This window comes from Bos javanicus, chromosome 3 (assembly GCF_032452875.1).
Source record: "Bos javanicus breed banteng chromosome 3, ARS-OSU_banteng_1.0, whole genome shotgun sequence".
Classification (NCBI taxonomy): Eukaryota; Metazoa; Chordata; class Mammalia; order Artiodactyla; family Bovidae; genus Bos; species Bos javanicus.
Genome location: NC_083870.1, coordinates 22,538,795 through 22,657,614, shown reverse-complemented (window position 1 = coordinate 22,657,614; position 118,820 = coordinate 22,538,795). Strand labels below are relative to the sequence as shown.

General features: G+C 40.8%; 1 protein-coding gene and 1 non-coding gene across 7 annotated transcripts; one reads left to right on the top strand and one right to left on the bottom strand.

Moving 5' to 3' along the window:
- The first annotated feature begins 40,300 nt into the window (after positions 1 to 40,300).
- CHD1L (chromodomain helicase DNA binding protein 1 like) lies at positions 40,301 to 105,937 on the top strand. Of its 6 annotated transcripts, none has more exons than XM_061408866.1 (23): positions 40,303 to 40,475; positions 59,596 to 59,708; positions 62,309 to 62,415; positions 62,982 to 63,096; positions 63,689 to 63,720; positions 68,443 to 68,524; positions 71,487 to 71,649; positions 72,964 to 73,119; positions 73,763 to 73,855; positions 76,715 to 76,811; positions 79,441 to 79,514; positions 79,785 to 79,895; positions 83,007 to 83,121; positions 83,743 to 83,896; positions 89,027 to 89,192; positions 93,392 to 93,540; positions 94,275 to 94,438; positions 94,988 to 95,184; positions 96,562 to 96,660; positions 103,545 to 103,615; positions 103,721 to 103,835; positions 104,570 to 104,678; positions 105,563 to 105,937. In XM_061408866.1, exons 1-23 carry the CDS (start codon positions 40,343 to 40,345, stop codon positions 105,639 to 105,641), a joined length of 2,694 nt encoding a protein of 897 aa, XP_061264850.1. In that variant the 5' UTR covers positions 40,303 to 40,342; the 3' UTR covers positions 105,642 to 105,937. The 6 variants fall into 6 exon arrangements, 5 of the variants coding, with proteins under 5 accessions (XP_061264850.1, XP_061264858.1, XP_061264867.1 ...); XM_061408874.1 differs by lacking the exon at positions 40,303 to 40,475 and adding an exon at positions 40,664 to 40,819; XR_009734881.1 differs by lacking the exons at positions 103,721 to 103,835; positions 104,570 to 104,678; positions 105,563 to 105,937 and adding an exon at positions 98,807 to 98,972 and having other exon boundaries at positions 40,301 to 40,475.
- Positions 105,938 to 110,742: 4,805 nt separating this feature from the next.
- Positions 110,743 to 110,849, bottom strand: LOC133245501 (U6 spliceosomal RNA). The gene has a single exon (XR_009735748.1). It is a non-coding gene; the product is annotated as a U6 spliceosomal RNA (small nuclear RNA).
- Between the last annotated feature and the right edge of the window lie 7,971 nt (positions 110,850 to 118,820).

Here is a 118,820-nt window from a genome sequence, read left to right as displayed (position 1 = left end):
TGTGTTTCTTCCAGTCCAGCATTTCTCATGATGTACTCTGCATATAAGTTAAATAAGCAGGGTGACAATATACAGCCTTGACGTACTCCTTTTCCTATTTGGAACCAGTCTGTTGTTCCATGTCCAGTTCTAGTTGTTGCTTCCTGACCTGCATACAAATTTCTCAAGAGGCAGATCAGGTGGTCTGGTATTCCCATCTCTTTCAGAATTTTCCACAGTTGATTGTGATCCACACAGTCAAAGGCTTTGGCATAGTCAATAAAGCAGAAATAGATGTTTTCCTGGAACTCTCTTGCTTTTTCCATGATCCAGTGGATGTTGGCAATTTGATCTCTGGTTCCTCTGCCTTTTCTAAAACCAGCTTGAACATCAGGAAGTTCACGGTTCACATATTGCTGAAGCCTGGCTGAGTCATAGGTAGGAATAATGTTTAACTTTATGGGTAGTAGGTAAGTATAATGTTTAACTTTAGTTGACACTGCCAAAAAGTTTTCAAAAGAGGTTGTGCCATTTACACACTCAATAGCAATGTATAAAAGTTCTAGTAGCTCCATAGCCTCTCCACACTTTGTACTGTTACCCATACTTGTGGGCATGTGGTATTATCTCATAGTGTTTTTAATTGGAATTTCCCTGATGACTGATGATATTGAACATCTTTCCACTTAATTTCTTGACCATTTATATATCTTCTTTGCAAAGTGTTTGTGAAAATCTTTTGCCCATTTTTAAAAAGCTCAGTGGTTTTAGAATTGAGTTGTAAGAATTCTTTGTGCAATCTGGTTACAAATCCTTTGCAGATATATATCCTTTGCAGTATTTCAAATATTTTCTTCCAGTCTGTGACTTAACTTTTCACTTTCTTTTTAAACATAATTATTTATTTTTGGCTGTGCTGAGTCTTCACCTGCACGTGGGCTTTCTCTTGTTTCCACGAGTAGAGGTTACTCTCTAGTTGTGGCGCACAGGCTTCTCATAGTGGTGGCTTCTCTCGTTGTGGACAACACTCTAGGACATGCAGGCTTCAGTAGCTGTGATACCCAGGCTCAGCAGTTGTGGTACATGGGCTTAGTTGCTCTGCAACATATGGGCAGGGATGGAACTGACCAGGTTCCATTCCTGACAGGGATGGAACTCATATCCCATTGTAAACCGTATTATTTTTACATTTTCATATTTCAGTTGTTTGTTACAAGTATAACCGCTAAGTTGCTTCAGTCGTGTCCGACTCTGTGCAACCCCATAGACGGCAGCCCACCAGGCTTCCCTGTCCTTGGGATTCTCCAGGCAAGAACACTGGAATGGGTTGCCATTTCTTTCTACAATGCATGAAAGTGAAAGTGAAGGTGAAGTCGCTCAGTCGTGTCCAACTCTTAGCGACCCCTGCAGCCTACCAGGCTCCTCCATCCATGGGATTTTCCAGGCAAAAGTACTGGAGTGGGGTGCCATTAGAAATACTATTAATATTTATATATTGACTTTGTATCACATGGCCTTGCTAAATTCACTTATTCTAGTAGTCTGTATGTTCCTTGGATATTCTATGTACACGATCATGTCATTTATGAGTACAGTTTTACAATTTCCTTTGCAATTAAATTTTTTTTTCTCCTTATTACGCTGACAGGCACTCCAATACAGTGTTGAATGGAAGTGGTGATAACAGATAACCTTGTCTTGTTAGGGGAAAACTTTCACTATTTCACCATTGTGATGTTATTTGTAAGTTTTAGGTAAATAATTTTATCAAATTGAGAAAGTTTCCTTCTATTTTTAGTCAGCTAATAGTTTTTTATTATGAATGGGTGTTAAATTTTATAAAATGCTTTATCTTTTTTGGTTGTTGTTAAATTTTAACTAATTAATTTATTTTTATTTTGACTGCACTGGGTCTTCATTGCTGTGTGGGCTTTCTCTAGTTTCATCGAGCAGGGGCTAATCTGATTGTGGTGCATGGGCTTCTCATTCTGGTGGCTTCTCTTGTTGCAGAGCACAGGCTCTAGGGTGCAGGGGCTTCAAAAGTTGTGGTATGTGAGCAGTGTGGTTATGGCACATGGACTTAGTTGTTCTGCAGCATATGAAATCTTTCTGGAGCAGGAGTCAAACTCATGTCCCCTTCATTGGCAGGCAGATTCTTAACCACTGGACCACCAGCAAAGTCCTTTTCCATATCTTTTAAGATGATCACATTGTTAAAATTATATTGAATGATTTTTTTAAGTGTTAAGCCAGTTATGTCTTTCTAGAATAAACTCACAAAACCATGATATGCATCATTCTTACATAACACTGTATTTGATTTGTAGTATTTCATTTGGAATTTTTTTCCATCTATATTCTTTCTTTCTTTCTTTTTTAGTTTGGCCATACTGGGTCTTCACTGTGGCGCAAGGGCTTCTCTAGTTTTGGTGCTTGGGCTATAGAGTGCATGCTGGGTCGTATGACTCGGTAGTTGCCGCTCACTGGCTTAGTTGCCTCAAGATAGATGGGATCTTATTCCCCTTGTGTGTGTGCCAAGTCACTTCAGTCATGTCTGACTCTGTGCGACGCTATGAACTGTAGCCCACCAGGCTCCTCTGCCCATGGGATTCTCCAGGCAAGAACACTGGAGTGGGTTGCCAGTGCCTTTCTCCAGGGGATCTTCCTGACTGAGGGATCCAACCCACGTCTCTGATATCTTCTGCATTGTAAGGCGGATTTTTTACTATTGAACCACCAGGAAGTCTCCAGAGATATTAGTCTGTAATTTTTTGTCTTGTAATCTCTTTGGTAGGTCTTTGGTATTAAGGTTTGTTGGCTTCTCTGAAAGATTTTTTCTAGAATTGTTCATCACTTTCCTTAAAGTTTGGTAGCATTTACCAGTGTAACCATTTGGATCTGATATTTTTGTTAACGGAATGTTACAAATTATGGACTTAATTCATTAAAAGATACAGGATTATTCAAAATTTTTGTAAGTTGTATTTTTCTAGAAAGTTTCCCATTTCATCTAAGTTGTCAAATTTATTAACATAAAGTTATTCATGAATCCTCATATAATTTTTTAATGTATGCAGCATCTACAGTGATCTTGCCTCTGTCATTCCATTAATTAATTTACTTTAATTGGAGGCTAATTACTTTACAGTATTGTGATGGTTTTTGTCATACATTGACATGAATCAACCACAGGTGTACATGTGTCCCCCCTTCCTAACCCCCCTCCCACCTCTCTTCCCACCCCATCCTTCTGGGTTGTCCCAAAGCACTGGCTTTGGGTCCCTACTTCATGTATCAAACTTGCACTGGTCATCTATTTTACATATGGCAATATACATGTTTCAGTGCTATTCTCTCAAGTCATCCCACCCTTGCCTTCTCCCACAGAGTCCAAAAGTTTGTTCTTTACATCTGTGTCTCTTTTGCTGTCTTGCATATAGGGTTGTCGTTACCATCTTTCTAAATTCCATATATATGCATTAGTATACTGTACTGATGTTTCTCTTACTGACTTACTTCACCCTATATAATAGGCTCCAATTTCATACATACACCTCATCAGAACTGACTCCAATGAGTTCTTTTTTATAGCTGAGTAATATTTCATTGTGTATATGTACCACAACTTCCTCATCCGTTCTTCTGCTGATGGACATCTAGATTGCTTCCATGTCCTAGCTATTGTAAACAGTGCTGCAATGAACATTGGGGTACATGTGTCTCTTTCAATTCTGGTTTCCTCGGGGTATATGCCCAGCAGTGGGATTGCTGGGTCATATGGCAGTTCTATTTTCAGTTTTTTAAGGAATCTCCACACTGTTCTCCATAGTGGTTGTACTAGTTTGCATTCCCACCAACAGTGTAAGAGGGTTGCCTTTTCTCCACACCCTCTCCAGCATTTATTGTTTGTAAGCTTTTTAATGGCAGCCATCCTGACCGTTGTGAGATGGTACCTCATTGTGGTTTTGATTTGCATTTCTCTGATAATGAGTGATGTTGAGCATCTTTTCATGTGTTTATTAGCCACCTATATGTCTTCTTTGGAGAAATGTCTGTTTAGTTCTTTGGCCCACTCTTTTATTGGGTCGTTCATTTTTCTGGTATTGAGCTGCATGTGCTGCTTGTATATTTTGGAGATTAATTCTTTGTCAATTGTTTCATTTGCCATTATTTTCTCCCATTCTGATAGCTGCCTTTTCACCTTGCTTATAGTTTTCTTCATTGTGCAAAAGCTTTTAAGTTTAATTAGGTTCCAATTGTTTATTTTTGTTTTTATTTCCAGTACTCTGGGAAGTGGGTCATGGCCTTGTCATTTTTGATATTAGGTATATCTGTTTTCCCTCTCACTCTTTTCCTTATTAATTCTGTCAATTTTATTAATCTTTTTAAAGAACCATCTTTTGCCTTCATTGATTTTCTCTATTTTATATCTGCTTTCTGTTTCATTAATTTCTGATTTTCTTTCTATCCTCTTTTTGCTTGTTGAGATCGTTAATTCATCAAGTTTCCATTGAAGAACTACTGCAGCTGCATTTCACAAATTTTGATATGTTGTATTTTCAATACTGTTACTTTCAAAATATTCTGTAATTTATATTGTAATTTCATCTTTGATGGATGAGTTATTTAGAAGTAAGTTACTTAATTTCCAGATGATTTGGGATTTTCTAGATATGTAACCAAGCAGGACCCTATGGGTCGTTCCTCTGACAAACCCCTTCCCTATATCCTCTGTTTTAGCTCCTCTGAAGTATTTAGATAATCATATCTGACACACATTTCCCAAGTTGCTTTACAGATGCTAAAACTCCCACCAAATGGAAGAAATTAACTTGATGACCATAAGCCTGTAACCTGCAGACCTACTGGGGCCTAAGGATTGATAATGTTAACCCCTGTGACACCACCCTGTTACCTCACCATCAGCCAATCAGAGAATTCTGCAGGGGCTGGTCATTTACCCTGGGTTGCCACTCCCTCACCTTGTCTTTAAAAATACATTGCTGAAACCCATCAGGGAGGTCAGGCTTTTTGAGCACTAGTCCTCGGTTCCTTATGTGCGTGCATGCTAATTAGGTTGCTTCAGTCGTGTGCAACTCTGTGAGCCCATGGACTGTAGCCTGCCAGGTTCCTCTGTCCATGGGGATTCTCCAGTCAAGAATACTGGAGTGGGTTGCCATTTCCTCCTCCAGGGTTCCTTATATGGCACCTTACAATACATGCTGCACTTTGCTTCATCACAACTTGGTGTCAGTAGATTGGCTTTCCTGTGTGTAGGCAAGTGGACCCAAATTTTGGTTCCGTAACAGATATCTTATTGTTGTTGATTTCCATTGTAACTTTCCTGTGGTTAAAGAACACATTTCATGTGATTCTAATGCTTTGAAATTGACTACTAGTTTTATGGCTCAGTATATGATATATTTTGTTCATTGTTCCGTATGCACTTGGAAAGATGATGCAATCTACAACTGTTGAGTGTAGTTTCCTACAAGTATCAGTTGCTTGGTATTGTTACTCAAATATTCTATATCCTTACTAATATTTTGTCTGTTTGTTCTATTGATTACTGGGGAGGTATGTTAAAATCTCCAACTCTAATTCTAGGCTTGTCTTTCCCATACAATTCTGTCAATTGTTTGCTTAATAAATTTTGAAGTTATATTATTAGGTGCATACACATTTAGGATTATGTATTTATTCTATGGAATTTATGTTCTAATTATTATGAATTTCTTTTTTTCCCTCTGTTACTTCTTCCTTAACATCTTCTTTGACCATTAATAATATAACTGCATTAGGTTTCATATGGTTGCTCTTTTCACAGAGTATCTTTACCCATGTTTTATTTCCAGTTACTTATATTTAAAGTCTCTTGTACTCAGGATGTTTCTGGGTCCTTTAAAAAAATAGTCTGACAATCTTTTTCTTTTAAAGAGCTATTATTGTTGTTTAGTCACTAAGTCATGTCTGCTTCTTTTGTGACCCCATGGACTGTATTCCACCAGACTTCTCTGTCCATAGGATTTCCTAGGCAAGAATACTGGAGTGGGTTGGCATTTCCTTCTCCAGGGAGTCTCCCCGACCCAGGGATGAAACCCGTGTCTCCTGCACTGGCAGGCAGATTCTTTTACCACTGAGCCACTTAGGACGTCCTAAAGAGTTGCTGCTGCTAAGTCGCTTCAGTCGTGTCCGACTTTGTGCGACCCCACAGATGGCAGCCCACCAGGCTCCCCTGTCCCTGGGATTCTCCAGGCAGGAACACTGGAGTGGGTTGCCATTGCCTTCTCCAATGCATGAAAGTGAAAAGTGAAAGGGAAGTCACTCAGTCGTGTCAACTCTTAGCGACCCCATGGACTGCAGCCTACCAGGCTCCTCCGTCCATGGGATTTTCCAGGCAAGAGTACTGGAGTGGGGTGCCATTGCCTTCTCCGTCCTAAAGAACAATTAGTCCATTTAAATTCGCAATTACTGATATGGTTGGCTTAAAGTATACCATATTTGCCTTTTAATTTTTTCCATCAGTTACTTGTTGTTGTCTCTCCTTTTCAGCTTGCTTTCAGGTTAGTCAAGTATGTTTTAGTTCTCCATTTTCCCTCTTTTATTGTCTTTTTACATATAATATATACTTAGTATTACTCTAATGATTACAACATGCATCCTTTATTACTTTCTATCTTGAAATGGTATTTAATCATTTGGCAGTGCACTAAAGCCTTACAATAGTATAATTATAATTTTTTTTTTATTCCTTTATTTCTCATGTGTTCCCCATCCTGAACCCTCCTCCCTCCTACAATAGTATAATTATAATTTTATTGATCTTTCCTGAATATTGTGTTATCAATGTCATATATGTTATATCAATATGTTATGAACCCCATAATATATTGAAAGTATTGTTTTAAGCAGCAAATAGTCTTTTAAAAAGAGTATAAAGTGAAGATTTTGAAATATTACCATTTATACCATATGAAAATATCAAATTCCTGGGAATAAACCTAACAAAAGACATACAAATCCTCTATGCAGAAAGTGGAAAAAATATTGGACGAAATTACAGAGACCTAAGTTAGTGGCGTGAGATACCATGTTACGAGTCAATATTGCAAGGATGTCAGGTCACCGCAATTCAGTCTTCAGATTCAGTGCAGTTCCAATCAGAATCTCAAGGTGTAGAAATGTGTGTGTGTATCTGTAGCTGATTTTAAAAATTTAGCCTAGGCACCTCAAAAAGAGCAAGGCTCACCAAAGAAGTTATGGTGTGAGTTGAGTGCTCAGTTGCTTAGTCATGTCCAACTCTTGGTGACTGAAGGACTGTAGCCCACATATCTCTGTTCATGGGATTTCCCAGGCAAGAATACTGAAGTGAGTTGCCATTTCCTTCTCCAGGGGATCTTCCTGACCCAGGGATCAAACTCAGATGTCAAATAAGCATATGAAAAGATGTTGTACATCATATGTCATCAGTTCAGTTCAGTTCAGTTCAGTCGCTCAGTCGTGTCCAACTCTTTGCGACCCCATGAATCACAGCACACCAGGCCTCCCTGTCCATCATCATCTCCCAGAGTTCACTCAGACTCACGTCCATCGAGTCAGTGATGCCATCCAGCTATCTCATCTTCTGTTGTCCCCTTCTCCTCCTGCCCCCAATCCCTCCCAGCATCACAGTCTTTTCCAATGAGTCAACTCTTCACATGAGGTGGCCAAAGTACTGGAGTTTCAGCTTTAGCATCATTCCTTCCAAAGAAATCCTAGGGCTAATCTCCTTCACAATGGACTGATTGGATCTCCTTGCAGTCCAAGGGACTCTCAAGAGTCTTCTCCAACACCACAGTTCAAAAGCATCAATTCTTCGGCATTCAGCTTTCTTCACAGTCCAACTCTCACATCCATACATGACCACAGGAAAAACCATAGCCTTGACTAGATGGACCTTTGTTGGCAAAGTAATGTCTCTGCTTTTCAATATGCTATCTAGGTTGGTCATAACTTTCCTTCCAAGGAGTAAGCATCTTTTAATTTCATGGCTGCAGTCACCATCTGTAGTGATTTTGGAGCCCCCCCAAAAAAATGTCTGACACTGCTTCCACTGTTTCCCCATCTATTTCCCATGAAGTGATGGAACCAGATGCCATGATCTTCGTTTTCTGAATGTTGAGCTTTAAGCCAACTTTTTCACTCTCCACTTTCACTTTCATCAAGAGGCTTTTGAGTTCCTCTTCACTTTCTGCCATAAGGGTGGTGTCATCTGCATATCTGAGGTTATTGATATTTCTCCCGGCAATCTTGATTCCAGCTTGTGCTTCTTCCAGCCCCGCGTTTCTCATGATGTACTCTGCATATAAGTTAAATAAGCAGGGTGACAATATACAGCCTTGACGTACTCCTTTTCCTATTTGGAACCAGTCTGTTGTTCCATGTCCAGTTCTAACTGTTGCTTCCTGCCCTGCATATAGGTTTCTCAAGAGGCAGGTCAGGTGGTCTGGTATTCCCATCTCTTTCAGACTTTTCCACAGTTTATTGTGATCCACACAGTCAAAGGCTTTGGCATAGTCAGTAAAGCAGAAATAGATGTTTTTCTGCAACTCTCTTGCTTTTTCCATGATCCAGCGGATGTTGGCAATTTGATCTCTGGTTCCTCTGCCTTTTCTAAAACCATCTTGAACATCTGGAAGTTCATGGTTCACATATTGCTGAAGCCTGGCTTGGAGAATTTTGAGCATTACTTTACTAGCGTGTGAGATGAGTGCAATTGTGTGGTAGTTTGAACATTCTTTGGCATTGCCTTTCTTTGGGATTGGAATGAAAATTGACCTTTTCCAGTCCTGTGGCCACTGCTGAGTTTTCCAAATGTGCTGGCATATTGAGTGCAGCACTTTCACAGCATCATCTTTCAAGATTTGAAACAGCTCAACTGGAATTCCATATGTCATCAAGCAAATGCAAATTAAAATCACGATGAGATAATACTACAAATCTGTAAGAATGGCCAAAAACCAAGAATATTGATGACACCAAATGCTGGCAAGGCTACAGTGCTACAGATAAGTTTTCATTGTTGATGGGAATGTAATATGGTACAACCACACTGCAGGTTACCTACAAACTATGCATATTCTTACCATGTGTCTGGCAATTATGAGTCTCAGTATTTACTTGAAGGAGGTGAAAACTTTCATCCATACATAAACTTGCACTCAGATTTCCATGCTGTGCCCCCAGCATAATTGATGTATGTGTGTGTGCTTAGTTGCTCAGTCATTTTGGACTCTTTGCCACCCAATGGACTGTAGCCCACCAGGCTCCTCTGTCCCTGGGGATTCTCCAGGCAAGAATACTGGAGTGGGTTGCTATGCCCTCCTCCTTGGGATCTTCCCAACCCAGGAATTGTACCCAGGTCTCCTGCATTGTGCGTGGGTTCTTTACTGTCTGAATCACCAAGCAAATGAGGTATAATTGACAAATCCAAAGTTGTATATATTTAAAGTATATACCATGATGATTTTCTGTATTTATACATTGTGAGATGATTACCACAATCAAGTTAATTAACACTTCCATCACCTAACATAGTTACTTTATGTGTGTGCCTGTGTGTGTGTGTGTGTGTGTGGTGAAGAATGCTTTACATTTACTTCCTTAGAAAATTTCAAGTATCCAATACAGAATTATTAATGATTACATATATTATATATATATTATATTACATATATATTAAATATATATATTAATATTACATATATATATATATATATACACACCATGCTGTAGGTTAGATCCTCAGGACGTATTCATCTTATAAATGAACGTTTATGCCCTTTGACCAACATCTTCTCATTTCCTCTATGTTCTAGACCCTGGAAACCACCGTTCTATTCTATTTGTATGAGCTCAACTTTTTTTTTTAGATTCCACATATAATAATTCCACATCACATTGTATGTGATAGCATACAATATTTATCTTTCCCTTCTGGTGTATTTCACCTAGCATAATGCTTTCTAGGTTCATCTGTGTTGTCACAAATGACAGGATTCCCTTTTTATGGTTAAATAATACCCTATTGTTATGTGTATATAACATAGTTTCTCCATTTATATGTTGGTGGACACTTAGGTTGTTTTCATACCCAGCCTATGGTAAATAATGCTATAATGAATATGAGCGTGCATGTCTCTTCCAGATACTGGTTTTACTTGCTTTGTATACATATGTAGAAGTGGAATTTCTGGATCTTATCATAGTTCTATTTTTAATTTCTTGAGGTGCTTCCATACTGTTTTCCATAATAGCAGTATGAATTTACATTCCCACCAACAATGTGCAAGAATTCCCTTTTTCCACAACCTGGCCAACACTTGTTATTTCTTACATATATTTCTTTTGATAATAGCCATTTTAACAGGTATGAGGTGATATCTCATTATGGTTTTGATTTGCATTTCCCTGATGGTTATTGGTAATGAGCACCTTTTTATGTATCTGTGTGGTATTGGAGAAGACTCTTGAGAATCCCTTGGACTGCAAGGAGATCCAACCAGTCCATTGTGAAGGAGATCAGCCCTGGGATTTCTTTGGAAGGAATGATGCTAAAGCTGAAACTCCAGTACTTTGGCCACCTCATGTGAAGAGTTGACTCATTGGGAAAGACTCTGATGCTGGGAGGGATTGGGGGCAGGAAGAGAAGGGGACGACAGAGGATGAGATGGCTGGATGGCATCACTGACTCGATGGACGTGAGTCTGAGTGAACTCTGGGAGTTGATGATGGACAGGGAGGCCTGGCATGCTGCTATTCATGGGGTCACAAAGAGTCGGATGTGACTAAGTGACTGAACTGAACCAAACTGAGCTGACCATTTGTATATTTTCTTTGGAAAAATGTCTACTCAGGCTCTTTGCCTATTTTAAAAATCAGTTTGTTTGTTTCCTTGCTATTGAGTTGCATGAGTTTCTTATATATTTTAGATATCAACCCCTCATCAGATACATGGTTTGCAAATGTTTTCACCCATTCTGTAGATTGTCTTCTCATTTCTTGTTTATTTCTTGCTGCATAGCTTTTTGGTGTGATGTAGTCCCAGTTTATTTTTGCTTCTGTTGCTTGCACTTTTGGATTATCTAAAAAATCATTGCCAAGACCTTCTCCCTATATTTTTTTCTAAGAGTTTTATGATTTCAGGTCTTACATTTGTCTTGAATCCATTTCAGGTTAGTTTTGTGAGTGATATAAGAGAGGAGTCCAATTTCATTCTTTTGCAATGTGGATATCTAGCTTTCCCAGCACCATTTATTGAAGAGAGTATCCATTTCCCATTTTATGTACTGGGCACCCATGTCAAAGATTAGTTAACTGTGTATATGTGAGTTTATTTCTGAGCTTTCTATGCTCTTCCACTGGTCTATGTGTCTGTTTTTATGCCACTACCATTGTGTTTTGATTACTGTAGGTTTTTTAATATAGTTTGAAATCAGGACGTGTAATTCCTCCAGCTTTGTTCTTTTTCCTCAAGGTTGTTTTGGCTATTTGGAGTCTTTTGTGAATACAAGTATTTATAGCAGCTTTATTTGTAGTTGCTGCAACTTGGAAGCAACTTGGATGTCTTTCAGTAGGCAAATGGATAAATTGTAGTGCATCTGGACAGCAGAATATTGTTTAATATTAAGAGGAAATGAAATACCAAGCCATAAAAAAGACATGGAGGAAACTGAAATGCATCTTACTAAGTGAAACTAAAGTGAAAGACTACTGTGATGGTTAACTTTATGTCAACTTGACTGGACTAAATAAGGTATACCCAGATAGCTGGTAAAACATTATTTCTGAGTGTGTCTGTGAGGATGTTTCTAGATGGGATTAGCATTTGAATTGGCAGATTGAGTAAAGAAGATCACCCCTTACCCATGTGGATGGGCATTATCCAATTCATTGAGGTCCTGAATAAAACATAAAGGTGAAGGAAGGGCAAATTTGCTCTCTCCTTGAGCTGGAATAGCCATCTTTTCTTGCCCTCACACATGGGTGCTTCTTGTTCTTGGGCTCTTGGACTGCACTATGACTTAAATCACTGGGGCTTCCCGGGTTCTCAGGCTTTCAAATTTAGAACTACACCACTGGCTTTCCTATGCTCCAACTTGCATATGGCAGACATTGGGATTTCTCAGATTCCATAGTCAGTGAACCAATCCCTCATTATAAGTCTCTTACTATCTCTCTCTCTCTTTATATATATATATATATACACACATACATACATATGTATGTATATTATATACATACGATTAGTTCTGTTTCTCTGGAGAACCCTGGCTAAAACAGCTACATACTATATGATTCTGACTATATAACATTCTGGGAAATGCAAAAGTATGAAGATACTTAAATGACCTGTGGTTGTCAGGGGTTTGAGGGAAAGAGGGATGAATGGGTGAAGCACAGAGGAGTTTTAGGGTAGTGAAAAGACTCTGTGTGATACTATAATGGTGTATCCATGTCATTATATATTTCTTCAAACATATAGAATATACAACACCAAGAGTGAGCCCTAATGTAAACTATGGACTTTGGGTGATAATGATGTGTCAATGTAGATTCTTTGATTGTAACAAATGTACCACTCTGGGGATGGTGATGATGAACTAGGCTATGCTTGTATGGGAGCTGGGAGTATAAGGGAAATCTCTATACCTCTTATCAATTTAGCTATGAAGCTAAAACTTCTCTAAAAAAGTAAAGTCTGAAAAAATGGAATCTTAAAAATATTTTTTCAGTAGTTCTCTGTTTAAAAAAAAGAAGACATGCTGTACTAAACTACAGTTATGTTGTGTTGGTGTAAGAATAGTCAAATAGTTGAATAGGACACCATAGAGAATCCAGAAACTGGTTCATGCACATAAAGACATTTGATTTATGATGAAGTTATCACTAGAAAGCAATCGGAAAAGTAGCTATCAATAAATGGTGCTGTGTGGAAAATACCCACAAAACTTGATTCTTATTTCATATTCTACAAAATATTGATTCCAATTTAGAAATCCTAGAAATATTAGAAATCCTAGATGGTGTAACAAAATAAGAAAAAGAAATGAGAGGTATTTAAACTGGAAGGAGGAAATGTCCCTACTTGCAGAGAATACATTTGTCCATGTAGAGGATTCCAAGGAATCTACACAAAAAGCTGCTGGAATTTACAAGTGATTAGCAAGGTCACAATATTAAAAAGGTCAACATATGAATATATAGAAATGCAGGTTGATTTTTGTTTATAAATGATTGGAATCCCAAAGTCAAAAACAGCACCAATAGCTCCTCATAAATGAAACAGGTATAATTATAATAGAATATGTAGGATCTTGATTTTGAAAATAAAAAAACTTGATGAAATAAATCAGAAGACCTTAATGAATGGTGAGACATTGAGGCATACCATTTTCAGTGATTGAAACATTCAGTATAGTTAAGATGTCCATTCTCCCTAAGTTGATATACTGATTTAATGCAATCCCAACTAAAAGCCCAGCAGGATTCTTTGCAAATCTTTACAAAAGATAATTCTAAAGTTCATGGAAATGTGAAGAAACTAAAGTAGTCAAAACAATTTTGAAAAGCAAGAACACAGTTGGAAGACTCACATTAAGATATATCATGAATCTAAATAGAGAAGACAGTGGTATTGGTAAAAGGATAGACACATAGATGAGTGGAACAGAATAGATTCCAGAATTTGACCTTTTATAGTGGGAATTTCTAATAATGTACTTTCACAGCCTTGAGAAATTTCATAGAAATAACACCTGGAAAAACAGCATATATCAAGAAACTGTATTGATTATTATTATTTTTCATGTTTTTCTTAGAATAATAGCCTTGTTACAGACCCCAAGGCCAGACCCAGAGGGAGTATGACGGGGATCATGAAAGCATGGAGCTTGGTTCATACCTAACGCCAACACTGTGTTGGCGTTAGGTACGAACACTGCCTACGCACTTGCTGATTGTTCCCAAGACTATCCCAGAAGAAAACAGCCTGGGGTAAAAACAAGGAGATCTGGACTATGTCAATGTAGCGTCTTGGGAAAGATGGATCAAAAAAAGTTTTGTAGTCTGCCATTAGGAATAAAAGCTGGACTCAGAGTGGACTCTGAACCTCAGCCCAATAGAGGCTGCTGGTCCGCCACCCAATGCACCAGATTTCGTGTTCTGTTTTCATTCTCATTGCTCACTCCTGGACCTTTAGGGCAACAACCTTTGTAAATTCAGTCTATTGATTTTTAGTGAAGGCATAGGGGCAATTCAATGGAGAAAAGACAGTCTTTTGCACAAATGATCCTGGAAAAATGAGACATCCATATGCAAAAAAAAAAAAAAAAGTGACCCTTGACCTATGTCTCATAACTTATATAGAAAATGAATTCAAAATGGATAGTAGACCAGATATAAGATATAAAACTCTTAGAGAAAATATCGAAGAAAATCTTCATGACCTTGGATAGGGCAAAAATTTGATTTTGTTAAAACTTTTTCTCCTCAAAAGACATTGCTGCTGCTGCTGCTGCTGCTAAGTCACTTCAGTCGTGTCCGACTCTGTGTGACCCCATAAACGGTAGCCCACCAGGCTTCCCCGTCCCTAGGATTCTCCAGGCAATAACACTGGAGTGGGTTGCCATTTCCTTCTCCAATGTGTGAAAGTGAAAAGTGAAAGTGAAGTCGCTCAGACATGTCCGACCCTCAGCGATCCCACGGACCGCAGCCTTCCAGGCTCCTCCATCCATGGGATCTTCCAGGCAAGAGTACTGGAGTGGGGTGCCATTGACATTAAGCGAACGAAAAGCCATGGACTGGGAGAAAATGTACTGATCATCCATTTGACAAAGAACTTTTACATGCAATATATAAAGAACTCTTAAAACTTGAAAAAAATACAATTGAAAAAAAGAGGGCAAAAGATTTGAACAGACACTTCCTGAGAGGGCTTCCCTGATCTCAGTTGGTTAAGTCTGCCTGCAATGCAGGAGACTCTGTTTCGATTCCTGGGTCGGGAAGATTCGCTGGAGAAGGGATAGGCTACCCACTCCAGTATTATTGGACTTCCCTTGTGGCTCAGCTGGTAAAGAATCTGCCCGTAATACAGGAGACCTGGGTTCAATCCTGGGTTGGGAAGATCCGCTGCAAAAGGGAAAGGTTACCCACTCCAGTATTCTGACCCAGAGAATTCCATAGACTGTATAGCCCATGGGGTCACAAAGAGTCGGACATGACTGAGTGACTTTAACTCATTCACTTTCACCAGAGGAGATACACGGATGGCAAAAAACACATAATGAACCTATTAGCCATTACATAAATGAAAATTGAAACCAATGAGAAACTCTTGCACACCTATTATAATGGCTAAAATTTTTTTAAATGACAATATCCAGTGCTGGTGAGGATCTATAGCAACTTGAACTCTTCTACCGAGAATGCAAAATAGAGTAATGGTTCTGGAAAATAGAATCTGGTTGATAGTTTCTAAAAAATTACACAAATACCTGCAATGTTACCCAGCAATCCTACTTCTATTAATAAATATTTATTCTAGAGAAATGAAAACACATATCCGCACAAAAACTTGTACACAGGTTCATAGCAGTACTATTCATAACTGCCAAAAACTGAAGACAACTCAAAATGTCCCTCAATAGATGAAAAGATAAACTGTGGAATTGTCATATGATGGAGTGCTACTCATCAGTAAAAAGAAATAAGCTATTAATACACAAACACCATGGATGAATCTGAAATGCATTATGCTAAGTGAAAGAAGCCAGTCTCTAAAAGTAACTTAATGTATATTTCCCTTTGCATGATATTTTGGAAAAGATAAAACTATAGTAATAACAAACAGATCAATAGTTTCTAGGGATTAAGGTTGGGTTAAGAAACTGATTAAGGAGTGTTAGAATTGTTCTTTATCCTGCTTGTGGTGGTGGTAGTTATAAGAATCTATGTATTATTAAAACTCAAAAAACAGTTAACGAAACAAAAATCTTTATCCATTCATCTGTTGGTGGACATAAGCAGTAATTTAAAAATCTAGAAGAACAAACTGAATAACTATTTGTACTAAAATGAGTTCAATAAAGGGGCAAAATATAAGATAAACATACACAAACAAAAAGAGTGAATTTGCTACATGTAAACTTTAAAACAATTAATAGATAAGTAAGTTGAAATATACTAGAGGTTGGACTCATCTTGGGTCAAACTGAAAGTCTACATAACCTAGAGTTTAATGGGTGGTAGTGCAATAAAATAGGATAGTTGCTATTTATCCAGATATTGTGCCCATATCTTTTATTTGTTATCTATAGTTCTGTTATTCATAGCTGACGCATTCTCACTCTGAAAACAAACTTATTTTACCTTTTAAACCATATACTAAAGATCACACTAACATGTCATAATATTTTTATAAGTGGAATTTTAAAAAATTCATTTTTAATTGAAGGATAATTGCTTTTCAATATTGTGTTGGTTTTTGCCATACAGCAACATGAATCAGCCTTAGGTATACGTATGTCCCCTCTCTCTCAAACCTCCCTCACACATCCTACCCCATCCCATCCCTCTAGGTTGTCACAGATCCCTGGTGTGAGTTCCTTGGGTCATACAGAAAATTCCCATTGGCTGTCTGTTTTACATATGGGAGTGTATATGTTTCCATGCTACTCTCAATTTGTCCCAACTTCTTCCTCTACTGTGTCCACAAGTCTGTTCTCCACATCTGTGTCTCCATTCAAGAAGTGAAGTTGCTCAGTCATGTGAAACTCTTTGCAATCCGATGGACTGTAGCCTACCCGGCTCCTCTGTCCTGTCCTGCAAATAGGTTCATCAGTACCATCTTCTAGGTTCCTTATATATGCATTGATATGTGATATTTGTTTTTCTCTTTCTGACTTACTTCACTCTGTATAACAGGCTCTAGGTTCATCCACCTCATTAGGACTGACTCAAATGTATTCTCTTTATGGCTGAGTAATATTCCATTGTAGATTCGTACCACAGCACAGCTGCTTTATCCATTCATCTGTTGATGGACGGAAGTGGTAATTTTAAAAATCTAGAAGAAGCAACTGAATAACTATTTGTACTAAAAAGAGTTCAATAAAGGGGCAAAATATAAGATCAACATATACAAATTGGTATTTTTCCTATACATCAATTAGGAAAAGTAAGAGAATAAAAGATCCCATTAACAATAGCAAGAAAAACTAAACATCTCCTAAGAATAAACCAAAAAGTAATATGCAAGATCTATTTGAAGAAAATAGTAAACCTGACTAAAAGACATAAAATATGACTTGAATAAATATCATGTTCCCAGAGAGGGAGTCTTAGTATTGTAAAAATTATTGTTTGCTTGTCAGCATTAATTGGTAATGTCAAGGCAACCCAGTCAAAATTTCAGTGGAATTTTTCATGAGCCATGATGAGTTGATTCTCAAATTTATATTGAATACTGGAAAAGAAAATATTTGAAAAAATTAAAAGAAAGACAAAAACTGAAAAAAAATATTTAAAAACAAACTAACATTATAGTGATTGAAGCAGTGTGGTATTAGTTATATAAAAAGATAGCCTCATGTATAAAAAGGAATTTAGTTTCAATAAAAATGCTATTTCTAATCATTGTAAGAAAAAATAAATTATCAATAAATAATGTTTATTATCTATTTGGGGAAAAAGTTAAAGTTAGGTCCTGATTTTGCACTGTATCAAATTCCAGAGATAGACATAAAATACAAAACTATAGAAAAATGGGAGAACATATAGGAAAATATTTGTATAACCTGGGAGAAATGAAAAGCATTCATAAACAAGACACAAAAATCTAAGAACAGTGAAGGAAAAGTCTTACATTTTTCCTTTAAATTCAAAACTTCAGTATATCAGTTCAGTTCAGTTCAGTCGCTCAGTCATGCTAAATAAGGAATTCAGGGACTTCCTAGTGGCCCAGTGGCTAAGACTCTGCATTCCCAATACAGGGGGCCCAGTTTGATCCCTGGTTGGGGAACTAGATTTCACCTGTCAGAACTAAGAGTTCACATGCAGTTTTGAGGGGTGGGAGAGCTCCCTTGTATCAAGGTTTTAACAGTGTCTCAGAATACAGATATGTGTGCAACAGGTGTGCTTATTTTTCAAACACAAGACCCAGCTTTGTGGGGTGAGGGCATGAGATGGCTTTGGGTTCTTGTCAACCACAGCAGAAGGTGGTTCTTAGGACTGTAGCTTCAGGTACCAAGTCCACCCTGTCTAAAGTTACTCAGTGTAGGCTGAGTAATGAGAAACATTTGACATCATGACTTTATTACTGAGATTTCTTGATCCTTCTGTGGAAATGTGACAAAAGTTAAATTCCAGGGTTGGAAAACTTGGAAGACTTTGGGGATTAGCTATGCATAAACATTATACTGCTGGGTGAAGAACAGAAAGAGTGAAATCACATGTGACTAATTTGAGGGCAAGGTATGACAGCCGAAGGACATTTATCTATAACTAAAAAGGAAAATAAACTCAGTCCTGTCAACAAAAGGTCTGTGGGCAAGTTTTAGTGCATGGCTCAAGTTCACGACCTTTAGATTTTGTTCTCAAAGATTTTCTTAATAATATTTCAGTGTTTTTATGCCCTTACCCTTGATTGTAAAGGCTACCAACAATTTTCTGAAGTGACTGGGCAAGAGTCTTGTAAAGTAGACTTACTTTGTTGATATGCTAAAATGTGAAGTGTCTTTAATCTATTTCTCCCCCTGGAATTCTGGATTTTATTTTTTAAATTTTATTTATTTACTTTTCTAACTTTTTATTTTGTATTGGGGTATAGCCAATTAAGAATGTTGTGATAGTTTCAGGTGAACAGGGAAGGGACTCATACTTATACATATATCCACTCTCCCCCAGATTCCCCTCCCATCCAGGCTGCCACAGAATAGTGAGCAGAGTTCTGTGTGCTATACAGTAGGTCCTTGTTGGTTATCCATTTTAAATATAGCAGTGCATACGTATCCATCACAAACTCTCTAACTCTCCCTTCCCTCCATCCTCCTCCCTCCTTCATTCTGTAAATCTGGCAGCCTCTTTCTGTTTTGTAAGTTCATTGGTATCATTTCTTTTTAGATTCCACATAAAAGGGATGTCATAGGATGTTCCTCCTTTTCTGACTTACCTCACTTAGTATGACGCTCTCTAGGTCCATCCATGTTGCTGCAAATGGCATTACTTCCTTCTTTTTAATGGCTGAGTAATATTCTGGATTTTTTTGTTTACTGTGTGTTATTTGTGTCCCTAGTAGCTCAGATGGTAAAGAATCTGCCTACAATGCGGGAGACCTGGGTTCAATCTCTGGGTTGAGAAGATCCCCTGGAGAAGGAATTGGCAACCTGTTCCAGGATTCTTGCCTGGAGAATTTCATGGACAGAGGACCCTGGTGGGCACAGTCTGTAGAATTGCAAAGAGTCAGACATGACTGAGCCACTAACACACACACATTTGATCCCAAAGTTGTATAATTACACTGAAAGGCAAAATACAGTATTTCCTTTCAAGGGAGAAAGGAAACCCAGTCTCTATCATCCTAGTGCAGTGATTTTTATTTATTTTTTAGTTATTCACTGACCTAATCCTAATCTGGACCCAAAGGTCTAAGTCCATGTGCTCAGGAAGAGATCTATCCAGACATTGACCCAGGATCACAACTTTCACTCAAGCTCCATATCTGACTCATTAGATGCTGCTAGCTGGTGTACTACTGTGATCCAACAGAGCAGGAAATACCAGACAGCAGACACAACTTTTTCATAAACTGTATTTGATCAAACATGTTTTGGTAGGGTTGGCATATGTGAAAATCCATCACTGGCATAGTTTGAATATCATTAATCTTTATTGGTTAGCTGTTAACAGAGGTTGTGCCTCCATGGTTTAAACAAAGCATTAATAAGAATACCGTGTTTATAGAACCTGAACTTACATAACTTGAATGAAACAGAAACGGGGGTTATACTTTATTCTGGAAGTCAACACTGACTCACTGGGAAACATTGCACAAGTTGCCCAAACTCTGTGTGCCTTAGTTTGCCCATTGTGAAAGATCCTCTCTATACCTCACAGTTGTAACAATCCCATGGACTGTAGCCCACCAGGCTCATGCCAGGGATTCTCCAGGCATGAATACTTGAGTGAGTTGCCATGCTCTTTTCCAGGGGATGACAATCCTAGGTCCTGGCTTTTAGAACAGGCACCTCATTCAAACATTCAATAATACTTCTTATGTGCTAGACACTCTTCTGGGTACAGTCACATTTTTAACATATCCAAAAGTGATATCATTATCTTCTCTTCCTCAAACTAGCTTTTATTTCATCTATTTTCTGTCTCAGTGGTGGCACTGACATCCATCCAGTTGCCTGAGACAGAAATGCCGGGAAGTCAGTGTCAGTGTTTCTCTTTCCCTCTGTCCTCTATCCAGTCAATGACAGTCCTCTCAAGTGTACCCTCACCAATTAAAAAAAAAATCTTTTACTCCCTTGCTAACCCCACCTCAATGTCTTAGCCCTTGTGGTCTCTCTGCCATGAACATGGCCCTTCCTGATTTCACAGAGCTGGCTTCTCATCATTCAGATCTTAGCCTAAATGTCGTCTTGTTAGTGACATGTTCTTCAACCCTTTCTATACAGAGCTGCTCCTCAGCCCTGCTCTTAATTTCTTTACCTGTTTTCTTAACCATCTGATTAGCACTAATACTACCTGTTAACTCATTTGTAGCCCCCATTTTGTATATCTCCATCACAGAATCTTTCAGGATTTGGAATAGCTCAACTGGAATTCTATCACCTCCACTAGCTTTGTTCATAGGGATGCTTTCTAAGGCCCACTTGACTTCACACTCCAGAATGTCTGGCTCTAGGTCAGTGATCACACCATCGTGATTATCTGGGTCGTGAAGATCTTTTTTGTACAGTTCTTCTGTGTATTCTTGCCATCTCTTCTTAATATCTTCTGCTTCTGTTAGGTCCATACCATTTCTGTCCTTCATCGAGCCCATCTTTGCATGAAATGTTCCTTTGGTATCTCTGATTTTCTTGAAGAGATCCCTAGTCTTTCCCATTCTGTTGCTTTCCTATTTCTTTGCATTGATCGCTGAAGAAGGCTTTCTTATCTCTTCTTGCTATTCTTTGGAACTCTGCATTCAGATGTTTATATCTTTCCTTTTCTCCTTTGCTTTTCGCTTCTCTTCTTTTCCCAGCTATTTGTAAGGCCTCCCCAGACAGCCATTTTGCTTTTTTGCATTTCTTTTCCATGGGGATGGTCTTGATCCCTGTCTCCTGTACAATGTCACGAACCTCATTCCATAGTTCATCAGGCACTCTATCAGATCTAGGCCCTTAAATCTATTTCTCACTTCCACTGTATAATCATAAGGGATTTGATTTAGGTCATACCTGAATGGTCTAGTGGTTTTCCCTACTTTCTTCAATTTCAGTCTCAATTTGGCAATAAGGAGTTCATGGTCTGAGCCACAGTCAGCTCCCGGTCTTTTTGCTGACTGTATAGAGCTTCTCCATCTTTGGCTTCAAAGAATATAATCAATCTGATTTCGGTGTTGACCATCCGGTGATGTCCATGTGTAGAGCCTTCTCTTGTGTTGTTGGAAGAGGGTGTTTGTTATGACCAGTGCATTTTCTTTGCAAAACCCTATTAGTCTTTGCCCTGCTTCATTCCGTATTCCAAGGCCAAATTTGCCTGTTACTCCAGGTGTTTCTTGACTTCCTACTTTTGCATTCCAGTCCCCTATAATGAAAAGGACATCTTTTTTGGGTGTTAGTTCTAAAAGGTCTTGTAGGTCTTCATAGAACTGTTCAGCTTCAGTTTCTTCAGCATTACTGGTTGGGACATAGACTTGGATTACTCTGATATTGAATGGTTTGCCTTGGAAACGAACAGAGATCATTCTGTCATTTTTGAGATTGCATGCAAGTACTGCATTTCGGACTCTTTTGTTGACCATGATGGCTACTCCATTTCTTCTGAGGGATTCCTGCCCACAATAGTAGATATAATGGTCATCTGAGTTAAATGCACCCATTCCAGTCCATTTCAGTTCGCTGATTCCTAGAATGTTGACATTCACTCTTGCCATCTCTTGTTTGACCACTTACAATTCGCCTTGATTCATGGATCTGACATTCCAGGTTCCTATGCAATATTGCTCTTTACAGCATTGGACCTTGCTTCTACCACCAGTCACATCCACAGCTGGGTATTCTTTTTGCTTTGGCTCCATCCCTTCATTCTTTCTGGAGTTATTTCTCCACTGATCTCCAGTAGCATATTGGGCACCTACTGACCTGGGGAGTTTCTCTTTCAGTATCCTATCATTTTGCCTGTTCATACTGTTCATGGGGTTCTCAAGGCAAGAATACTGAAGTGGTTTGCCATTCCCTTCTCCAGTGGACCACATTCCCAAATAGGAAAAGGAGTACGTCAAGGCTGTATATTGTCACCCTGCTTATTTAACTTATGTGCAGAGTACATCATGAGAAATGCTGGGCTGGAAGAAACACAAGCTGGAATCAAGATTGCTGGGAGAAATATCAATAACCTCAGATATGCAGACGACACCACCCTTATGGCAGAAAGTGAAGAGGAACTCAAAAGCCTCTTGATGAAAGTGAAAGTGCAGAGTGAAAAAGTTGGCTTAAAGCTCAACATTCAGAAGATCATGGCATCCGGTCCCATCACTTCATGGGAAATAGATGGGGAAACAGTGGAAACAGTGTCAGACTTTATTTTTCTGGGCTCCACAATCACTGCAGATGGTGACTGCAGCCATGAAATTAAAAGACGCTTACTCCTTGGAAGGAAAGTTATGACCAACCTAGATAGCATATTCAAAAGCAGAGACGTTACTTTGCCAACAAAGGTTCGTCTAGTCAAGGCTATGGTTTTTCCTGTGGTCACGTATGGATGTGAGAGTTGGACTGTGAAGAAGGCTGAGCACTGAAGAATTGATGCTTTTGAACTGTGGTGTTGGAGAAGACCCTTGAGAGTCCCTTGGACTGCAAGGAGATCCAACCAGTCCATTGTGAAGGAGATCAGCCCTGGGATTTCTTTGGAAGGAATGATGCTAAAGCTGAAACTCCAGTACTTTGGCCACCTCATGCGAAGAGTTGACTTATTGGAAAAGACTGTGATGCTGGGAGGGATTGGGGGCAAGAGGAGAAGGGGACGACAGAGGATGAGATGGCTGGATGGCATCACTGACTCGATGGACATGAGTCTGAGTGAACTCTGGGAGTTGGTGATGGACAGGGAGGCCTGTCATGCTGCGATTCATGGGGTCGCAAAGAGTGGGACACGACTAAGCAACTGATCTGATCTGATCACAGAATCTAAGCTCTCTAAGTGCAGGTACATTTTATGCCTTTGCTGTTGTTGCTCAGTCACTCAGTCATGTCCAACTCTTTGTGACCCCATGGACTGCAGCATGCTAGTATTCCCTATCCTTCACAATTTCACAGAGTTTGCTCAAACTCATGTCCATTGAGTCAATGATGCCATCCAACCATCTTGTCCTATCGTCCCCTTCTCCTGCCATCAGTCTTTCCCAGCATCATGGTCGTTTCCAATGAGATGGCTCTTCCCATCTGGGAGCCAAAGTATTGGAGCTTCAGCTTCAGTATAAGTCATTCCAATGAATATTCAGGTTTGATTCGGTTTAGGATCAACTAGTTTGATCTCCTTGCTGTCCAAGGAACTCTCAAGAGTCTTCTCCAACACCACAGCTCAAAAACATCAATTCTTTGGTGCTCAGCCATCTTTACGGTCCAACTTGCACATCTGTACATGACTACTGGAAAAATCATAGGTTGGACTATATGGATCTTTGTTGGCAAAGTAATGTCTCTGCTTTTTAATATGCTGTCTAGGTTTGTCATACCTTTTCTTTCCAAAAAGCAAGCATTTTTCAATTTCATGGCGGCAGTCACCATCTGCAGTGATTTTGGAGCCCAAAATCACTAAGAGGCCGTGAGCTTAGTCTTTTGAATGTTGAGTTTTAAGCCAGCTTTTTCACTCTCCTCTTTCACCTTCATCAAGAAGCTCTTTATTTCCTCTTCACCTTCTGCCATAAAGGTGGTATTATCTGCATATCTGTGGTTATTGATATTTCTCAATAATATTTTCCCAGTAATTAAGATTATTTCCCAGTAATATATTTTTTTTAATTTTAAAAAATATACACGTGTTCCCCATCCTGAACCCTCCTCCCTGCCCACTCCCCGTACCATCCCTCTGGGTCATCCCAGTGCCCAGTAATCTTAATTCCAGCTTGAGCTTCATCCACCCCAGCATTTTGCAAGATGTACTCTGCATATAAGTTAAATAAACAGGGTGACAATATGCACCTTGGCATACTCCTTTCCCAATTTTGAACCATCCTTTGTTCCATGTCCAGTTCTAACTGTTGCTTCTTGACCTGCATACAGGTTTCTCAGGAGGCAGGTCAGGTGTTCTGGTATTTCCATCTCTTGAAGAAATTTTCCATTGTTTGTTGTGATCCACACAGTCGAAGGCTTTAGCATAGTCAATGAAGCAGAAGTAGATGTTTTCCTGGAATTCTCTTACTTTTTCTATGATCCAAAGGATGTTGGCAATTTGATCTCTGGTTCCTCTCCCTCTTCTAAATGTAGCTTGTACATCTGGAATTTCTCAGTTCACATACTGTTGAAGCATAACTTGAAGAATTTTGAGCATTATCTTGCTAGCATGTGAAGTGAGTGCAATTTTGTCATAGTGTTAACATTCTCTGGCACTGACCTTGTTTGGGATTGGAATGTAAACTGACTTTTTCCAGTCCTGTGGCCATTACTGAGTTTTCCAAATTTGCTGGCATATTGAGTGCAGCACTTTCACAGCATCATCTTTAAGGATTTGAAATAGCTTAGCTAGAATTCCATCACCTCCACTAGTTTTGTTCATAGCGATGCTTCCTAAGGCCCACTTGACTTCTGAATCCAGGATGTCTGGCTCTTGGTGAGTGATCACACCATCGTGGTTATTGGGCATCAAGATATTTTTTGTATAATTCTTCTGTATATTCTTGCCACTTCTTAATGTCGTCTGCTTGTATAATGTCCATACAATTTCTGTGATTTATTGTACCCATCTTTGCACAAAATATTCCCTTGGCATCTCTGATTTTCTTGAAGAGATCTCTAGTCTTTCCCATTCTATTATTTTCCTCTATTTCTTTGCATTGTTCACTTGGGAAGGCTTTCCTATCTCTCCTCGCTATTCTTTAGAATTTCCATTCAGGTGGATGTATCTTTCCTTTTCTCCTTTGCCTTTTGCTTCTCTTCTTTTCGCAGCTATTTTTAAGGCCTCCTCAGACAACCATTTTGCCTTTTTGCATTTCTTTTTCTTGGGGATGGTCTTGTTCACCGCCTTCTGCACAATGCCCTCTTTCGGTTATTGCTCCCTGTTTTCTGGTCCCCTTTATAGCAAAACTCTTTGGAAGAGTGTAATGGTATGGTTAATAACTTAATGTTACTGCACCATTCGGTCACCATTTTGATGAAGCATGCACCAGATGGTGACCTGATGTATTGTGTTCATTGCTTGTACCCAAACAACTTATATACTTAAACGTAACTTATACTTAAGCAACTATGTATTTAAACACAATAAAGAATGAGAACATCATGAAAACATCTGCCCAAAAAGGGGGAAAAGGTGTCAAGTAGATAAATTGACATTTGGGGAATACCGTTTTCCTTCTTTGATCTGGCTAATCAAAGCGGGGACCAGGTTATTTTCCACTACCCTCATGCATAAACTCTTTGAACTCCTTTGAGAACAAAGAACATTGTAAGGTATAAAATGGTGGGCCCCCAGACTCATGACAAGGTCCCCTCCACGCATGGATGCATGTAGTGGATGGTGCTCCCACTGGGACTCTGGTGCACTGACCAGCTGCTGAGAGCCAGATGAAGGAGCTTTCCCCGGGACTGGTGAGATTCATTTACTAAGTGCTATTGTAAATTCACTTCTTTCCTTTAACTTTGATCCTTGATTTGTACTAGGCTAGTTCAGTTCAGTTCAGTTGTTCAGTCGTGTCCGACTCTTTGCAACCCCATGAATCGCAGCACACCAGGCCTCCCTGTACCTGATAAATTGGCATTAGCTACCAACCTGTAGACTACATCTTGAATTCTTTAAAAGAACCACTGAAGCAAAACAAACCAAAGAGGCGTGAGACATTTTGTCTCCACTTTTTCTCCTATTCCCTTTTTAAAAGTCCATTTCAATGTACAGAAATCATTCTTGTCAAGGTCATCAATGTCCACTATATTGCCCAGTCCAATGCTTATTTCTCTCTCCTATCTTTACTCCAGCTCTTAGCTACATGTGACACAATCACTTCTTCTTGAAACTTCTCTTCATTTGGCTCAGGGACACCACATTCTTAGTTCCTATACTATGTCACAGACTGTTCTTCTTAGTCTCTTCTGCTGGTTCTGCTTCATCTTTCAACTTCTAAATATTAGTTGTCCAAGGCTTAATCTCTTTTATAGCTTCAGTCATCTCTTAGGGGGACTTACCTAGTATCAAGGATTAAGGTCTATCCTAAAATGAGGACTTCCATATTTATATTATATATTTAGTTCCAATCTCTCCCTTGAATTCCAGACTAATCCAATTATCTAGTCAAACCCTACACTTGAATATCTAATAACCATTTCATGCTACTATGTCCAAAAACGAATTCTTCATGTTCCTCAAATCTCCTCATTAGCAGTCTTCTTTCCTCCATATATGGAAAATCCATTCTACCATTTTCTTTGACCAAATCCCTGAAATCGCCCTTTATTCATCTTCTCTTAGGTACTCAACGTATTTTGTAGGCTCTACCTTTTCAATATATCTAGGATGTCACCACTCCTCATTACTCCACTCCATCACCACCCTGACCCAACAACTATTATCTCTTTCCCAGCCTCCTACAATAGTTTCCTAACTAGTCTCTCTGCATCCACTCTGCCCTCTTCTATAGACTTTTCATACAGCATTCAGAGTAGAACTTAATAGGTGTCATATCACTAAATGACTTAGAGTCTCTCAGCTACCTTTATGAAACAACAGACTGGTTCCAAATAGGAAAAGGAGTTCGTCAAGGCTGTATATTGTCACCCTGCTTATTTAACTTATATAAAGAGTACATCATGAGAAACGCTGGACTGGAAGAAACACAAGCTGGAATCAAGATAGTCGGGAGAAATATCAATAACCTCAGATATGCGGATGATACCACCCTTATGGCAGAAAGTGAAGAGGAACTAAAAAGCCTCTTGATGAAAGTGAAAGTGGAGAGTGGAAAAGTTGGCTTAAAGCTCAACATTCAGAAAACAAAGATCATGGCATCCGCTCCCATCACTTCATGAGAAATAGATGGGGAAACAGTGGAAACAGTGTCAGACTTTATTTTTGGGGGGCTCCAAAATCACTGCAGATGGTGACTGCAGCCATGAAATTAAAAGACGCTTACTCCTTGGAAGGAAAGTTATGTCCAACCTAGATAGCGTATTCAAAAGCAGAGACATTACTTTGCCAACAAAGGTCCATCTAGTCAAGGCTATGGTTTTTCCTGTGGTCACGTATGGATGTGAGAGTTGGACTGTGAAGAAGGCTGAGCGCCAAAGAATTGATGCTTTTGAACTGTGGTGTTGGAGAAGACTCTTGAGAGTCCCTTGGACTGCAAGGAGATCCAACCAGTCCATTGTGAAGGAGATCAGCCCTGGGATTTCTTTGGAAGGAATGATGCTAAAGCTGAAACTCCAGTACTTTGGCCACCTCATGTGAAGAGTTGACTCATTGGAAAAGACTGTGATGCTGGGAGGGATTGGGGGCAGGAGGAGAAGGGGACGACAGAGGATGAGATGGCTGGATGGCATCACTGACTCGATGGACGTGAGTCTGAGTGAACTCTGGGAGTTGGTGATGGACAGGGAGGCCTGTCATGCTGCGATTCATGGGGTCGCAAAGAGTCAGACACGACTGAGCGACTGAACTGAACTGAGCTGTATTTTAGATGCCAGACTCAATATACCAACAGAACACTTAGCTTATAGCTAGTATCCTATCTCTGGTATTATAAGAAAACAAATGTACTTTAAGTTAAAAATAACAAACACCCTTTTGTTTGAGCTGCAGGTGGTTGTTATTGCAACTTTAATGGATAAGTCTATCCACAGAACCTGGAGGGGAAAAAATAAGTCAAACACAGAGACCAGTTTGCAAAAACCACTCAGGAGTAACCACATAGGACAGAAGTTCCTCCAGGGAAGCTGGCAAAGGAGACAAGTCTGTGTTATGGTTTTGAGAAAACACCCAAGTAGGAAATCAATGTAGCCCCATCAAGTGACTCTTGTAAGGAAGGTATAATTCGGGCCGAGGCAGAAAAGAAGGAGAGATGACCTCAACGGATGCAGGTTACCTTTATTCAGGCAAGGAGGGGTGACAGTCGGCCTAACGACCAGGCTGAGCACGAGAGGGATCAGGGAGGCTTCATATTTAAAGGGAGGTTTGTGGAAGCGATAAGGGAAATGTTACGCGGTTTGGGTAAGATGGCATTTGTAATTGAACAGGGGGTGGGAGGTTTTGGGCAGGGGGTGATAAATCCCCTGGATAGGGGGTGATAAGTCCCAGGCAGATGTAGGGGTGGGAGGTTTCTGGGCAGGGGGTGATTAGTCTCAGTAGATGCAACAGGTCCGGAGCATCAGAGTGGGACTTAAAGTTCGGTTTTGTTTTCTCCAAAGTTAGATGATTCAGCAAGGGCCTTTGAGACCGTTATTTTCTTTTCTGGGCCCAAAGACTCCTTCATTCTAGACCCTGAAATCACAAAAAATTGGGGGAAAGGGCGCCATATCTCTCTGGCTACTTCCTGCTGGTTAGGGGCGATGGTTTTGGGTCTGGAACAGAGGATCATCCTAGGGCCCAGGGTCTCCTTTTCCTGAGGTTGGAGGTGCCAGGCTCTCAAGAAGAATGGTCTTGACCTGGTCTCCAGAGATGGCCTGAATCCGTTCTTGGAGAAACCTTTGAAAGAGATTGAAGAGACAGGGTCCAAGTAAGAGGAATAAAATGATAAGTACCAGTGGTCCCAAGAAAGGGAGCAACCAAGGGAGGGCCTGTTGGAACAGGTTTTGGGGAGTGTAAAGGTTTTGTAACTCATTCCGGTGGCATTCGATCTGTCTCTAAGTTCTTTGACTCTGCCCTGGACTATGCCCGTTTCATTAACAAAATAGCAGCAGTCCTCTCCTAGGAAAAGGCAGGCCCCTCCCTTTTCCACGGTGAGAAGGTCTAGGGCTTGCCTATTTTGTAGGACCACAGAAGCTAATGAGCTAATTTGTCTTTGGACTGAAACGAAGGACTCCACTACCTGCTCCATATCCTCATTAAGTTCTTGGGACAGCTTGTAGTAGAAATGGGCCAAGGTTGAGATGCCCCCAATCCCGGTGCCTAGGGCTGCTGCTATGCCGGTCCCAATCAGGAGAGGGGCTATGGCAGCTTGTTTTTCTTCTGTGAAAAAGTTCCCCTTGGGGGTGAAAGGTTGTTGTTGAATCACACGAAGACACCAGGATTCTTGGCCCCCAGAGAAGAAGAATTCAATCCGGGGCCAGAGATCAGGCTTGATCGCTCAGAGCTTTTGTGTAATAAAGTTTTATTAAGGTATAAAGGAGATAGAGAAAGCTTCTGACATAGGCATCAGAAGGGGGTAGAAAGAGTACCCCCTTGCTAGTGTTAGCAATGAAGTTATATACTCTCCAATGAATCCGAAGAATGTCTGGAGGTTGTAAAGACCTCACCAGACCTACTCCCATAATTTACATTTGAAGATAACAGAATTAGCCAGAAGGTTTAATCCAGAGACTGTCCTCAGGCAGGATACATTATTGTTATATAATCCTAAGGAATGTAGAGAAGGAAAAAAAGTTTGTCCTTTCTTCCTCCTTGAGAATTCCAGACCCCTCTCTCCTTGGGGACCCTAGACTCCTTATCAACCTGCCTAGGAAATGACTCTCTCAGGGGTAGACTATTTGTTCTATCTCTTCTTCTTTAAGAAATGTTAGACCCGGGGTCAGGAAGACCAAAATGCAAGGTCCAGAGGGGTCAAGGGGGAGACATGATTATGCATAGGTCCCGCAGAGAATGAAGATTCCTGAGTTGGTGCAATTATTTGTGTTGTTCCAGAGAACCCAAGTGGAACAGAAGGAGGGAGCGGAGTTTGTAAGACCAGTGTAGTTGGGACTAGAGTAGCTGATACAGGTTAGGTTGGAGGAGGCTGAGAGTAGGACATTGTCAGAGACTGGCCCAATGAGTCATGTAGTTTTTTGTTGGGAAGGGGAGGTATAGTTGCCCTATGACAGCCAGGTTGAGGGTAAGGGAATTGCCATGTGTAGTGAGGGAGACTGATATGCATATCCAACACTGGGATGTATGTTGTGTGTACTGAATTGGAAAGAAGAATTGAAGAGAAGAGTTGAGAAGGCGGATAAGGTGTTGGTTGCCAAAGGGAGGTTTTAGGAGAGGCCGTAATTGGGAAAGAAGGTCTAGGCATTTAGAAGGCTCAGGGCTTACCTGTAACTGGGAAATTATGTTCTTTATGACTTGTTTCTTTTCCTGATTTTTAGTACCCCGCCCCAGTCTGAGTACCCTCAGTGGGTAATGGGATAGCAACATATGTTTCTTCCATTTGGCTTATGGCAGGTGCTCACGAAACTCCCTCTCTTTTGTACTTTACCAGTGAATAGGGATTTGGACTCCCCCTGCCCGCCGCCCGCCCCAAGGTTCATGATGCATGGTCTTGGAGCCGTATTATAACATGAGGAATGAACACAGGAATAAATGTCTGAGCAGGGGCAGGGAGTAGCCAGAATGCAGGGGAGTGCAACAAGGATAAGGAACAGGGGAGTCATGGGTCTGTTAGTTAGGCAGTGCCGAGGAAATAGCACCCTAGGAGTAGAACACAGCTACCAATGTAGGTGATACCGACAAAGAGATGAAGGATAGGTGACCAGTCCTGAGGGGAGCCAGTTACTAGGCCTATAGCAAGGACTAAGATTAAGAGTGTAGTTATAGTTAGAGAGATGGGGAGAGCCCAGTCAGGGCGAGGGGCAGAAGGCCCCAAGTTGGTGGTTGCTTGAATATGAGGAGGAACAGTGTTCATAAGGATGAAGAATGACATAGAGAATGAAAATAAAGAAATCAATTTCATCTGGAGTCAGGTTGTAGAAGGTTCCCTGAAGCCATAGTTGAGACACCAGCGTGGTCAGTTCTTCGAAGGAGGTTCCTGTTGTGGCGCTGGTCCAGAGGTCTTATAGTAGTTGGATCAGGAGCAGTTGTAGGTTGAAGAGAGTCCAGGTCATTCAGTGTCCTCTTGGATGGTTGACGGGGGTTGTCACTGGGTGACTTTTAAGGAGGTAGGTCCTGTGAGGGAGACCTGATAGGTGTCAGTTAAGGAGGGCAGCGCAGAATCGGAGATGACCCGTTTTAGGCGAGAGAGGTGTACCCAGGAGGTGACCTTCTCAGGTTTAGCTGTAGTCGGGGTAAGAAGGATGATTTTGAATGGTCCCTGCCACTTTGGGGTTAGGTCAGCCTGGGGATTATCAGCCAGATAGAGCATGTTCCCAGTTTGTAAATGGGGACAAGTCCCCCCGCCAAGGGGAACTTGAGGGTCAGAGGCAGGCTAGTTGTGGTTGACGTATTTCCAGAGGAAATTGCGGAGTTCCACCAGCAGAGGGGAGTGTAGGAAGCTTGGTATGGGAGGAGGTTCGGGGGAGTCCAGGAGGGAGCGCGGGCCTTCTGTACATCACCTCAAAGGGGCTCAGCTCCAGGGGCTTTCTGGGCAAAGTCTGTACTCTGAGGAGAACAATCAGCAAAAGTTTAGTCCAATCCAGATGTACCTCGAGGGATAGTTTGGTAAGAGTTTGTTTGATTGTTCTATTCATCCTTTCTACCTTTCCTGAGGTCTGGGGATGATATGGAATGTGAAATTTCCAGGGTATCTGTAAGAATTGGACAAGTTGTTGGGTGACCTTGGAAGTATATTCCAGGGCATTATCAGACTTTAGGTATAAAGGTAAGCCAAACCTGGAGATAATTTCTGTGAGGAGGATTTGGGCCATGGTGTGGGCTCTTTTGTTTGTAGTGGGAAATGCTTCTACTTATCCTGAAAAAGTGTCCACAAGGACCAGGAGGTATCTGCCCTGGTCTATCTGCCAATCCTGTGCTGGGAAGCTGCCTCGCATTTGATGGGTTGGAAAGGATGTAGGTTTAAGGTTGGAACTGGGATTAGTACAGTGACATGTCTGACAGGAGCGGGTAAGGTTATCTAAATATTGTTGGTCAGCAGTGGATATGGGGAAAGTGGTTACCAAGGAACTGTTGGAGTGTCTTGGATGAGGGATGAAAAAGTGAGTGTAGATAAAAGTAGATTTCTCTGGTGGTGGGAGGGTCAGATGGAGTCAGGGCTAAGATGACAGGCGACTGGAGAGAGGGGTGGGACAGAGCTATCTCCTTTGCCTTCTGGTCTGCAGCATTGTTGTAGGCTGATATGAGACTTCCCTTTTGATGTCCCCTACAGTGGAGGATGGCGGCTTTGTTTGGTAAGAGTGCTGCCTCTAGAAGTTTGTGGATCAGGTCTGAATTAATAATGGGGGATCCCTTTTGGGTTAGGAAACCTCTTTCTCTCCATATTAGGATGTTTGAGTGAAGTATGTTATAAGCATATTTGGAGTCTGTGTGGATGTTAACCCTTAGATTTTTAGCCAGAGTCAAAGCTCTGGAGAAAGCTATCAGTTTGCCTGTTGGGAGGTGGTGTAAGATAACAGAGGTCAAGCTTCAATTGTCTGGGTCCCGTGATTGTGACAAAGGTCCCCCTGGATGATGGCATATCCTGCCTCAAAGGGTGGGGATTCTTGAGAGCTGCCGTCAATGAACCAGTGTGGGTTGTCTGGGCCTAGGATGGGCTGATCTGTTAAATGTTGGAAGGGGTTTTGGCTAAGATCTACTTTAGGCTGTGGCTATTTAGGAGAGGGTCTGTTGTAGGGGACGAGGGTAATAAGCTGGAGGGGTTAAGGGGAGAGCAGGGGGAGAATGAGAGCTGAGGGTCAAGGAGAAAAGCATGTAGAACCTGTACCCTGGAAGGGGGAAGAGAGAGGAAAGTCCGAAGTGATAGTAAGTCTTGGAAGGTGTGTGGAGAACAGACTGTTAAAGGGGCTTCCTAGAGAGTTTATTTGCTTCAGGTATGAGGGCTGCGATAGCAGCCATGGCCTGTATGCAGGGGGGCCACCCCTTGGTCACCATGTCAAGCTGTTTTGACAGATAGGCTATGGGAGCCCAGGTGTCTCTGGCCTGCTGACATAGAAGTCCCAGGGCGTGTCCTTGGTTGGAATGGTCAAAGAGAAAGAATGGTCTGGTGTGATCTGGCAGGTGGAGAGTTGGCACTCGGAGGAGGCTCTGGGTGAGCTGGCGAATAGGATTGGCCAGCGAGGAGGGGTTAAAGAGGGGCTCATCCAGACATCCTTTAGTTGCCTCATAGAGCGGCTTTGCAACGAGGGAGAAGTTAAGGATCCAGATACGGGAAAAGTTTAGGAGGCCGAGGATAGACAGGAATTCCCTTTTCATTTTTGGAAGTGGACAGTTAATCAGGGCCTGGATTCTATCTGGGGGAATAGTTCTCTGTTGGTGGGATATGGAGAGCCCCAGGTAGGTGACATTTGTCCGTACTTCTTAGGCCTTGGATCGGGACACCTGATAACTCCAGGATTCCAGGGCCCCAAGGAGTTTGGCAGTATGTTGGAGGCAGAGTTTTCAGGCTGGGCTACAAAGGAGGAGGTCATCTACATATTGGAGGAGATGACTCAGGACTAGGTTGACGGTTTGTAGGTCCTTTTGTAAAGCCTTTCCAAAAAAGTGGGGGCTGTCTCTGAACCCCTGGGGGACAACTGTCCATGTTAGTTGTTGGGAAACGTGAGTCCCAGGGTCTTGCCAGGTGAAAGTGAAAGGGGTTGGGGGAGGGGGTGGAGGGAGATGCTGAAAAAGGCATCTTTGAGATCTAATACCATGAAGTGGGTTGCAGTCACGGATATGGCAGACAGAAGGGTGTAAGGGTTAGGGACTACTGGGAAGGTCGGCATGACGACCTCATTGATTTTTTCGAAGATCCTGGACCAGTCTCCAAGAGTTTGGTGCCTTCCTTACTGCCAGAATAGGGGTGTTGTGTGGTGAATGGGTAGGAATTAAGATAGAGTCTTGAAGAAGACAGTCTATGATAGGCTTAAGTCCCTTGTGAGCCTCCGGGGTGAGAGAGTACTGTTGTTGGGTGATTATAGTCTAGGGGTCTTTTAAGGTAATGTGGACTGGGGGATGATGTTTGGCTATGGATGGGTGATCAGTGTCCCAGACTTCGAAGTCTAAGGTGGGGGTAGATCCAAGGGAAGGTCAGGGGTGAGGGATAGGGACAGTCCAGGTGCCATCTGCATGCAGAATATAGAGACTATATTGAGGGGGGATATGGTAATAAAGACCCCCAGTTTGGATAACAAATCTCTCCCTAAGAGTGCTATCGGGCACTGAGGCATTATGAGGAATGAGTGTATGAGGGTTGATTTTCCAAATTGACAGAGTAATGGAGAGCTGATTTTTGGCCTTAGGGGAACTCCAGAGATCCCCTTGATTGTGAGTTCTGAGTCTTGAGTTGGGCCAAAGTAGGAAGTTAAGAGACAGAAAGCGGCTCCAGTGTCTACTATAAAGGAGGTCTTTTTCCCGGCCACTATCCTGTCCACCCTAAGTTCTGAGCTCATGTCTGCGATGTGGGCCGGGCGGCTGGAACCTGGGCCCCGTCATTGGAACAACTCTTGTAGGGCTGGACTGGGGTTCTGGGGAGAAGTGGAGATCTCCCCCGGTGTGCCAGGGTGTCCCTGTAGACACTCCACTCTCCAGGTCTGGGAGGTGGGGAACTCCCCAGGGGTGCCAGGGCGTCCCTGGAGACAGTCCATCTTCCAGTGTCCCCTCTGGCCACAGGTCGGGCATGCTTTTGTAGGGGGCCGTGGGTTTGGGCAAGTTTTGCCCAGTGTCCTGACTGGTTGCATCGGAAGCAGGGTCTGGCGGGGGAGGGTCTTAAGCCCTGGTCTGGGACTAGGGCGGAGGCTGATCTCTTCCCTTAGTTGCTGCTGCCAAAAAGGCATATTTCACTTTTCTCTCACAGTCTTTTTCTCTCTTAGCCTCCTTCTCTCTATTATTGAACACCTTGAAGGCCACTTCTAGAAGGTCTCTTTGGGGGGTCTCAGGGCCCTTCTCTAGTTGTTGAAGCTTGCATCTAATGTCAGGGGCGGACTGGCTGATGAAGACAAAGGTAGAGTAACCCAGCAGGGGTGGTGATATCTAGGTTGGTATGCTTCTGTACTGCCTCTGTGAGGAGTGCCAAGAACAAGGCTGGATTTTTGTCTGCCCCTTGGGTGATTTCCCTGACTTTATCATAATTGACATGGATATGAGTATTTTTCTGCATTCCTTCTAGAAGGCAGGTAATCATGCGATTGAGTCTCTTGATACTTGGGTCACCGGGCTGGTACATCCAGTGGGGACCTAATTGAGGCACCGCCTTATCAACAACTGGGCTATCCCAGTCTTGGTTATGCAAGTGATGGGCATGGGCTTTCGCCGCTTGCCAAATATGGTCTTTTTCATCTGGGGTGAGAGATGGCATGTAGGATATAATATAAGTCACTCCATGTGAGCTTATAGGCCTGGGAGAGTCTCAGGAATTCTTTTCTGTATCTGGTAGGATTTTCAGAAAATGATCCTAACTTTTCTCCTATCTGGCTCATGTCTGAGAATGAAAATGGCACATGGACTCAGGTGGGGCCCTCTGGTCCTGCCACCTCTCTCAGGGGAAATATGTGTTGAGTATGTGACCGTGTGGTGGAGGCGGCGGGGGAAGGGGAGAGGGGGGAGGGAGAGTTGGGGAGATGGGGTAGCGGTCGAGGAGGAGTCAGGAGAGGTTTCAGAGTCAGTAGGTGAGTTGCATGAGTGGGGAGGAGAGGGTTGGCAGGGTGGTGGGTAGGGAGTCGAACTCTGGGGATGCGGAAGGTCGAGATGGGTGGTTAGTTGAAGAAGAGCCCTTTTGCTTGGGAGGCAAGGTGCACAGAAGGACCTCATGGTGGAGCAGGCTTTGCATAGGGGGGGCCTGCTCCGAAGGGCCCAAAACGCTTGGGCATAGGGGACCTCCGACACCACTTGCCATTCTGTTTAAGGAAGTCGGTGAGATTTTGAAGAATATTAAAGTCAAATGCGCCGAATTCAGGCCAGCGGTCTTGATTGTCTAATTGGTATTGAGGCCAGATCTGTATACATAGTTGTTTTAAGCGGTTACCTTTGAGTTCAGTGAGTAAGAGCGATTTGAAATTTTCGAGAACACAGGTTAGAGGAGAATCTTTTGGGACACATTGGCCAGACCCCATAATTGAAAGGCAAGCAGAGGCTCCTATTGGGAGCTCGAGTCGTCACCCGTAGTCGCAATAGGAGTTATGAGAAGAGAGCTCTGTGTCGAGGTGGAGCGTCCCCCACCGTCACCTACAGAGTGGCCTTAGGCTGGGGGTCCCCAGGACCCGGAGAGGACTGGGTTCTAGAGCGCCTCTAGAACACCGTCCGGATCTTACCTTAATCTAGGGGCTGGCTTGAGTGGAGTGTTGCATGTAGAGCGGTCGAATGGCAAAGAGTTCCCTGTTCCAGAGGTCGTCAGAGAGAGAGAGAGAAAGGGGACAGTGCCGGAGGCCTGGGGGTATGCAAAGCACCAATAAAACCTTAGGACAAGGCTTGCACCGCTCACGAAGGCGCTAGGTATCCTCGAGGGGAACTTATGAGCCCTGGCAGAAAGTGAGCTCAGTGGGTGTTCCTGTTTCCAGACTCCAGGAAAAGGGAAAACGATGAGAGGCAGTGAAGAAGGAATTCATAGGGCCTGGACTCCATCTTAGGCCTGTTCATGTTGATCATGCTCGGCCACCTTTCCAATGGACTCTGAACTCTGTTTAGTTTAGCCTTTGAAAACAACAACAGAAGGATAAGACTCCCTCCAGACAGGGGAACCTTGAAGATCGTATCTAGGTTACTCATCGCCTAAGAGAAAACATACACTAGTCACCCCTTCCTCCAGACAGGCCATAAATTTTTCTGTATCTATCGGAGTGTAACCTCGGGTTTATTGATTATTGGCTAATTGTTTGACTGTTTGAGCACATGAGCACATAGCACGTGAATGATGGGGTTATTGGGATTGTATTTTCCTTGGTTTATGTAAGTCTCAAGGAATTTGGAGTGGTGGGTTCAGACACGAACACATGGGGTATAAAAGATTTTCACAAATGCTGGTCGGGGTTCTTGGCTAAGAGGAGACTCTGCCTTGGGCCCGCCGGTGCAATAAACTGCACTCCACTATCTGCATTGTCCTTCTGAGTGAGTTTGTTTCCCGGAAAGCGTGGCTACAACAGGAGGGAGAGTGAGAGAGAATGGGAGAGACGAGTGCCTCGCCCTCTCTGGGTTTCGGCACTAAGAATGTAAGGTATAGTTCGGGCAAAGCAGAAAAGGAGAGATGACCTCAGTGGAGCCAGGTTACCTTTATTCAGGCAAGGAGGGGTGACAGTCGGCCAAACGACCAGGCTGAGCACGAGATGGATCAGGGAGGCTTCATATTTAAAGGGAGGTTTGTGGAAGCAATAAGGGAAACAGTCAGGCGGAACGTTTTGGGTAATCTTTGGTTGAGATGGCATTTGTAATTGAACAGGGGGTGGGAGGTTTTGGGCAGGGGGTGATAAGTCCCAGGTAGATGCAACAGGCTGGGAGCATCAGGATGGGACTTAAAGTTTGGTTTTGTTTTCTCCAAAGTTAGATGATTCAGCAAGGGCCTTTGAGACCATTGTTTTCTTTTCTAGGCCCAAAGACTCCTTCAACTCTGTTTCTCTTTCAACTTAACATTTATCTCTACCTGATTTTATTTGCTTACCTCTTATCTCCTCCTTTTAAAACATAACCCCCAGTCATGTCCGACTCTTTGTGATCCCGTGGACTGTAGCCCACCAGGCTCTTCCATCCATGGAATTCTCCAGGCAAGAATACTGGAGTGGGATGCCATTTCCTTCTCTAGGGGATCTTCCTGACCCAGGGATTGAACCCAGGTCTCCCTCATTGCAGGCAGAGGCTTTAACCTCTGAGCCACCAGGGAAGCCCATTCACTTTCACTTTCACTATCTCCTCCTTTTAAAACATAACCCTAATTTAAAATACAAACAATATAATTTACTTAAATGTTCTATAGATGAAATTAGTGGCCTTTGTCTCCAGGGCCAAAAGAGTTCTTGAACAAAGATGTTCAGTCAGACATCTTTGAGACAGAATGACTCAACATTAACTTTGCAATGCTTTGAGTATTTTTATGAATAAATCAACTGGAAGGCATGTCTTTTGTAGAAATTTTCACCCTTTATTTATAGGGCGTGGAGATATGGGGAGTGCAACTTTAATCTGTGTTTACTGAAGGTGGAAGCCAAGATTAACCTAAACAGGAATTTAGTATTTTCATATTACCCAGAGAATAGTATATGGGTCCAGCTCTGCTGCTGCTGCTAAGTCACTTCAGTCGTGTCTGACTCTGTGCGACCCCACAGACGGAAGCCCACCAGGCTCCCCCATCCCTGGGATTCTCCAGGCAAGAACAATGGAGTGGATTGCCATTGCCTTCTCCTATGGGTCCTGCTCAGCTTTGTTCAATTACCATTCCAAGTCAGTTTCCTCAGCTGTCATGTAGGGACAATTATGGTACCTATTTATAGGGTTATTGGGTGGGTTACAGGAGAAAATCACAGAAAGCTCTTAGGGGAGTAACTAACTGCATCAATAAATGCAGCAATTTGTACACTACTAATCATCAGTTCATGGGAAATAGATGGGGAAACAGTGGAAACAGTGTCAGACTTTATTTTTTTGGACTCCAAAATCACTGCAGATGGTGACTGCAGCCATGAAGTTAAAAGACGCTTACTCCTTGGAAGGAAAGTTATGACCAACCTAGACAGCATATTCAAAAGCAGAGACATTACTTTGCCAACAAAGGTTCGTCTAGTCAAGGCTATAGTTTTTGGATGTAAGAATTAGACTGTGAAGAAGGCTGAGCACCAAAGAATTGATGCTTTTGAACTGTGGTGTTGGAGAAGACCCTTGAGAGTCCCTTGGACTGCAAGGAGATCCAACCAGTCCATTGCAAAGGAGATCAGTCCTGGATGTTCTTTGGAGGGAATGATGCTAAAGCTGAAACTCCAGTACTTTGGCCACCTCGTGGAAGAGTTGGCTCATTAGAAAAGACTCTGATGCTGGGAGGGATTGGGGGCAGGAGGAGAAGGGGACGACAGAAGATGAGATAGCTGGATGGCATCACCGACTCGATGGACGTGAGTCTGAGTGAACTCCGGGGGTTGGTGATGGACAGGGAGGCCTGGTGTGCTGTGATTCATGGGGTCGCAAAGAGTCGGACACGACTGAGCTACTGAACTGAACTGAAGTGAATCATAAATTACTACACCTTGCTGCTGCTGCTGCTAAGTCGCGTCAGTCGTGTCCAACTCTGTGCGACCCCACAGACGGCAGCCCACCAGGCTCCTCCGTCCCTGGGATTCTCCAGGCAAGAATACTGGAGTGGGTTGCCATTTCCTTAACCAGTGTATTCAACCAAAGCTGATGCTAAGTCATGGTGACTCGCTAACACATAGCTTCAATTTGCTCTCTGTAATTCACTTGAGAAATCCATTGTGGCCATGACATTCTTCGTATGTTTAATTTACTACCATTCAGAGGTTCTGGCCTACAGACTACAGGGAGCAAGTAAGGATTTCAGGGCCCAAACCAATTTATTAATACTGTAAACTGAACTCTACAATGTTGCTGAAAATCGCTGGGGGGCAGAGCTATAACCCCAGAAGCCAACAGAGCACATTTAATGTTGATTAAATAACAAGTGAATGACGAGCGTTTCAGGTGATCAGTCGCCTAGAGCGGACATAAGCTCAGCCCAGAGACACACGTGTGAGCGGCCCCACATGCACCCAGCTGCAAGCATTCAACAGCGGGTAGGGGACCTTAGAGCACCCTCGGCTCTCAAAACTCAGAGCAGGAGCGCCCTCTGGCGGCGGCGGCGTCCGGGGGTTCTGGCCGAGAACGTCGGGAAGGACGCTCGAGGGGCGGGGCGGCGGCGCGGGGCGGTGCTTCGCCCGACTGGATGGAGCGTGTGGGAGCTGCGACCCCGGAGGGCGACATGCCCGGCTTTCTTATGGCTCTTCAGAGCAAGAGCCGAGCCGAGGCGCCGCGGGCGCGGGTGCAGGAGCAGGACTTGCGGCAGTGGGGCCTCACAGGTCAGTGGCTTCAGGCGAACTTCCGCCCACGCCGGCCGACTCGTTGGGACTCTCCTCGCCCGGGCCTCTGTACCCGTTGCCAGGAACGGTCCGGCGGCGCCGCGGGTGGACCTTCCCTTCGGTTTCAAACCTACAGACACCAGGGCCTTCCTTTCCCGCCCCTGCGGCGGGGCTGGGCGGAGAGGAACTCCGCCTTGTGCCGGGTGGCCATTGCCCCGCCTGCGCAGCGCGCGCGGCAGGCGGACGCGGGAGAAATGGGATTCCCAGAGGGGAAGCCCGCTGCTCCAGCTACCCGGCGCGCCGGCCCTGGGGAAGGGGAACTTGTTGAGGCCCCTGTCGCTGAGGTAAGACGTTCCTCTCTCTCAAGAGGCGGAGACTGTCCTGGCGCCCCAAGGGTGTGGGTTTCAAGTTTGTGTTCTGGTGGGTTTGGAGGCCTAGCTTGGGGCGTTTAATTGGTTGCTTCTGTAAAACGATCAGAACTCGTCTCCGAGCTTCAGTTTTCTTCTTCGTTTAGCCGGCTCGCACAGTTCTTTGATAGTTCTCCACTGGTTAATTCTCCTCCAACGTTATAATTTGAAATATGAAGCTAAGCAAAGTTCATCAGCGCTTTTCTGCGTGCAACTATTTCATTTGTATTAGCCCTTCCCTAGAATCTTAGAAGCGCAAAGCTTGCATCCCCTTGAGGTCTTCAGGCAGGGAGGCTGATCGTGTTTCTGGATGGAGACCACAGGGTGGAGAGTTGTTGTTTGTTGTTGTTTAGTCGTTAAGTCGTGTCTTATTCTTTTGCGACCCCTGGACTGTAGCCCGCCAGGCTCCTCTGTCGGTGGGATTTCCCAGGCAAGAATACTAGAGTGGGTTGCCATTTTCTCTAGGGGACCTTCCCAACCCAGATATCGAACCCATATCTCTTGCGTCTCCTGCTTTGCCACCCGGGAAGCTCGTAAGGAATGTTATCCATGTTAAATGTGAATTTATGGTCTGATGCTTATGTGTTTGGTGTAAAGTTTATCTGTTTATAAAGCCAGAGTTTATACGTGCTTGTGTGTTTGCCTGTTTCCTTGCATGTGTTTTTGGGTATGATACGATGTGTGAGAGAAGGCTAGATCAAATGTGCACATTGATACTGGACTGTTGATAATTCACCTGGAGAAATATACACATGGACCAGTGCTGTTATAGTAAAATTGACAAGATAGGTACGAGATTGCAGGTTTGCCTGGAAGAATTAGAGTGAGTGAATGAAGAGGTAAATAGACAAATACGGAAGTTTGGTGCTGGGCATGGATAAGTGCGTAGTGTGGAGAAAGGAAAAAGTAGAAAAGTATACTCAGGGGAATAACCATTTAATATTGTAACTTGAAATTCCTATTTCTATTTGAATAAATTAATGTTCTGAGAAACTATTCTTTGGTTAAAAACGCTTACTGAATTTTCATTTTTTCATTTTTATTTTTTGTATTTTTAAAAATTATTTGTGTTTTTTTTCCTTCTGATTTTTTCATTTTTAACAGAGTAGTACATGTTTTCTGTAAAACATTTAGGGTAATATTCTATGCATAAAGGAGAACAGTAATATACATAATTTATGACATACTATTATGTTTCCTGCTAGTTCTTGGCCTTTGCATGCATGCATATGTTTGTATATATAATTTCTTTTTCTCTCTCTTTTCCATGGTGGGGCCAGGACTGAGGGAGAAGTGCAAAAATGGGCTTTCATTTTTATGAAACCATAAATTTTTTCCTTATTGTCATTTGTTCTTCAATATATTTAGTGCGTATATGTGTGCTAAGTCACTTCAGTCATATCCAACTCTTTGTGACTCTGGATTGTAGCCTGCCAGGCTCCTGGAGTGGGTTGCATATTTAGTAGGTACAGGCTGATTTTTTCATTTTTTATTTTTATTTTGGAGATTAATCTCATCATTTATTTCGTTTGCTATTTTCTTCCATTTTGAGGGTTGTCGTTTCATCTCATTTATGGTTTTCTTTGCTGTACAAAAGCTTTTAAGTTTAATTAGGCCCCATTTGTTTATTTTTGTTCTTATTTTCATTACTGTAGAAGGTAGGTCTAAAAAGATCTTGTGGTGATTTATGTAAGTGTTCTTCCTGTGTTTTCCCCTAAGAGTTTTCCAGTATCTGGTCTTTAATCCATTTTAAGTTTATTTTTGTGTATGTGTTAGGAAGTGTTCTAATTCATTCTTTTACACGTGGCTGTCCAGTTTTCCCAGCATCACTTATTGAAGAGACTGTCTTTTCTCCATTGTATTTACATGCTTCCTTTGTCATAGATTAGGTGACCATAGGAATGTGGGTTTATCTCTGGGCTTTCTATCCTGTTGCATTGATCTAATATTTCTGTTCTTGTGTCAGTACCATACTGTCTTGATTACTGTTGCTTTGTAGTATAATCTGAAGCCAGAGAGTCTGATTCCTCCTGCTCCATTTTGTTTTCTCAAGATTGCTTTGGCTATTTGGGGTCTTTTGTGTTTCCATACAAACTGTAAAATTTTTTTCTTTTAATTCTGTGGAAAATGCCATTGGTAATTTGATAGGGATTGCATTGAATCTGTAGGTTGCTTTGGGTAGTATTGATTCTTCCAAGAACATGGTATATCTCTCACCTGTTAGTGTTATCTTTGATTTCTTTCATCAGTTTCTTAATAGTTTTCTGAGTACAGGTCTTTTACCTCCTTAGGTCGGTTTATTCCTAGATATTTTATTTGTTTTGTTGCAGTGGTAAATGTTGTTGTTGTTTTTTTTTTAAATCTTTCCTATCTTTTATTGTTAGTGTGTAGGAGTAATAGAAATTTCTGTGCATTAATTTTGTATACTGCAGCTTTACCAGATTCATTGGCTCTAGTGGTTTTCTGCTGGCGTCTTTAGGATTTTCTGTGTATAGTTTCATGTCATCTGCAGACAGTGACACTTTTGCTTCTTTTTCTCCAGTGTGGATTCCTTTTCTTTTTCTTATCAGATTGCAATGGCTAGACTTCCAAAATTATGTTGAATAATTGTGGTGAGAGTGGACATCCTTGTCTTATTCCTGATCTTAGAGGAAATGCTTTTAGTTTTTCACCATTGAGAATGATGTTTGTGGTGGGTTTTTCATATATGACCTTTATGTTGAGATAGATTCCCTCTATGCCTACTTTCTGGAGGATTTTTATCATAAATAGGTGTTGAATTTTGTCAAAAGCTTTTTCTGCATCTATTGAGGTGACCATATGGTTTTTTTTTTTTTTTTTTTTCTTTTCTGGTTGTTTTTTTCTTTAATTATGTCAAAGACAAATGTTCTGGGACAGATGTTACGAGAAATGGAGGGTGTGGTACTTTAAAATACAGATATAAAAACATCACCAGTAATAAAACATATCAACGTCATGTATCTTTCTGATATAATGAACTAAGAAGGGCACAACATCACTTCTGTGGTATTTTCTTCCCTCAAATGTGTAACACCTCAGTCTAACAGAAAACATCAGATAAACCCAAATTGAGGAACACTGTATAAAATAACTGACCAATATTCTTCAAATGTGTCATGGTCACGAAAGAAAGACTGAAGAAATATTTCTAAGGCAATGGAGATCTTACACTGGATCCTGGATCAGACACAGAACATTATTAGGAAAAGTAGTGAAGTCTGAATAAGGTTAATAGATTAATAGTATTTTATGAATGTTAATTTCTTGGTTTTGATAGCTGTATTATGGTTACATAAGATTAACGTTAGAGGAACCTGGGTGAAGGGTATATGAGAACTCAACAATTTTCTACAGAAAACTTACAACTTTAAAATTTTTTCAAAGTAGAATATTTGATATATATATATGTGTGTATATATATATAGTCAAGAAAAAATGTTCTACAGTTCACACAGGCATTGCTAGACAATGTTGTGACTGCATAAACTCTAGAATGCTACATACAGTGTTGGTGCAGAAGAAGGAAGCAAACACAATGCCACCCATCCTACCCTCTCTAAATTCAGAGACAGGGACGCTTTGTTTCATTAGGGAAGAAGCTCACTGCCTACCTCGCTCTGAATCAGAACGATCTGAAGAAATAGTTGATCCAATGCTGTCCATTCGTATTCGTTCCATCTCTTGAGGACCCTGCAGCTGTTCCAGTCGCTGCTTTAAAAATCTCTGTTCTCGTTCCAAATTCTCTAGCTGGTGCTGGCTCTTCCTTTCAGCTTCTTCAAGTTTCTTGATGTGTGCTTTGGCTGACCATATGGTTTTTATTCTTTAATTTGTTAACATGGTATATTGATTTGCATTTGTTGAAGAATCCCTGCATCCCCAGGATGAAGCCCACTTGATCATGATGTATGATCCTTTTAATATGTTGTTGTATTCTGTTTGTTAGTATTTTGTTGAGGATTTTTGTGTCTGTGTTCATCAGTGATATGGTCTGCAATTTTCTTTTTTTGTGATATCTTTGTCTGGTTTGGGTATTAGGGTGATGGTGGCCTTGTAAATTGAGCTTGGAAGTGTTCCTTCCTCTGCAGTTTTTTGGAAGAGTTTGAGAATGAGTGTTAGCTTGTCTCTAAATGTTTGATAGAATTCGCCTGTGAAGCCATTCTGGTCCTGGACTTTTGTTTGTTGTAAGATTTTTAATTATAGTTTCAATTTCATTACTGGTGATTGGTCTGTTTATATTTTCTATTGGTTTAGTCTTGGTTCAGTCTTGGAAGATGGTACCTTTCTAAGAATTGGTCCATTTTTTCCATGCTGTCCATTTTATTGGCAAATAGTTGTTTTAAGTAGTCTCTTTTGATCCTTGGTATTTCTGTGGTGTCAGTTGTAATTTCTCCATTTTTCATTTCTAATTTTATTGATTTGAATCTTGTCCCTTTTATCCTTGATGAGTCTGGCTAAGGGTTTATCAATAACCAGCTGCAGTTTCATTGATTTTTGCTATTGTTTTATTTCTACTGGGTTGGTCAAAAAGTTAATTCAAGTTTTTCCATAGTATCTTATGGACAGACTCAAAGGAATTCTTTGGCCAACTCAGTATTTCATTTATTTCTGCTCTGATTTTTATGATTGCTTTAGGTATAAGGTTAGGTTGTTTGAGTTTTTTCTTGTTTGTTGAGGTAGGACTGAATTGCTATACACTTCGTTCTTAGAACTTCTTTTGCTTCATAGGTAGATTTTGGGTCATTGTATTTTCATTTGTTTCTATGTATTTTTAAATTTGCTCTTTGATTTCTTCAGTGATGTCTTGGTTATTTTGTGTCATATTGTTTAGCCTCCTTGTGTTTGTGGGTTTTTTTTTGTTTTTTACATCCCCCCCCCCCTCCCCCGTTATTGACTTCTGGTCTCATAATGTTGTGGTCAGAAAAGATACTTGATACGATTTCAGTTTTTTAAAATTTACTGAGGCTTAATTTGTGACCCATGATGTTATCTATCCTGGAGAATGTTCCATGTGCACTTGAGAAGAAAGTGTAATATGCTGCTTTCGGGTAGAATGTCCTATAACTAGCAATTAAACCTGCCTGGTCTATATTGGCATTTAAAGCCGTGTTTCCTTATTTTCTGTCTAGGTGATGATTCCATTTGTGTAAGTTGGGTGTTAAAGTCCCCCACTATTATTGTGTTCCTGTCAGTTTTCCTTTTTATGGCTGTTAGCATTTTCATTATTTATTGAGGTGCATACATATTTATGTGTTATATCTTCTTGGATTTATCCCTTGATCATTATGTAGTGACCTTCTTTGTCTCTTTTAAGTCTTTTTATTTTTAAGTCTGTTTTATCTAAGTATTGCTATTCCCGCTTTCTTTTGATTTCCATTTGCATGGCGTGTCTTTTTCCATCCCCTCACTTTCAGCCTGTATGTGTCTTTAGGTCTGAAGTAAGTCTCTAGTGTGCTGTGTGCTTAGTTGATCAGTCATGTCCAGCTCTTTGCGATCACGTGGACTGTAGCCTGCCAGGCTCCTCTGTCCATGGAATTCTCAAGGCAGGAGTACTGGAATGGGTTGCCATTTCCTTCCCAAGGGGATCTTCCCAACCCAGGGATCGAACCCAGGTCTCCAGCATTGCAGGCAGATTCTTTACCATCTGAGCCACCAGGGATGAACCATACATTCAGATCTTGTTTTTGTATCCATTCAGCCAATCTGTTTCTTTTGGTTGGAGCATTTAATCCATTTACATTTAAGATAATTATCAATATACATGTTCCTATTACCATTTTCTTTATTATTCTGGGTGTGTTTTTGTAGGTCTTTTTGTTCTTTTGTGTTTCCTGCCTGGAGTTTAGCATTTGTTGTAAAGCTGTTTTGGTAGTGCTGAATTCTCTTAGCTTTTGCTTGTCTGTAAAGCTTTTGATTTCTCCTTTGAATCTGAATGAGATCTTTGCTAGGTAGAGTAAAGTAGGTTTTTCCCTTTCATTATTTTCAATATATCCTGCCAGTCTCTTCTGGCCTGCAGAATTTCTTCTGAAAAATCAGCTGATAACTTTGTGGAGATTCCCTTGTATGTTATTTTGTTTTGCATTTCCCTTGCATTAGTATTTTTTTTTTTAATTTAGTATTTGTTTGATTAATATGTGTCTTGCCATGTTTCTCCTTGGGTTTATCCTGTACGGGACTCTGCTTCTTAAACTTGGATGGCTATTTCTTTTCCCATGTTAGGGGATTTTTCGGCTATAATCTCTTCAAATATTTTCTCAGACCCTTTTTCTTTCTCTTTTTTCTTCTGGGATCACTGTTATTCAAACGTTGGTGAGTTTAAAGTCTCTGAGCCTCTCATTTCTTTCCATTCTTTTTCTTTATTCTGCTCCTTTGCAGTTATTTCCACTATTCTACCTTTTAGCTCACTTATTCATTCTTCTGTCTCAGTTATCCTGCTATTGATTCCTTCTAGTGTATTTTTAATTTCATTTTTATTTATTTTAATTGGAGGATAATTACAATATTGTGATGGTTTCTGCGATATTCAATATGAGTTGGCCATAGGTACACTACACACATGTCCCCCCAATCCTGAACCCCCTCCCACCCCCCTCCCCACTCCACCCCTCGAGGCTGTTCCAGATCACTGGCTTTGGGTGCCCTGCTTCATGCATCAGACTTGCACTGGTCATCTATTTTACATATGGTAATGTATATATTTCAGTGCCATTCTGTCAAATCATCCTTCACTCTCCTTTTCCCACTGAGTCCAAAAGTCTATTCTTTACGTCTGTATTTGCTGCCCTGTATGTAGCATTGATTGTCGGTGTCATCTTTCTAAATTTCGTGTGTGTGTGTGTATATGTGTGTGTATATATATATATATATGCATTAGTATACAGTATCTGTCTTTCTCTTTCTGGCTTATTTCACTCTATAATAGGCTCTATTGCTATTGCTAAGTCACTTTAGTCGTGTCCGACTCTTCGTGACCCTATAGACGGCAGCCCACCAGGCTTCCCCGTCCTTGGGATTCTCCAGGCAAGAACACTGGAGTGGGTTGCCATTTCCTTCTCCAATGCATGAAAGTGAAAAGTGAAAATGAAGTTGCTCAGTCATGTCCGACCCTAAGCGACCCCATGGACTGCAGCCTTCCAGGCTCCTCCATCCATGGGATTTTCCAGGCAAGAGTACTAGAGTGGGGTGCCATTGCCTTCTCTGATAATAGGCTCTAGGTTCATCCATCTCATTAGAACTGACTCAAATGCATTCTTTTTATAGCTGAGTAATATTCCATTGTGTATGTGTACCACAACTTCCTTGTCCATTCATCTGCTGATAGATACCTAGATTGCTTCCATGTCCTGGCTATTGTAAATAGTGCTGCAATGAACATTGGGGTACATGTGTCTCTTTCAATTCTGGTTTCCTCAGGGTATACGCCCAGCATTGGGATTGCTGGGTTGTATGGCTGTTTTATTCCGAGTTTTTTAAGGAATCTCCACACTGTTTTGTATAGTGGCTGTACTAGTTTGCATTCCCACCAACAGTGGAAGAGGGTTCCCTTTTCATCACACCCTCTCCAGCATTTAGTGTTTGTACACTTTTTGATGATGGCCATTCTGACCAGCTTGAGATGACACCTCATTGTGGTTTTGATTTGCATTTCTCTAATAATGAGTGACGTTGAGCATCTTTTCATATGTTTATTAGCCATCTATATGACTTCTTTGGAGAAATGTCTGTTTAGGTCTTTTGTCCACCTTTTGACTGAGTTGTTCATTTTTCAGGTATTGAGCTTCGTGAGCTGCTTGTGTATTTTGGAGATTGTCACTTGTTTAGTTTGCTATTATTTTCTCCCATTCTGAAGGCTGTCTTTTCACCTTGTTTATAGTTTCCTTCGTTGTGCAAAAGCTTTCAAGTTTAATTAGTCTCATTTGTTTATTTTTGTTTTTATTTCCATTACTCTGGGAGGTGGATCATGAGGATCTTCCTGTGATTTATGATGGAGAGTGTTCTGCCTGTGTTTTCCTCCAAGAGTTTTATAGTTTCTGGTCTTACATTTAGGTCTTTAATCCATTTTGCATTTTATTTTTGTGTATAGTGTTAAAAAGTGTTCTAGTTTCATTCTTTTACATGTAGTTGATCAGTTTTCCCAGGACCATTTGTTGAAGAGGCTATCTTTTCTCCATTATGTATTTTTGCCTCCTTTGTCAAAGGTAAACTCTGCATAGGTGAGTGGATTTAGCTCTGGACTTCCTAGTTTGTTCCATTGATCTATATTTCTGTCTTTGTGCTAGTACTGTACTGTTTTGATAGCTGTAGCTTTGTAGTGTAGTCGTAAGTCAGGAAGGTTGATTCCTCCAGTTCTGTTCTTTCTCAAGATTGCTCTAGCTGTTCAGGGTCTTTTGTGTTTCCATACAAATTATGAAGTTGTTTGTTCTAGTTCTGTGAAATATACCATTGGTAGTTTTGATAGGGATTGCATTGAATCTATAGCTTGCTTTGAATAGTAAATTCATTTTCATTATATTGATTCTTCTAATCCAAGAACATAGCATATTTCTCTGTTTGACTTCTTTCTTCAGTGTTTTAGTTTTCTGTATATGAGTCTTGTCTCTTTGGGTAAATTTATTCTTAAGTATTTTATTCATTTCAGTGCAATGGTGAATGGGTTTGTTTTCTTAATTTCTCTTTATGATTTTTCAATGTTAGAGTATAGGAGTGCAATGGATTTCTGTGTATTAACTTTATATCCTGTGACTTTACTATATTTATTGATTAGTTTTAGTAATTTTCCAGTGGCATCTTTAGGTTTTCTATGTAGAGGATCATGTCATCTGCAGTGAGAGTCAATTCTTTTCCAATGTGGATTCCTTTTATTTTCCTTCTCTGATAGCTGTGGCTAGGACTTACAAAACTATGTTGAATAGTAGTAGTGAGAGTAGGCACCCTTGTCTTGTTCCTGCTTTTAGAGAAAATGCTTTCAATTTTTTGCCATTGAGGATAATGTTTGTTGTGTGTTTATTATATATGACTTTTATTATGTTAGGGTATGTTCCTTCCATGCCTACTTTCTGGAGAATTTTTATCATAAATGGGTATTGAATTTTGTCAAAGGCTTTCTCTGCATCTACTGAAATAATCATATGGTTTTTATCTTTAAGTTTGTTGAGATGGTGTATCACATTGATTAGTTTGCAAATATTGAAGAATCCTTGCACTGGAATAAAGCCCACTTGGTCATGCTATATGATCTTTTTAATATGTTGTTGGATTCTGTTTGCTAGAATTTTTTTGAGGATTTTTGCATCTATGTTCATCAGTGATATTGGCCTGTAGTTTTCTTTTTTTGTGGCTTCTTTGTCTGATTTTGGTATCAGGGTGATGGTGGCCTCATAGAATGAGTTTGGGAGTTTTCCTTCCTCTGCAATTTTCTGGAAGTTTGAGTAGAATAGGTGTTGGCTCTTCTCTAAATTTTTGGTAGAATTTACCTGTGAAGCCATCTAGTCCTGGGCTTTTGTTTGTTGGAAGATTTTTTTATTACAGTTTCGATTTTCATGCTTGTGATTGGTCTGTTCACATTTTCTGTCTTCCTGTTTCAGTTTTGGAAGGTTATACTTTTCTAAGAATTTGTCCATTTCTTCCAAGTTGTCCATTTTATTGGCATATAGTTGCTGATAGTAGTTGCTTATGATCTTTCGTGGAGAAGGCAATGGCACCCCACTCCAGCACTCGATCTTTTGTATATCTGTGTTGTCTGTCTTAATTTCTCCATTTTCATTTCTAATTTCATTGATTTGAGTCTTTTTTTCCTTGACAAGTCTGGCTAACAGTTGTGTATTTTGTTTATCTTCTCAAAGAACCAGCTTTTAGTTTTATTGATCTTTGCTATAGTCTCCTTCATTTCCTTTTCATTATTTCTATTCTGATTTTTATAATTTATTTCCTTCTACTAACTTTGGGTTTTTTGTTGTTGTTCTTCTTTTTCTAGTTGTTTTAGGATTAAGGTTAGATTGTTTGTTTGATGTTTCTCTTGTTTCTTGAGGTTGGCTTGTATTGCTATGAAGTCCCTCTAAGCATGGCTTTTACTAAATCCCATAGATTTTGCATTGTTGTATTTTCATTATCATTTGCTTCGATGCATATTTCTATTTCCATTTTGATTTCTTCAGTGATCTGTTGGTTGTTCAGAAGCATTTCGTTTAGCCTTCATATGTTTGTGTTTTTTATACTTTTATATTTTTCTGTAGTTGATATCTTAGTTGTAATCAGAAAAGATGCTTGAAATGATCTCAATTTTTAAAAAATTTACCAAGGCTTAATTTGTGGCCCAGGATGTGATATACCCTGGAGAATGTTCCACTTGCACTTGAGAAAAAGATGAAATCCATTGTTTTTGGGTGAAATGCCCTGTAGATACCAATTAGGACCAACTGGTCCAATGTATCATTTAAAGCTTGAGTTTCCATGTTAATTTTCTGTCTGGATGATCTGTCCATCAGTGTGAGTGGGGTATTAAAGTCCCCCACTATTATTGTGTTATTGTTGAGTTCTCCTTTAATAGTTGTTAGCATTTGCCTTATGTATTGAGGTGTTCCTATGCTGGGTGCATATATATGTTTACAATTTTTATGTTCTTTTCTTGGATTAATCCCTTGATCATTATGTACTTCTTTGTCAAAGTGTCCTTTGTCTCTTATAACTGTCTTTATTTTAAAGTCTATTTTATCTGATATGAGTATTGCTACTTCTGCTTTCTTTTGGTCTCCATTTACATGAAATATTTTTCCTAGCCCCTGACTTTGAGTCTGTATGTGTCCCTAGGTTTGAGATGGATCTTTTGTAGGCAGCATATAAAGGGGTCTTGCTTTTGTATCCATTTGGCCAGTCTCTGTCTTTTGGTTGGAGCATTTAACCCATTTATGTTTAAGGTAATTATTGATAAGTATTATCCTGTTACCATTGTGTTTGGGGTTTGTTTCTATAAACCTTTTTTCTGTGTTTCCTGTCTAAATAAGATCCTTTAGCATTTGTTGAAGAGCTGGTTTGGTGGTGCTGAATTCTCTTAGCTTTTGCTTGTCTGAAAGCTTTTGATTTCCCCTTGAATCTGAATGATATCCTTGCTGGGTAGAGTAATCCTGGTTATAGGTTTTTCCCTTTCATCACTTTAAGTATATCCTGCCATTCCCTTCTGTCCTGCAGAGTTTTTGTTGAAAGATTGACTGTTCTCCTTTCAAGTTGTTTGGTGCTTTTATTATTTTTTCTTTGTATTTAATTTTTGTTAGTTTGATTAATAAGTATCTTGGCATGTTCTCCTTGGGTTTATACTGTATGAGATTCTCTGGGTTTCTTGGACTTCGGTGGCTATTTCCATCCCCATTTTAGGGAAGTTTTCAACTATTACTTCCTCAAATATTTTCTCATGCCCTTTCCTTTTGTCTTCTTCTCCTGGGATGCTTATAATTCAAATGTTGGGGTGCTTAACATTGTCCCAGAGGTCTCTGTGACTGTCCTCATTTCTTTCTATTCTTTTATCTTTTTTCCACTCTGCTTCATTTATTTCCACCATTTTGTCTTCCAGTTCACTTACCCTTTCTTCTGCCTCAGGTACTCTACTGTTGGTTCACTCCAGAGTGTTTTTAATCTCAGTTATTGCATTGCTCATTGCTGATTGACTATTCTTTATTTCTCCTAGATCCTTGCTAAACATTTCTTTCATTTCTTCTTCATTCATTTCTTCTCAAGCCATGTGTCTAGTGTGTTTATCTGTATCTCCATTTTGCTTTCAAGATTTTGGATCATCTTTACTATCATTATTCTGAATTCTTTTTCAGATAGACTCTATCTCCTCTTTGGTTTGGTTTGGTGGGTTTTTACATGTTCCTTCACCTGCTGGGTATTTCTCTGGCTTTTCATTCTGTTTGCTGTGTTTGCGGTCTCCTTTCTTCTGGCTGGAGGGTTGTAGTTCCTCTTAGTTGTGGAGTCTGCTCCCTATGGGTAGGGTTGGACCAGTGGCTTGTGAAGATTTCCGGACTGGGTGAACTTGTGTGTGTATTCTGGTTGATGGAGCTGGATCTCATCTCTCTGGAGGGCAGTGCAGTGTCCAGTAGAGAGTTTTGGGGTATCTGTGAATTTGGTGTGGCTTTGGGGAGCCTGTCTGTTAATGTTCAAGATTGTGTTCTGTTTTGCTGGAGGATTAGCTTGGGATGTCTTGCACTGGAGCTTGCTGGCTCTTGGGTGGAGCTTAGACTCAGTGTAGGTGTGGAGGGTTTTGGGTGGACTTTGGTGTATTAATGTTCTCTGTTGTCAGGAGTTTTATGATGGTCAGAAGTTCTGGAGTTGAGCCTCCTGCCTCTGGGTTTCAGTCCTGACATCTTACAGTAGCATCAAGACTTGTCCATCCACATAGCACAAAAGACAAAACCCATAGGTTAATGATGAAACAACTCTCCACAGCCAGGAACACCCGAAGGGAGTCACAGAGTTTATATAGAGAAGAGAATAGGGAGGAAGGAGAAAGAGGTGACCAGGAGAAAAAAAGAGTCAAAAGGGAAGAGCAATCAAGCTAATAATCAACTCCCTAAGTGAAAATGGGTACTAAAAATTAGGCTCTTAAAGATACAAAATTAATAACAAAAGATAGAAAAGCAAAAATTAAGAACCTGGAATAAAAATTAGACTCTCAAAAGCACAATGTAAAAATACGGAATTTATTTCAAAATTAAGTTGTTTTTTTTTTTTAAAGTGAAATTAGGCTATAAAAACTAAAGGAGTAACAAAGAGCTGTATTAGGACAGTATGAGGGGAAAAAAGAAAAATAAGAGGGGAAGAAAGAAAAATAGGAATTGAAATATGAGAAATTAAAAAATAATAAAATTTTTGAAAATTAAAAAAATAATAATAATGAAGAAAAAAGTTTCTTTTAAATATTTCAGTAAGAAGCAGAAGGATATATATGGTGGTAGTGAGATGAATGTTCATTTGATTTCTCTGTGTTTCTGCTAGTTGAGTTGCCTACTCAGAAAGTCCTCCAGTATATCTAGGAATGTCTCTGGAGCTGTTGTGGGCAGTGTGGAGTCAGTTCAGTGTCAGATATTCCCTTATTCCAGCTGTAGTTGTTCCCAACGTGTACAGTTGCCCCTCAAATGCACAGTCTCAGTTTGACTGTGGGGTTTTAATCTGTTGCACCTGCTGCTTCTGGGGGCAGTTCCCCATTCTTTTCTTTGCTTAGGCTGGCCTCCTGTTTGCAAGTTTTCCTTCAGTGTCTGATCTCCACCCTGACATGAAGGGGTGAAACTGGCCACTTATTCAGGCTCACTTGTGCTGTGGAGACAGCAAGTGAAAGTGTCAGTCACCAAGTTGTGTCCAACTCTTTGCAACCCCATGGACTGTACTTCAGGCTCCTCTGTCCATGGGATTCTCCAGGCAAGAATACTGAAGTGGGTTGCCATTCCCTTCTCCAGGGGATCTTCCCACCCAACCCAGGGATTGAACCCAGGTCTCCTGCATTGCAGGCAGTTTCTTTAATGAGCCATGAGGGAAGATGTGGAAAGGGAGGGACACTGCAAACAGGCACCACTGGTGTGTGTGGGGAGCCCTTGAAATGGATGGATCACCCAGGAATTGCCATAGTTCAAGGCGGTGTGCACCTGCCGAGTCCAAGTGCTAGGGCTCCCGAGTGCAGGGTGCACCGTGGGGGCACAGCCCCAGGTGGGCCATGCATCTCCTCAGGGGAGTTGGTCTCAGGCTGTGATACCCTCTATAGCTCTGTGGTGTCCAGGATCCTGGGAACACGTGGGTAGCGGCTGGTGGCTTGCTCACAGCTTGGGGGAGATGCGGTGTTTGGGGCTGAGATTGCAGCGGCTCCTTGCTTTCTGCCTCTGGCTGCTGCTCACCTGCCTCTCTGCCTCTGAGGAGAGTCTTCATTTATTGTGTTGTTCATCACTGTCTATTTGTTCTTTAATTCTTTAGGTCCTTGTTAAACATTTCTCGTATTTTCTCTATCCTTGCCAAGAAATGGGTCCAGCTCTGGAGTTTGCAGGCAGTTGGGTGGAGATGGGCCTTGGTGCTAGGATGAAGACCTCTGGGAGAGTTCACATTGATTAATATTTCCTGGATCTGAAGTTCTCTATTAGTCCAATGGCGTGGTGTCAGTTCCCCCACCACAGGGTCTCAGATCCAAGCCCTGGCCTGGGAACCAAGACCCTGCAAGTCATGTGGCATAGCCAAAAAAAAAAAAAAAGCAATAAACAGAAAAAGAGCAGAACAATACCAAAGGACAAAAATAAGATAAAATTAGAAAAATTAAAAACATATAGAACAAGAGAACAATAAAAATAAAAGTGGAACAAGACAGAACCACAACAGCAAAAAAATTAAAAAAAAAAAAATATAAAAATAAAAGATAAAAAAGAAAAAGAGTTCTCTGGTGCTTTCTCTAGCCATGTTCTTGCCCCCCATGGTGAGCTGTAGCCTATCCCTACCTCCCCAGTAGACCTCAACACTTCTCTGGTTAGGTCTCTGGACTCTCTGTGTCAGCCCCACCTTTGCGTGTGTTCCTCTCACCAGCATCTGTTCCTGAAGCTGGCCTGGAGCACACGTGCCCGCACAGGCCTCCATATGCATGCTCAAAGGGTTGTTGAGCATTTTTTATTGAGGTTTGTTTTTGCTTTGTAGGCTCTTGCTTGCATTGAAAAATTAAATATTTGTCATGTATAATGGAAATATGTTTTCTGATGTGTTATTTGTCTTTTGATTTTGTTGCATGTATGTATATCAATGATGATGTTTAATAATTCTTTGTAGTCAGAACTTTTAGCCTTGTAGCATGTGAGTTTTGCCATTAGCATTCTGCTTAGAAAGGACTGCTATTCTGAATTTGTACTTAATGGCCTAAATGTTTTTCTTCTAGTATAATTATGGTTTTTCATTTTACATTAAAATTTTCATTTCCCCAGAAATTTATTAGGAGAGAACTTGACTCTATTCCTTTCCCCCAAATATGGAACAAAGTGCCTGCTTTTTGGAAATTGCTGACTTAAATAAGTATTTTGTTCTGCGGTAAGCAGTCTTCTTCTTAATAGTGTCAGAGATACATCCCATTCATTTGGTGAACTTTAGAAACTCAAAATACATTGTATCATAAAGGTGTGTTTGGATTGCATTTTTTTTTTTTGGAATATGCAGAAAGCTGACAGTTGGCCTTCTGGTTTTTTCCTTCTGGTAATTTATGTCATTTGCCTCTGACTGCTTTTAAGATACTTTCTTTTAAGTTTTTAGAAACCTAATTATGATGTATCTTGGTATATATTTCTTTGGGTTTATTTTTTTATTCTCTTTGAAGTTCATTCAGCTTTTTGAATCTGTAGATCTTTTGCCAAATTGTGGAAATTTTTCCACCATTCTTTCTTTGAGTACTTTTTTAGCTCTGTCCTGTTTCTCTCTCTTTCTGGGATGCCGATGAATGAATGTAGATCTTTTGTTAGAGACTTGCAGTTCCCTGAAGCTCTGTTTTCAGTCTGTTTTCTCTCTGTTTAGATTGAGTAATTTCTGTGGTTCTGCCTTCCAGTTCACTGATTCTTTTTTCTAGTCTGCTATCAAGCCCATCTTCTGAGTTTTTTACTTCGGTTATTGTAGTTGTTAGTATATTGTTTTTCTTTGTACTTTGTATTTCTTTACTGATGCTTTCAATTTTTTTTCAATTATTTTAATAAACATGTTCATAGTTGCTTGTTGAGGCACTTTTATCATTGCTGGTTTAAAATAAGTGTAACACCTGTGTTATCTAGATGTTGGCATCTCTGGATTGTCTTTTTTCATTCAGTTTGAAATCTTCCTGGTTCTTGGTATAATGAATGTTTAATAAAACTGGACTTTTTTTTTTTTTTTAATTTATTTTAGCTGCACAGGGTCTTCATTGTGGCACGTGGGCTTCCCTAGTTGTGGTGTGCAGAGTAAGTTTCCATATGTGGAATCTTAGTTTCCTCATCAGGGATTGAACCTGGGCTTCCTGCATTGGGAGCGTGAAGTCTTATCCCCTGGACCACCAGGGAAGTTCTTACTTTACATATTGAGACTCAAGGTCTCATTTAAACCTTTTGTTCAGTTGTCTATGCTGCTCTAGCAGGGAAAGGTGGTTGCTGCCTTGTTACTACCAGGTGGAAATAGAAATCAGACTCCGCCTCTGAGCTTTTCTTAATACCTGGAAATAGGGAGGGGGTTTGTCCTTACTTCTGGGTGAGAATGAGAGTACTAGCTCCTAATCTGATCCCCATGGGCACTGTGCTAGGGGTGGTCTCATTAACCCAAGGCAGTGATAAAAATCCTGAGTCTCCACTAGGCCTCCTTTAACACTGTAGGGCCGGTTGGGGATGGGGCTCATATGATCTAGTAGGAATCTAAGTTCAGGCTCCCTGTGTGGTCTCTACTGACACTGTAGGGGAGGGAAAAGTGAAGTGGGACGGCTTCATTATTGGTGAATGGGATGAAGATCCTGACTGCCTGGTTAGCCGTCTCCAGTACCTTCCTCCTAGGGGTGATGGGAACTTCACTGAATCTCTTGAGGGTGGAGGTCTAGGCTCCCATTTGGACTTTGCTGGTGTGGATGGGGCCACAGATTTTTCCCTTTAGCGTTTGGCTTAACTAGAGTGGTTATTGTCCAAAAGTTATAAGTTTTGTCTCTCTAGGCTTTCTTTTCCCTTTGGCTATGGAAACAGGCTTTTGTTAAACTTTTCTTTACTGTGTACATTGGCATTTCTGGGTGGTTAATTTCTTCACCTCTAAGTCTGAGCTATATGAGGCAAAAAGAAACCCAGGGAACTCATAACTGTTGTTTGCTGGCTCCCAAGGTTACTAACCAGTCTGCCTTCTTTGGCCCCACCTTTTCAGAGTCATCTTGTTATGTTCATTTTCTTTGTAATATTCAGAATTTTTAGTTGTATTATCCAGAGGAATGATGAAAAGAACATCTCTATGTCCCCAAAAGCAGAAGTCTCCAAGGTTCATATTTTAATCTTCTTTAAATTTTCTGGATTTTCCCACATGCAATATGGGGATGATACCTAGCATGAGCTTGTTACTACTTTAAATTGGGTAAATTAATGTACATTGTTTACTACTCTCTCTGGTATTTAGTGGAGAAGGCAATGGCACCCCACTCCAGTACTCTTGCCTGGAGAATCCCATGGACAGAGGAGCCTGGTGGGCTGCAGTCCATGGGGTCGCTAAGAGTTGGACAGGACTGAGTGACTTCACTTTCACTTTTCACTTTCATGCATTGGAGAAGGAAAGGGCAACCCACTCCAGTATTCTTGCCTGAAGAATCCCAGGGATGGCAGAGCCTGGTGGACCTGCCGTCTGTGGGGTTGCACAGAGTCGGACACGACTGAAGCGACTTAGCAGCAGCTGGTATTTAGTAAGTACTTAATATCAAAAATAGTAATCCTTTATCTGCCTTACTTGCCATCAGTATCTTTTTTTCATTTGTCATTTGCATTTTAAAAAACGCGTTATTTTTGTTTGCGCTGGTCTTTGTTGCTGCGTGCGTGTTTTCTCTAGTTGCAGTGCGGTCGCTAGTCGTGGTGCACAGCTTCTTACTGCAGTGTCTTCTCTTCTGCAGATCACGGGCTCTAGGGTGTGTGGGCTTCAGTGGTTGGCAGCACCAGAGTGCTCTCTAGAGTGCAGGCTCAGTAGTTGTGGCACAGGAGTTTAGTTGTTCTGCACTATGTGGAATCTCCCCAGACCAGGGATTGAACCCATGTCCCTGGTATTGGCAGGTGGATTCTTAACCACTGGACCACCAGGGAGGTCTGCCTTTTATTTTTATGGAGGGTGTTTTTTTTTTTTAATGTACTAAATTATTGTTTCTTTTCTAAACAAAAATTACATATATAAAGTAAATGTTTTTATTTAAAAATTATAATTATATACCTACATAAAAAATAACTTGTTAATCTTTTAAATGTTTTACAATTGTATGTTGCCCAGTTTCTTTTTAAAGGTGATGAGTTCAAACCAGAGTTTTACTTTTGTTAATAGTTTTTCTATAAAGTATGTTTGGGATTTCCCCCCTTCGGAAGATATGGCTAGTCTCTGAAACTGAATTTCCCCCACCCCACCCCAGAGAAAGAGAGGCAGCAGGAGCTCTCTGGACTTCAGACATCTATTTTCTGCTGTCCTTGTACATTGGTAAACACCGCCGGTGCAACACTGTTTGCATTCTTAACAGCATTGCTTCTGGATTCAAACTTGATTTAATCTCATCCTGTCTTGATTTTTTTTTTTCCTTTAGCATCCAGTGGCAGATTTAAATGGTTGCAGTTAAGCAAGCAGACACGTGTATCACCCATGTGTTGTTGTTTGCTGTTACGTTGCATCAGTAAAACCTCATTTCCTAGAATGGACACTGGCATGAGACTCAGGCAGTCTGGAGGCCAGATCCCAGGTTGATTTTCTCATCTGCCAAGTGGATCCTGTAACACTGACAGGCTGTTTTAGGGCTTTGACTATAGTGGTGGCAAAGTTTGTTAAAAAAATAGTGTGAAAGTCAGCAAATATTTGCATATCTGTAACTTCTCAGCAAAAGATACGTCCAGTAGGCTTGGGGTATGGGTAATTAGCCTGTGTTCTTTGGTTGAAGGTCTTGAACATAGCCTGTGTGTGTGCTGAAATGTCTACTCTTCTGACTTGCTGTCTGTTTGTTTTTTTATTTCTAGGGATCCATCTACGCCCTTATCAGCTGCAGGGAGTCAACTGGCTAGCCCAGTGCTTCCACTGTCAGAATGGCTGCATCCTGGGGGATGAGATGGGCTTGGGTAAGACCTGCCAGGTATGTTACTGTGGAGCGAGTACTGTTTACCTCTACTGGAATACCTCCTTACAACTCATTCCTGTTTTTAGCTGCCAACTATTGGGATGTATTTTTATACTAGGAGGTATACAGGTATTTTTATACCTGAGCTTTTGTTACGAGATCATGACCTTGGACTTGGCTTTTCTCATTATGGGGGTGGTTTTGAACTGTCACTACCTTTGTTTTAATCTAACCCTTGACATATAGAATTACAATTAATGGGCAGGATTTTCTATATAAAGCAAATATACCTGTCCCAGGGATCAAATTGGCTCTTCCCTCTTTAGTAATACTTTACTAGTTAACTGGATAACTTTTAATATTAGTCTCCCTCAGTGGATGGTGGGGCTACTTTGCATTTCTTCGCCATGCTAGAGAATTACAGAGGAGGTACTCTGTTTGCTAAAATGACCTGGCTTTCCAGTGGTAGGAATCAGACCTACCTCCTTGGGTAGAATCAGACGTGACTTCCTTGGGCATGGATTACCAGGTTTTGTCTTGAGATTGATCCTGCCAGTAGGATAATCACCAGTACAGCTCATGTTGACAGAGGTCAGCGGTAGTCTTGGATTGATGAAAAGTCCAGACACAGATACCCCTTGGGTTCATCACACGAGGTTTATTCCTCTGTAGTGTACCAAAGAAAGTCAGTGCAGTCAGGGGATACAGCAGAGGCAATTGAGTAGAAACCATGGAAGTATAAGTTTCTTGATTCCAAAGGTTTCATCATTGAACCCACAGAGTGAGTGAAGTTCCCATTAGTCCTTTTAGAAGGACTAACCTCTCCCCTTAAGTCTGACCTCACATAGTAAACATCAAGCTGGAGCAGTTCTGCTCAGAGTCTAGTCTGACCATGTTGAAAGTGAAAGTGAATGTTGCTCAGTCATGTCCAACTCTTTGTGACCCCATGGACTATACAGTCCATGGAATTCTCCAGGCCAGAATACTGGAGTGGGTAGCCTTTCCCTTCTCCAGGGGATCTTCCTAACCCAGGGATCAAACCCAGGTCTCCCACATTGCAGGTGGATTATTTTCCAGCTGAGCCACAAGAGAAGCCCAAGAATACTGGAGTGGGTAGCCTATCTCTTCTCCAGCAGATCTTCCTGACCCAGGAATCGAACCAGTGTCTCCTGCGTTGCAGGTGGATTCTTTACCAACTGAGCTATCAAGGAAGCCCCTGACCATGTTGGCGATGCCTTAATCTAGATGTACCTCATCAGTCTTGGGGTTTTTCAGGATACAGTATGACTTCTGAGCATGGTTCCCCAAGGTAGCTATTTATCACTCTCAGATGTCTCAGGCAGTAATCCTGGTTCTAGTATATTCCTGAACTGAGAGCTATGGAACAAAGAGAAGTATCCCAGTGTTTCTGGGAGGCAGGCCAATGGACTCTTAGATTCAGGTACAGAGCCCTCTGCGTAGTCTCCCGTGCAGTATCCATTTATCATGGCAAGCTTTTAAAGAAACTTCTCTAGTCAAAAATGTGTACAGCCAGGTCCTAAAATAGGCTATTAGGCTTTACAGAGATTTTCAATTTAGACCCTGACGTGAGTTTATGAGGCATTATTTATTGTTTGTTTTCCTCACTGGAATGTGTGCCCCAGGAGAGCTAGGAGTTTTGTTTATTTTGTTAACTGTTCTACACCAGAGTTCAGAATAGAGCCCGGTGAACAGAGGGCACTCCATTAGTGCATGGGCTTCCCAGGTGGTGCTGGTGGTAATGCAATGCTTAGTCACTCAGTTGTGTTCAACTCTTTGCGAGCCCATGGACTGTAGCCCACCAGGCCTCCTCTGTCCATGGAATTCTCCAGGCAAGAATACTGGAGTGGGTTGCCATGCCATCCTCATGCTAGTGGTAAAGAACCTGCCTACCAGTGCAGGTAGACATAAAGAGATGCGGGTTCGATCCCTGGGATGGGAAGATCCCCTGGAGGAGGGCACAGAAGCTCACTCCAGTGTTCCTGCCAGGAGAATCCCGTGGACAGAGGAGCCTGGTGGACTGCAGTCCCTGGGATTGCTGAGTTGGATAGACTGAAGCAGATTAGTGTGCAAGCATGCACGCATAAATCCATGTGGGGGGAAGTTAGGAAGGAAGGAAAACATCTTCCTTTAGGAGACCTGGCCAACAGCAGAGGCCAGCGTGTGGTTGGTCGTCCTCAGTCATATCTTGATTCTTCTTAGCATGTGTTTTTAGAGCATTCCTAACTTTGTGCCTCATTTGCCTTGTTTTCATTGATTTCTGCTGTCTGTCCCTGTTACTTTCCTTTGTATGAAAGGTTCAGTTACATAAATTTTGAGCACTATTGCTTGTTGACTGTTGATGTAATTGAGTACCGTCAATGTCTTCGGCAATTGTATCAAATCTTACCTGATTTCACTCTAGGAATGGATGACTCTCCTAATGTGTGCAAGATTGTACATTATTTTTTTGTAAAGCCAGTCTTGTTTAATAGATTGTGTTTATACTTTATTCTTTTTGATGCAGTTATAGGTGTTCTCTGCAAGGCTGTGGGAACTTTATAATTATTTCTCATGCGGAAAGGTGATCAAAACTGCCTTCTTTTTCTGTGTTCCAGACTATTGCACTCTTCATTTATTTGGCAGGAAGATTAAATGATGAAGGACCATTTCTGATTCTTTGTCCCTTGTCTGTTTTGAGCAACTGGAAAGAAGAAATGGAGAGGTACAGAGGAGTAGATGTAGTTGAAAATTTTTTTTTACTTTTTTTTCTGGGTACTATGTGAAATATGATAAAACAACATATTGTCCTAAGCAGTGAGTTTATTTTTTCCAGAAAACTCTGACCTGAGGCAGTGTAGAGAAAGAATGAGGATCAGATGAGGGAGGGAGGGTCCAATTGATGTTTTTGTTGCCTTTTGGCAATTTGAAGGTCAGTACTCGTTTTTAGTAAATTTTGCTGAACTGAGGAAGAAACCATCCTTTTCATAGTGATACAGTGACATTTCATAGGAAGTAATGAATGTGGGAAAATATTTTTCTTTTAAGAATTAACACAAGGTCCTTTTAGATGTTCATCTGACCCTTCTACCTCTTCACATGGGGACTTAGTCACCCTTAGGTTTGTCCATTACTCTAGTTGAGGTTTCAGGGTCTCAGGACTCGTTCTGGCTGCAAAGCATCCTGAGGTCTGTACATCTGCAATCCTTCCATGAAATGTCATTTTCCAGACATGCACCCCTTGTCCATGGCTCTGTGTTTGTGTTCATTTACCTCTTTTCTTGGATTCAGATTTGCTCCAGGTCTTTCCTGTGTAACATATGCAGGTGACAAGGACAAGAGAGCCTGCCTACAGCAAGACCTGAAGCAGGAGTCACGTTTTCATGTGCTGCTAACTACCTATGAGGTATCTGTTTGTTTTTCTACAGCCAGAACTCTTAACCTGGGACCTTAGAAGTTGTAGAATCCTCTGGAATTATATTTAGTTTTTTTGAGGGCTCATGTTATTCTAGGAGGAAAGTCTGAGGAAAGTCTGTTTTCGTTTGATTCTCACAGAGGTCCTGTGAGCAAAGGGAGTGAAAAACTATTGTTAGTTCGATATCTCTCCCTCTTTCTTGGTGGATCAAGGGGGAGGGCTTCCCAAGGAGGCAGCACTTGAGCTGTCTTTTGGGCAATGAGTAGAAGAAGGTAGGATGGGCTGAGGCATCATCTGTTAATAGAGGATGGGAAAGGAAGATGAAGATACTTAGTTCTCGTCTCTGTTCTCGTTCTTCAAGCTAAGAATGTCCAGACTCCTGTAAGCAAGCCCTTCCACGCGTTCATGCCTCCCTTTGTCTGTAAGATGCTGCCATCCAGAGGTTATGCTCGGAACTCTTGTACATAGTCAATGAATGAGACAGCTAAATCCAATAGTTTAGGAGAGTTAATAAAAGACTAGCTTAGTAATGTCAGAAGTATATCAATATCAGCCTTTACAATGTGTTTTCCTTAATTTTCAGATTTGCTTGAAAGATGCATCTTTTCTAAAGTCGTGAGTATGTTGCACTACTTCAGAAATTGTCCTGAATGTGTCATGAGAGTAATGTCTTTCCTTCACATTTTTTCCCCTGGTTTGTCATCTGTGAGTCTTACCGGGTGTGTGGCACGGCAGGAGTCTTACAGTCCAAGCCCATACTCTTTACTGTGTCTACGTAGATTCCCTGACTTAACCTCTGTGAACTTCAGCTTCTTTATCTGTAAAATGAGGACAGCTGCTGTGAGGATTAAGTGAGATAAGCTGTATGTGGTGGGTGGTTAGTAGATACCAGATTCTTTACATCACAGCTTGTATAGATGCCTGTCAGGACTGCTGTGTGGAAATTGTACTACAACATAGGGGAATTATTTGAGCTTTTTTCTGGAAAAATCCTAAAATAGCCATCAGTGCTATAAAGTTAACTTTTTATTTTTTAAATAATTTTATTTATTATTTTGGCTGTGCCTCGTCTTCATTGCTGCACAGGCTTTTTCTTTTCTCTAGTTGTGACAAATAGAAGCTACTCTCTAGTTGCGGTGCACAGACTTCTCACGTGGTGGCCTCTCGTTGCGGAGCACGGGCTCAAGAGCTGTGGCGCACGGGCTTAGTTGCTCTGCAGCATGTGGGACCTTCCTGGCCAGGGATCAGACCTGTGTCCCCTTCATTGGCAGGTGGATTCTTTACCACTGAGCCACCAGGAAAGCCCTAAAATTAGCTTTTTAGAGAGGGATTTTTAAGTAAATTTCTTTCCAGTTATTGGCTTACAGGTCTCAAATCAGCTCATAAAGTACAGGCAACTTAGGTGTAACTCTTATACTACCTGGTACTTATACAGTGGTAGGGATGCTGTGTTGCAGTATGTGGTTAAGCCAACACTTACCTTATAAATTAAACAAGAGCTCAGTTTTGGGTGAATAAGAAGATATATTGACAGTTTCATTCTCATAGCATGTGTACTTATGGTTAGGTGGGGTTTGTTTCTTTAATATTTAGGACCTTTACAGAGTGCTTTATCAATAATATAAATGTTATTTCATACCCAGACTCTTCTGAGTTGGATTTTTATTTTCATCTTATTTTGAAACACTAAAGACTCAGTCACAGATTTCATGACTTCCATGTAGTGTTTTGTTTCATTCATGTTTCATTTAAATACGCGTATTACTTTACTTTTCTTAAAAAAAGGATACGCTTTCCCTCTCACTTCTTTTTTATTGTCAACATCCAACTTAATATGTATTAAAGATCTCTTCTCTGGAAAGACATTGTTCTGGGAGTTACCAGCAACACCAGGAAAGTAAACCATACGGTGACCCCAAGCGAACATAAAACTCCAGTAGAGTTAATAAGAGGTATAGATATCCATAATATCCATAATATTAGGCAATATATGGAAAGTCTCAAAAGGCAAGAGGATTAGGACATAGATGTTATTGGGTACTTTCCATAAATTATCCTATTGAATCAGCATGAAAACCTTAATAAGTAGGTATCGTTATCCATTTTATAGATGAGAATGGTAAGAGATGAGGTGTGACCCATCCCAGGGCACATTGCTAGTAAATGGCAAAGCAAACCTCCAAACCCACTTTGTTGTAGAGCTTTTTAAAAGAGAACTTTCCGAAGTATTTAAATGCACTGGAGTTTTACATTTTCAGTAGAAATATAATCTTTCTATATGAGATTATTATCTTAAATCCATTCGAAGTGAATTCAAGAAACTAAGTAATAAAGGGACATTTATAATGTTTACTCATTATGACCCCTAAGAACACAGTTGTGTTCTTTTGATGTATTTGGCAGGGTTATACTTTGTATGACTGTACTGCATACTGAGAACAGCCTGAAAGTGTAATGCAGTCTCAGCCCTAAAGAGGCTTATTAGGGAGGGTTGAGACTGTGCATGTAACAATATGAAAAATAGGAAAGTTTTTTGATAATAAACATAAAATCTTTGGATCAAGAGGATTAGAAACTACTTTTCCCACTCTCCATTCAGTCCTGGAATTCCCTCCACCCCTTCCTCTCCAGGGAGCATCCCTTGGCATGTCCTTTAGAGAGTAATTTGACGACCTTCTGTTACTGAGCCCAAATTCACCTCCTTATAGTCTGATTCATTAAACATGCTTTTTACTGGTTGCTTTTATATGTAAAAACCTGAATATTGAGACTTCCTTGGTGGTCCAGTGGTTAAGAACAACCCATGCCTCCATTGCAGGGCCATGGGTTTGATCCCTGGTCGGGGAACTGAGATCTCACATGCCACACTGTGTGGCAAAATGAATTAAAAGAATAGAAATTAAAGAAAAAAAATCTGAGTATACAGCTCTTAATACCATAATAATACTGTAATGATCTTAACAGATTAATACCTAATCTATGTTGAATGGTCATTTAAACAGGAGCCAGGCACTGTCCTGTAGCCCCTTGAAAAGGGCTCACACCCTTGTCATGCTGTGACCAGCGTCCAAGATCAGCTGGACTCTTACTCCTCATGATCCTTCAGTGCAACTCCTGCTACCCGGCAGGAGTGACCCTGATTCCTGCACCCTCTCTTGGACCCAGTTCTTCCCTCTACCTGCACCACTCAGTAGGTGAATGGGCCTAAGTGTCTGTCTCTGTACCCATTTTCTGGATTTTCTCTGTGGCCTCAGAGGAAGAAGGCTTCCTCCTCTTTTAAGGTCAACCTCTGCTCAAGATCTTCCTCTAATATTTGAGGAATTTTAATTTCCATATATCTTTCCAGTGTTCTGCTTTACTTGTACGTACATTTAGTTGTTTTTAATATGTAAGTATGTATGTATTTTTGATCGTGTCAGGGTCTTGGTTGCAGCCCGCTGGATCTCTCATTGTGGTGTGCTGGTGCATGGGCTTATTGTTGCGATGCGCAGGCTTCTCTCTAGGTGTGGCTCACAGGCTTCAGAGTGTGTAGGCTCTAATTTGTGGCCCTTGGGGTCTCTATTTGAGATGCACAGGCTCAGTAGTTGTGGACCATGGACTTAGTTGTCCTGCAGCATGTGGGATCTTAGTTCCCCGCCCAGGGATTAAACCTGCATTGGAAGGTGGATTCTTAACCACTGAAACACTAGGGGAAGTCCTGTACATTTAGTTTTTTAAGTATAAGAATAATGTAATGGGATTACAGAATGTTTACAAATGAGATAAGAGCCTTATAACTTCCACTTTATTATCTTTTGCATGGTTTTTATTATATATATATTATATAAATACATAATATTTATATATTTTTTAGTTATATAGGCCTTTTAAATTATAACATATTTATCATTTAAAATGCTGTGTTTCATCACCCATTATTGGACCTATTATTATTTTCAGGTTTTTTGCTGTTTTAAATAATGCAGCTTTGAACATAGTAATACATACATATTTTAAATTTTTTTGTGGGCTAAACAGCTTCCCAGGAGTATATACAGAGGATATCTTCTTGGGAATTTGTGGTCATAACTATTATGCTACCAAAGGGCACTGGCATAGCCACCAGTGACTTCTACATTAACAGTGCCAGTGATGTATCTTCTTGTTGTAACATTTGATCTGTTCACCACGTCCCCATTTTTTATAATTTATTTATTTATTTATTGGTTGCACTGGGTATTCCTTGCTGCTGCTAAGTTGCTAAGTCACGTCAGTCGTGGCCGACTCTGTGCGACCCCATAGACAGCAGCCCACTGGGCTCCCCCATCCCTGGGATTCTCCAGGCAAGAACACTGGAGTGGGTTGCCATTTCCTTCTCCAGTGAATGAAAGTGAAAAGTGAAAGTGAAGTCGCTTAGTCGTGTCTGACTCTTCACGACCTCATGGACTGTAGCCTACCAGGCTCCTCTGTCCATGGGATTTCCCAGGCAAGAGTACTGGAGTGCAGTGCCATTGCCTTCTCTGATTCCTTGCTGCTTGACAGCTTTCTCTAGTAGCAGCGAGCAGGAGCTACTCTTCAGTGCAGGGCACAGGCTTCTCATTGCAGTGGCTTCTCTTGTTGCAGAGCACAGGCTCTAGGCACATGGACTTCAGAAATTGTGACTTGTGCGCTCTAGAGTGTGGGCTCAATAGTTGTGGTGCAGGAGCTTAGTTGTTCTGCAGCATATGGGATCTTCCCAGACCAGGGATTGAACCTGTGTTCCCTGCATTGGCAGGCAGATTCTTTTCCACTGTACCACCTGGGAAGTCTGCCATGTCCCCATTTTAAAATCACACTTTTTTTTTTTTAGCTAACGTGACATCATTGTGTCTTGATTTTTCTTCTGGGTCTGTATCTTAGTTCTGCCTCATACTAACTTTATGACCTTAACTGAGCTTTAGTATCAGTCTTTTTTATTAGTATTTTTTATATTAGTAAAAAGGGCACAATAATGTCTACTCATTTTATTTTGGGGGGTTAAATAACATACCTAAAGCTCCAAACTTTAGGTATGTTAAAGTGGCACATAGTAAATGGTCATGTTTCCTTCTGCTTTCTGTCTCCAGCACCTCTTTTCTACCTTCAATGCATAGAACTTTTCCATCTCAGAAAATAAATTCCCTTAATTTTACTACATTATCCAGATATTGCCTGATGTACTTGGTCAGCTCTTGGAGAAGGCAATTTGGGTGTGTTTCTAACAGAATGGGCTTGATATTGGTCTTCCCAGAAAGAGTCTTAGTTTTGTAGTAAGACTTTTGGGTGTGAGATATGTGTTTGAGTTATATAAAACTGAAAACATGGATGTTCCCCTTACAGCTTCCCTTGGAGTGTTCTTGTTGTGGATGAAGCTCACAGGTTGAAAAACCAAAGCTCCTTGCTGCATAAGACTCTTTCAGAGGTAAACTCATAGGATGCTTTTAGTTTGTATATCACTCCCTTTTAAAAAATGTTAATATTAGTTTGGTCCTGTATAGAGCCAATTAAATTGACACATTTTTTTCAGTGAGATTTCTGCAGGGTTCAGTGAACATTTTATGGTGACAGAAGTAATGCTTAACATGTCCTAGTTTCTCTTGTCTTTTACATAGGAGATAATGTTTATTAAAAATCTGGTTGTCAAATGAATAGGACTCTACCCCAGGATAATACGTTGTATTTTTGGAAATGCTTCAACTGTCTTTTTGATTTTCAGTTTCTTTAAAAATAATCTTAATGTAGTTTTTCTGTCTGTAATAACAAACATATCTGACATATTTATTGTACCACTCCCCCATTTACCTGTTTAAAAAATTTGACAATTCAGAGTCATGAACAGACTAATTTCATGCCATTGAATATTCCCTTCAGTCTCACCTGTCTCTGTCATACTTTTTTGAGTATGAAACCTTTGATCTTACTCCATTCAGTTCTCTGGCATCATTCTGGCAAAGCAGATGAGAAATGTCATTGTAGCCTTACATTTGCCCTCTTTTCTGAGGAACCAGTTGAAGAGCTTATGAGTATGAAGTGCCCTTCTTGTTGTTGACCTAGTAAAGACTTACTAATTCCTGTGACCTGGTGTGCAAATTTCTGGGATTGTCATTGACTTTTGGTCCCTTTTCCTATAATAGATCAATTAATGAATTTAGAGGTCATTTGGAGGAAAGTCTTAGATCTGAATTCTTTATTTACTGGTTAAAAGTTAACAGTTTTTAGTGTTTAAATGCAGATATGGCCACTATTATTATTATTACCCCAATCTCAAAGATTGCTGTCCCCTAGTAGGGCCCCCTCTGCTCTGTGGTGTCCTTTGCCTTCTTTTTAAGGACTCTTTAATACTGTCTCTTTTCCAAAAGATTGTCATATCCAGCACCTAAGAGACTCTAAGATACTGCTTCATCAGCTGCTATGCCAGTTTATTGATTTATAGTGGGAAAAGAGAAGCAGGAAAGGAAGTAAACACAGTAAAGGAAGCCTGTGTTTGGAGTGGGGAAGCTAAAGTCTGTTGCTGGCTCCAGAGCCTTTTCTTCTTATTGGTAAGGAAACAGGCTCAGAGGAGATTGTTTTATGTTTTCTGAGTATTCCTTTTTAGGTGAGGTTTGAACTGCAGACAGCTAGTTGGTCAGGAAAAAAACACATTTATTGATTGGGCTGAGAGGCGGGGAGAAGGGTACTGCCTTTTATTTTCTCCTCTTCCAAATACTGTTTTCAGCTTGTTTGTAAAATTTGGAAGAAACCTAAATGTCAATGTAGGAATTGATTATACTGTACAATTTGTGGTATACCCAAACAGTATATTTACAGAGTAAGGCTGCCATGAAAAATTATGTAGAAGAATATTTAATAATGTAGGAAATATTTGCAAAATATTTTATACAAAAAAGTTTCCAAAATTTTAAATATAAGCAGAGATTGTCTCTAGGCTTCTTTTTCCCGATTATAACTTTTGATGCTGAATGAACACTGCTTTGAATTAAAATGTTAATCCATGTGATAGTGTAATTTCATTTTAGTGATTGACAACCTTGGTTATCCTTGTTGACTTCATATTTTTTGGCCATTTTAGTTCTTTGAGCATATTGTAAAAATGTGATTTGGTTATTGGAAACATTCGTTGTTAACCATTTCCCATACTTGAAATATTGTGAATACGTTGCACTATAAGCAGCACGAGTGGGTGGGCATTGATTAGACAATTTAAAAAGAAACAAACCAAGTGAAAGTGCTCCCCCAAAAGATTTTGAAAACAGTTTTCACTGATTGTATCATTTCATTTATCACCTTTGATATCTTCTTATGACCCCCTCCCAAATCAAATTATAGAAACACAAGAGGAAAAGTAAAAGCTACCAATAATCCTATTCCACTGTGTACGTTAACATTTGGTATATATGCTGCCACGTTCTTTACAGCGCATGTGTACACCCAAACCTAAATGTATATATGTGTGCATGCTAAGTTGTTTCAGTCGTGTCTGACTCTTTGCGACCCCATGGACTGTAGCCCTCCAGACTCCTCTGTCCATGAGAGTCTCCAGGCAAGAATACTGGAATGGGTTGCCATTTCCTTCTCCAATATTGTTAAAAAAATCAAAATATATTAAATACCAGAATTCAGTGTGTGTATGTGTATATATATATATATATATGCATATATACACACATAATGTATTTCCATGTTATATATATATATATATACACACGTACAGCATATAGCTTTCTCTTTGTACTGTATTATTTAACTCAAGTAGTATAAGGTCTTTTTATGTTAGCTAAGAGATTGTCCTTTGCTTGACCTAACAACTGTTGTTACTGTTTTTCCTAACCTTTTACTTCATTAGTCTGTTATTCATGGGGTTCTTATTCCTCTGCTCAAAATTGAACAAGTGTCTTTCCATTTTGGGTGGTATATAGTCCAGAAACGTCCAGAATTCTTGTTGTCTTACGTTGGCTACACGTGTTAAGTTTTACGAAAGGATGTTTTTAAAAAATATATCTTCTTTCTTATAGTGGTGGGTCCTGCTGCTGTAGTTTTGGGCTTCTCAAACTGCATGAGTATATGCTGTGTGCTTGAATTTCCACATAGGTTGCATAACAGTAACCATTTTGAATACTCATCGATACTTTAGGGTTCACAAAGTGATTTTACTTTATGAATGGTATCTCCTTCACAAGATTATTATCCCCTTCTTATAGTTGAAACTGAAGAGGTATTATTTCCTACATCAAACAGTTATATACATTTAGAATCTGAGCTTTCTGATTTCATGTCCCTGAATTCATTTCATTGAATCATGCCTCTCTGTGTTAAGGTTGTGATGGGTCACTCAGTCTTGCTTTCCAGCGTTACAGATTTTCATTTTATTCATTTGTATATTTGAGTTCTCAGTTGTCTTCAGCCTCCTGTTGACTGGAACACCCATCCAGAACAGCCTCCAGGAGCTCTACTCACTCCTCAGTTTTGTGGAGCCTGATCTCTTTTCCAAGGAGCAGGTGGAAGATTTTGTTCAGCGTTACCAGGACATTGAGAAAGAGTCTGAGTCAGGCAAGTTCCCTTCTTACAAATCATGCCCAAGAGGTCTGGGCCCAGCAACTTCCTTAGGGCATAAGGGTTACAGATAGAAAAGAAGGAGACTCTATAACCAGAGAACCCCTTCTGAGGAAGTAAAGAGCCTCACAAAGATAAGGTGCTGTCAGAGCCCTCCTGGTGTTCCCAGTGCCTGCTGTTCGTGGTTCTCCTATTTGTTTGTCACATGACTCTATAATTGTGCTTATTTGGGTCATTATCAGAAGAAATAGTGTCTGCTGGTTTGCAGACTTTTTTTTCCAACGTATAATTTCTGTGAGGACTTGGATAACTTCCTATGGTACTTCTTGAGGCAGAGAAATATGTGGGTGCCGTAGTCTGAAACTGTCATTCAGGGCTCCATAGCACTAGTGTTTCTTTTAACACTTTTATCAGTACATAAGAACCAAAAGTCTGGGCTGGATGGTGTTGGAAGTAAAGGAGGAAGCCATTCTGGTTTGTACAATGGTCATTTGTAGTTTTCTTCTCATACCTTTGCTCCTCTGCCTCTTAAAATTGTCTGTCTATGTGATATTATCCCAGGCTCATTATTCAAAATAATTGATAGGCATGCCAACTAGTGGGTCTGTATGTACTAGCTGAGGAGGAGTTGGAAAGGCTTCTCACAGCAGAAATCTCCATTCCACAGATTGAATTTTACCTGGGGAACCTGCTCGGATTGTTCCCATGTTTAAGGTTGCTATATAAAATATTCCAAGTCAAATATTACACAGGACATACTGATCTTCAACAAATTATTTGTTCATCAAATTCAAATTCAAATTTAACTTTTATTTTTATTTTTTGTTTCTGGCAATCCTGCATGCAGTGTAATTCTAGTTTAGGCTAGTTTTTAAAAGTTTCTGACAGCTCAGGAAGGAAAAAGGGTATGGAAGTCAAAGAACTAAGTGTGAGTACTAGCACCTTTATCAACCAGCTGTGTGACTTTGGATAAGGGATTTGACTTCTCTGAACTTCACTTAGTTTTACAAATAGGGACAATGTTACCACCTTGCCTACATTTCTGAGCTGTTATGCTGATCAAATGCAAAAGTATCCTGGAAAAAGAATAGTTCTATGCAAATGAGATTATTAAAAGAAACAGAAGAAGTTGGAAAGAAGAATCCAAGGAAGGACGAAATACTGTGAAGAATTACCTTGCTGGCCTAGAAGGCAGAATTGGTATGAAAATGAGAAACAAAAGTAAACTGTTGTATGTTCTCTAATAGTTCATTGCCTTGGTTTTGCTTTTGTCCCACTCTAATTGTGTGTGTTTTTTCTTTCCTTGTACAGCAAGTGAACTATACAAACTCTTACAGCCATTTCTGCTGAGACGAGTAAAGGCTGAGGTAGCCACAGAGCTTCCCAGGAAGACGGAAGTAGTGATATACCATGGCATGTCAGCACTGCAGAAAAAATACTACAAGGCCATTTTGATGAAAGACCTAGGTAATCAGAGGGTACTTGTCCATTTAGAAACTAATGAGAATGTGATTTTCATACACTTTATAATCACACTCAGTTTGTATAGCAAGAAAATGGGATGGGATTTTTTATTCTGAGTAGTAGTCAGGTCAACTAGAGTGAGACTGGCAGAGTACCTTTTCCAGTCAAAGTATAACTCTGACTTTGTTGTTTGTTGACTTTGTGAGATTTCCTTCCCATCCCCCCACTCCTGGTTTTCCTTAAGGGCTTCCCCTGGTGGCTCAGATGATAAAGAGTCTACCTGCAATGCAGGAAACCTGGGTTCGTTTCCAGGATTGGGAAGATCCCCTGGAGAAGGGAATGGCAACCCACTCCAGTATTCTTGCTGAGAGAGTTTCATGGTCAGAGGAGCTTGGCAGGCTACAGTAGGGTCACAAAGAGTTGGACACGACTGAGCAGCTAACACTTTTACTTTTCTGTCTTAAAACAAGGTGATAGTTAAGAAAACTTCTTATCAGTGTGCTGTTCTTAATGCACTTCAGTGAAATTTGGGAGATACAGATTTGAAAGATACATTATTGAAATGAGTAAGGTTATGTATGGAAACTTGCAGGGTTTTTTGTTGTTGTTCAGTAATCCATCTCTCTCTCTCTTTTTAAAATTTCAGATGCATTTGAAAATGAGACGGCGAAGAAGGTTAAACTTCAGAATGTCCTGTCCCAGCTTCGGAAGTGTGTGGATCACCCATATTTGTTTGACGGTGAGGCAGTGCCCTTTTTTCTCAGCATTACTTTTTTTGTCATTTTATGGCCAACCTCATAGAAAAGTTCTTAAAAAGATTTGCCTATATTTACTATCTATTTTTCCCCATTTTCTCTTGTTAATTTTTTATGTTGATTATCTAATGTATTGTTCATATTCAGATTTCTTCAGTTTTAAACGTCCCTTATTACTTTTTCTTTTATCTTTTTAAAGTAAATTTATTTTTATTTTAGATACAGTGGGAAAACACAGGAGAATTTTAATCAGGGGAGTGATAGGATCTGATCTGCATCTTGTTATAATTTTGAGCTATGGACACTTAAAAAGAAACAATAGCAAAAACAAAAACAAACACTACAACCCCAAAACCGCAGGCCCAGAAATGATAGCATATCCATTCCCCCATCCCCTCCCAGCATGAACATCTCCTCCCTCTGCTAGAAGGAGAGTGACATGTTTATCCTCAAGGTCAGAAACTGGAGAATGAGAGAATTCTATGTAAGCTGACCTCGGTAAGAGTTGGATACGACTGAGCGGCTGAGCACATGAACAGACCTTGTTAAACATAATTTTCATTTTACTCAGCCTCCTCACATACTGTAGTTCCTTTTCCACAACTGCTTCTCTTTGTTCAGTATAATTGTTGTTCGTTGTTCAGTCACTATGTCGTATCCCGTTCTTTGTGACCCTACAGACTGCCGCACTCCAGGCTTCCCTGTACTTCACTCATTGAGTTTGCTCAAACTCATGTCCATTGAGTCAGTGATGCCATCCAACCATCTCCTTCTCTCTTGCCCCCTTTTCCTCCTGCCCTCAATCTTCCCTAGCATCAGGGTCTTTTCCAGTGAGTCAGCTCTTCGCATCAGGTGACCAAAGTATCGGAGCTTCAGCTTCAGCATCAGTCGTTCCAATGAATATTCAGGGTTGATTTCCTTTAGGATTGACTGTTTTGATCTCTTTGCAGTCCAAGGGACTCTTCAAGAGTCTTCTCCAGCACCACAATTCAAAAGCGTCAATTCTTTGGCTCTCAGCTTTCTTTATGGTCCAACTCACATCTGTACCTGACTATTGGAAAAACCATAGCTTTGACTGTATGGACCTTTGTCGGCAAAGTGATGTCTCTACTTTTTAATATGCTGTCTAGCTTTGTCATAGCTTTTCTTCCAAGGAGCAAGTGTCTTTTAATTTTGTGGCTACAGGCACCATCCACGGTGATTTTGGAGCCCAAGAAAATAAAATCTGTCACTGTTTCCACTTTTTTCCCTTCTGTTTGCCATGAAGTGATAGGACCGGATGCAATGATCTTCATTTTTTTGAATGTTGAGTTTTAAGCCAGATTTTTCACTCTCCTCTTTCACTGTCATCCATAGGCTCTTTAGTTCCTCTTTATTTTCTGCCATTGGAGTGGTATCTGCATATCTGAGGTTGTTGATATTTCTCCTGGCGATCTTGATTTCATTATGGTAGAAAAGCATTTTTAAATTTTGCCACTTTTCTGGGTCTTCATTTATTTTGGAGAGCTACTTATGGGAAATCATGTGAATACTTCTCTCCTGTGAATCTGCCTGTGTCCATCTTTGTTCTTTTCAAATTCAAGATCCAGTCAGAGATCTTACAGTGCATTTGTCATGTCTCTTTATTCTCCTATAATCTAGAAATGCTCCTCAGCTTTTTTTTTTTTTTTTTTACTTTTTCATTAAATTGACAGTTTTAAAGAATCATGGCTCTATGTTTTATGGGATATCTCATAATCTGAATTTTTATGATTGCGTGTCCCTTTGTCTTGAACCCAGTCAGTGAACCTTTTTTGTCACCACCATTGCTAGTTTATCAGTGGTCTCTGTGTGGCTCAACTGATGGTTATCAGTTCACTTTTTTTTAATTCCATCTCTCAAAACCTTTGACACAGTTGATCACTTCTTGAAACACCTTTTTCCTTTGGCTTCTGGGACAATACTTTCTCTTGCTTTTCCATCTGCCTTATGTCTTCTCTGCCTCCTTTGCTGAGGGAATTTCATCTTATGGATGTCTGTAAATTTCCCTCTAAGTACTAATTTAGCTGCATTCTACACATGATATGTAGTGTTTTCATTTTCATTCAGATTTTTTTTTTTTTTTTAATTCACTCTGATGGGTAGCCTGTGGGACAGTTCCAGGCATTTTATGCTGTGAGGGCTCTAGTATTGACAGGATCAATGCAGAGGCTTTTCTGCAGTCATTTGAAGGAAGTTGTTGCCAAGTAGCCATATAAATTGTTTTAAAATGTCACAGGATCTTAATGAGGTGCATGTCAGAGCTTTTCTTTTATGCGAAGAGCTGTTGGGAACATGTAGATTTTAAAAGAAGCCTTCCAGTTTATTTTGTACCCTGCATGAGAATGACTAATTTATATCTAACCCTATGTCTTGATGTGTTTTCTAGAGTGAGAACCTGAAGGTTTCAGTTTTGGGTCTGTTTGGTCTTTAGCGTCTCCCTGTGCTTCAGTTTCAGCATGAGAATGACTAATTTATATCTAACTCTTTGTCTTGATTTGTTTTCTACAGTGAGAGCCTGAAGGTTTCAGTTTTGGGTCTGTTTGGTCTTTAGCATGTCCCTGTGCTTCACTTTCCCAAAGAGTAGATTTGTTCCTTGGATAAACATTTCTTAGACATATTGGATGTGCCAGTCTCTGTGATTGATATTGGGTAGTGCTGATATCATAATATAAACAAATAATTATGAAATGCCTCAAAGAGATATGAGACTTGGGCTCATTATCAGGATCTTGGCTTCTCTGTAGCCTCGCCATCAGCTTCTCCATTCAGAGTCTGCCCCAACTGGGAACACATTTACTGGGAGTGGGTTCTTTCTTTCCCAGGTGTGGAACCAGAGCCTTTTGAAATTGGAGACCACTTGATTGAGGCTAGTGGGAAACTTCACCTGCTGGATAAGCTGTTGGCATTCCTGTATTCCAAGTAGGTGATAGGTTCATATTTTCTATTCTGAGCTGGTGATTGTTGAAACCAGAATAATGTGCAACTCACTGATTTCTTGAGACTAATCCCAGTTCTCCTTTTTTCCAAGACCCTGATTCAGGTTCCACCTTTTCTGCAGCTATACCCTTCATCCCATGCCATCCCCTCTATGATCATCCTTTCCTTTCCTGAATTCCTATAGCACTTAGGATCCTAATCCAGCATTTGGCAGCATACTGCCTTAATCTGCTGTCTGGTTAATTGTTATATTAACCATGTCACTCTAGCTGTATTGTTTAGTTCAACAAAGACAAAGATACCATCAAACGTTTCTTTTTAAAAGGCCTGCTGGTGTACCTTGCTTTGAATTGGCACATATTAAGTACTTAGCAAATATTTACTCTTGTTAACTTGTGGGGCTTGATTTGAACTCAAGGAGAACTCGAGGACTCTTTCCCTGAGATGCAAGTTGGGTATTGGAAGAATTAAGCCACTTTTTTGCGGCCTGTAAAGATTTAGCTAAGTGTTCAGTGGCCTGGTGTCTGGCCTGTATCTGATCCTCTGGTTCTCGGAGGTACAGAGCAGTCTAGAAAAAAATCCGTTTCCCAAGGATTTCTAAGTTGTCCCTTAGGGACAACTGGCCCAAGAAGGCCTGAACCAACCTAAAACCTGAGATTTGGCAAAAGTGTCCAAAATTAGGAATGTGCAAGTCAAACAGCTGCATGCCTGATTGTATTTTATAGGCTATGATGTATCTCCTCTAAGTGTCCTAGTGTTGGGAGAAGGACCCATAAACAGCTTCTCTTTGACCTTTTCATTTCACAGGTGATGAAACGGGCCCAGAGAGGCTTTGTGGCTTGTCTGAGGCCACCACAGCCAGCAAATGACAGAAATGGGATTAGATGAAGTTCTAATCTAATGGGATTACATGAGGATTAGATTTTAAGTTCAACACCTTTTCTACCAGTTTGAGGCTAGAGTCTTGAAGGAGTTTTTCATAATTGTTCATCTACACCTATCACAAACTCAGATTAAATTAGTTTGCCTAATAGAATGTTGTTTAGACATGTTTAGAGAGTGCCATACAGTACTTCTTTGTTTATGCAAACTTAATAGCTGATAACCATGGGCTATAGGTTTGAACTTTTTTTTTTCGACCATACCATGGAGCTTTTGGTTGAACCCAGCCCTTGGCAGTGAAAAGTGCAGAGCCCTAATAACTGGACCACCAGGGAATTCCCTTGAATTAGTCCTTGACCTAATCCATTTTGCCACCTCCTTTCTTCTCTCCTCTCCCTACATAAGTTTTCTTATGTATCATGTGGGATTTGAAATGCCACCTGCCTCTTCCTTCTCTAAAGTGATGCTTCTCAAAATTTTCAACCAATAAAGCTATAATTGAAAGGATAGTGACTTTCACCCCAAAGTAGAGAAGAGCTATTGATTGCCAACCACAAGCTCTTTAAGGTCATCAGTTTTTGTTTCATTTTTTGTACATTTGAATTTTGCATTTTTCTCTTCACATATCTTTTATTTTGCTGTTAAAACTGTATGTTTCTTTCCATTTAGTAATTGCCATCCTGGAAAGAAGCACTGTCAGGAGCCACGTTAGGCATTACTGACAAAATGGAGGCACGGCCCCAACCCCCTCTCCTCATTCCACAGGCATGGACCCAGGATGAAGGAGTTAGCTCTTGTGATTCTGACTTGTTTCTTCCTTTCCTCAGTTGGGTTGGCTGGAAAGAATGTTAAGGTGCTTATTATTCTTGAGAGAAGCGTGAGACAGCGCAAAGCCTTCTGCACTTGTGCCCAGAAAATAATCTATAAAGTAACCATTGTCATTTGTTCAAGGATTTTTGCAAAGAATGTCCCAGGATGAGCACATAGGCCACAGCTTGAGGCCATGGGAAGGATTGTTACATGAGACCTGTTTGTGAGGGGAATGTTTATGGCAAAAGAAGTTTGCTGAGTTTAGGGTTTAGGAATAATTAAGAATAGTTAGAAGCCTTTTTAGGAGATAGTGAGCTTTTATGCGGCCCAGACATAAGCATGAGTTACAATGTAATGACAAGTAAACACCATTCTGAGAGAATTGCTGAAGCAGGAACTCTGTTTGAAGGGCAACAATGAGACAATAATCTAGGTGAGGGGGAACTGAAAATGTCAAACCTCTGACCTAATGCTTTTGAAAAAGTATAAAAGAGAACCTGATGCTTGAAGTAAACATGTAGTCCTGTACCTCCAGTCAGAGGCTACATCATTTCCCTCGGACACTGCTCATCCCTTCAGGCTGATCCTCTGGCTGCTGGAGCTGGAGTCCTGCAAAGCACCTTGGTTATCTAGGGCTTATTACGCCCTCTGGTGCATTGACGCAGACTCCTGGGAATATCCCAACACTTACAGCACCAGTGAGAAGTGCTGTAAGGACTCAGCTACTGGTGCAGTTACATGCTTGTATAAAACATTTCACATTACTGAAGAAGGCTCTGTAAATGATTATGACATTTATGTTTCTACTTCAGGATTTCATTTCTTTGTAAACTTGTATTCTTCACTAAGTTTCACCTGCAGGAAATCCACCCTAAATACTATTGGAGTTGGCAGTTTTTCCTTTTCTTTTTCTTGCCAGAGGCCATCGAGTTTTACTTTTCTCTCAAATGACCCAGATGTTGGATATTCTCCAAGACTACCTGGATTATAGAGGTGACATTCCTTGGCCATTACATTAATCAAGACTTTTAGACTTAACAGTCCAGATGGGTCTGTGAAGAATTATCTGGGGTGTGGGGATGTTACAGAGAAAAACATTATTAAGAATATTATTCAGAATCAAAGGAAGATAGCTTACAGTAGGGGCATGACTGTATATGAGAGAGACAAAATTGGTGTTTGGTTTTGAGCAGACAGTGTTTTACTCCACAGTGAGTAATTGAAAATGGTTTCTATTTCTCTGTTTTCTCCCTCTGTGTGAAGGCTACAGCTATGAGCGTGTGGATGGTTCTGTAAGAGGAGAAGAGAGACACTTGGCCATTAAGAACTTTGGACAGCAGCCCATCTTTACTTTTCTCTTGAGTACCAGGGCAGGTAGGCCACATCCCTATTGATGAAAGCAGACAAATGAAAGGGTGAAACAGTACATTTAAATCCTAATCATTAGATTTTTCCTTAATTCACTGAAAGGTGAGGTTTTTACTGAGAAGTGTAAAAAAAAAGGAGTGGGGGGAATTGAGGTAGGTTACATCAGTTTATCACTGTCCTAGACTTCTAGCATGGTACTCGTTTCTGTCAAACTGATTTAAGCTTTCATCTCATCAGAGAAGTAAGGTTAAAACCTGGGATTGTTGGAAAGTAATTCTGATCTCTTTTGACCATTGACCTGTGAACATCCTGAAAGATTTCTATAATTTTGTATAGAAATTTTAGTTTTAGTCATGTTCAATAGAGACAGCTCTCCTTCCCAACCATGAATTTGGGAAACAAGATAGCAGCCTGCCTACTAGTTGTCCTTCTGACAGGTAGCTCTGAAAGTGTTGTGAAAGCTTAATAAAAAATCTGCTTTTAAAAAGTGTGATTGTTATGAAATTTCCAGCTCTTTAGAATTAATTGTAACATTGTCTGTATATGACTTAAGTCATAAATATTTTATATGACATTTGTAGTGCCATACCACTTATGGAGTGCTTTCATTTACTTAAATGATGTCAGCTCTTGGAGATGAAATTATTCTCATGTCACAGAACAAGCAGACCTTAAATTAATTTTGAATTCACAGAATCTTAAGTTTTTTTTCTCTCAGTCTCTTTTTTTTGGTAGACCTAAATCTTGATGGAATAGAATTAGGAGCTCTAAAGGGATGTATATCCTCTATTGTAAAGAGAGATCAGTATATTTATGAAAAGAGAGTTCAGTCTTATTTAGTAAACATTTATTAAGTCCCTGGTACTATAGGGTATTAAAAAAGTAGTGTTGAATATAATCATTGACCATAAGGAGATTGTTTTACCTGTGTATGTCTCATCTCTGTATTAAAGAGATATAATGAAGTTCATTTGGTCCTGCTCGCTTCTAAGATCATAGACTGCACCCTTGATCTCAGCCACTTATTCATGTCGCAGTTGTCTTAGGGTAGTCTTAGGAGAGACTGATTAGGTAACCTGATAATAAGTGGCTGAGATCGAGGGTGCAGTCTGTGTGATCTTAGAAGGAGATCCAATCAGTCCATGCTAAAGAAAATCAGTCCTGAATATTCATTGGAAGGACTGATGCTGAAGCTGAAACTCCAATACTTTGGCCATCTGATGTGAAGAACTGACTCATTAGAAAAGACCCTGATCCTGGGAAAGATTGAAGGCAGGAGGAGAAGCGGATGATGGAGGATGAGATGGCTGGATGTCATCAGTGACTCAATGGACATGAGTTTGAGTAGACTCCGGGAGTTGGCAATGGACAGGGAGGCCTGGCGTGCTGCACTCCATGGGGTCGCAAAGAGTCGGACACAACTGAGCGACTGAACTGAACTGAACTGATGCCTTACTGATTTCAACACCGTCATACTCAGCAGCATTGTTTGAAACATCTGAAATTAGGAAGAAAGATCTCTGCTTTTCAACTAATCTCCTTGGAGTTCTTGGAATTAGAACAGAGGGATCTCATAGGAGCCAAAGCAGTCCTGAGCCTTTTCCAAACACCAGCTGTCCTGTTTGCTGTCACATTTTAGTTGTTGATTTGCATCATTATCATTTATTCAAGTTTCTCTCCAACTTTCAGGTATTTCTTACTGAGTCATATTGCCACCAGGTGGCAGTGAGAGCTCATGAATATGTCTCAGACAAGTCTGGCTATAGCTTATTTATAAAATATCATCCTTTAATGAAGAAGAGCTGAACTTAACAGTAACCCAAGAAGAAGAAGAAAATTTTTATGAAAAAAACATTTCATAAAAAAATTAAAACACTTCAATGAAATAAGTGCCTGAAAGTATTATGGAATAGTGGGTAAAAAACATAGGCTCTGAAGCCAGACCATGTGGTACTGAATCTGGCTCCTTTCGCTTCCAGTCATCCCTCAACTTCTCCGTGCTTCCATTGCAACATCTATAAAACGAGTACCCGTGATTGTTGCGAGGATTATAGGAGTTAATATATGTAAAGCACTTTGGAATGGTGCCTGCAGAGAGTAAAGCATAGCACCTGGGTAGCTGTTGTTGTTATTCAGTATATTAGCATCTCTCGGTAATCAGTCTTTATTATCTGTTTATTCCAACTTTAATTTTATATAAAGGCTTTAATTAGAATGTTCCTGCCTGACTTAAGATCTAGCTTGGAGGCAGTAGCCCATCTCAGAAGTTGGTCCTTAGTTCTGGCTCCTGGAACAAGCCATTTCAGGCTTGCTTGTTTCAGCAATGAGCTGTAATGACCCTGGCAAGAGGGAGTCTATTTTGTGCTTGTTTCCACATTAATCAAAGAGAAGGCTATAATTTGCCTTCATAGTTCTTCTCATTAATTCCCGTAGTCCAAGGAGCCTCCACAGCCCTCTTCCTAAAGAAAGACTGGAAAGTTGTCCCAGGGAGTGTTTTTGTCCTTTGGTTGGTTTTGTTACCTTCTCCTTAATTAATGTGGACAAGTAACAGAAGAGAATACTAAAGTCTTCTCCAATCAGAGGGAGATAGCCCCCTGCTCCGCTTGGGGGTGTAATACATGGCATCTCCTCTTCTCATTAACTTGTGTCAGAGCCCATGCTGCCTGGTTGTACCTTGCAGTGGACATTAGGAGGTCTTCTCTTGATGGTGCCCACAGCAGACCTCGCTCAAATTTAAAACTGTTTCTGAAAGAGCATGTTTCCTTTTCCACAGACTATTCTAAACGAAGTTCAATGAAGATTTTTAAACTGGAGAGATTTAAAATGGATTCAGGGCGCTAACTTAAGTACCTACTTTTGCTTCTTACCTCGCTCCACTCACTTCCGTTACTTGCAGTTGTTAAACTTGCCCGAGTCAGGCAGCAAAAGCCCATGTAGGACTTTTAACCACTACAAAGCTCTGTCTAGAGTTGAGGATGGGGGTGTCAGTTTGAAGGATGAAGCCAGTCATTTTGGCTGCTTTCAATTTATCAGTCTGAACGCTGTGGCCTTGTGTCATCATAGTCTGGTCCTTAGCCCTTGTACTTCTGCCAACATTCTTTTTTGTATTGTTTTCAGGTGGAGTTGGCATGAACTTAACAGCAGCAGATACTGTTATTTTTTTTGACAGTGATTTCAATCCTCAGAATGACTTACAAGCAGCTGCCCGGGCTCACCGAATTGGCCAGAACAAGTGAGAGATTTAAGCGTAGCTCTGGTTCCACTTCCTTGGCTCTTCAGTAGTTCTGGGTTCGGGGGGAAGGTGAAGAATGTGGGCTGGTGACAGTTCTAGACTGGGCGGTGAGAGACCGGTTGGTTTTAGCCCATCTCTGTTGCTGACTCCAGAGTAGTACTGGGCTGGGACTTGCTTTGGTAAAAAGAGCAAAGTCAAATTGTGAAAGGACTAGGAGGGACTCTGAGAAGTTATTTAACATCCTTCCTGAGTTAAGGTGTGATTCAGTTTAAAAATGAAGTTATGGGTTTATGGACCTAAGATAAAAAGATAAGTCTTACTCTCTGACCTGGTGATGATTTAGATCTAACAGAGGTTTTCCTCTACCATGGATAAGGAACTCCAATCATGACCACCTCGTCATCCCTCCCTTGACTCTTTTGGAAAGGTTCAGTGAGCATTAGAGGCCAGATTCTCTCTAACAAATAACTCAGGTTCACATACAGCAATCCCCTGTTAGTTGTACCCTGAAGCTGGCATTTTAGATTTGTTTCCTTTTTTGCGTCTTGACCTGGCATGCTTGTGTGCTTCTTTGCGGACCCTTCTATTTTAGCACATTAGTTTTCTGTGATTTCTCTACAGGTCTGTTAAAGTTATTCGGCTGATTGGACGAGACACTGTGGAAGAGATTGTCTATAGGAAAGCGGCCTCCAAGCTGCAGCTCACCAACATGATCATAGAAGGGGGCCATTTCACTCTGGGAGCCCAGAAACCTGCTGCGGATGCTGACCTCCAGGTAAGATACACTGTTCTTCACTTTTGTTTTTTGGTTTTTTTTTAACTTATTTATTTATTTGGCCTTGCTGGGTCTTGTTTGCAGCATGTGGAATTTTTAGTTGCAGCGTGTGGGACCTAGTTCCCTGACCAGGGATCAAACCTGGGGCCCTTGCACTGGAAACATGGAGTCTTAGCCCCTGGATCACCAGGGAAGTCCCTGTTCTTCATATTAGAAGATGTCATGGTTTTAGTCAGTGGTTCCATCAGTGAGAAAGCAGATGAATTAACCACCCACTCTCTCCTGCTACACATTTGTTCCCTAGCCAGATTCCTTCCTGCCATAGGAAGATCCCCTGGAGGAGGAAATGACAACCCTCTGCAGTATTCTTGCTTGGAAAATTCCATGGACAGAGGAACCTGGCGAGCTGTAGTCAATGGGGTAACAGAGTCAGACCCAACTGAGCATGCATGCACATAATATATATACTACATGCAGGCTGCTATGGGAGTGAAAATGAATATGATAAATAAAGGCAGCAGAATACAGAATAAGGATGGACTGTAATGGCACCCCACTCCAGTACTTTTGCCTAGAAAATCCCATGGACGGAGGAGCCTGGTGGGCTGCAGTCCATGGGGTCGCTAAGAGTCGGACACGACTGAAGTGACTTAGCAGTAGCAGTGGATCCCTTTTACTTGGATTCAGATCCAAGCCTTGTCTCTTACTGGCTGTGTTGCTTTGAGCAGATAGCTTAACCTTTGCTTTCTGAAAATGAGGATACCACAGGTTCCATCAGGGGGCCTTAAGAGAATTAGGTAAAATAAACAACTCAGCATAATAATGATTTATCTTGTACCTCCATCTTAACCCCAGACCCTTTGATCAGTGCTTTGCATCACCTTCTTCACACTCAGAGGAGGATAGACAAGATCAGGAATTCAGAATTATGCCGTAGGAAAAACAGATGAAAGAACTAGAGTTAATTGCTTAAAGGAGGAGACACCAGCTAGGAAGCAGATGCAGGCTTGGAAGATGTTAGAGAAAACTCTTCTGGGAGAGGACTTGGAGATATTCTGTAGCAGCCCTTGGGTTTAAATTAGAACCCATATTATCATATAGACCAGGTCCTCCCATTTGACCTAGGGATGAGGGGCTAGAAGCAGAGAGACTGACTTCTAGGATGCTGGAAAGATCCAGGCATGAAGTGAGTTATAAACCTCTGACATAGGCAGTAGCAATGGAAGGGTCTGGAACATTACAGAAGAAGAAATGACAGGAGCTGCTGCTTAGAGGTGGGGAGCTAGGGAGAATAGAAAATGTAAAGATGTCTATAGGGTCTTCAGCCTGGATAATGAGGAGGATAGAAATTAGGAAGCAAGAAGTTTAGGTAGAGATTTAGGAAGAGGAAGATAATTTAGGCTTTAGTCAACAGAGTTTGCAGTAAAAACGTATTAAAAAAAATACTGTTAGAGGAAAAGCTCAGAGATAAAAATTTCATTTGCAAAAGTTTGTAAGAGAGTAGACTTTAAAGGGACTAGTTTATCAAACAGAAAATACAACAAGTATTTAAAAGGAAAAATTACTATTAAAAGCGAAATAAAAACTAAATTAAAAGCATCACATCTGATCCTCGGGAAGAACAAAGCGAAAGCTGCCTTTTGTCTGTTATTTTATTTTTTGAACTTTAAATAAAGTTTACTAGTTTTGACCCAAAAAAAAAAAAAAAAGCGAAATTGCCAAGTGTTGGTTAGTCTGGTTTTCCTCACATGGTTATTATATCCACAAAGACCAGTGCATATCTTTACACATCTGCTTTGCAGAAGACAGGGCTCACATTGGTTTTGTTAGGAAGTCAGTAACTTATGGGAAAGGCTCAAGGTTTCATTTATTTTGGAACTTGAACTAGAAAGTAACCCTGGATTTTGTGTGTTTACTTGTTTGGTTCTTGTTTCTCTTAAGGTGCAAAGTGTGGTTTTTTTTCGTTTTTTTTCTTTGGTTCCCAGTTGATGTGTGCACGCTTGTCCATGCTGGTGGCAAAGCAGATCGTACATGTGTTCACGTTATCCAAGAGGCAGTTACAAATGTCAGATGGCAGCTTGAGAGAAAGGTGTGGGCAGACTGCAGAGGCTCTTACAGTTCTCCAACCATGAGTTCCTGTAGAACCTCATGAGTGACAAGTTCAGTATTGGGTCTGGTGAGGGGAATGAATGGCTGAGCCTTGGCGTGCCCACATTCTGGGTGTGGGAGGAGGAGTTGTCAGTAAGAAGCTTGAACTCTCTCCCAATTGGAGAGGGGCTCAGGGGATTCAGTGATGGTGTCCCTGTGACGTAGGCTGCTGGGCATGTCCATGTAATTGTGTAAACATGTCTCTGTGCCATGGGCCAGATCCTAATGGGAACATAGACCCCCCCCAGCTGTTTGAGAGGCGCTCTGTCAGAATCTCACCCAGCTCATGGTTAGTAGAAGGTTACTTCTGATTTTTCTCTTAACCTACCAAGCCTCTGCAAGTTATCTCTGGTTGCCAGAAGCAAAGATAACACCCCAATGCCCTTATCTCCAGAGAAAGCAGGGTTTGTATAATAAAAAGAATCCGATAGTCAAAGATGTGAATGTGGTTCAGTAAATCTAAGAAGTACTGGATCATGAAATCCTCAAAGAAGGAATCGGATTCATTACCCTGCAGGAAGAACATTATAGGAAACAGAGGCAGAGGCAGATGGAGTGAACATTTATTGAATGCTCACTGTGTGCTAAGTATCATATGAAGGGGTTCTTCCCAATTATTTCTGTGATATGAATAACAGAAGAATGAGGTAGGTACTCTCCTTATTCCCATTTCAAATAATTTGCCCAAGAATGTTAATTCATTAAGACTCCAATCCAAGGACTCTCTAATCTCCAAGCACATGCCCTTGCCTTTAATTACTGTAGTATATTTCTTCTCTTGAGCTTCCCAGGTGGTGCTAGTGGTAAAGAACCCGCCTGCCAATGCAGGAGACATAAGAGATGTGGGTTTGATCCCAGTTTGGAAGATCCCCTGGAGGAGGGCATGGCAACCCACTCCAGTATTCTTGCCTGGAGAATCCCATGTACAGAGGAGCCTGACGGGCTATAGTCCATAGTATCATCATGAAAGGGTCAGACACGACTGAAGCAACTTAGTGTGCATGCACATTTTTTCTCTAAAAATACATGTGGTCCCTTGATAACTGAGACACGTCACAAGTGAGACGTAGACTAAAGGGAGTATCCCGGTGTGGACCAGTCTTTTCATAAATAGTGGCTTTTATTTTTGGTGCCAGTTGTTGAAGTGAAAATTGCTCAGCCATGTCCAACTCTTTGCAACCCCATGGACTATATAGTCCATGGAATTCTCCAGACCAGAATACTGGAGTGGGTAGCCTATCCCTTCTCCAGGGGATCTTCCCAACCCAGGCATCGAACTTCCCACGTAGCTCAGTCGGTAAAGCATCTGCCAGCAATTCAGGAGTTCAGTTCAGTTCAGTCGCTTAGTCGTGTCTGACTCTTTGCGACCCCATGAATCGCAGCACGTCAGGCCTCCCTGTCCATCACCAACTCCCAGAGTTCACTCAGACTCACGTCCATCGAGTCAGTGATGCCATCCAGCCATCTCATCCTCTGTCGTCCCCTTCTCCTCCTGCCCCCAATCCCTCCCAGCATCAGAGTCTTTTCCAATGAGTCAAATCTTCGCATGAAGTGGCCAAAGTACTGGAGTTTCAGCTTTAGTATCATTCCTTCCAAAGAAATCCCAGGGCTGATCTCCTTCAGAATGGACTGGTTGGATCTCCTTGCAGTCCAAGGGACTCTCAAGAGTCTTCTCCAACACCACAGTTCAAAACCATCAATTCTTCGGCGCTCAGCCTTTTTCACAGTCCAACTCTCACATCCATACATGACCACAGGAAAAACCATAGCCTTGAGTAGACGGACCTTTGTTGGCAAAGTAATGTCTCTGCTTTTCAATATGCTATCTAGGTTGGACATAACTCTCCTTCCAAGGAGTAAGCAATGCGGGAGACCTGGGTTCAATTCCTGGGTTGGGAAGATCCCCTGGAGAAGGAAATGGCAACCCACTCTAGTATTCTTGCCTGGAGAATCCCAGAGGAGCCTGGCAGGCTACAGTTCATGGAATGGCAAGAGTTGGATACAACTTAGCGCTATGTTTTCGTTACCAACTGAACTACTGGGAAGCCAGTTGCCAAATTCAGTTGCTTTTTTGTATATATCAAGGTTAAAGATAAGTATATCTAGGTTTGTTCAATTCTTCCAGTGAGCTATCTAAATTTTTTTCCAGTTGTTACAGAGTATTGTAAGATTTCCAAGTTATTCACAGAATAAACCAGCTAGAGATAGCTAACCCAAAAAGACAAGATGCAAATGAGCCAAAGTGTGAATGCAGCTTGGTTCAGAGCCTCAGAGTTAGCACTTAGGGAAGTACACAATTGAAAGGAGAAAACTACAGCTAGGAAAGATGATCTGAACTTTTTTAGGTGGTTCCTACAAGCCTAGGGAGAGGCTGAGGGTTCGTTAGAGAGCAGGTAAGAGAAGCAGGGTAGTGCAATGTCCAGGGTAGGCATGTCCAGCAAGCAGCATTAGAATTGAGAAACGGCTCTCCCGTCCAGTGGTCAGGAGATGTTGCTGGTCTTTAGTGAAGATGGTTTCCACTGAGCACTGTGGTAGGAACAAAACTGCCAAAGGAAAGTCACTTAAGAAAGATGCTGTGTAGCCTTCTCATTCCAAGAAGTTTGGCAATAGGAGGGGTAGGAGAGTAGCTAACAGGGTCTGTGATGTCTCACGTGACTGCTGGGGATGCCTGTGAAACTCTGTGAGAAGTGCTAAGATAATGCTGGAAGTGACTCTTATTCTTCAGAACAAAGATTGGAGGGTCAAATTTTCTGTTTATTGAGAATTGTCAAAGTTAGGCTCTGACTGTCATTTATCACCTCTCTGCTCATCCATCATCCAATTACAGAACAGCCTTGTTGGTGTCATCTGTCACAGGGAGGGAAGAAAGGCTGAGCATCAGGACAGGGATGCGCCTGGTGTGTAAGCCACTTTGCAAATCACTGGTGCCCAATGTTTGTTTTCATGAGGGCCAACTGGACTTTTTTGTTGTCTTCATTCAAGTTGAGCGAGATACTCAAATTTGGTTTGGATAAACTGCTGTCCTCGGAGGGGAGCACCATGCATGAAATAGACCTGAAGTCTATCCTGGGAGAAACAGAAGATGGCCACTGGGTCTCTGATGCCCTGCCTACAGCAGAAGAAGGAAGCAGAGAGCCAGAGGAAGGAAGTAAGTGGGGGGTGAGAACAGAGCTAATGTCATGGCCACCCCAAGCTAGAGCAGGAGATGGGTCCCCATTTCTATTTCTGAGGTATTTGGATTTCTGATTTGAAATGTTTTTTTTTTTTTTCCCCACATGATAGCTTTGTAAGGATGTTCCTTGATGTCTTAGGGTTATTTTGTAATGAATTTATTTGTCTGTACCAGTGGCAACACAAATTCAGTGTGGAATGGGGTGAGAGGTCTGCTAGTCTTCCTAGGCTTCTTGATTCGAGAGTACTTGATTCCATTCATGCAGAGGAGGGCAGTTTCTTTACCCGATGCTGCTTCCTTTTTTGAGTGGAGAGTAGGCCGGCATGACTTCTCGTTTTGTGATTCTTTTTCATTTCCGCAGGACCCTGAATTTCCATCACCTGCTTCATTCTTTCCCTTTGCCACCAAACTGTCAAGGCACGACCTCCAGAAGCAACGCCTTCCCAAATTGCTACCTTCAAGTACTTTCTAGTCTCTTTCTGTCAGTTCCTTAGCAGTTGCTTCTCTGATTTTCCCAGTTGCAGACCTTTTCTCATTATTTTCCCACTTGGAATGTGTCCTCCTCATGGGGGACAAATTTGATCTGTGTATGATGTTGTTAGAACTCTGCTGCCTCTTTTCCATGCAGTCTCTGCCTGACTCCACGTGGGCTTGGGAGCTAATTCAGCTCATTTGGGATGTTCATCTCTCTACCTTCCTGCAAATTGAGGTTTGTAGTACTCTCTGACTCCTAGCTTTTTAGAAGGTATGGGTTCAGGGTGGCTTTGTTGTCCTTGTTATTCCCTATGGTTTTTATAGGATGTTTGGAAGATCAGAATGTGGACAGCTGGCATTATTCTCTAAGACACTGCTCTTTAACTTTTCTCATTGTTTAGGTTTTACATTTTTGAATATTAGCATCCCATTTTTATTCTTCAAGAACCCTTTCTAATTCTCTGCTTGTTTTAATTGTGTCCTATTCTGTTTGCAGGGATAGAATATCCTCTCTGAGGACTTTTATTATAGCTTTTTAAAAAAGTATTCCTCTACGCCCTGTGTTGTGTATTTGTCTTGTCCTTGTTGGTAGTTTCTCTGAAATATCTGGTGTGCCGTGGCTATCTGTTCATGTTTGCAGGTGAAATGCAGAGCTGATGGGCAGGTCTGGCCTGAGCAGGTATGTGGATTCCTTGGGCTTATTCCAGCATCACTGATTGGTGAGCTGGCCTTCTCACTGAAGGGGCCCTCCCAGATGTCTGTATTTGGAGTCTTTTCTCTGGGCAACTCCATTTTTCTGAAGACTAATCCTTTAATATCTTTCTGGAAGAGGTGAATAGGGTCTGGAGTAACCTGTTTGCTCAGATTGAGGAGACAACATGAATGAAGGTGTTCAGGGTGCTCCTGTTACTTCTTTTTTTTTTTTTTAATTGGAGTATAGTTGCTTTACAATGTTGTGTTAGTTTCTGCTGTAGGATGAGGTGAATCAGCCATATATATACATATATCCCTTCTTTTTTAGATTTCCCTCCGATTTGGGTCACCACAGAGCACTGAGTTCCCTGTGTTATACAGTCAGTTTTCATTAGTTATCTAAATATTTTATATGTAGTGAGGTATATATGTCAATCCCAATCCATCCCACCACCACCCCCTTACTCCTTGGTATCCATATGTTTTTCTGTCTCTGTTTCTGCTTTGCAAATAAAGATTATCTATGCCTTTTTCTAGATTCCACATACATGTGTTGTGTGTGCTCAGTCACAACCCCATGGATTATAGCCCGCCAGGCTCCTCTGTCCATGGAATTTTCCAGGCAAGAATACTGGAGTGGATTGTTGTTTCCTTCTCCGGGGGATCTTCCTGACCAGGGATCGAACCTGCGCCTTTTGTGTCTCCTGCCTTGGGAGGCGGATTGTTTACCACTGTGCTTCCTAGAAGCATATGTGCATTAATGTGCGATACTTTTTTTTAGCTCCTGTTACTTGGTGTGCAGACTTTCTCTCAGTTATCCCTCCCTGCGATTCCTTGTCCATGGAAGTTCTGAGCTTTTGGAGGATTCAAAGGGTCTCTGCTCTCACAATCATCCCTTGACCAGGCACCTGTGTTTTGCTTCCACTGTTCTTTTAGCTCTGTTATCCCTTGAGCCACTTATAATTTTCTAAAAAGTTGTTGAACTTTTTGTCCACTGTCGTCTCATATATCTTTTTAAAATCCCTTTACTACCATGTAGGTTTTAGGTGGGAAGAGAAATAGATGTATGTGGTCCTATTTTTAAGTTGCATTTTGATTACATTAAGTACTGAAGCCTGCACTCATTTCTGTACTCATCTAGATTAATTTTAGCTTATTTTGCTAATGTTTAGTAGAACAAAGTAAAATTTCACAGTTTTCCAGAAAGATAATTATATTTTTCAGTCAGTCCAACTGCCAAAAAAAATTATATATATTTTTTCAGGCAGTCCAGCTGCCGCAAAGATTTCCCAGTTGTATTAAAATTTGGAGTTCTGTCTTTGATCAGTGGGTACAGGTCCAGTCTGTGGTAGGTGGTTCCATTGGCAGGATGAGTGTCCATACCTATGGTCGTCAACCTTCTCTTGGCTGCAGAGTGAAGACAGAGCATGGTTAAAAGAAGAGAAATGAATATGAAAGACTCATAGCTACAGCATCCCCTATGAAAGGGGGCTGTAGGAAAAAAAAGCAGGATAGCTTTTATCTTGAATGGCAGGATCTTTTTTTAAAGCATGTTTGTAAGTTGAGAATCGCATGCAGCTACATATGTGATCATATTTGCCTCTTCTTGGCTCTTTTTTCCTCACTTGTTGATAGAGCACCTCATTGAAAGCCCCCTGCTGACTTAATTAGCAAATGCCAATTAGAATTACAGCTGGTTGGATTTGGGTACAAGTGTGAAGCAGTTGATCTCTTGAGAATGAAAATGTTTTGCTTTCGTACTCTCTAGAGAAAAACATACTTATATTCATAGCTGATTTTATAATGCTGTGAAAAGACATTCTTTGGTAACGTGCTATTAAATATGCTTCAATTTAGAATCGTTGTCTTACCTCTCTTAGTTACTAGGCTTGGCTTGTTATGACTTCTTTCTATCATGTGATTCATGGTCTTGGCAAATTACCCAACCTCTTTGAGTCTCTGTGTCCTCATCTGTAAAGTGGTGCTAGTAGTGTATACCTTACCCTTTTACACAGTTGCAAAAGTCAGATGTGATTATAAATGTGAAGGTGCTCTGACAGCATAACTGCTATTCAAGTTCAGACTATCACCATTTGTGTTATTACTGTAGTTACTGTTTGCTGGCCTGTTATCTTTCCATCCTTCTATAGACACAGTTGTATACTGAAAAGAGCACATTGGCAGCAGACTCAGAAAATCCTACTTTCTTCACTTATTAGCAATTTGAACTGGGGAGGCGCTTAATAACTCAGGAGTTTTATAATTTTATTTATTTTTGGTTGTGCTGGGTCTTCATTGCTGAACAGGCTTTTCTCCAGTTGTGGCAAGTGAGGGCTACTCTCTAATTCTGGACTAAGGATCAAAGCTGTGTCTCCTGCCTTGGCAGGTGGATTCTTTACCATCTGGGAGCCCCCAGGGAAGCCCTCAATTTTCTCTTTTTCTTAAGTGGGGTTAATTATACCAAGACTGTGGTGAAGCTCATGAAGATGCTTCATGAGCTCTACAAAGAAAGTTGTAAATCTAAGGGATTATTTTTGTGATTATTTCCTCATAGATTTTCTACTTGATCCTTGTAATATTACAGAAATGGGGGAAGAGCTGAGTGTTAAAAGTCTGTTTGTAATTTAAAAAAATATGCTGTTGGTTACCTTTATTTAGGAGATCTTAATGTTAGTGAGATTTGTGCTGGGGAATAGTGTGGGATGAATGAGTGATGAGTGATCCAGGACTTGGCAGGCATCAAACTGAGACTTACGGGCCACCTGAAGATAGACCAAAAGGGCTTTAGCCATGCTCGCTCCTTTAAAAAGTAAATATATGAAATCCCCAGGTGGATCCCAAACCCGTCAGCATTAGTGGGATGGGAATTCCAGTACCTTCATCACAAGCTATTCTTGGCCCATTTAGAATACAGGCCATTCTCTTGTTCACCCTCCTTATTGCTTTGACTAGAATCAATCCAGTTTTCTTTAGTATCTAACATTTCTCTCTGTGTTTTATGTTTTTAGAAAACCACATGTACTTATTTGAAGGTAAAGATTATTCTAAGGAGCCTAGTAAAGAAGACAGAGAATCATTTGAGCAACTGGTGAATATTCAGAAAACCCTTTTGGAGAAGACTAGTCAAGAGGGCCGGTTACTCCGAAATAAAGGCAGTGTAAGAACTGTTAATTTATGTGAGGATAAATTCTTCCAAAGTTTCAATAAAAATGAACAGAAAGTGATGCTGAGAATGATTTGTTAAGAAATAAGAATGTATCTATTTGTTGAAAAAAAGTATAAGAAGATGGCATAAAAATAATAACAAGGAGGTTATATTTTACCATTTATTGTGGGTGATAGTAAGCCACTCTTGAAGGGATCACTGTCTTACATCAAAATAGCATACCCTGCTGCTGACAGTCATGACCTGTGTCATTAAGGATGGATAGCAATCATAAACGATGTCTGTAATGTCCATAGCATTTGGCAGTTAGTCTGTATACATTAAATGCTAGTTATTGTTAAGGTGATCATGATGTTGGAATATTGTGTTTAAGACTGAAAGATAAAATACATTAAGGAATATTTCCATTAAAATGAGTTAAACCTAAAACAGCATCCTTTCAATTAAAAAACAAGTTATTTTCTCAAGTACCTTATTCCTAATGAAATTAATCAAAATGACATATTGCTATACTGACATGCCAGTGCTTTGGTTGAGTTTAGAGCATAGTATCCTGGTTACCATGCCTACCAGATGTGTAAACTGAAGTATCTTGCCAGCACTTCCCACCACCCATGGTGAAATACTGTGAAATAATGAGCTCATTGCTCAGTGTGATGAATGAGACTCATGAAGGAACAGGTAGACCCCAGTTCCCCTGGTTATAGAGCTTGTTCTTCCTATAGGTTCCCATCCCAGGCCTTGTGGAGGGGTCCACCAAAAGGAAGCGGATTCTGAGCCCAGAAGAACTGGAGGACAGAAGGAAGAGAAGACAAGAAGCAGCATCCAAGAGAAAGAGACTGTTAGAGGAGAAGAGGAAGAAGAAGGAAGAAGCAGAACATAAGAAAAAGTACGTGTGTGTTATTTGATGGTGTTATTAACAAAGCTGAAGGTCGCCGTTGGTAAAGGGATCACTACTGCATAGTGAGCCCACAGTCAAACATCACTTTAAAACTGCAGAAAGTGTCTGTAATGCTGGTAGTTCCCACTGGTAATAGAATACTTTTATAAAGATTAAACTTTCACCTTAGCAGTCCATCTACTTAAGAGAACAGTCCCGAGTGCCTCAGGCAGAGAAGATGCATTCAGCTGAAGCGAGAACATTTTAGGACTTGATTGCAGCTATCTGACAAGAGTAGTTTACTTGAACAGTCCCTTTTAGTCACATGTTCTTAAAAACAGTGACATCTGGTGGCTGCTCATTTTTAAAGTGTAGTCAGGAGGCAGTTAGGCTAATCAGTAAGGCTTCTTGTTTATTTACAAACAGGCAGAAGGACAGGGTGAGTTTCTAATTGCATCTCCACTTGCCACTCACCGTTTATGAATCACAGCCCAGGATGTGCTTTGAGGGAACTAGTGATAGGCCCAGTTAATTCCTCTCCCCTCTGGTTTCTCGAAGGATGGCCTGGTGGGAGTCCAACAATTACCAGTCCTTCTGCCTGCCTTCCGAGGAGAGCGAATCAGAGGACGGCGAAGATGAGAACTCTGCCCAACTGGAATATGAGGACCCAGACTCAACCTCCATCAGATATGTAAGCGGTGACGTCACCCACCCCCAGGCTGGGGCGGAGGATGCTGTCATTGTGCACTGCGTAGGTAGGTAGACATGGTGGGGCCTCAATCCTTAAGGTGCCACGAACTGGGGAAGACAAGGCAGAGCCCTGTCTTAGGGGAGATTAATGGGCTTAGGGCAGCCTTGTGTGGTCAAAAAGAGTGTGAACTTTAGACCAGGAGACTAGGGTGCTCAACCAGGTAAAGAAGAAAGGTAAGAGTCAAATCCAACTTCTTCAGGCCTCAATTCTCTTATATGTGTAATGGGATAATATCTGCTTTGTTCCCTGCACAAACTTTTTAAGAGAGTACACAGAGGCTACATCTATAAGCCAAATAAATGGTTTGAGAAAAAACAAAACTCCAAACATAGTCTCCCTCATGACCTTTGCACTTTTTTCCCCCAGGCAAGTTCCTCTTCCTAGAATGCTCTTTCCCCACTTAGCAACATCAAGCATTGTCCAGATGTCTACATCTCAAAGAGAGGTCTCCCCTGACTTCCCACACCCCATACTCACCCCTGTTTTTCTCTGTTTACTTTCTTACCTTATTTTACTTGATGACACATCACCACGTGACATATTATGTATGTATTTGCTTGTTTGTTTCATTGAGTGAACAAACAATGAAACAAGCAGATATATACATAATATATCACGTGGTGTTTCATTGAACTGGGCTTCCCTGATGGCCCAGACTGCAAAGAATCTGCCTGGAATGCGGGAGACTTGGGTTCAATCCCTGGGTCAGGAAGATCCCCTGGAGTAGGAAATGGCCACCTATTCTAGTATTCTTGCCTGAAGAATTCCATGGACAGAGGATTCTGATAGGCTACAGTCCAAGAGACTGCAAAGAGTTGGACACAACTAAGTGACTAACACTTCCATTTTCACACTTTCATGGGAGCAGAGATTTCCCCCCTCCCCCCACTGGTGTAACCCTAGAGCATAAAAGAGTTCTTGACGTGTAATACTGACAAATATTTATAGTATGATCGAATGAATGACTGAATACAGAGTATTAACCAGCTGTATTAGTACCAGCTTGAATAAGTCATTTAACCTTTCCCCTTTCTTACCTATGAAATGGGAGTTGTAAGCTGTTGTATTATCAATGCTTCAACTCTTTCTGGTTTTACATCTACTCTACATCCTTCCTTAGCCATCTTCCAGGAATTACAGAAGGACTACAGAGCTTCTGCTCTTTGAGAACACTGATTCTTTTGATGCTTTTCTGTTATGATGGCCAGGTATATTCCAGAAAACCTAAACATACTTGACAAGTCCAGTGTGTAATATGCTTGGAGGTTAGATAGTTGTTTCTGCCCTTTGAAAAATCAAGTATACTTGGCATACCATTTTTTTTTAATTGTGGACTGGATTTTGCCTCCTATAGAAGAAAATCTTCTCTTTCTCCTATCAGATGACTCTGGCCGCTGGGGCAGAGGTGGTTTATTCACAGCTCTGGAAACGAGATCTGCTGAGCCAAGAAAAAGATATGAGTTGGCTGGAAAAATGAAAGGTAAGGAGCAAAGCAGAGAGAAGGGTTAAGGATGGAATAAGAGGGAGAGGACATTAGGTGTGTTAAAAAACACTAGATGAGGAGTCAGAAGAGCTAGTTGGAGTCTGAATTCTGCCATTAGTTAAAGCTAGTTGATACGTGACTTTAAGGCAATCCCTTCCCCCTCCCTGTACCTGCCTTCTCATTTGTAATTTGAAAATAATACTTTTTCCATCTACCTCCTAGGACTATAATGAGGATAATGAATGTGTAAGTATTTTGATAAATGTCAATCCCTGCATGCATGTTGAAGTATTGGCTTGAAGTTCATTTCATTGTTTACCCAGTTCACTCTATCTTCTTGAGGGAATTTCTCCTGGAAATGTCAGACACCTGTGGGAGAGAAATCAGACATACCATTGAAGGGCTAACAGGAGCTGGGTGCTGAGAGGAAGGAGGTTGTATTATGAAGTTAGCACAGACTAGGGTGTAACACTCCCTGGAGACGGAAGCAGAGCTGTCTGGGGAAACTTGAAGGCTGAATGGTGTTCCTTCGGCAGAGAGAAGGGGCCGGGCACCTCGTTTTATGTGTGGCAATCACAAAGTGGCAAGAGGAGTAAAATGATTATTGTGATTATTTCCTGTGGAATTGAGAGGTTAAAGGATCTTGTCCAATAGAGAAGAGCTCTTCAGATTTCTTGGAGATTGGTTTTTCTGCTCACTTCTCTAACGTAGAAAGGGATGCAAGGACTTAGAGTGAATAGTCTTTCTACTAAAACACATTACAGGGTTTAATATGTGTTGCCATGATTAACCCAATCTAGATACTGACTGGGCAGTTTGAAAAGGAGAGAATTCAGGGGAGGCTGGAGCTAGAGATACAGACTGAGGAGTCTCCATTTGGATCCTTGTTTAAAACCCTGAAGGAGAGAGGATGGAGAAATGGGAGGGCAGAGAACACACCTCCATTTAGGAGAAGGAAGAAGGAATTGTCAGAAAAATAAGAGAACCTTGACAGTGTAGTGCTTTGGGGTACAAGGGAGGAGAAGTGTCAAGAAGTGGTCTGCAGTGTCAGACACTGAAGTGAGGATGAGCACTGGGAAAAGCCCACTAGATTTGCCCCCCAAGGGCAGTCACATCACCCTGGAGCATTTTGAAGAAAGTGTGAAAAGTAAAACCTGGTGGCACAGAGTAAGGTGTAAATGGTCAGTAAGGAATCAGAGATGGGAGTGTGCATTCTTTTCTGAAGGAGAACTGGAATAGTGTAGAGCAGGGTAGATGAAATGTGGGCTTGAAGGAAGTCGTGAAAGTTATCTTGGGCCTGGAAGGATGGGTTGAGATTAAATAGGTGGAGAGAAAGGGTAGGAGAGTCCATAACCATATCTCATTCTTCTTGGTATCTCCTGTAACCCCACCAGTCCCAGTATGGGGTATTGAATGACCCAGGTAGTTACAGTGAATGTTTTAGGGGAATGGTGTGTAGGCCGGACAGAGTGGAGTAGAAAGTTTAGGCTGAGGAATAAAGTTAGGTTTTAAAGAAGAGACGTTTGGGCCACATTATAGAAGACTGCACATGACTAATGACTTGTCCAGGGAGATGGCATTCTAAGGCAGGACCTTATCCAATGTCTAGACATGGGAGATTTGGGTAGAAGAATGACATAGCAGAGCAAATACTGGGTTAGCCAAAAAGTTTGTTCAGGTTTTTCTATACCATCATATGGAAAAACCTGAACAAACTTTTTGGCCAGCCCAGTATTTTAGAAAGACTTAAAAAGATTGGGGTATGCAGGATGGATTGAGAGGACAAAAGGTTCAAACTGAAATATTCGAGGCCTAGAATTAAAACATTTCTCTAGAGAATTTGATTTGGATGAGATAGGAAAATATACAAATACAAATATGTATAGTAGAATACAGTATTTGAATAATTTAAAACAAACAGCAGACTCTTCTAAAGGAATTTTAAGTTCATAGTGACCCACCCCCTCCCAGCCCAGATACTTCTGGGTTTTTCATTCACTCTCCAGTGCCTGCAGGAATACTTCATAGGCAGTGTTTGAGGAGCATTGAAGTAGAAAAGCATAAAAATTCAAGAGTGAAGGGGGTGACATGGTACCGAAAGACATTCCTCTTTTTAATCCCTCTTTTTTACCCCATGGATTAGACATCCCCACCTGAACAAAAGTGCCTTGGTGGGTCTTTTAGAAGACCCAAGAGGAGTCTCACCCACCACTGTAACTGGTAAGACAGAGATAAATCTCCATACAGGCAAGAACCAGCAGAGTGTGAAACTGCCTAGACCCCTCTCACTGCAGTAGGGCAAAAAACAGGTGAGTGTTGCCCTTGCAGGTACTCACACATGGAACTTGCCTAAGTCCATCCTTCCTGAAGGGAGATCTGGCACATCATTGGAGAAAAGAGAAAAATATAAGTTTGTTTGCAGCATAGGTGGTAAGGGAAACTTTCCCAACCCCAACCCTGGCCCACCAAGGAAAACACTGCAAAGGGCTGATTTTTCTGGCAGCTACCATCACAAGGTGGAATGCAGCTGGAAAAACCTGTTTCTCTCTGCCAGCATCTGGAGTACTAAGGTGGTAGCTCCCCATCCTGGGCGGAGGAAGGGTATTGGGAAAGAGGCAGATATGAATTTCAAATGGTGTCAAAGGCATGTGAAGGATATTGGGAAAGAGGCAGATACGAATTTCAAATGGTGTCAAAGGCATGTGCTCAGTAGAAAGTTCATGCACAAGTAACTGAAAATTTCCCTGCAGGTGTGTGGTAGTCCCAACACACTAAGTGTTAAACCCACACTTTCCCTCGGCTCTGCTGCTGGCTCCCTGGTGTATCCATGAAAGTGAACTCTGGTAGACCAGGATCCTACTCAAAACAGGTCATGTTGGCAGGCAAGGAAGAAACCACAGACTTGAGCTATAGCTCCACCTTCTGGGAAAAAAGGTACTCAGCCAGCCTGATGAATTGTAAAAGTCAGAGAATACACAAAAGCTTAAAAATTTGGCCACAAGACAGAGCAAGAAGAGTGGAGCACAAACATACAGGAAAAACTGAGATAATACCAATACTATATAATGTAATACCCTGTCTGCTGCTGAAGGTAATGAGCACTGAGTTAAGGAGATATCTGCTACTTCAAATGCAAAAGCACCAGTGCATAAGTACCAGGAATATGAAATCAGGAAATATGGCATCACAGAAAGAAGATGACAGTTCTCCAGCAGCCATGCTCAAAGGCACAGAATATTGTGATCTAACTGACAAAGAATTCAGAATAGCAGTTATGAAGAAACTCAGTGAATTACAAAAAGACTCGGAAAGGCAACTCAATAAAATCAGGAATAAAATATGTTAACATAGTGACTTCTTTTCAAAGAGATTGAAATTTTAAAAACCCAAACAAATTGTAGAGCCGAAGAAGTCAGTGGATGAGATGAAGAATGCAGTAGAGAACAAGGTAGGCTTCTCAGGTAGTGCAGTGGTAAAGAATCCACCTGCTGGTGCAGAAGATGCAAGAGACGTGGGTTCAGTCCCTGGGTTGGGAAGATTCTCTGGAGTAGGAAACGGCAATCCATTGTAGTATTCTTGCCTGGAAAATCCCATGGACAGAGGAGCCTGGTGGGCTAAAGTCCATGGGGTCACAAAGAGTCGGACATGACTGAGCATGCATGCGTAGCAGGGGAAACCATGTGGAAGAAAGAATAAGTGACTTGTGGGAGATAGGAATTTTGAAATAACAAATTTAAAGAGTGAAGTAAGCCTGTGTAAGCTATGAGACTGAATCAAAAAAACACAAATCAGAATAATTAGGCTTCTAGAAGGAGAAGGGGAAAACGAGTTTAAGAAATAGTAGCTGAGAACTTTCCCAACCTGGGGAAAGACAAAACATACATGTTCATGAAGCTAATAGGTCACCCTGCTATTGCAATGCTAAAAGACCTTCTTCAAGACTTTGAATGATTAAAAAATCTTAAAGGAAGCTAGGGAAAAAAAGAATATAATGTACAAAGGAACCCGTATTTGATTATCAGCAGATTTCTTAGTAGAAACAGGTCCTGAGAGTAGAATAACATATTTGAAGTGTTGAAAGATCAAAATTGCCAACCAAGAATACTTTATACAGCAAAGTTATCTTTCAGCTATGAAGGAGAAATAAAGGCTTTCCCAGCAAACAAAAGCTGAGGGAGTTCACCACCACTAGACTTGCCTTGCAAGAAATGCTGAAAGGAGTTCTTCAAGCCAAAATGAAAAGGCACTAATCACTGATACGAGCACATGTCAAAGTATACAACATACTAGTAAAATATGTACAGTAAGGTTTAGAAAACCAACTTGGTATTAAGATGGTGTGTGAACCACTCAACTATAATATAAAGCTTAAAGGAAAACAGTAAAAGTAACTACAGCTACTATAAATTACTAATGAATACACAACATACAAAGAGGTAAATTGTGACATGCGTAATATAAAAGGGAGGAGTGAAAGGGTGGAGCTTTTATAGGCAATTGGATATAAGTTGCTGTCCTCCTAAAATACACTGTTCTATCTATAAAATGTTTCATGTAAAGCCCCATAGTAACCACAAAGTAAAAACCTAGATCAGATCCACAAAAGACAAAAGGGAACCAGAGCATACCACCGTAGAAAAGAATCAGTTTACAAAGGTAAGCAGAAACAGAGGGAAAAAGAAACGGGAATTACAAAACAACTGGAATGCACACAGTGGGATTAGTAAGTCCTTATATATAATTACTTTAAATGTAAATTGATTGAATTCATCAGTCAAAAGGCACAGAGTGTCTAGATGGATAAAAAACAAGACCCAATTATATATCTCAAAGTGAACGGATGGAAAAACATATTCCATGCAAGTAGAAACCAAAAGAAAGCAGAAGTAGTTACATTTGTATTACACAAAATAGACTCGAAGCCAAAAATGGTAATAAGACAAAGAAGGTTACTATATAATGATAAAGGGATCAATTCATCAAGAAGTTGTAACAAGTGTAAATATATGTGCACCCAACATTGGTGCACCTAAATATATTAAGCAAATATTACTACATATGAGGGGAGAAGTAGACAATACAATAATAATAGGGGACTTCAGTACCCCACTGTCAGCAATACATAAATCATCCAGACAGAAAACGAACAAGGAAATGATGGCTTGAACCAAACAGCAGACCAAAGGGACCTAACAAGTATCTATAGGACATTCTGTCCAACAACAGCAGAATATAAATTCTTCTAAATACACATGGAACATTTTCAAGAATAGATCATACGATAGGGCAAAAAACAGGTCTTAGCAAAATAAGGTAATTGAAATCATACTAAGTTATCTTTTCTGCTCACAATGGTGTGAAACTAGAAATAAAATGAGGAAAACTGGAAAATCTGTAAGATGTGGAAACCAAATAGTATACTCCTGAACAGTGGGTCAAAGAATAAACCGAAAGGGAAAGCAAAGAATATCTCAAAAAAAAATATGGAAACACAACATCCCAAAACCTATGGGGCCCTGCAAAAACAGTTCTAAGAGGGAGGCTTACAGCAATAAATGCCAGTATTAAGAAATTAGAAAGATCATAGCCCTCAAGAAGATAGAAAAGAGGAACAAATTAAGCCCAAAGCCAGCAGAAGGAAGGAAATCAAGTTCAGAGGAGAAATAAATGAAGTAGAGACAGAAAAAACAATAGAAAAGATTAATGGAACTAAGAGGTTTTCAAAAAGATAGACAAAATTGATAAATCTTTAGTGAGAATAAAAAAGAGAAGACCCAAATAAAACCAGAAAAGAAATTATAACTGACCCTACAGAAATACATAGAATCATAAGAGATTATTATGGATAATTGTACACCAACAAACTAGATAACCTGGAAGAAGTGGATAAGTTTATAGAATCTGCAAACTGTCAAGACTGAGCCAGTAAGAACTAGAGAATCTGAACAGACCAGTGATGAGCAAAGAGATTGACTCAGTGATTAAAAACTTCCCAACACAGGAAACTTTAGGACCAGATGGTTTCACTGGCAGATTCTACCAAACATTTCAAGAAGAATTAACGCCAGTCCTTCTCAAACTCTTCCAAAAAATTGAAGAGGTGGGAACTTTTCCAAACTCATTCTATGAGGCCAGTTTCACCCTGGTATCAAAGCCAGATGACACTACAAGAAAACAAAACTATAGACCAATATCTTTGATAACTTCAATGCAAAAATTCTCAACAAAATATTAGCAGACCTAATTCAGTTACTTATTAAAAGGATTACACACATGACCAAGTAGGAATTATCCCAGGGATGTAGGGATAGTTCAACATACACAAATCAATAAATGTTATATATCACATTAATAGAATGAAAGATAAAAATGATCCTCTCAATAGATGTAGAGACAGCATCTGACAGTACAATTTCGTGATGACATACCCTCTGCAGATTGGTAATGGAAGGAACATACCTCAGTATGTTTTTTGTTTCGTTGTTCAGTTGCTAAGTCATGTCCTGGGGCCCACCAGGCTCCTCTTCCATGAGATTCTCCAGGCAAGAATACTGGAGTGGGTTGCCATTTCCTTCTCTAGGGGATCTTCCTGACCCAGGGATCAAACCCCAGTCTCCTGTGCATCTTCTGCATTGCAGGCAGATTCTTTTACCACTGAGCCAAAAGCTATATACAACAAGCCCACAGCATGCATTATATTCCACATAACTGAAAACTTTTCCTCTAATATCAGGAACAAGACAGGGCACCACTGTTACCTATACCTGAGTAGCTTTGGAAAAGGCACAGCATAGGGACAATTCAGAGTAGCCCTTCCTCAGGGGTCTCATTCTGTAGTGAACTTTATGTTCTTTCTGTTGCTTCGTCTTGTTTTACCTCAGATTTGAGTTTGGGAGGTGTCCTTTTATTTCCTATTGATGATAAAGAGTCAAGAAACGAAGGACAAGATTTGGTAAGTGAAAAAACCACATCAATTTATTGGAGCTAAACTTTGACTCCCATCACCTCCTCCGGAAACTGCCCCTGTTCCACTCAGTAAATGGATTATTCCTCCTAGTTGGCCTTGATTGTGGCCCAGCACCGAGATCGTGCCAATGTCCTGTCTGGCATTAAGATGGCAGCCCTAGAAGAGGCCCTAAAGAAGATATTTTTAGCAGCAAAGAAAAGGAAAGGTAAGTCCTTCCACTTGCTCAGGAATAGATGAATTTCTGTTTCCAAGCGTAGGATGTGATTTTTAAAGGGAGGTGAGAAATGCCAAGATCCCATTCAGTATATGTGGTGAAGGGAAGCCCCAGTATGAAAGGCCACACAAGTAACACTCTCCTCATCTTGTATTCTCAAAGTCCTTTTCCTTTCTTGATCACTTCTGTACCTTTGTCTCTGGACCACCTGCATTCTCTGGGTATTTGTATCATGATTTTACAGACGAGGAAGCAGAGGACCAGAGATGAGGTAAACTGGTCACATGCTGTTGAGAAACGCTTTTTATCCTGTCCCCTCTCGGAGAGTCACAGTCTGCATTAGCAGACACTTCTCTGCCAAAAGACCTGAGTTTAATTTTATTTCCAAACCCAGCATGTCTTAGAGTTTGTCAAACTGATGGACTTGTTAAAGAATCTTTGCTTTTTAAATTACATCTCAATCATCAATCATATTCTATTCCCATTGTACCTACTTATTACCATAGCCTGTACGTAGGTCCTCATGTTCTATAGAATTAGTTTTCCCATGTTACAGTCACTCCTCATATAATAATCATATGCTTTGAGTGGCACTCACCAAGATTATATACATTTTGTTCATTGGAAACAACAAAGTGACTCAGAATACATTATCATCTATGTATATCTTATACACATTACTCAATTTGATGAATGAAGACATCGTGAACTTTTTTTTTTAACAGCAAGTGTCCATCTTCCACGCATTGGACATGCCACGAAAGGTTTTAACTGGTATGGTACTGAGCGACTTATTCGGAAACACTTGGCCTCAAGAGGCATCCCAACTTACATGTATCCTTTTATTATCCTAATGGTGTACACTTTCAGCTCAGAAGGGGACAGTGTCTTGCATTTTTCTGGTGTCATTTTTTAATCCAAGGCCAGGTCCTCTTCTGCCATGTTTTTCACTCTACCCCCACTTCAATAAGAAAAAACTAAGAAGCATTTTCTTACTGTGTATATATCCAAGGAGATAAACACTCCCCAGCATTTGTACATGCCAACAGCTAAAAGATACATGAAGAGGGGAATTAATTGAACAATTGCCATTTGCTCTCATGTTGAATCTGTTTCACATCACTTTTCTGGAGATCCTTCAGGCCCATAGATCAAGGCCTAGTTCTAAGAACTTCACTCTGTTCACTAAAATAAGCAAACAAGTGACGTATTTTATTTCTGAACCAATTCAGTGTATTCTTAAGCAGTATGAAATTCATTTTGACCATGAGGACATAATCTAGTTTTGCTAGACTAGTATTTTCTTCCAGTGATCTGCTTGCTGTAAGTTAGCATTGTTTGAACCACAATACTGAGTCCAGAATTATTAGAAGAAGCTGAATTTACCAAGTGCTATAATTATACAGAAACTTCCTCCTTTTACTTAGATAATTACTGAAATTAATTCACTTGGTGGGGATTTATTTAAATCACTATAAAAACTTAGCAGAGAAGTTTTATACATTTGCACAATTCAGACAGTATCAGAAGAGTTTTAGTATATCATCATAATTCTACAGTAATAAGTACTAACAATATTGAAAAGATTTATTACATGGTAAAAGGAAATTAAGGCGTACGCCTCTGGAGTGATTATTTCAGTAATTACTAAAGAACTAGTAGTTTTAGTAGAGTCGATTTTAAAGTGATGAAAAATATTCCTTGACCGCCCTATTCAGCTACTATTTTCCTAGAAGCAAGGCTGCCATCGTTCATCTACAGGCCTCATCTTCATCCTCAGGACAGCTAGTATCTTAACAATCAGCTCAGCATCAGATCCAGCCTTCAGCAACCAGCTGAAAAAGCTGGAAAAAAAAAGCTAGTTGGTCAAAGCCACTGTAATAGAGTATTCAAGGAATCAGGATCTGGTGGGCCTCTGAGAGGCTCTGTTTTCTGAATTCTAATTTTGTTCTCCTGAATGTGTTATACTGATGTGTAATACCTGTAATACAGCTATGCAGAAGTTATTTGGGAAAATCCTTTGGCAGTTTGCCAGTGCCCCAGTATGCATAGCTATTTGTATAATAATAAAAAATACATTTTCTCTCTCTAAAGGTTTCTTAGCTTGCTTTCCCCTCAATCTAGTTTTCTTCCTCTCAGACTGATTTCTTTATGGTGAGAAAGGTAAGTGCATTAAGGAGAAAGGAAGGGAAGTAGAACAGGTTGGTTCTGGCGGAAGGAAATGCCTTCAGTCAGTTCATGCCTTGGAAAGACAGGTCTATAGGGGAAAGACTGAGAAGAGAGATTGCTGATCCAGACAACCAGAGTCCCTCCTGCCTTCTGTTCATACAGTTCAACATTCAGATCCAGAGGAACACAAGTGGCTTCATAGAAGCCAAGGATCACCTTTCCCCCTTCCATTAAATTCAGTTCAGCTTCAATAAATGAAGGGATTGTGGGGACTTCCCTAGTGGTCCACTGGGTAAGTCCCTGTGCTCCCAATGCAGAGGGCCCGGGTTCAATCCCTGTCAGAGAACCAGGTCCCACATGCCACAACTAAGAGTTTGTATGCCACAATGAAGATGGAAGATCCCATGTGCTGCAACTAAGACTTGACACAAACAAAAAAAATAAAAAGAAGGGAATTGTGGAAGTGGCACAAAACTGACAGCAAATGTCAGATTGGGGAGGACAGAGAGATGAGAACCACCAGAGAAGGAATTGTAAGAGGAGATACCATAGAAGCTGTGACTTTTCACATTTTTGTACATGAAGTCTCAGTCTTGGCCGGCTGTCCTCAACCAACCTGGTTTCTGCTGCCTTGAGGCCCTTAATACCTAGAGAAGCCTCAGGCCTGGGCTCTTGATTCAGGGAACCTTGGCTACTAGGGGATCTCAGAGCTGGGGCCATGACCTTCTAAGGAAAGCAGTGATGTTAGCATCTGTGTTGTACTGTTCTATTTGACTTCCTCCCTGGCTGCTTCACCCGTCAACAATTTAGAATCTGTGTTGAAGACCAATTTAGTTGAAGACTAAGTTCATGATTCCTGAACTTTTTCTTTTTTAATTTAATTGGAGGCTAATTATAGTATTGTGGTTTTTGCCATACATTCACATGAATCAGCCATGGGTGTACATATGTTCCCCATCCTGACTCTTCCTCCCAACTCCCTCCCCATCCCATCCCTCAGGGTCATCCCAGTGCACCAGCTCACTGCACTCTGTCGCATGCACTGAACCTAGACTGGCGATCTATTTCACATATGATAATATAATGTTTCAATACTATTCTCTCAGATTATCCCACCCTCACCTTCTCACAGAGTCCAAAAGTCTGTTCTTTACATCTGTGTCTCTTTTGCTGTCTCGCATATAGGGTCACTGTTACCATCATCTAAATTCTATATATATACATTAATATACTGTATTGGTATTTTTCTTTCTGACTTACTTTGCTCTGTATAATAGGCTCCAGTTTCATCCATCTTATTAGAACTGATTCAAATGCATTCTCTTTAATAGCTGAGTAATATCCCATTGTGTATATGTACCACAGCTTTCTTACCCATTCCTCTGCTGATGGACATCTAGGTTGCTTCCATGTCCTGGCTATTTTAAACGGTGCTACGATGAACACTGGGGTACACGTGTCTCTTTCAATTCTGGTTTCCTTGGTGTGTGTGCCCAGCATTGGGGTTGCTGGGTTGTATGGCAGTTCTATTTCCAGTTTTTTAAGGAATCTCCACACTGTTCTCCATAGTGGCTGTACTAGTTTGCATTCCCACCAACAATGTAAGAGGGTTCCTTTTTCTCTGCATCCTCTCCAGCACTGTTTGTAGACTTTTTGATAGCAGCCATTCTGACCAGTGTGAGATGGTACCTCATTGTGGTTTTGATTTGCATTTCTCTGATAATTAGTGAATTTGAGCATCTTTTCATGTGTTTATTAGCCATCTGTATGTCCTCTTTGGAGAAATGTCTGTTTAGTTCTTTGGCCCTTTTTTTGATTGGGTCACTTAATTTTCTGGAATTGAGCTGCAGGAGTTGTTAGTATATTTTTCAGATTAATTCTTTGTCACTTTCTTCATTTGCTATTATTTTCTCCCATTCTGAAGGCTGTCTTTTCACCTTGCTTATAGTTTCCTTTGTTGTGCAAAAGCTTTTAGGTCCCATTTGTTTATTTTTGCTTTTATTTCCATTACTCTGGGAGGTGGGTCATAGAGGATCTTGCTATGATTTACGTCAGAGTGTTTTGCCTGTGTTTTTCTCTAGGAGTTTTATAGTTTCTGGTCTTACATTTAGATCTTTAATCCATTTTGAGTTTATTTTTGTGTATGGTGTTAGAAAGTGTTCTAGTTTCATTCTTTTACAAGTGGTTGACCAGTTTTCCCAGCACCACTTGTTAAAGGGATTGTCTTTTCTCCATTGTATATTCTTGCCTCCTTTGTCAAAGATAAGGTGTCCATACGTGCGTGGATTTATCTCTGGGCTTTCACTTTGTTCCATTGATCAATATTTCTGTCTTTGTGCCAGTACCATACTGTCTTGATGACTGTGGCTTTGTAGTAGAGCCTGAAGTCAGGCAGGTTGATTCCTCCTGTTCCATTCTTCTTTCTCAAAATTGCTTTGGCTATTCAAGGTTTTTTGCATTTCCATACAAATTGTGAAATTATTTGTTCTAGTTCTCTGAAAAATACCATTGGTAGCTTGATTGCATTGAATCTGTAGATTGCTTTGGGTAGTATACTCATTTTCACTATATTGATTCTTCCAATCCATGAACATGGTATATTTCTCCATCTATTTGTGTCATCTTTGATTTCTTTCATCAGTGTTTTATAGTTTTCTATATTTAGATTTTTTGTTTCTTTAGGTAGATATATTCCTAAGTATTTTATTCTTTTCGTTGCAATGGTGAATGGAATTGTTTCCTTAATTTCTCTTTCTGTTCTCTCATTGTTAGTGTATAGGAATGCAAGGGATTTCTTTGTGTTAATTTTATATCCTGCAACTTTACTATATTCAGTGATTAGCTCTAGTAATTTTCTGGTGGAGTCTTTAGGGTTTTCTATGTAGAGGATCATGTCATCTGCAGACAGTGAGAGTTTTACTTCTTCTTTTCCAATCTGGATTCTTTTTCTGCTCTGATTGCTGTGGCCAAAACTTCCAAAACTATGTTGAATAGTAGTGGTGAGAGTGGGCACCCTTGTCTTGTTCCTGACTTTAGGGGAAATGCTTTCAATTTTTCACCATTGAGGATAATGTTTGCTGTGGATTTATCATATATGGCTTTTATTATGTTGAGATATGTTCCTTCTATTCCTGCTTTCTGGAGGGTTTTTTTTTTTTTTTAAACTTTACAAAATTGTAATAGTTTTGCCAAATATCAAAATGAATCCACCACAGGTATACATGTGTTCCCCATCCTGAACCCTCCTCCCTCCTCCCTCCCCATACCATCCCTCTGGGTCGTCCCAGTGCACTAGCCCCAAGCATCCAGTATCATGCATTGAACCTGGACTGGCAACTCGTTTCATACATGATATTTTACATGTTTCAATGCCATTCTCCCAAATCTTCCCACCCTCTCCCTCTCCCACAGAGTCCATAAGACTGTTCTATACATCAGTGTCTCTTTTGCCATCTCGTACACAGGGTTATTGTTACCATCTTTCTAAATTCCATATATATGCATTAGTATACTGTATTGGTGTTTTTCTTTCTGGCTTACTTCACTCTGTATAATAGGCTCCAGTTTCATCCACCTCATTAGAACTGATTCAAATGTATTCTTTTTAATTGCTGAGTAATACTCCATTGTGTATATGTACCACAGCTTTCTTATCCATTCATCTGCTGATGGGCATCTAGGTTGCTTCCATGTCCTGGCTGTTATAAACAGTGCTGCGATGAACATTGGGGTACACGTGTCTCTTTCCCTTCTGGTTTCCTCAGTGTGTATGCCCAGCAGTGGGATTGCTGGATCATAAGGCAATTCTATTTCCAGTTTTTTAAGGAATCTCCACACTGTTCTCCATAGTGGCTGTACTAGTTTGCATTCCACCAACAGTGTAAGAGGGTTCTCTTTTCTCCACACCCTCTCCAGCATTTATTGCTTGTAGACTTTTGGATCGCAGCCATTCTGACTGGTGTGAAATGGTACCTCATAGTGGTTTTGATTTGCATTTCTCTGATAATGAGTTATGTTGAGCATCTTTTCATGTGTTTGTTAGTCATCTGTATGTCTTCTTTGGAGAAATGTCTATTTAGTTCTTTGGCCCATTTTTTGATTGGGTCATTTATTTTTCTGGAGTTGAGCTGTAGGAGTTGCTTGTATATTTTTGAGATTAGCTGTTTGTCAGTTGCTTCATTTGCTATTATTTTCTCCCATTCTGAAGGCTGTCTTTTCACCTTGCTAATAGTTTCCTTTGATGTGCAGAAGCTTTTAAGGTTAATTAGGTCCCATTTGTTTATTTTTGTTTTTATTTCCAATATTCTGGGAGGTGGGTCATAGAGGATCCTGCTGTGATGTATGTCAGAGAGTGTTTTGCCTATGTTCTCCTCTAGGAGTTTTATAGTTTCTGGTCTTACATTTAGATCTTTAATCCATTTTGAGTTTATTTTTGTGTATGGTGTTAGAAAGTGTTCTAGTTTCATTCTTTTACAAGTGGTTGACCAGATTTCCCAGCAACACTTGTTGAAGAGATTGTCTTTTCTCCATTGTGTATTCTTGCCTCCTTTGTCAAAGATAAGGTGTCCATATGTGTGTGGATTTATCTCTGGGCTTTCTATTTTGTTCCATTGATCTATTTCTGTCTTTGTGCCAGTACCATACTGTCTTGATAACTGTGGCTTTGTAGTAGAGCCTGAAGTCAGGTAGGTTGATTCCTCCAGTTCCATTCTTCTTTCTCAAGATCGCTAAAAATATGGAATGCTTCACGAATTTACGTGTCATCCTTGTGCAGGGGCCATGCTAATCTTCTCTGTATTGTTCCAATTTTAGTATATGTGCTGCCGAAGCGAGCACAGGGTTTTTTTTTTTTTTTTATCATAAATCGATAATGAATTTTGTCAAAGGCTTTCTCTTCATCTATTGAGATAATCATGTGGTTTTTATCTTTCAATTTGTTAATGTGGTGTTTCACATTGATTGATTTGCAAATATTGAAGAATCTTTGCATCCCTGGGATAAAGCCCACTTGGTCATGATGTATGATCTTTTTAATATGTTGTTGGATTCTGTTTGCTTGAATTTTGTTAAGGATTTTTGCACCTATGTTCATCAGTGATATTGGCCTGTAGTTTTCTTTTTATGTGGCATCTTTGTCTGTTTTGGTATTAGGCTTATGGTGGCCTCACAGAATGAGTTTGGAAGTTTACCTTCCTCTGCAATTTTCTGGAAGCATTTGAGTAGGATAGGTGTTAGCTCTTCTCTAAATTTTTGGTAGAATTCAGCTGTGAAGCCATCTGGTCCTGGGCTTTTGTTTTTTGGAAGATTTCTGATTACAGTTTCGATTTCTGTGCTTGTGATGGGTCTGTTAAGATTTGCTATTTCTTCCTAGTTCCGTTTTGGAAGGTTACACTTTTCTAAGAATTTGTCCATTTCTTCCCAAGTTGTCCATTTTATTGACATATAGTTGCTGATAGTAGTCTCTTATGATCTTTTGGGTTTCTTTGTTGTCTGTTGTGATTCTCCATTTTCATTTCTAATTTTGTTTTGATTCTTCCTCTTTTTTTTTGTTGTTGATGAGTCTGGCTAATGGTTTGTCTATTTTATTTATCTTCTCAAAGAACCAGCTTTTAGCTTTGTTGATTTTGGCTATGGTCTCCTTTGTTTCTTTTGCATTTATTTCTGCCCTAATTTTTATAATTTCTTTCCTCCTACTAACCCTGGGGTGCTTCTTCTTTTTCTAGTTGCTTTAGGTCTAGTAGAGTTAGGTTATTTATTTGATTTCTCTCCTATTTCTTGAGGTAGGCTTGTATTGATATGAACCTTCCGCTTAGCACTGCTTTTACTGAATCCCATAGGTTTTGAGATGTTGTGTTTTCATTTTCATTCATTTCTATGCATATTTTGATTTCTTCTGTGATTTGTTGGTTATTCAAAAGTGTGTTGTTTAGCCTCCATATGTTTGTCTTTTTAGTAGTTTTTTTCCCGTAGTTGACATCTAATCTTACCACATTGTGATCAGAAAAGATGCTTTAAATGACTTCAGTTTTTTTTAATTTACCAAGGCTAGATTTATGGCCCAGGATGTGATCTATCCTGGAGAAGGTTCCGTGGGCACTTGAGATAAAGGTGAATTCATTGTTTTGGGGTGAAATATCCTATAGATATCGATTAGGTCTAACTGGTCTATTGTATCATTTAAAGTTTGTGTTTCCTTGCTAATTTTCAGTTTAGTTCATCTGTCCATAAGTGTGAGTGGGGTATTAAAGTGTCCCACTATTATTGTGTTACTGTTAATTTCCCCTTTTATACTTGTTAGCATTTGCCTTACATATTGCAGTGCTCCTATGTTGGGTGCATATATTTATTATTGTTATATCTTCTTGGATTGATCCTTTGATCATTATGTAGTGTCCTTCTTTTTGTCTTTTCACGGCCTTTACTTCAAAGTCTATATTATCTGATATGAGTATTGCTACTCCTGCTTTCTTTTGGTCTCCATTTGCGTGAAATATCATTTTCCAGCCCTTCACTTTCAGTCTGTATGTGTCCCTAGGTTTAAGGTGAGTCTCTTGTAGACAGCATATATAGGGGTCTTGTTTTTGTATCCATTCAGCCAATCTTTGTCTTTTGGTTGGGGCATTCAGCCCATTTACCTTTAAGGTAATTATTGATAAGCATGGTCCCATTGCCATTTACTTTGTTGTTTGGGTTCCCATTTATAAACCTTTGCTGTGTTTCCTGTCCAGAGAAGATCCTTTAGCATTTGTTGAACAGCTGGTTTGATGGTGCTGAATTCTCTGAACTTTTGCTTGTCTTTAAATCTTTTGATTTCTCCTTCATATTTGAATGAGATACTTGTTGGGTACAGTAATCTGGGTTGTAGGTTTTTCTCTTTCATCACTTTAAGTATGTCCTGCCATTCCCTTCTGGCTTGAAGAGTTTCTATTGAAAGATCAGCTGTTACCCTTATGAGGATCTGCTTGTGAGTTATTTATTTTCCCTTTCTGCTTTTAATATTTGTTCTTTGTGTTTGATCTTTGTTAATTTGATTAATATGTGTTTTGGGTGTTTCGCCTTGGGTTTATCCTTTTTGGGACTCTCTGGGTTTCTTGGACTTAGGTGGCTATTTCCTTCCCCATTTTAGGGAACTTTTCAACTATTATCTCCTCAAGTATTTTCTCATGGCCTTTCTTTTTATTTTCTTCTTCTGGGACTCCTATGATTCAAATGTTGGGGCATTTCACACTGTCCCAGAGGTCTCTGAGGTGGTTCTCATTTCTTTTGATTCTTTTTTCTTTTTTCCTCCCTGCTTCATTTATTCCCACCAATCTATCTTCCACCTCACTTATCCTGTCTTCTGCCTCAGTTATTCTACTGTCAGTTCCCTCCAGAGTGCTTTTGATCTCAGTTATTGCATTATTCATTATTGATTGACTTTTTTATTTCTTCTACGTCCTTGTTAAATTTTTCTTGCATCTTCTCAATCCTTGTCCCCAGACTATTTGTGTCCATTTTGTTTTCAAGATTTTGGATCATTTTTACTATCATTGTTCTGAATACTTTTTCAGGTAGACTCTCTATCTCCTCCTCTTTGATTTGGTGTAGTGGGCTTTTATCATGTTCCTTTATCTGCTGTATATTCTCTGCCGTTTCATCTTGTTTATATTGCTGCATTTGGGGTGGCCTTTCTGTATTCTGGCAGTTTATGGTTCCTCTTTATTGTGGAGGCTCCTCCCTGTGGGTGGGGTTGGATGAGTGGCTTGTCAAGGTTTCCTGGTTAGGGAAGCTTGTGTCAGTGTTCTGGTGGGTGGAGCTGCATCTCTTCTCTCTGGAGTACAATGAAGTGTCCAGTAGTGAGTTTTGAGGTGTCTGTGGGTTTGGTGTGACTTTTGGCAGCCTTTATTTTTGTGCTCAGGGTTATGTTCCTGCATTGTTGGAGAATTAGTTTGGTATGTCTTGCTCTGGAACTTGTTGGCTCTTGGGTGGAGCTTGTTTTTAGTGTAGGTATGGAGGCTTTTGGATGAGCTCTTGTCGATTAATGTTCCCTGGAGTCAGGAGTTTTCTGGTGTTCTCAAGTTTTGGATTTAAGCCTCCTGCCTCTGGCTTTCAGTCTTATACTTACAGTAGCCTCAAGACTTCTCCATCCATACATCAATGATAAAACATCTAGGCTAATGTCTTCTCACATTAGAAGAGTCTCCACAATGGGGGACAGCCAGAGAGGTTCAGAGCTACATGGAGAAGAGAAGAGGGATGAGGGAGTTGGAGGTGACCAAGAGGAGAAGAGGAGGAATCAAAAAGGGAGACAGCAATCTAGCCAGTAATCAAATCCCTATATGCTCTCCACAGTCTGGAACACTCAGAGAGGTTCTTGGAGTTCCATAGAGAAGAGAAGAGGGAGGAAGGAGATAGAGGTGACCAGGAGGAGAAGAGTGGGAATCAAAAGGGGAGAGAACTATCTAGACAGTAATCAATTCCCTATTTGCTCGCCACAGTCTGGAACACTCAGAGAGGTTCACAGAGTTACATAGAGAAGAGAAGAGAGAGGAGGGAGATAGAGGTGACCAGGAAGAGAAGAGGGGGAATCAAAAGGGGAGAGAACAGTCTAGCCTGTGATCAGTTCCCTAAGTGTTCTCCACAGCCCGGAACACCCAAAGAGAGTCACAGAGTTAAGTAGAGAAGAGACAGGGGAGGGCGGAGATAGAGGTGACCTGGGGGGAAAAAATGAAAGTCAAAAGGGGGAAGAGCAATCAAGCCAGTAATCACACTCCTAAGTAAAAATGGGTACTGAAGATTGCATTCTTAAAGGTACAGAATTGATACCAAATATAAAAAGCAAAGATTAAAATATATCTAGGAATTTCTCTGGAGCCATTGAGGGCAGTGTGGGGTCTGTTCAGTTTTAGATAGTTACTTGTTCCAGCTTATACTTCTTCTCAAGGTCTATAGGTCCCTTCCAGTGTAGCCAGTGCTAACTCCAGGGTTTTAATTTGTTGCACCTGTCACTTCCAAAGCGATTCCCTCTTTGTTTATTTTGGCTTCCTCTGTTTGCAAGTCTCTTCAATATCTAACATCTGCCCTGATACAAGGGTGGTCATTTATTTAGGCTAACTTGTTCAGTTGTGCTCTGGGGAGGGAGGAACACTGCAAACAAATATCACTGGCGTGTGTGGGGAGTGCTCGCAGTGTCTGGGCTGCACTGGGTTTGCCCCCGCTCATGGCGTGTGTGCTTTCCTGGTCTACACTGCTCAGGCTCCAGGTTGCTCTGCAGGGGCACTAAGGTGGGCCCTGGGTTGTGTGCACTTCCCAGATATACGCTGCTCAGGTTCTGGTTCTCAGGTACTCCGCAAAGGCACAGACTCAGTTGCCTCGGCCTTTTGTGCCGTTTCCAGGTCCAAGCAGCTCAGGCAACCAGGTGCTTGGCCAGCGGTGCATCTTATTACCTCCCCCGTCCCAGCTGCTCAGTTTCCTGGGTGCACAGTGAGAGTGCTGTCTCAGGTGTGCCATGTGTCTCCTCTGGGGAGCTGATCTGGCTGCAACCCTCCTGGTGGATGTCAACCATCCAGGATCCCAGGATGACTTGATTAGCCGCTGGGAGCCTGCTCGCAGTTTGGTAGAGGATGCCCCTTGCCTTCCAGCTCTGGCTGTTGCCTGCCTGCCTGCCTCCCTGCCTCCAGCGGGGGATGGGCCAGTCTGCTGCAGGCTAGCTCTCCTGTGGTATTCTCTCAGTCCTTTGTTCTGTGAGCAGGCCGGCAGTGCCTTCAGATCAGATCAGATCAGGTGATCAGTCGTGTCTGACTGCGACCCCATGAATCGCAGCACACCAGGCCTCCCTGTCTATCACCAACTCCCGGAGTTCACTCAGACTCACATCCATCGAGTCAGTAATCCCATCCAGCCATCTCATCCTCTGTCATACCCTTCTCCTCCTGCCCCCAATCCCTCCCAGCATCAGTCTTTTCCAATGAGTCAACTCTTCACATGAGGTGGCCAAAGTACTGGAGTTTCAGCTTTAGCATCATTCCTTCCAAAGAAATCCCAGGGCTGATCTCCTTCAGAATGGACTGGTTGGATCTCCGTGCAGTCCAAGGGACTCTCAAGAGTCTTCTCCAACACCACAGTTCAAAAGCATCAATTCTTCGGCGCTCAGCCTTCTTCACAGACCAACTCTCACATCCATACATGACCACAGGAAGAACTGTAGCCTTGACTAGATGAACCTTTGTTGGCAAAGTAATGTCTCTGCTTTTGAATATGCTATCTAGTTTGGTCATAACTTCCCTTCCAAGGAGTAAGCGTCTTTTAATTTCATGGCTGTAGTCACCATCTGTAGTGATTTTGGAGCCCAGAAAAATAAAGTCTGACACCGTTTCCACTGTTTCCCCATCTATTTCCCATGAAGTGATGGGACCGGATGCCATGATCTTCGTTTTCTGAATGTTGAGCTTTAAGCCAACTTTTTCACTCTCCACTTTGACTTTCATCAAGAGGCTTTTGAGTTCCTCTTCACTTTCTGCCATAAGGGTGGTGTCATCTGCATATCTGAGGTTATTGATATTTCTCCCGGCAATCTTGATTCCAGCTTGTGTTTCTTCCAGTCCAGCGTTTCTCATGATGTACTCTGCATATAAGTTAGATAAACAGGGTGGCAGTATACAGCCTTGACGAACTCCTTTTCCTATTTGGAACCAGTCTGTTGTTGCATGTCCAGTTCTAACTGTTGCTTCCTGACCTGCATACAAATTTCTCAAGAGGCAGATCAGGTAGTCTGGTATTCCCATCTCTTTCAGAATTTTCCACAGTTTATTGTGATCCACACAGTCAAAGGCTTTGGCATAGTCAATAAAGCAGAAATAGATGTTTTTCTGCAACTCTCTTGCTTTTTCCATGATCCACCGGATGTTGGCAATTTGATCTCTGGTTCCTCTGCCTTTTCTAAAACCAGCTTGAACATCAGGAAGTTCATGGTTCACATATTGCAGAAGCCTGGGTTGGAGAATTTTGAGCATTACTTTACTAGTGTGTGAGATGAGTGTAATTGTGCGATAGTTTGAGCATTCTTTGGCATTGCCTTTCTTTGGGATTGGAATGAAAACTGACCTTTTCCAGTCCTGTGGCCACTGCTGAGTTTTCCACATTTGCTGGCATATTGAGTGCAGCACTTTCACAGCATCATCTTTCAGGATTTGGAATAGCTCCACTGGAATTCCATAACCTCCACTAGCTTTGTTCGTAGTGATGCTTTCTAAGGCCCACTTGACTTCACATTCCAGGATGTCTGGCTCTAGGTGAGTGATCACACCATCATGATTATCTGGGTCGTGAAGATCTTTTTTGTACAGTTCTTCTGTGTATTCTTGCCATCTCTTCTTAATATCTTCTGCTTCTGTTAGGTCCATGTCCTTATCGAGCCCATCTTTGCATGAAATGTTCCTTTGGTATCTCAGATTTTCTTGAAGAGATCCCTAGTCTTTCCCATTCTGTTGTTTTCCTCTGTTTCTTTGCATCGATCACTGAAGAAGGCTTTCTTATCTCTTCTTGCTATTCTTTGGAACTCTGCATTCAGATGTTTATATCTTTCCTTTTCTCCTTTGCTTTTCGCTTCTCTTCTTTTCCCAGCTATTTGTAAGGCCTCCCCAGACAGCCATTTTGCTTTTTTGCATTTCTTTTCCATGGGGATGGTCTTGATCCCTGTCTCCTGTACAATGTCACAAACCTCATTCCATAGCTCATGAGGCACTCTATCTATCAGATCTAGGCCCTTAAATCTATTTCTCACTTCCACTGTATAATCATAAGGGATTTGATTTAGGTCATACCTGAATGGTCTAGTGGTTTTCCCTACTTTCTTCAATTTAATCTGAATTTGGCAATAAGGAGTTCATGGTCTGAGCCACAGTCAGCTCCTGGTCTTGCTGACTGTATAGAGCTTCTCCATCTTTGGCTGCAAAGAATATAATCAATCTGATTTCGGTGTTGACCATCTGGTGATGTCCATGTATACAGTCTTCTCTTGTGTTGTTGGAAGAGGGTGTTTGTTATGACCAGTGCATTTTCTTGGCAAAATTCTATTAGCCTTTGTCCTGCTTCATTCTGTATTCCAAGGCCAAATTTGCCTGTTACTCCAGGTGTTTCTTGACTTCCTACTTTTGCATTCCAGTCCCCTATAATGAAAAGGACATCTTTTTTGGGTGTTAGTTCTAAAAGGTCTTGTAGGTCTTCATAGAACCATTCAACTTCAGCTTCTTCAGCATTACTGGTTGGGGCATAGACTTAGATTACTGTGATATTGAATGGTTTGCCTTGGAAACGAACAGAGATCATTGTGTCGTTTTTGAGATTGCATCCAAGTACTGCATTTTGGACTCTTTTGTTGACCACGATGGCCACTCCATTTCTTCTGAGGGATTCAGAGGCAGTGCCTTAGGTTAGAGCTTTTCAAGGGAAAGTTCTCTCTCTCTCTCTCTCTCCCCTCTTTGTTTTCCTCTCTCTGGCTATCCCGTGGTTTGGGTTACTATCTCACATTAGCTCCCTCAGATTGCCCTCAGGGCATTCAGGCCTGGTCCTTGTCCTAAGCAGTGCAGCCCATGCGTCCCTGTTCACCCAGCGCTTGCTAGTGGCAGACGCGAGCGTCTGGGCTACTTCTCCGCTGAGAGTTGCAGTTAGGTGTGTAATCTGTGGGTTTTATTTACTTTTTTCCTCCCAGTTATGTTGCCCTCTGAGATTCCAAAACCCCACAGACCCACCAGTGAGAGGGTTTCCTGGTGTTTGTTAACTTCTCCTCTTTTATGACTCCCTCCCTGGGATGGGTCTCCATCCCTAAAT

What these genes read in the sequence shown, in the direction of transcription:
- CHD1L (XM_061408866.1), top strand. Translation starts at nt 40,343, where the DNA reads ATGGAGCGTGTGGGAGCTGCGACCCCGGAGGGCGACATGCCCGGCTTT. An exon ending in AGACTACCTGGATTATAGAG is followed by an intron (nt 79,515 to 79,784) that starts GTGACATTCCTT and finishes CTCTGTGTGAAG; the next exon opens with GCTACAGCTATGAGCGTGTG. An exon ending in GAAGCAGAACATAAGAAAAA is followed by an intron (nt 94,439 to 94,987) that starts GTACGTGTGTGT and finishes GGTTTCTCGAAG; the next exon opens with GATGGCCTGGTGGGAGTCCA.